General features: G+C 32.7%; 2 protein-coding genes across 3 annotated transcripts; both read right to left on the reverse strand.

Annotated features, from left to right (window-relative positions):
* Positions 1 to 1794: 1794 nt before the first annotated feature.
* On the reverse strand, positions 1795 to 112206 carry LOC107456042 (uncharacterized). 2 transcript variants are annotated; one of them, XR_015434554.1, is made up of 19 exons: positions 112054 to 112206; positions 104698 to 104796; positions 95410 to 95509; positions 84594 to 84657; positions 76479 to 76524; positions 73195 to 73235; positions 68418 to 68493; positions 59941 to 60066; positions 54121 to 54413; positions 53573 to 53696; positions 45971 to 46095; positions 40787 to 40938; positions 36307 to 36470; positions 34820 to 34918; positions 31916 to 32015; positions 27669 to 27729; positions 22649 to 22691; positions 3870 to 3945; positions 1795 to 2070 (listed from the first exon to the last, which is right to left on the reverse strand). XR_015434554.1 is itself a non-coding variant. In XM_087165542.1 (18 exons), the coding sequence occupies exons 1-18, from the start codon at positions 112204 to 112206 to the stop codon at positions 1894 to 1896; spliced, it is 2043 nt and encodes a 680-aa protein (XP_087021668.1). In that variant the 3' UTR covers positions 1795 to 1893. The 2 variants fall into 2 exon arrangements, 1 of the variants encoding a protein (XP_087021668.1); XM_087165542.1 differs by lacking the exon at positions 3870 to 3945.
* A 191-nt stretch (positions 112207 to 112397) lies between these two features.
* LOC147807688 (uncharacterized) lies at positions 112398 to 117138 on the reverse strand. Its single transcript, XM_087165543.1, has 4 exons — positions 116892 to 117138; positions 116679 to 116818; positions 114840 to 114970; positions 112398 to 112495 (listed from the first exon to the last, which is right to left on the reverse strand). Exons 1-4 carry the CDS (start codon positions 117069 to 117071, stop codon positions 112398 to 112400), a joined length of 549 nt encoding a protein of 182 aa, XP_087021669.1. The 5' UTR covers positions 117072 to 117138.
* Between the last annotated feature and the right edge of the window lie 3948 nt (positions 117139 to 121086).

Raw genomic sequence — 121086 nt, forward strand, 5'->3', positions numbered from 1 at the left:
TTTTAATACTACGGTAGTATTTTATCACTAAAAAAAGGGGTATGATATTTTTTGTAGTATTTTTTTAAAATGTGGGATTTTTTTAAAATTATTTTATTTTCATTTCCTAAAACAAAGAAAAGTGCCACTCTAGTTTTGAAGTAAAAAACAATTTTTGAAATAATCCAACAGTTTATTTTCTATTAGTCACTGTATCTAGTGATGAAAAATAAAAGTTCGTTTATACTAGTAGACATAAATTTCTTATCTTTTTCAACTGCCAAAAGGTATAAGTCCTAAACTTTTTAAGATGCTGTCATTATTTCAATAAATATTTACGTTTTTATTTACACATCCTGTACATATCTTGTCTTTTTGCAGAGTTTACACCTCGAAAAAAGACTTTATACACTTTTCTAATTAAATTAATAAACCAAGAATTTTAAAAACTAATGTATCAAAAAACATTAATTTTCTCAATTGTTGTGTTTTGGACTTAAACGCATTGGCTTCTGAGCGACTCATATAAAGAGCGGAGTTAATGTCAAATTCTTATTGATCTGTTACATTTCCGGCCAGTTTTGATATTATTTATTTTATTATGTTTCTAGATAGAGGAGTATCTCTAATGAGCTGAATTATCTTATCTTTGTTAACGAAATCATCAAAAAGTGAGGGCGCTCATGCTAACCAGGCTTCCTTCAAAAACTCTCCCCCTTGAAAAGGTTTACTATGCCGAGCAATTTATTGCTAGCTTGTTTTTGATGTTTATTAATTGCCTTTTTTTACTAATTGTTAATTTTTTATAAAAATTTGTTCATTTCTTTTTGTTTGTTCGTTGTGAATTTTTATTTAATTGTTAACATGCTTCATAGTGAACTTTGTGATTGGTGGCGTGCCCAAAATATTGCGTCCCGTGCCATCAATGGCATGCGTGCCATTGGTACGCCATCCCTGCCCTAGAGCATAAAATGTTGACCAAAAATTTTAAAGTCTCAAATAAGAAACAAATGTCTGAAGGAAGAACCTCCTGTATTTCACTTAAGCTGATCAAACATTCAGACAATTTCTTCGTCACACAGATTCAAATATCCAATTTCTTTCTTTTTTCAATTAAACTAAAAAGCAGATGAGCTCATTTTATTGTCACTGTCTCTTTCAATTTAATAAATGTTTGCTCTAAAGATATTATGTTTTTTCTTACGAACTGATATTCAGCATGTCAAATAAATATTCGTTTTAGCTGTAACTAAAAAGAATATAGCATGGGCGCTTAGCTAAGGTGGTTCGCAAATTCTTTCAAGTTTTAGAAGGAGTTTGTAAGAAGAAAACTGGCTTATCGCATTGATGTATGCGGTGGGGTGTGATTTATACAAGTAGGGACTGTAAATAAAACGTTACCATTTACTTTATTTCGTGAAAGATTTGTTCGTTATTTTACTATAGCCTTCTGAAACACTATAAGAAATTACAATTTACTCTGTATAATTGGGTTAGTTTAATTAGATACCTGCAAGCGTTTGAACGCGTTGGTAAATTGTGGCATTTGTTTATGCCTCGATTCAACAGCCAATAAGGTTCGACACCCCCTCATGACATCGCTTGCAGTTATCCAATTAAATTAGTTCTGAGGGATAATAAACTAAGCCTAATGGCTGTGACGTTTACACGCCATACACAGCCACGGAGTTTTCTTCTCGAGCAGCAGTGCGTTCACATTCTTTAATTTTAAAATGATTGTTATGCATACTGTATTTTTTCTTCCTAATTTGGGTGAAGTGTTATTCGCTGGAGTATCAATAAAGACACAAGGAGTTGCGCAATAATTTTTATAATAAAAGTTGCATATTTGGTTACACAATTTTGCATTGTCTTAAAGATACACGAAAGGTTTTTTTTGTTATTGCGCGATTCTCAAAACTTAGACATTCTTCTCGGCACCCGAAGGAATATCTTCTTGCTCTTTTTCCTCTTCCTGACACAGAGGACGAGGAGGGAGACAATCCTACGTAGTAGGTCCATAATGGAGATGAGCGAGACTCCTATCCAGATACCCAGGTATCCACCGACGTTGCTGTAGAAATCGGACAGCTGAAAGGCAATTAGACACACAGTTGTAATAGAGGCTATCTTTTTTTCTTCAGATGTAGCAATTAAAAGAATAAGAAGAATATATTACAGATGGAATAAGAACTAATATACAAAGATCACCTAAATAATTTTAATCATTTAAAATATTAATTGGTTATTAATTAAAATATCAATTGTTATAATAGTATACTAGTGATTGTTCTGTAGGTAGACTATACTGGTTTTTCAAATATTTACAAGATAACATCAATGATGTTTGGAGGTTTTATTCAATCATTTCATATTCTTTAATTCTTTTTTGTTAGTTAATTCAAATGAATTAGAGAGGCCGACTCGACCGCCATTTCGGATCAAAAACTTTCACCAATCAGGAAGAACTACAAGATTTGGTAACTTATTGATACAAACGACGCCTAACCTCAACTAGGATAATTTGTAAAGAATTTTCGTACATCGATTTACTTGGTTTTTCCGAAATTTTTTCTTAATGCTTAAACAAATTCATTAAAATTCTTATTATTGTGATATAGAAAGAGTTTATACCCATTTCTGTTTCTTTAATAATTATAAAATAAAAAAAGCAAGCTATCGAATAGAGAAGAATCAGCAAATTTAAAATTGCATTAGATTTAAACTCATCTACAATTGATCCTGATTTTGGATAACTTATACATTTCAGTATTTTTGGAGGATTCGGAATAGTATCCGTCTTTAATTTTTATTGCCATTTTTCCTGTTTACTTTGAGTTGAGATTATATAAAATGAACCAGCAAGAAAATTTGAAATGCTGTTTTATATTTTCATATTTAAATTAAATCACCTTATAAAATTCAGAGTTGAAATTTCGTAAACATACTCCCTTTAACTTTTCTACAACAGAAACTAATTATTTCAGCAATTTATCACAAGAATTTTAAAGAAAAAAATAAACCCATTTACATATTCAAAAATGTAAGAACAATTTTTCAAAATTAAATTTGATTTTAATCAGCTTTTTTATTATGAGACAGCAATTTTTAAAGAGCGTTTCTAATGAACTTATTCTTTTATCGCCACTTTCTTCTAAAATTACGGCAATGTGTGAAAGTTGAATTGAGATTTTCAGAGTTAAAATTTACATTTAAAAACTAAAACTGATTTTTGTCTTGGTTTCTATTTGGTTTTTTATTTTTAAAAAAATTTATTTTGATCATTTATTTATGACTCGGAAATTAAGAGGTTTTCTATTCGCCTATGTATTAAGTCTTTTGTTTTTATGCGTGTTTTTATTATAGCGCGTCATTATTAAAAGCGTTTCTGATAGACTATATTTCTTTTAAGGTTTATGATTACTTTTTTAAATATTATTTTTTAGCATAGAAATTAGAGTTAATAGGTATTTTAAGAATTGTTTTGTTGTGAAAACAATTTTGTTAAAAAAAAATTCCACCACTTAGATGACAAAAGTCATTTTTCTGCAGCTTAGCCTTCTACTCTAATTTGAATCCTGTTTAGTTTCAAAGAAGAATGCCATCCATCGAACTTATCGATAGCTACAACTGCTCTTTCAGATGGTTGATTGAATTTTTTAAAAATTTGATTGATAAGCTCTTCTTAAAGGTATTACCAAGTAATGGTTCCCATTTATGATATTTCTGAAATTCTACTTGCTTTTTAATACAGATTGTTGACAAATACCCATGCTAATTGCAAAGATGAGATGAATAATTTATAGGTCGAATAGTTATAAACTTCTTTAATTTCACTAGAATTTAGTACGAGCACACAAAGCTCACATCTTAGAGAAAATTACACAAACCATCATTTTAGGTTCGTAAGAGATGCTGGTCAGTCGAAATTTCTTGAAAGATATTGTCAGTTGTATGTTACCGAACCTGGAGAAAAATGAAGAGGGAATTAATACTTAGAAACACAACCGGATATTCAATTTGGAAAATACCTGAGAATATATATATACATACATCGAAGAGTCATTACATTATGACCACCCTGCTAATAACATGTGGGACCATCTTTAGCCCTCAAAACTGCTAGCACCCGCATTGATTCCACAAGGTGCTGATAGGTATCTGGTACCAAGAGCTCACCAACTGGCCTTGAAATTCCCTCACATTACGAGGGGGTAGCATGGCAGCACAAATTTGGTTATCCAAGTAGGACCACAAATGCTCTATTGGATTAAGGTCAGGTGAATTTAAGGGGCCAAGACATGACTTGAAAGTCACTGGAATGTTCCTCGAACTAATCCAAACCATGACGATTCGACCCTTATGACATGGTGCATTATCCTGTTGGTAAACATCATCCCCAGCAGGAAAAACTGTTGCCATGAATGGGTGAACCTGGTCTGCAACTATGTTCAAGTAGCTTACAGACGTCAGGGATTGTTCTATGAGTATTATGGATCCTAATGTGCCCCATGAAAACATTGCCCACACCATACTACTGGAGGGTGGTCATAATGTAATGGCGCTTCGGTGTATATATTAACCAGGTAGTAAAACGATAATATTTAACCTCAGAAAGAAGCAATATAATACATCCGTGCTAGAAAACGATAGAGTACAGAATCCTTTTTTCTAGTATTGTAACTAATTAAATAGTATTGGATCGAACTTAAAAAAAATTATATATTTCCTTACTTTTAGTAAAGTGCTACTTTTTTGTGAAAGGGTACTCTTTTATTATTACAAAAAGTGGTGCTTTAACAATAATTTTATTTTAATCTTGAATAAATAAAACTACAGTTTTATTTTATGGAAATAAATAATTATATGAAGTTATATTTCAAGATGGTAAGAAATTTTCCTTTTTTAAAGTTAAAATTGTAACAAAATTTAAATGAAATATAACTTTTCAACAATATAGTGTGGTTTTTATTATACAACTTTATAATGTATGATAAGTGTGAAATTACAATTGAATAGAGAGTATAAAATATGTTTCATAAGCTAATTTTGATAAAACTGGCTCATTTCTAAAAAAAATTGGGAATACATTTACATTAAAAATTAAACACTTGAAAATGATTAATGATATACAATTTATCAGAAAACTCATTGTCTAGAGAAAAAGAAATTGTCAAAAGTTAGATTCTCAAGTTTAATTTCTGTGTTAAATTTGAAACTTTCATTCATAAAAAGTAGCTGGACACGAAATACAGGAGTTAAAGAGGGAGAAAAATGGATGGTAGCAGAATTAATTTAATTTTATTTAGTATTTCTGTATTGTTAACAAAGTAAATTATGCGTGGAATAACCGTATTAATTTGTTGTTCTATGTTTTACTACTTCAGAATAATAAAGAAAATAAAGTAAAATAAAGTATCACCAAATTTTTTGCTTTTATCCAAATCTTCCACTTGCTTATTACAAAAAACGACGCAAAATAATAACAGAAAATATAAAATCTAATGTTATATAATTCAGAGAAAACAGCTACCTCTTGTATAGACAAGAAAAAAAAATAAAAATTAACAGTGAAAATATAATCTCATGATTAACTCTTACTATTATATCCGCAAGAATACTTGGTTGGTTGGTTCTAATGCCACTTGCCACACGGACAAGCCTGCTTGGTGAAACCGAGCAAATTTAAGGCAGAGTGTGCGATTCTTGTTTTTCAGTGGTGCCATCTATGGCCAAGAATTCGACTTCGTCACACCATACATCACACCTGTTTATAAGGCGGACTCATTCATACATCCATTCATTCATCCATAGATCGTAATTTTGACCTGAATCAGAGAACGATCGATCTCCAATCCAGGCAAAAATAGTGATTTCTATTATTGCATTAATGTAGCCAATACAATAGTTTGAGGTGCATCAAAAAAGCAAATTTTTTTTTTAAATTTTCAAATATCAGCATGTTTTTTAATCTTTAATTAAATAGATGGAATACTACAAGCATCTAATTTTCGTTACTTCTCGCTAACTTATTTTTATACAATAATGAAATTTATTTTTATGAACGATAATATTAAATTTAATTTTTTGGACTTAAGTATTAAAATAAAATATCCGAATTGTCGACTAATACAAAACTTTTACAACAAAAAGGATGATTTTGAGTTTAATATAAACTAATTAAATGGAATTCTAATGTTTCTAATAAATATTTTAAAACTATTTTTAATCTAGTAAATAGCATTAAAAGAATATGAAGTATTATTTATTTATTCAAAAATTAAACGCATATTTGGAAATTCTTGGCCATAGATGGCGCCACTGGAAAACAAGAATAATCGCATCCCTCAGCCTTAACAGGCAAACAAATATTTGAATAAAAACAACGGATATCTGACAAATGTAATTAAATTCTTTTCGAAAACATTTAGTTAATTGTGTATTAAAATAATAAAAGAATATATTCGCATAAAAACCTTTTAGCTATGTCGATTGATATTTTTGCTGTGTGTGAAACCAATCCGTGGCAAATCCATTGACAGATCATTATGAGAAATCCCTGCAGGTGTTGGACTGAATAATCAGAAAGAATTTGTTTTAAGCGAAGTAATGCTTTCAAAAAAGTAAATTTTAAAATCTAATTAATTCTGAAAATTTTTTTATAAAAGTTTTTTAAGCGATGTAGCCAAAGTAACTGGAACTTTGAAAAAAAAACCAAGTTTTGAAAGAATAAAAAATGCTCTGTCCCTAATCTTCTTACCCACTGGCCTCAACTACCATCCATTTACAAATTTGTTTAAATATTACTTTCTGAAACAAATCAAGAAAATGAAAGCAATTACTTTAAGAAAATTTACAAGCGTCGTTTTATAAGAATGAAAAAATGTTTAAAACTTACGTCAGCCAATTATATTTATAGCGAGTAGATAGATTTGACATACTTATATTGGTCTGAAAAAAATGGAAAAAACATAACTTTTAGAACTAAAACTAATGCTAAAATTCAAACTTACTTAACAATAACATGCTTATCCGAGAATCTTTTTGCAGTAATGGTCTGCATTGCAGTTGCTAGTTTTTGCATTCTTTTATTTCCACAGACATACACAGACGAACGATAAACAAAAACAATAATAACAAGAAAAAGTAGTTTGGTTGCCTAACAACCAGCTGGAGTCGCAGTTATTATATTGCTGACGATTTAAAACAATTATTCAAACTGACTGTTTATTTGATGTCGGAACATCCTCCCCACCCTAGTCAACCTCAAGAGGGATGACCAATTGTATAGGTCAAGTTATAGCCTTTCCATCCACTCTTAAGACGCATGCTCGAATTTCCCCATCACGTCCCTTAGTTAGATTAGTAATTCGGGCTTTCTTCCACACGTGTCTGGGTCTGACATCTTCTTGTTGTAGCACAAGATCTCCTGCATGTATGTTGAAGGATTTATGAATATTACGAACTTGGTGATAAGAGCGAAGTTGCAGCAGATCTTCTTTGGAACATCTTTTCCAAAATACATCCAACACATCTTGTTGTTGTTTGTAGAGTTTCGCAAGTCTTGGATTGTTATTCAGATTTGTGGGTATCTATGTTAACTTTCTACCCGTTAGGAAATATGTCGGTGTTTAAAGCTTCTGTATTGTTTTCATCTCCCTCTTCATATACAATGGGTCTGCTGTTAAGGGCGGCTTCTATCCCTACTAGTACAGTTGATAGATTTTCTTTAACCAATAGTGCCCGAGCAAGAGATTTACGAAGATAATTTCTCGCTAATCCGATTAGGCGCTCCCACCAACCTTCCCACCAAGCCGCTCTGGGTACGATGAACTTCCAAATTATGCCATTATGACCGTTAAACTGTTGTACTTTAGTTATTGTAAGAGTGTTCCATAGAAGTATTAGCTTCTTATTTGCAGCGTGGAACGTGGCAGCATTGTCACTATAGATGGTATGTGGTAGTCATCTTCGACCCAGAAATTGCTGCAATGCTAACAGAAACTTGTTTGTCGAAAGACCTGACACAAGTTCGAGATGTATGGCTCTGGTCGTTGCACAGGTAAACAGTACAATGTAAGCTGTATCCGAAGAATTCAAAGTGCGAACATGTACAGTGCCGGCAAAATCAACTCCTGTGGTGAAAAATGGTGTAGCTGGATAAATTCTATCAGCTGGTAGAGGAGCTTCAATTTGAGTCCAGCGAATTGCTCGTGACATCTTGCATGGTAAGCATTTGTTAATCACATGTTTGATGGTTTGACGTCCTCGTAGAATCCAAAAATTTTAACGCAGTTCTGAAAGCACTATTCTGACAGCTAGGTGATGCATTTTGATATGTGTTTGACGTATCAGCAGACTTGTGAAATGATGAGATTCGTCCAGCAAAATTGGATGTTTTGGGGACTCTGATAAACTCGAAAACTGTAATCTACCATCAACACGTATAAACTTATTTTCAAATAGTGGGTTGAATTTTGTAATCTTTGAATTTTTTGGCAATGACTTGGATGTTGACAAAGCTTCGCATTGTAACGAAAATGACTCTTTCTGAACCATTTGTATCCAGTAATTTCTAGCATCATATATTTCTGCAGTGTCAAGTTATCCGACTTTCTTGCCTTGAGATCTACAGTTCGAGATAAAGTGTAGAATCCATGCAGTTACACGTAGCAGTCTGAAGTAGGAGCTGTAGTCCTTTGCGTTGATGATGGGTTGAAAAGTAGTAACATGAAATGTTTGAATTATTAATTTAATGTTCTTTATTTTTCTTTACCTCCAAATTATGAGAGTAATCTTTTTTAGAATCTGGCCAGCTTTCTGTGGGTTCAGTCAGTCAAGAGGGGCCGTTCCACCAGATGTTGAGGTCTTTCAGTGTAGATGGTTGTATGCCTCTTGAAAGTTTGTCCGCTGGATTGTCTTGTCCCGGGCAATGCCTCCACTGTGAGGGGTCAGTGTATGAAATGATTTCTGTTACCCTGTTGCACACAAATGTTTTCCATCTGTTAGGATTACCCCGAATACAACCAAGGGTGACTTCAGAGTCGCTCCATAATGTGGCAGTAGATGGCGACAATTCAGTTTCATTGCAAAAATATTTCAGCAATCTGGTACCAATCACAGCTGCTAATGACTCTAAGCGTGGAAGACTAATTCTCTTTATTGGTGCAAGTCTATTGCGGCTGCATACTAAATGGATACTTGATTGATTATTATGAGAGGCAACTACGTACAAAAACGCGCCATAAGCTCGCTCAGATGCATCGCAGAACATATGAATATTAAAGGAATCAAACGATGAAATTCCTATGTAACAAGGAATTTCTTTAGAGCAGATGGCATCGAGCTGGGTTGTAATTGTATGCCACATAGTAGCTAAGTTTGTCGGCAAGATTTCATCCCAATTGATTCCGAGACCCCAAGTATCTTGAAAGAGTATATTTCCAATTATCGTAAATGGTGTAAACAGCCTTAAGGGATCGCATAAACTTGCAACACAGCGGAGTAACCACCTCTTAGTAAGTGGCTTATCTAGAGAAGCACAGAGTGAAGTCTTGAAAGTGTTGCTCAAGGTATCAGTTTTCGTGTTCTATCCAATACCCGAAACTGTAGTTTCGGTCTTGAAATTTTCTTTGTTAGTTTCTAGGAAGTGTTGAAGCTTCATAGAGTTAGTAGTCCATTTTTCCATCGGTAGTTCTATGAGTGACATCAAATCGTTGATTTCTTTTTGTAATATCATTATTTGTAATTCAGTTTCTAGTCTAACCACAAAATCATCCATATATAGGCGTTTATCTCAGAAGGCTGCAGAAGTAGGGAAGTCATTTATATGATTAGCGACTAGCTCTCGTGTGATGGCACACAACAGAAAAGGGCTGCAGGGCAGTCCGAATGGTAAGCGAGTGGATCTGTATGTAGTAACTTCATCCGTAATTGTGGCTGTTTTGAAAGAGCCTTTCGTTTGTTTGTACCAGAGGAATCTCGCTGCATCTCTGCCCTTTGGATGCAAAACCAACAGTAGGAAAGCTTGTTTACCATCACAGATTAGGGCAAATTTATGCAGTAGACAACCAACAGTCTCAGGTAGTAGATTGGGACCAACTTCTAAAGAGTCGTTTAATGATGACATGTCTGGAGCATGTGATGAGGCGTCAAAGGCGATTCTCCACTTTATATCATCTTGCTGCTTCTTTTTCACTGCATGCTGTGACAGATAGGATGACGGTGTTTTCTGTTTCATCTGCAGATGGACAAACTTCAACATGTCCTTGTTCAATGTAATTCAACATGCATTTTTCGTACTGGGCAGATTCTACTGGGAGATTCGTACTGGGAAAGATTCATTTGATGTCAGTCTTTTTTCAGCGATTGAAATCTGTTCTCAGCAGTTGTTTTGTTTGTTGGTAATGTTGAGACCATAGCTTTCCAAGGTAATGATACGACCCTACGATTATCAACTACAGTGAACTCTCACTTATGCACCGGTGTAAGGGGCCAAGAGAAAAAGGCGCATAAGTGAAAGAAGCACATAAGTGAAAAACTTCAAAATTCTAAAACGCAATGTAAATTGCAGTGACAATATGAATAAATATGTTTCTAAAGATCAAATGTTAATATTTATACTGTTTTGGTATTTAGTACTATAATTATACAAAGAAAAAATGTAACATACCTTAAGACAATTTATTTCCTTACAAAATAATCTTAATACAAGTTTGTTTTTGCCGACGTATTTCAAAAACAGTTTCCTCCTGTTCATATAAGTGGGATAAGGGGGGGGGGGTTTCAGAAGCAAAATTAAATTGTAAATAGTCACGAATAGTGTCTAAAGCTTCCAATACTGTTGTGTGATTTGGAGGAACTTTATCATCCTCGTCAGTATCATCCACCACGTTCTCATCGTCCACAAGTTTTAGTTAGATATAAATGAACACTTCTTCACAAAAAATCTGAGTTTTATGGGAGGGGGTGAAACATCACATGATAAATTTCTAAGAAAAGTACTTGACGTTGTAATATGCTGCACAATAAGCTGTTCGATTACTAATGTCACTAAACAGATCACCTCCTTTTATTTACTTATAATGTCCATCTGACTACAAGTAAGTGATCGCGGTCTCTTTCATCTTTTCTATTCCAGGTGTCTTTTTTTTCTCTAGAAAACAGCATGGGAGTAAAACTAACCTTTGGACAAGAGGAATGTTCATTTTCTAAGAGATGAATGGGCCTTCATTGTTGTTGCTGTAACAGATAAGACACCCTATTCAAAATTCTAGAAAGAATGTCTTTCCAGAAACAGCAAAAATGAAAAGGTCACAGGGGAAGCAAATTCATTAGGATCTAACAAAATATATTTCTTTTCAACTGTAACAGGGATTGCTTATTTCCTTCATTTTTAATTTAAAAAATTTTTTTAAAAAAGAAAAAATATTTAAAGAATTAAAAAATTAAAATGTTAGCCTAAAATTTCGGCGCATAATTGAAAAATTGACTTTTAGAGCGACGCATAAACGAAGGATGTTTATCATTATTTTCCTATCTAATGTACTGGAACCTATAAAAATCGTCGTATAAATGAAAAAGGTGCATAAAAGAGGTGGTGCATAAGTGAGAGGTCACTGTAATTTAAATGAGTCACGAAAGTTCTTCAAAACAGTCGAATCATGTTTAGACATTTCTCTCTCCTAGGAAGTGATAATTCGAATTGTTTCCAAGTCCCAGAAGCAACGTACACTTTCATTGATAAGTTCTTGTTGAATTAATGTGTTGAGGTAATTTACAGTAGCTAACGTGGAAACTGTTGTGCATGATCGAGGTCCACTCAGAATCCACCCAAAATGTGACGGAACCAATGCAAGCGATTCTGACAGCACAACCGGTGCTTCAGGGTTCAATACTTGCCAGTAGAAATCAGCACCAATCAAAACTTGCATAGGCAGATTTTGTAAGTTATCGTAAGGGTCAGCCAGTTTCTTTTTTTCTGGAATGAGAGCCGTGAAACATCAGTTGGAACAGATGGATGTGACGCGCATTCATTGGAACTTTCAAATGCTTCAATATTAACTGAAGACTGATTCCAAATGCTTGATAGTTTAAACATTACTTTTCGTTTCATGTGGGGAACATTCGCTGTAGATTCAAATCCATGCACTTCCAATGATTTTGCAGAAATAACTTCTAATTTCAAACTATCAACAAGATCATTATGAATGAAACTAGACTGGCTACCTCCATCCAGAAGACAACGGGTCAGTCTTGTAGTACCAGTCAGGCCTGTTATAAAAACTCTTGCAGTTTGCAAATGCACAGCGTAGCGTGCAGCAATATCGATCTTATGAGTAGACGTTGTACCTGGGTGATCAACACTGTTCTTACAAATTGAAACATGATGCTTTTTCCAGCAATTCACACAACAAGCCTTTTCCTCACGAGCACAGCTCTGTTTTGTGTGTCCTCGTCCAGTGCACAAAAAAAATCTATTCGTAGCTTTTAATTTCTGTATTCGTGTGTCTATATCTGTCACAGAGTTGCACTATTGAGGCCAATGTCCGGCAGTTTCAGAACAGAAAGGGACAGAATGGTGAAGGTTTTTTTACTTTTAGTAATTGACTTGGAATTTACATTGAAGTTTTCTAATGCGGACTTTAAGGATTAATCAGAAGACATAAGACCTTTAATCTTGCTTGTTGTAAGGGTTCCTTCTACTTCTTCGGCTAGAAAATTTTAGTTATGTAATATCCAGGCTAAAACTATACATCTAAGAGAGTATATCAATAATTTGCCAACCGATCAGGCCTTCTCGGTGCCATACAAAATTGCTAATAACAACGTTAATATTAGGCAAACTTATAATCCAATTAATTTTCCAAACGGCATCACTGATTGCTATAATGAGACAATAGAGGAGATCGTGGAGCACCACTTCCCGAGCACTCAGGAGGACAGTGTGACATTTCGTCCCACTGGCGTAGATGACCCTGACTTCACTCTTGATGAACTGGGACTGGTTATTGGGAGACTCAAACCGGGGAAATCATCGGGCCCTGATGGGATACCAAATGAGATTTTTATGGAGCTATTTATTGTAAACAGCAATTGACTTTTATTGCTTTTTAAATTATGCTTAAATTTGAGATACTTCCCGATCCCCTGGAAAACAGCCAGAGTCGCCCTGATACGGAAGACTAACAAAGATTCTAGAGACCCAGACTCCTACAGACCAATCTCACTCCTCTCGGTCTGGGGCAAGATTCTCGACAAGATGCTAACCAAAAGACTAACATTTCATCTTGAGAATAATAATTACTTAAATAATAATCAGTTCGGCTTCAGATCTGGGAGGAGCACTGAGGACGCAATAAAAACAGTTATTGAGATCGTTACAGAAAACAAAACTCGGGATAAACATACAGTAGGGGTGGCTCTGGACATCAAAAATGCTTTCAATAAAGCGGATTGGGGGGTTCTTAAAGCTAATATCAACAACCTAGGCATCCCGGACAATATTTCGGGTTCTATCTTTAGTTTCCTGAATTCTAGGAAGGTTATTTTTAATGATGATGCTGGCGAGCTTGTCATGGAAAAGCAGATCAATATTGGTGTGCCACAGGGCTCTTCCCTGGGTCCGGTCTTGTGGCTCATTGTCATCGATACCATTTTTAACTTTTGTGACTGTATTGATTTTACCCACTTCCCTGGCTTTGATTGCTTAGATTTTAAGCTAATTGCTTTCGCGGATGATGTATTCGTGCTGATCGGTGGCTCGATCTTCTATCATTTTGATGCCCTGGTGACTCACATCCTTACCAATTTATCAGCCTGGGCCGAGCAAAATAAACTTGAATTTAGTCGCGAATAGACACAACTAATTACATTCCCGAAAAACAATAAAAGGGTTGCTAGACTTCCCTGTATCAAGCTGCACAGAAACGATAATAGTAATATTAAAAACACACGAACACTCATATACTTGGGAGTCCTGCTCGACCCGGGCTTGACGTGGATCCCCCATCTTAACGAGACTAGAGATAAGATCCAAAGATTCAATCAGGGGATAAGAAGAGTTGCTAGGGCAACATGGGGGCTCAGCCCATTTATACTTAAACGAATCTACCTCCAGGCAAGCGAGCATATTATTTTGTATGCAGCCAGTGTCTGGTACAGAAATAACACAAGGATGAACGAAAAACTTAAATCAATCCAAAGGATCCCTCTACTTACCATCACCAAGGCGTATTCGACAGTTAGCTCTGAAGCTGTACAGATACTGGCTGGCATTGTCCCAATTCACCTAAAGATCCTCGAGGACATTATTATCAAAAGGATGAGATGGGGTTGGAGGACGGTTGATTTGGTTCATGTTTTCCCAGAGTGCTCTACACAGAATATTAATTTTGATACTCCAGCCCCACTGCACCCATCTAAGTATCGCTCCTTGCCTTGGTATGATTTCCCAAAAGATCAGGGTTTAGAGATTTTCACCGACTGCTCTAGGATGGAGACTGGCAACGATAACACCTTCAGAACTGCTTTTGCATTCGTTGTCTATTTTAACGGAGTAAAAACACATCAGGTCTCCACTAGGGTCGAAGATAACACTAACATCTTTATTGCTGAACTGCTGGCCATCAAATCGGCGCTGCAATGGCTTCAAAACAACAACATTACGGAGGCAACTATTTACTCAGACTCTCTTTCATCGCTACAGGCCCTGGCTGACCCACAGCCCACATCAGACATTATTGAAACGACAAAACTGCTCTGGAGACAAAATATAAAATTAAACTGGGTTAAGTCGCATGTGGGCATCCAGGGCAACGAAGAAGCTGACGAAGCAGCCAAGATGGCCATTGGGTTAGACACGGTGGAACTCCAAGGGCTGAGGACCCCAAAACAGATTAAGAGTAAACTGAGGGATAGTATCCTTATTAGATGGGCAGAGGAGTGGAGGAACTGTCCAAAAGGGAGACAAACCTATGATCTCATTAAAACACCATCAACTAAAAGGTTACTTACAAACTTTTACCTAAATCAATTCATTATTGGCCACGGAGTGTTCGGAGTGTATCAAAAAAGGTTTTTCAACAAAAGTGGTATCTGTCAATATTGCACGGAAGAACAAACCATTCACCACCTACTTTTTGATTGTGCACGCTTCCGGACACTCCGAGGGGATATCTTTACTAATAAAACTGAGCATCAGATCTTCTCAAGTAATGACTGCAAAAATATCGTCAAGGAAATCATTAGGGTCACACTAGTTATGTAATATCACATTCTGAAATTTTTCGGCGTTTCGCATGAATAACCCATCGGCAGCAAATATCGCCAGGGAATGCACGGAAAATTTTAGGAGATAAAACTCTACCGTATGCGTCAATATCTTCCCCCGAAGCACGTAAAGCCTGTAGCCTTTTGTTGCATTCAATATAAACTTCATTCAGTGATGTTGGCGATGGATTGCGAATTGGCGTTAAATTCTCCAAAAAATCCAAATAAGATTGAATAATTCTATTTTTGTCACCATATTTGTCCATAAGTAGCTTCTTTGTGGTTTCATATGTATCTGCAATAATACTTATACCATCAACCAATCTTTTTGGTTAATCTTCTAAATATCCTCTGAGAAAAACATGTTTATTAATTGATGATAGATTTGGATTAACGTCTACAGACGTTTTAAATTATTCCCAAAAACATTGCCAATGTTCCCCGTCGCCACGAAATGGTTCTAATTTTATCGTCGGTAGTTTTACATTTTGTTGTGGTGACATAGAATTCACATTTTGAATTGGAATGTTAGTAACATTTGGTGAATCTACAGTCTCATTCTTGTTCTGATCTTCTTTCATTGTACGATTTGCATAAAAAATCGCACGCTAGGCGTTATTCGTATACTCTTGGCATTGCACTACATCAATTTCGTATTCTGCATCCGAAAGTAATATGCGTATATCATTATCCACTATTTCCATATCATTAAGTACTTCGGCAAGGCGACTCCCAGTGAATTCAATATCGGCATTCGAAGTAGAATTTAAAGTGTCCTTTAGTTGGCTAATGAAGCGAGTAATATTAGCTCGAATTGTTCTACGTTTGCGCTTCAATAGTGTAAAAGTGAACATTAATTATATTCTTATTACATATTTAGAATTCAAAAGTGTGAACGTGAACATTAATTATATTCTTATTACATATTTAGTATTCCATGTTTTGTCATCAGCAGTTTTTGTGTACGATATAGATTTTGAGATTTTTAGAAAAACGGTGTGGTTACGTAGCTAATGAGTTATCTGAAGATGTTTCGTCTACTACTTTGAAAATACCTGACTTGGGAAAGTTAATATTGATATAATATAATAATATTGATAATTTTTTTTATTCTCATGAGAATACTACAAGAAAGTCATGAAAAGAATATTACTACGAGCTTGAAACGTATTTTAATGGGTGGACTGCAGGACTTAAAATAAGTAGTTTTGAGAGTTTAAAAGACCTGATCATCACAGATCAAAAGAAAGCTCAGGTGCCTCCAGATATACGAGAACGTTACTTGGATCAGTGGACCCATATGATTTTACCTTATACATTATCTGAAAAGGTAGATGAATTTATTGAACTCAAAGATGTTTTCAAGAATCATATTCAGTATAATAATAAATCTAGTAACAATAAGTTTTTGAATGAAAAAAATAACGCCAAAGGGAAACAAACGGAGGCAATACGAAGTACAACTAATAATCAAACTGTTTGCTACTATTGTTATGATATCGGCCATTTTGCCCGTGATTGTGTAAAGCCAAAACGTCCAAAGTTTTGTACTGCCTGCAAAACAGAAGGACACGGTAAAAAGGAATGTCCAAAGAGTGCGTCTTTCCCATTAGTCAATGCAGTTTCGTTTTTACCCAGTTCCAGTAATAGTACAACGAAGAATATTATCATAGAAGAAGTAAATACTAGTGCTCTTATGGATACCGCTGGTGATATATCTATGTTAAAATATAGTTTTGCACAAACGTTTAATAAAAATATACATAAAAATATAGTTACACAAATTCGAGGTATTGGAGGTGTAAGGGAGTCACTAAGAATTATCATACTTAATGTGACTATAGACAGGGTAAAGCTGAAGGAAGTTCTGTTTTATGTAGTGACTGATGATACATTTGAAGGCCCTGGTGTTCTCATTGGAAATGACATCATTGACTCACCCGAGATAATAATGGTTAGAAATCAAGGCAGATCCAAGTTAGTTCACGTGGAAAAGCTGTATTTTTTTGCATGATTTCCAGATTAATGAAATGCCTGATATGGTTGAGTTGAAGACCCTCGTAAAGTTCGTGATTGAACTGCGTACAGTTCAATTGGTAACTGTCTTCAGTGCATGTAAATCTTAAAACGGATTTATTTCCTACAGTGGTCGAGATGATCTAAGCAAGAATGTTACATTTGCTATCCACGATGGAAAATCACAAGTGCCCGTCGTGAATTCTAGTAGTGTAAAATTACAATTAAAGAAAAATCGTGTTATCTTGCGAGGAAATTGGGTATCTGAAAATAGTTACAACTCAATGGTTAAACAAGATGCGGATTCAACCCCAGCCGTTTTATTAGCAAAAGAAATTGTGAGAAATCCTCTCGATAGGGAACGTGTTAAAATTGGACCGTCAATAAATAAAGAACAGCAGCAAATTTTATGCGATTTGTTAAATGAATTTAGGTAGTGTTTTGCTTTAAAACAAGATGAATTAGGATGCTATAATGCGTATCGTTGAGACACCGGGTAGTAAATCTGTTTCTCGTTGTTCACCCTATAGAGCTTCGAAGTACAAGAGACAAGTTTTAAGGGAAATCTTTCAAGAATTAAAAGATCAGGGTGTTATTCGTAACAGTTCTTCAGAATATAGTAGCCCTGTTTTGCTCGTATCAAAGAATACTGGTGATCATCGTATGGTAATTTATGACAGATATTTAAATTCACAAACTATTAAGGATAAATTTCCATTACCCTGCATCGATCATTTGCTTGAAAGACTGTCTGGTTTTAGTTTATTCTGCATCCTTGATGCTTGTCAAGGATTTAATCAGATAACAATGAATGAAGAATCCTCACAAAAGGCAACGTTTACATTTCCTGATGGACATCATGAGCCTACGCGTTTGCTTTTTGGCTTATCGAATGAACCACCTGCTTTTCAGCGAGCGATGTCATTAGCTTCGGTTATTTGCTTTAGAAAGGTGTATGATGTTTTATTGACGATATATTCTTCGGTTCGATCGGCTTTGTTGATATGATAGTGAAGCTTCGACAAGTGCTTGAAAAGTTTCTGAAAGCTGGGGTAACACTGAAGCTATCTAAATGTGAATTCGGAATGTCAGATATTGAGTATTTAGGACTTGTAATTGGTAAAAATGGAATACGACCAGGTCCAAGAAAACTTGCTGACTGCTAAATACTCCATTCCTAAGACCAAAGATGAATTGCGTCGTTTTCTTGGTTTAACAAGTATCTTTTGCCGATTTATAACACGATATGCTTCAATTGCTGAACCCCTCACAAGGATGCTAAAGAAAAATTCATTGTTTACATAGAATGATGATCAAAATGATGGTTTTGAATATTTACGTTACAAATTAGTATCGAGACCAGTGTTGAAACTATTTGATCCACGCGATGAAACTGAATAACCCACTGATGCAAGCTCTGTTGGATTAGGTAGAATGCTCTTGCAACGAAATAAGTCTAGTGCTTTTCAGTTAGTTTACTCCGTAAGTCGCCGTACAACTCCTGAAGACGAAAAATATCATTTAAGTCGTTTGGAAATGATAACTGCGGTGTGGTCAATGACTAAGACTTCGTCCTTTGTTGTTGGGTTTGCAATTTACATTACTCACCGATTGTTCAGCAAAAACATACTTGAATACGCAAAGAACATTAAACCCCAGATTGCGAGGTGGACTGAACTGTTGAACGAATTTAATTATAATGTTAAATATCGAGATGGAACTAAAATGGCTCATGTAAATGCCCTTAGTCGTCCACCAGTCGAGGAAAGAATTTGCACACGATTGCATGAAGTAGACATTACGAGTCCTGTAGAACTAGCAAGAGAGCCTTCGGTACTTTACATCTCTTCTGAAGAAGACAGGGTAGATCTCATACAAGCTCAAGATCAAGATTTGCAAGAAATTGTATTTTCCTTAAGAAAACCAAAGACAAATAGGTCACTAGAAGAAAAACAACTAGCCGATAATTTCGAATCGTACCATATCGCCTCCATTATGAATCTGGTGATAGAAACAAGACACAAAAGTTGTTTGTAATGCCAAAATCAATGAGAAAGTATCTTGCCGTTCGTTTCCACGACTTTTCTGGTCATTTTGGAGTTGAGAAAGTAATTCAAATGATATGTCAACAGTTTTGGTTTCAACGTATGGCAAGTTGCATCAAGAAGCATATACGACAGTGTGTCGTGCATTTACAAAAGTACCAAGTGGGAAAGCTCAAGGTAAACTTAATGCCATTCCGACTGGTAGTCGCCCAATTGAAGTTGTTCATATGGATTTCCCTGGACCATTTGTAACAAGTTCAGCTCGCAATAAGGAGCCTTTGGTTTTTGTCGACAATATGACTAAGTTTGTGCGCCTTCTTCCATGTCGTAGTTGCTCAACTGAAAGCATTTTTGAAGTACCTTGATGAATTTACTGATGATTTTGGTTCTCCTAGGCGAATCATTACAGACCGCTGCTTCATGTCCTCGGCGTTTGAAGGCTATTGCAAGCAATTAGGAATCAAGCATACATTAAACTCCAGTCAAAGGCCACAAGCTTATGGACAAGTTGAACGCATCAATCGTATACTTATTCCGATGATATCTTCCAATGGAATCTCACAAGGATTGGGATAAAATATTACCAGAAGTACAACGGTGTATTGACTGGTCTCCGAGTAAGTCGATTGGAAAACCTACTTTTGGACTCTTGTATGGATACACGCCAGTAAAGCCTGGATATTTTCTTCAAGATCTACTACCAATATCAAATGACTACGTAAATCCAACAAAACTGCAAAGAGATGCCCAGGAAAGTATTATCAGTGCACAAGAAAAGATGAAAAGGATTTATGACAAACATCGATGTGATGCATTTAAGTACAATATAGGTGACGTTGTGGTCGTTGCTCAAACTGCCTTATCTGACACTAAAACCCAAGTTAAGTACAAAGGTCCTTTAACAGTCATCAAAACATTACCATCCGACACTTATCAACTTACTGATTTTCGTGCAGTTGGACTAGGAAGAACAAGGCAACATAATTATATGACTACCGCCCACACTTCGCAAATGAAACAATTTCATCTGGTCAGCGACGAAGATTTGTCTGATGATGGGGACAATATTACTGGAAGTAAGACATTGCTTGTGAACCCATGAACGACAACAACAGTACAAATTAATGCAACGACGATCCAAATAAAAATTTAAGTCCAGATAAGAGTAGACCAAAGAGATATAAAAGTGTGCCGCTTCATTTGAAGGATTATAAGTTGTTTTGAAGGGACGAGGTCGTCCAAAAGTCAAGATGGTCGAGTGTAAAAGTGTGAACGTGAACATTAACTATATTCTTATTACATATTTAGTATTCCATGTTTTGGCAACAACAGTTCTTGCGTATGATATAGATTTTGAGTTTTTTATAATAACGGGGTGCGTAAATTTTAAATAAAAGTAAACAGTAAATGAACTGCGTTTTTTTTAAAGTTGTCTTTTACAATAGCGCCATCTTGTCAGCCGAATCATTTTGCGTTGAAGTTCTGATTAACACAGGGAATGGCTCTTAATCTTAAAAAAAAAAACATCAAAGAAAAGAAAAATTCCATCAGTGTAAGGAATATTGGGCAAGTGTATGACTCCGAACCTCAAATATCAGGTGCCGGGAAATGGCTCTTAACATTAAAAACCTTAAAAAATGTCATTGTAGGAGATACCCGGCCTGAAAATGGCTCACCTGAAAATGGCTCATAACATTAAAAAAAGTATAGGGTACACATTTCACTCTTAATTTTAAGAAAACATCAGTGATAGGAATACCGAGCAAGCGTAAAAATTACTTATTTCGGGAGACAGTTTGAAATGAACTGATTTGAAACTTCAAATATAAGCAGTTTCATTTTGAAACTTCGAATTTTTTTTAATCAATCGGAGCTTTCCTTTGCCCTTTTAGGAAGCTGGATGCCGGTAGAATTTGTTTATATGGAACCTTTTATTGATGTTGATTGGTCATAACAATATAATGAACTGTAAACCTGTAAATGGTCTTTAACATTAAAAAGTCCATTGCCAGGTTTAGATTTGGCCGGTATTCATTACTTTCATATTTATATTATAGTAGCACTCATTCGTGTAGAAAATAGCTGGCATGTGTAAACCGCACAATGGCTCTTAACCTTTAAAATGTCAGAGTAGGAAATTCCGGGCAAGTGTAAATCGATAAATGTCTCTTAGCCATAATAAATATCAATGTAAGAAGTTCCATCTTTAGTGTAAATCGGAATGTCAAATGCAAGCTTGTAAAATGAAAACATTTTGGCAAATGAATGTATAATCTTCATCTAAGGGAAAAAAAATCACGAAGAAAAGCATTTAAAATTCGAATAAATTTCAAACATATTATAATTTTGCAAAAAAAAAAAAAAAAAAAAAAAAAAAAAAAACGGAGAAAAGTTCGCATTAAGTTATTAATTAAAAAAGAGTAATACAACAAATCCAATTTTAACTCATAAGCCTCATTTTGGAAGGAAGTAAATCAGCCAAAATAGTTTTAATATTGATTCAAGTTTAACAGCTGATGATTCTCGAAGTAATTGAAATTTTAATTTTTTTATTCCATCAAATTCCTTGCACATTTTCCAACAGAATTTCGCAAGATAAATATTTTAAGTCATAGATTTTGCACAGCAAAGCAAAATGCAAAACGCAAAAAAAAGAAAAAAAAAAAAAACGGAGAAAAGTTCGCATTAAGTCATTAATTGAAAAAGAGTAATACAACAAATCCAATTTTAACTCATAAGCTTCATTTCAGAAGGAAGTAGATCAGCCAAAATAGTTTTAATTTTGATTCAAGTTTAACAGCTGATAATTCTCGAAGTAATTGAAATTTTAATTTTTTTATTCCATCAAATTCCTTGCACATTTTTCAACACAATTTCGCAAGATAAATATTTTAAGTCATAGATTTTGCACAGCAAAACAAAATGCAAAAAAAAAAAGAAAAAAAAAGAGAAAGTATTCGAAAAAATAAAACATTTGCTTACAAAAACAATACATTTGCTTTTGAGCTAATTGCAATTTCAAAAAGAACTCTGTGTTTAAGTTCAAAATCCAAGATGACCCTCTTAGCATCTGTGCTTGCATCCCTGCGGCATGTATGGTGGTCAGTATGGTGTTTTTTCTTACAAGTTTTACAGTAAACAATTTTCGCTAAAACTTTCGAATGTTACATTTTTTTATTCCATTGTACTTCCTGCATAATTTTCAATACTCCCTTTTAATTTCGATTTTCTTATCCTTATAATTTTTACGCATCAGAAAAAAATGTAAAGTTTATATGAAGGCACAAAACAGTTGTGTCGAACCTTACGATTTCTTAATAATAAGAGAGATAATTTACCTTTACAGCTTCTATTTCAAGGTCTTGCTGGTAATATTGATATCTGAAATGAAATATACACCATCGAGTGAAAAAGCTTAAATATTTTTATATATATATATATATATATATATATATATATATATATATATATATATATATATATATATATATATATATATATCAGGATCACATGGCAGGATCCAGTTTTTCCACATTAATTTTCATATTAGTCTGGTTAGCATAGACGTAAAATTGATATCTTTATATAGTATAGGAAGAGAGTAGAATGATAACAACATAGCCAATCACAGTAGAATTAGCCAGAAAACCACGTAGTAGGATCCATTTTTTTCTCATTCATTTCCACATTGTTTTGGTTGTCATCAGTTAATAAAGGTCGTAAAGGTATTGCTTCTCTATAAATATCTTTGTATCCCTAATTTAAAGTTTTTTTTTCTTTCTGAACTGCTATTATTACGTTTTTAATTCAAGAGTTAAAAACAAAGAAAATTGTATTTTTTTCATTATTATAATGTAATTCTGTGCTACTTTTTAAGATGAAGTTATTTAGAAAGGTGGTCTAACCTTATTTACCGTTTTACAATTATAATTTTTGCGCAGATAACATTAATGTACCGTTATAAATTACATTTAAAGAGATCTGTGAAATGATTTAGATCTTAATGATTAGCTTCATGCACAATAAGATGCAAACAAAAATAGTATTTAATATATTTGCCTGTTTGGTGAGCGAAAATATTAAATTACTGTTGTGAACTCTTCACATTTACTTGACACCAATAGATATAATCAATTATATATAATTCTCTTACGTGGCTCCCAAATTTTTGGCTGTATTTCTTTTCCGCCGGTGGCAGCGCTTGCTTTGTTTTGAAAACACCAAAGCATTCTGCCTTTTAATGATGTGTTTTTTTGATCTAATATATATAATTCTCTTACGTGGCTCCCAAATTTTGGCTGAAGTGCTTTGTACAACTAAATAAGATTCTTTTCACAACAGTTAAATATTTACTTCATTTTCTTCATTCATAGAGAAAACAGTCGGCAAAGAATTCTGTTAGGTTAAGAAACATTTCGCTAAAAAAATAACGAATTCTAAAGGAAATAAAAATAAACAACTTAAAAATAAAAATGCTGTTGCCAGCCATAGAATTTTTTAAAAGTTAACTAAGCAACATAAATCAAAATGACATAGAAGCGCAACTAGATCAAAATTATGATACCTGAGCGCTTGACGTAACATATCCTTCAATGCTAAAAGTGTTGAATCGCCAAATGACCAAATGAACAATTGTGTTCTTAAAGAAATTCTATAAAAAGTTTTAAATAAACAACTTACTTCTACAACTGCTTCTTGAAGAACTTGGCTCATTGATTAAAAATATTGATTTAATTTTACAGTACTAACTTTACTTCTACTTCCATTATTGCTATGACCCTCTTTCATTACATTTTACAACTTCATGCTATATTTGAGGACTTTAAGTTGATTTGTGGTTGAATACTGACATTTAGAAATGGGTACATAAAAAAAATATATAGAGGTTAAGAGTTGCCTCAGAAAAATTTGAATTGTTGACATTGAACTTAACAATGGAAACAATCGTTTTTATGAAAAATTGAATTGTACTGTTGACATCAAAACAAAAAATAATGTGTTTCAACTTAACAATACTACCTTAATTTATACTTTAGAATTGCCTCGGAGAAATTTGAATTGTTAGCAATGACTTAAACAAAAAGTTTTATTTTAACTGACAAATACTATAATTATAATTTTAACTTTTTCTATGACTATACTCATTTTCTTACTCTTTTCTTTGTTTTTCATACATTTTATATTTTTGTGATAAAATAAAAAACTTATAGTTGTTCTGCTTCTGAACGCTGATGAAAACACAAAATGATGGGCTTCATCAACAATCAAAAATATATACATTTATTTTACAAATTCCATATTATTAAGGTGGCACCCCTCAGAGAATTAAAAATAGAAAATTATCTTCATCAAAGCCGATGCTTTACATCCGGCGTTCAGTGGCAGACTACTATTTCATATTGTTTTACAACACATGGCTTTAGCCCTCTGGTGGGAAAGACTTTAATACATAACTTACAACAGTTACTTTTCTCAACAACTGAAATTTAGAATAGTGTGATTAAGAAAAATGTCTGAACTGTTTTCAATTTCAAATGAATATTGAAATGTACAGGTTTAGAATTTTCTACAGTGAAAAGTTTTCGGAAATTCAGTATTCAAAAAAGTATACAAAAACTAGACGTTAAGGACGTATCCAATGAGCGAGCAAAGCGAGCATTGGATTGCGAAGCAATTAGAAATGAACTGGGAAAGCAGTTCCGGGGGTTGGTGAGCGCCAGCGAGCAGGGGGGCGGAGCCTCCTAGTTATTTATAATACTAATTGTAGATAATAATATTTGGACGTGGGAAGAGGAGGCACAAACTTAAGCAAACAGAATTCGTTTTAGTACATATATGGGTTAAGCGAATAATTTTAACTTTAGTAAAAAAACTATTTCTGCCAAGAAACGACAATTATTGCAAAGCATTCATCGGAGTTGGTAGGCGGCAACGAACAAGGGGCTTAGCCACCTACTATATATATAAAAACATATATTAAAAAAATTATATCTCTCTATTCTAAAAAAAAGTTTTTGCAGTTAATTTTGTCCCCTGAAAAACTTTTTAACTACGTGATGAAAATCTAAGATTAAGGAATCAATTCATTCAGAATCTTTCAGGGAAGACATTTAGGGCATTCAAATCTTTTACATAATTTTAAATTTTTATTTATTTTAGTTTTAAAGCACGATTTTGCAGTTAATAATGAAGAATAACCGCCGTTCACAACAGCCAATCACATGTCTGAAAACAGCAAGCTTAAAAAAGCGATTTACAAGTCTGAATTTTCTTTTTCAGAGATGCAACCAATCACAAAATAGTTAGAATTTCATTCTTCAGTTTTACAACATCTCAACTTATTTCGTATTGATATATTGATTAATCTGATTATTTGTTTTCTAAAACGTTAATTCGTAAGTTTAATCTGGTTTTAAATCTTAATTCGATTTGTTTATTTACAAGTAATGCCTAAAAAGAAAAGACCTAACATTACTAAAAAGTCGCAACTCAATGCGAAAGCTAATCGAAAGCGGGAAAAACGTAAACTTCATAGTATAGAAGAAAATAATGCTCTTTTGCTTATACAACCTAATGATGATTCAACTAACAAAAAAAAAGTTAAACTAACAAAGGTTGAGCTAAAAGAGAATGTGTGTAATTGCTACACAGTCGCAACAACATCGACTTTCATTTGCCCACATCAAACCAGACCTGTAAATACAGAAAATGTGGTTGGAATGCACACTGTACCAATTCGCTTTCGCAATGTTGACAATGATATGGACCAAAATCCTAATCCACCTATTTTAAAATCAAAACAACATGAGTTTGCTCGTGATTTATCGAAATTGTTACCTATCAAAGTGGCAAAACATAGTCTTGGCAAAATGTTTTCAAAATGCAGTTATTGTGGAGCTTTGAGATTTGCTTCTGCAAAAGGGCGCTCTGTTAATTCTTGCTGCCATAATGATAACATACATATACCTCCGCTGCATGAATATCCTTTATTTTTGAAAAACTTACTTCTTTCTGATGAGCAAGAAGCAAAACTATTTAGGCAAAATATCCGTGTATACAATTCATCATTTGCGTTTGCCACTTTTAGTGCTAAATTTCTTCAAGATGAAAGCAGAGGTCCACCGTTGATAAAAATTCAAGGACAAGTATATCACCATGCGACAACATCCCTAAATTCAGCAACCAATGCTCCAAGGAATGGACAAATATATATTTATGACAGTGTTGAGGAGGCTATTAAACTACGCATGAATTTAGACAATCTTCAGTTGACAAGGCATATTGAAAAATTATTAAGGGAAGTCAATCCATATGCACAGAAATATCGGATGCTCAGAGATTTAACTATTCATGATAGTGAATTTGTTTTACAATTTCTAAGATTTATATTCGATGATAAAAGAAGATACAATAAACCTACTTCTTCTGAATTAGCTGCCATTATTGTTTCCAAAGATGGTGTCGCATAAAATGCTATTGGTGCATTGTTTATTTTAATTCCGCAAAATTAATGTTTTCATTTATAGTTATTTTGCTGAATATTATTAAAATATTTTTTTAAAAATTACCCTGTTCTTAACAATATTGCTTATTGAAAAATATTATAGTGTTTGCATATATATATATATATATATATATATATATATATATATATATATATATATATATATATATATATATATATATATATATATATATATATATATATATATATATATATATATATATATATATATATATATATATATATATATATATATATATATATATATTGAATTAAATGTGTTAAAAATATATTCATTTCTTTGGGACAAAGTCTGTATTATTGTGATTATCATTTTTTTTAAACAAGTTTCATATTAAGATTATATCTGCACATTGATGTTAATTTCTGACAATTTTGGCTCATTTAGAGAACAAATAGGACATAGAAGGAACTGTAGTCAACGAAAAAAAGTGACATTGATATTGACACACTGCTTATTCTGCATTTAAGAAAATTAATTCTTTTCGATGATAACAGTTAATATTCAGTTTAATATTGAAATATATGAAATCAAAGCATTCTTGGTTTTGCGAAGCAAACCAAGCAAGAATTGCGAAGCAATTCTCCGGGGGTTGGCGAGCGTCAGCGAGCAGGGGGCGGAGCCCTCTAGTATATTAAATAAACAAAAACATTTTGATCAATACTGAAACAGAGTAAAAATTATAAGTGAACATAAAATATTGCAAAGAAAATTGCCTTATAATCGTTTTTTTTAATTTAAATTTATTTTAAGTGTTAACCTTGTTCAAAATCGAATGTTTTATTATAATTTTCAAAAGAAACAAATGCAATGTGAGAATGAAAATACTTACAAACAAGGAATTCCGCACTGCGTCAAACAAAATTCTAGGATATTCTGTGAAACTGATTCTCCTAAATTAAATAATCAATTCAGACAAATTGATATTTTATAAACACTTTGCTTTCATAATAAAATTTTTTTTTCTTCATCCAGCTGAAAAAGGTTTTTTCCGCCACTGTTGTTGCATGACTGAGAAATATTTTATTCTCTCAAATAATATTTTCACCAGTATGAGGAAATTAATTTTTATGAAGTACCTCACTTTTACCTTAATTTCTTAAACTGGTGGACAGCTATTAACTAGGATTGAGACACTGAGTATTTCGATTTGAGAGTTTTTTTAAAGTCAATTTTTGAAACGGGATGTTGGTTGAAATTGCTAAAAGGATACCGGGTTGGAAGGGTAGAGAAGATTCTAAAGTTTAACCGATCTTCTGATTGCTATTAAGTCTGAAATTTGTTTTGACTCAACTAGTTTCATTTTTTTTATTAAACTTACTGGAGAATACTTAAGATAGAAATTGACAAAAAAAAAAAAAAAAAAAAAAAAAAAAATCCTGACTTGGTGAAGAGCCTCCCCAATTGTCTGATTTACTAAAAGGTTTTTCATTTTTCAAATGTAATTTTCTAATGCATCCTAAACATTGTTCAGTGGCATTGATAGAGGCAATATCAGGTCCTGTTCCTAGAACTGGTTGACAGTGGGAAAAGTTTAGTACTCAATCCCATAAGGATTTTATTTTCCCGTTTTGCAGTGAGATTGGATAAAATTTCGGCATTGATGGAGGCAATATCAGATCCTGTTCTAAGAACTGGTTGACAGTAGGAGATGTTTAGTACTCAATTCCATAGGGATTTTATAAGCTCGTATTGGAGTGAGATTAGATAAAATTTCAGCATTGATGGAGGCAATATCAGGTCCTGTTCCAAGAACTGGTTGACAGTGGGAAAAGTTTAGTACTCAATTCCATAGGGATTTTATTTTCCCGTTTTGGAGTGAGATTGGATAAAATTTCGGCATTGATGGATGCAATATCAGGTCCTGTTCTAAGAACTGGTTGACAGTGGGAGAGGTTTAGTACTCAATTCCATAGGGATTTTATAAGCTCGTATTGGAGTGAGATTGGATAAAATTGAGGCATTGATGGATGCAATATCAGGTCCTGTTCTAAGAACTGGTTGACAGTGGGAGAGGTTTAGTACTCAATTCCATAGGGATTTTATAAGCTCGTATTGGAGTGAGAATAGGTAAAATTTCGGCATTGATGGAAGCAATAACAGGTCCTGTTCTAAGAACTGGTTGACAGTGGGAGAGGTTTAGTACTCAATTCCATAGGGATTTCATAAGCTCGTATTGGAGTGAGATTGGATAAAATTGAGGCATTGATGGATGCAATATCAGGTCCTGTTCTAAGAACTGGTTGACAGTGGGAGAGGTTTAGTACTCAATTCCATAGGGATTTTATTAGCCCGTTTTGGAGTGAGATTGGATAAAATTTCGGCATTGATGGAGGCAATATCAGGTCCTATTCTAAGAACTGGTTGACAGTGGGAGAGGTTTAGTACTCAATTCTATAGGGATTTTATTAGCCCGTTTTGGAGTGAGATTGGATGAAATTTCGGTTTCAGAAGAAGTTCAATATCTTTTTATTGCAAGGACATTTTTTTATTGTGTTCGTCCACTTCAGCATCGATACCTATTTTCAATCAATGACTGTATGGTTCCCAAGAAGTTCTTAAGTTTCGATTTTTTTACTTGGCATGAATGATTTACTTTAATGAATATTCTTTTGCTTCGGTTTTTGTTATGTCTGCATGGGAATTCTTCAAATTTCACCCATGATGGATGGACTGATTATTTTGGCATTAGAAACGCAGGAAAATCTCGTTAATTTGCGTTGCAGTTTCTACAACATGGACCACGGATGCTCGAAAAAAAGGAGTCCATAATTTCGGCACCTAGATGGTTATTTACAGAAATTGTTGGTCGTGAGCAAAATCCTGAGTGATTGCGACACAAAGTGAGGAACCCTGAAAATTTAATGTGCAAAAAACTCGATATCAATTTATTGACTCTACATGTTTTTGAACCAATATATGTAATTAAATACTAATGAAGAATCTGCAAGAATATGTAAGATATGTAAATAACAACCAATGAAGAATATGTAAGATATGTAATTAACTACCAGTGAAAAATATGTAAGAATATGTAAAAATATGTAGGATATGTAAGAATATGTACGATATGTAATTACCTACGAATGAAAAATATCACACTTTAATAGTAACTAATTTAAGAAAAACTTAGTTTTTACAAGAATCGTAACAATGGATTTTAAAATCGCAATACAATTTTTAGATCACGTGAATACAAATCTCAAAGCATAATTTTAAAATAGAGTATAAATGCGAAAATCGATGTTTAATATTACAATTGCGTGAATACAAATCGCAATATTGGATTTTTAAAACGCGTGAATGCAAATTGCAATGCTGGATTTTCAAAACGCGTGCCTACAAATTGCGATATTTGATTTTCTAAATTATGTGAATGCGAATCACTATAAATGATTTTTAAACAGTAAGAATACGATTACCAATGTAAAACTTTAAAATCAGGTAAATACGAAAATTGATATATGCTATTAAAATCGTGTGAATATGAATCGCGATATTAGCGGATTCCGACAAATCAAAAGAATAAAATTGGCGGAAGAAAAATTGGGCATGTATAAAAACGTCTCGTTGACGTGACTTCAAAATTTAAATTTCAGATTGTAAAACTTTGAGAAAACTTCCACGGATTTAGATTTTATTTGTTTCATTAGTTTTGATTCGCGGAATTTCGTGAATCAAAGGTCTTCAAATGCGTGGCATTTCTCGGAATTCATATAAAAATGACATGACGTGCACCTACTTTCTGAATCGAGAAGGATGATACGAAAATTCCGAAATTCCGGGATATACCCCGAAATTCCTACATTAGACGTGAAAAATTTTGATGTGCTGATATTGGTACCACAAGAGAATTTTCTTCAGTTCTATGATGCAAAAGAGGATTATGGTCATTTTTCCTATTTTTAAGAACCTTTATTTTCTAAGTTGAATTCTGTACTTATGTTGAGGTTTTGGCATCAAAGAATGAATTTGAAAGACATTTTGCGGAGAATATTGTTTATCGCTATTGCGATCATACTTATTTAATTTTATTTGTTGCTAGGGAACAGATAGATTGGTTTATCTTCTGTAATGAACCAGTTGGAGTTAAAAACTGAAACAAAACTAAGATTATTCGAAGTAATCACAGAACCAAACTGAAACTTCATGATAAAATCAGACAATAAGAAAATGACAGCACTAGTAGTCAAGGGTTCTAATCTACTATCTTCTTTCAGATCTTGAAATTCACAATATTTTTAATTTGAAACTCTGTAAATGCTTACAAATATTCAAAATCTCTCACAGCGAGCACCAGTACAAGTTGCAAAATTTATATAATGTCGATGCCAACACACTTTGACTACGGTTGTATTAGAATCTGATTTAAGAAATCTATGCGAGTTTGAAACTATGACGCAAAAAGACGCGATATGACAAAACATTCGTTTCCAGTGTAGGTTTATCCCTATCAGGTGTAAAAAAGAACCCGTAATGTAAACAAAATATAGGACTAGTATTGATCGGGGAAATTTGCGTCATCAATTGACGGAACATTACAGATTAATAAGTTATTTTGTAAGTTTAAACTTTTTTGCATGTTGGAAATGAATGTATTCGTTAATTTTACGATGTATTCATTTCATATATTTGAAATAGTAAGTACAAAATATCAGACCCATGTCTAATTTTTAGGAATCGGATACCACCAAAGAAATATGTATAGTGTTGTTTTGTAAGTTTAAACTTTTTTACATGTTGGAAATGAGTGTATTCGTTAATTTTACGATGTATTCATTTCATATATTTGAAATAGTAAGTACAAAATAGCAGACCCATTTCTAGTTTTTAGGAATAGGATACCACCAAAGAAATATGTATAGTGTTAAAAAATTTTTTTCTTACAAAATATTTTTGAAAAATAGATGGGCATAAATCTAGACAACGTTGCCATAACGATTTTCGGGGATATATTTCTGTAGATTAATATATAAAGTTTAGTTGTGAAGCATCAAATAGTGTTTAAATTTAACCTTTATAGCAAAGTTCTCTGTGACACTTACTAATATTGAGTTTCGATATGGCAAGAACATTTACCTTCTCTGCAGAGAGGGGAGGTGTGGGAGAGTCCCAAATTCCTAGGAATGCATCTTCTTTCCTTTTTCAAAACATCAAATTGGCAGTACGCTATGCATTCCTAATGACATAGCAAAAAAGGATGGATCAATGTTCTCATATATGAGGCAAAGATGCATAAAAAATGGTTAGAATTGTTTAAAAGTATCCTGTTTATAGTTGCAGAAATAAAGTCATTTTACTCTAATTTTTTTTTGTCCAATGCATGTTAACTGAATGTATGTTTACGAAGCAAGTCCAGAAAGTAAATAACCGTTTTGCCATTGCTGCTGTAGTCTCGGCATGGCTCTGTCCACTGACGCCATTAAAGACGTTTTCACTAACTCTTTTATACCACCTGCGAAGAAGTCACCACCGTGATGAAAATGATGGAAAAATTTTAATGATGGATACACCAATGTTTTAACCCTTTCCTTCTCGCTCCCGTGAAAATGACGGGGTGAGCTTTCGCCATCTATTTCTCGCTTCCGCGATATTGACGGGCTGGAGTGTTCAGTAATAACGCACCAATAAAAATAATACTAATGAATTTCTTTCGCCCAGAAAACATTTTATTTCTCATTTTACACACCAGATGGCAGCGCCAGGAAATTTTTTAGGTAATTGTAGATAGTTATTTTATTTTAAACTAGATGTCAGCACTAATCAAATACGTAATATAAAAACAAAAGCCAAAAAAAATAAGCACTTTTATGACCGTTTTCTTGAAAATTAACCGATCGTTACGGGGTTAAGACGGCTGTTGTCAATGAGTGAAAACATGCCAATAAAAATACTCTGTGATGAACGGTATGTTTCAAAGAAGAGATACCCGTCTGAACTATGTAGATAATTATATACGTAGAAAAATGTTTTCTCCGAAATATACTCTTTATGATATAAATAAATTTTGGTTTGAAGAAACATTTTTAATAGGAATGTTTCCCAAACTGTACTTGCTTTCCAGAAACGTCTCTTAACTGGTTGAACACTCTTGTTTTTAACTCCAGCTAGTTTTCTTCTATCATTTTGGTACAGAAAAGGGTCTTCTAACCGGAATTATAGTATGTCTATAGTATTAATGTTTCGGCCACGGCTCAATCAACGATAATTTTATTTCATTTTATAACAGTCGTTGAACAGCCGATCCAATTTTACGGTTTTACGACTAGTGCTGGTTAGTTCCGTCAAAAAGTCTTCTACAAGGACTCATTTTCTCCCTAAAATTGATCTAAGAGTTCCCTTGTCTTCTGGATGAGGTTCGAAATGACAAGAATACGGTTTTGAACATTGGTAGTCATAAGCTGAAAACTTGGTCGGCTGTTCAGAGACGGATATAAAATAAAAACTCAAACCTTGAAGGGTTATGCAATAAGTATCAAATATATCATTATAATATTATATTTAGTGATTATTAAGACTACGACGATTCAAAGCAGTTTTAATGCCGATAATAAGTGTTTTACACGAAAGAGGAGAAAATTAATTGAATTAGAGGTACATTTTGAGTCTCATGAATTGCCCTGCAAGAATCACGCATGTTAAATACTGTTAATTTCTGTTCTGGTGGGATGAACTGCAAAAACGTGTTTTGCTTAGTTTAATAACGTAAAGGTAACAAATTAAAATAAATAAAAAAATTTCATTAATATAGCTTTATTAATGGGAGAACAAGGTAAGTGGCATTTTCTGAGAGGCTATTATCGGGGTAAGAAAAAAAACTGGTATCCGAACTATAGCTATTTTATAAATAATTTATTAGAAAGCGGAACTAATAATTCTTTGTCTAATTTCATTTACTACGGCCTAATTTGAAATAAAAGTCACTCAATCATTTTGAAAACTAAAGTGAATTTGTTACATTAAGATTTAGGCAAAAACAATTCTGTTACATAAAACATACCCATATAGATGCAACCACTTTAAATTATTTTCTCTGATTCATTCATGCCCCTAAATATGTCACTTACTTGGTTCTATCACTAAGCTCTTCAATTACGTTGGTGTATGCCTTTCAGTTTTGAGAGTGATTCGGTAGAGTTGCTCAGTACTGATTCATTGATTGTTTTCTTTTTTTTATTCACCCCGTGCGAAGAACGAGTATTCAGCTAGTAATTAAATAAATAGTACAAGAAAAAAATGATAGTTTTCATTATTGGCAATCCCCCTCGTAAAATTTCTTAATAGTTTTCACGTTTAATTTCACACTCAATAGAACCATTCCTGATTTTTTGCCTGACTGAATGCGCACTGAAAGGGACTTTAATTTCAATGGCTGTTCTGAATTTAGCTTTTCTATTAATGGCGTCATTATGAGGTAAATGTCCTGTTTTTGTTGTTTCTGCTATTTTTGTATTTTAAAAATATATATTTCTTTCCGTGAACCCACACATTTCATTAAACATTTTAAATACATAATTTTTAACATATTTATTTAAAAAAAAGGATTGATTTATTATGTTGCCCTCAGTAGTGGTTTTGTTCGCTGCTGACTACAATTTCAAAATAACGGAAGACATATAACAATATTTTGTGAGATTTTTAAGCGAGGTCACACACGAGGTCACGAAATTTAACAGAAGATTTTTGATTTTGATTAATAATAAGATTTTCAATTTAACTTGTAAGAAATAATTAACTTGTAATAATTTTTAATTTAACTTGTAAGATAATTTAACTTGAAAGGAAAAAATAAGTAAAACTTTCACTACCGCTTCCACTATTTGGATTGCGCCTAACTATACAACTTTTGTCATGTTTTAATCCTTTCACCTCGAAGTTGACATTAGAAAATGCATTAATATACTTATTTGATTATCTTAGACGTTTCAATGTTTGTCGAGTGCTGTCCTGTAAAGAAAAAAAATAGAAAAATAAAAGACTCACAGCTGTATCGAGAGGTCCCTTTCCTTTATTTTTGTTCCACATTCCGATGTAGTCAGTGCAATTTGTGACATAGGGTGAAGGTAAAAGTTTCTGTTCTAACTGAAAATACAGAAGACATTTTAAAATCGAACGTTACACTGGAAAACATCTTTCAATAACTACAAGGAAACCGAGTTTTAATAGCTTTTGTTCAATAAAAAAAAACATTCGTTACTACAGAAATGTTAAAGTCATAAAGAAGGAATAATTTAATCATGTTATTTCTTCTTCTTTCAAATCCCCATTTCTAGCCTAGCTAGACAAGGTCGATGAGATTGTTCAACTTCAAAAAGTCTTAAACAAGTAAGGTTCCTTCAATAAGGTCTTGTTTTAAAAGACCGAGGCAGTCCAGTAGATGTTCAGGGAATGCCTGGGCCGAAGAGCACTTGGTACAGAGGGCAAAGCACTTTTGTCCTCCAGAGTACCTCAGTGATTTCAGGTGTCCACAGCGGAGATGTGTGATGGCGGTTTGAGACTGGCGGTCTTTGTCAGCTGTCAAACAGCTATACGGTCTGGTACCCTGGTACCAATTATGACAGGGTGGAGTGAGCCATGCTGATTTATTTTTGGCTTTAGCAATGGAGAAGAGCTCTGAGAAGGTAAGAGACACTGGAGGCGCAGTGGCCTCAGTTGCACCTGCCTTGGCAAGACTATCTACCATTTCATTGCCTGATATATCTACGTGTGAGGGTATCCATTGTACATGAATTTGACAATATTTGGAGAGGTGTAAAAGTTTACAAAGGATGTTCGTGCTAGTATTATCCCTCACTCTGTGCCCGCTTGCCAAGTGCTAAACAGCGCGAAAAAAATTTAAAAATTTAATTAACTAACGTCTGCAGTAGGTAAATTCTTATATTGTGCAGAAAAGAAATGATGCTTGAAAAAGTCATTTTAATTAGGATTGCAGCCTCATGTAAATGACTGTATGGTAACGTACTAAGATCCACATATTCAGACAAATGAAGCCATGAATAGCTAAAATCTTTGAATCTTGTTTTCTGATAAAATTGAAACCCTCTTGCTATACCGAGTTTGATCTGTATAATTACTAAAACGACGGTTGATATTCCATTAACCCTATCTGGTGCAACAAATTTCAACACACTGCGATACTAAGTAAAGATAATGGTTTAAGAAAATGATTGCTAAAAAACGGTGGACGTTTAGAAGCAGTTAGTTTAAAATATTAAGTGATTTGTAATCTCTTTTGAAAAAGTGTTGCCAAAGTGGCATTATTGCGCCAGAATTGTCAAACATCCTCTTACAAAGTAGAGTGGTAGCAAAATTTGTTCAATTTGATGTAATGACACTAATACTTAGAACAAAAATGATGAAAAGTAATAAAATAATCGAACAAAACTAACTAACTGTAGTGAAATATTATTGTCAGTTTCTGTGCGCGTACTGACTGACTAAGAAAAAATGAATCTATAATATGAAGTTACCATTCCAATGATGTTGACGACGTTCACGGATCTTGCTTCTAATTTCAATCCTTCCCTGAAAGGGTTAACCAATCTCCGAGGATCGTGGACAGCCATGTAGATGGCAGGTGCTTCAGTGGAATCAAGATATTTCTCCGTTGGGATCATAAAGGACACTCTGATTGCTGAAAGAAACAGTGTACCAAATGAATACTTCTTAAGCACATCATTATATTGTTATAGGACAAATGTGTTTTGTCAAATGTTAAAATACCATATTTGTTATTTCACCTATTTTCGGAAAGAAAGTAATTTCTAAAATTATAGTTCTTAAATAAAGAATAAAAAAAAAAATTGTATTTCAAATCAACTCTACTTTTTTCTGAAAAAATGTATCTAATGCATTTTAATCGTTTTTATTATATTTCATCTAATGATAAACACGAAACATTCAATTATGACAAAGAATTTATTTAAATTAACTGTTAAATAACTCTCCTGTAACAAAATGGCTAAAGTAAAGAATGTGTTCAGTCTCTTGAATAAATTAAATATAGTAATTCCAGTGGTAGTTTTAAGTTCTCTAAAAAATGAATTGAACATTATTCAACTTTAATGGTTAAGTAAAAGAATACAATACCATAAAGATTGAGACAAAGAAATTACTTAACGAATGATTTTATTAATTATTACTTCAATCTGGATTATATACGAAGTTAACATGGTTAAAGAGCTGCAACATTTACAATTAGGGAAATTGCCGCTTTATTCTTAAAACAATCACATTTTCTTTCATATCCGTCGTTGAACAGCCGTCCCAATTTTTCGGTTTACGACAACTAATATTCAACGCCGTAGCCTTGTAATTTTTGAACCGATCCAGAAGACCCCGGATCAGTACCAACAGAGGTGTTGATTTGTTATGGGAACAATGAGGACTTTGCGACTCGACAGATTTAACGCGCATCAGTCACCAGTCACCATCACATGGGGAGTATTCGGCCGGCTGGGATCGAACCCACGAACTCTTGGACATGAGCCTAGCAGTGGTAAATACTCAATATAAACGTAATTAATTTATGCTTGTAAAAATATCAGATTAAAATCGATTGCATATAAAGCCTTTTTAGTCTTCCTTGGTTGCAAGGTGTAGTATGGTATACTACATATTAATTAAAATTATTTGTTAATTCTAATCTAATTATCTAATTTCATTATCTAATCATCTAATTTATTTAATCATCATCATCCATCTAATTTAATAATCATTTGTTAATAATGTAATAAACAGCTTAAATAATTGTAACTGTTAAATTTGTGATAAACTTTTAATTGTATGGTTTTTAATTTCTTCTTTTTACACTTGAAATTAATGTTATTTATTTGTCAGTATTCAATAATTCCTCGCAATAATTTCCTGTAATATTTAAGTTTTAAGCCTCACTTTATTTTGTAACCTTGGGAAAGTAATCTTTCTCTGCATTTATGTTCTTCCTTTAAAAGAAGATTCCTCCTTTTGTTACTTCGCTGACAGCCAGATGTATGTCTAGTCAGCAAACCCTTTTGTTGGATCGAGAAGGAGTGACCCCAAAGTCCGTTTTCCCACGTTTCGGCTTGCATCAAATGCAAAGCGCCCCTTTTGATCTTATGATGGCGCCAAGAATGTTCCAGAACATTCCACAAAATTCTTTACCAGGTGTGTCACCACTTTTGACAACCCTGCTTCATGTTTGGCATGGAGCTTAACAATTAATTTCACCAGTTGGCCAATATTTGCAGCTCTGTGATTTGCCCCTCTGATCCTTCTCCGTCCAACCAATGCGATATTCGTAAAAGTTTAATTTTTTTGGCGAGAGTTTTCTCCCCTATCTTCATAACGAAGAAATAGCCAGTAGTTGTTTTTCTCTCAATTTGTGTTCGTTTGGTTTTTCGGCTTAGGCCGATTTTTTTCTGTGTTGGCATGTTTGCCAAGCATCTTTGTTTTTTACAATGTTAAGTAGTCAATAAACATGTTTTTCCGCATCCCTAACTATGAGTCTGGTGAGTAATTTTACTGTATAAAATGTTTTCTCTTCCTTCCTCTTTTTCAGCATGTTCCTCCGTTGCACTGACCTGAAATTTTGCACCCACTTCCAATGCACCCCACTATCATCTTTTTCGGCTTTTACATAATTAGTTTCTAAATTTTATTTAATCTTAAGTTGACTTAATGTTAGTCACCCACCTTTTTCCCCTTTTTGATTTAGCCACACCACACAAGGGAGAAAAAGCCCCACATCCAGACGTGCGATTCAGTTACAAAGTGGCTGAATCACGCTATTTGTCGAAAAAGACATCCACTCTATGTGGGAAGGGTGATGGTTTGTATTTTTGCCATACAATTCACACAGCTAATTTTTCTGGGAGCGAGGACAGCCCCAGTAGAAAATTTTTGCGTCGTCTCAAAGCTTCCTCAACGTCTCCATAGTAAAAGAACTTTTAAAGAATGAAGAATTTATCTTCCTTCTACAGCCAAGGAAAGTCCTCTGAGCTTTGATGTTGCAACCAATACCAGTTCTTCATTTCACTCCCACAACATCTCTCGCTCCGAAATCGACAAAAATCTCATACAGAGCCATTAACTTAGCTGGTACTCAGATAACCAATTCATTTAAAAGTGTATTTTTGCATTTGCGTCGAACTTCGTTTTCTCATTTAACAAGTACTTTTAACTTAGCTTTTTCAAATCCAATCAAGTTAAAATTTACATGAAAAATTATTTATTTGACGGGGTTTGAATGTCTATGAAATATATTTAACAGGTATTGCAGTTGTTTGCTTAAATAAAAGTGTGCAATAATCTAATATAGAAAATAAGATTATCTTAAGGTATCCCAGGTAGCAAAATGATATTATCTAACATGATTGTGTAACTACAAATGGCTTAAGTTACAACTTCTATAAAGTAGGCGGGAGGAAAATGGATTGTAGCAGAATTCGCTAATATAATTTTATTTAGTATTTCTGTATTGTTAACAAAGTAAATAATGCATGGAATAACATTATAAAATTATTATTCTATGTTTTACTGCCTCACAGCATTACAGAAAATTGAGAATTATTCTACTACCATCCAAGTTTTCCTCTTGCTTAATCCAAAAAATAAAAAGTAATGCTAGATAATATCAGAAAATACCAAGTCTAATATTATATAGCAGGGATTTCCAACTTACATGAGGCCGGGGGCAGCAATTAAAAATACCAGTCAATTGGAGGGCCGAAAGTTTATAAAAATTTTATATGACTCTTCCATGTTTGAAGGAACATTAAATATAGAAAATTTCTGATAAGCACATGCTAAATTATATTCACAAAATGCAAAAAAACGAAATAAAAAAGGGCGACATACACGATTATTTTTGTGCTTGAATAAATATTTTCCTGGATGCAATATCTGAGAATTGCAAAACCTTGAATGCAAAACCTTTGACCAAAAAATCTTTTGCACCGTTGGTATGTTGAATTTCATAGAAACGTTCCTATTCTTTAAGTAAACAACTTAAGCGATGTGAAATAAAGTACGTCACAACATTTTCAAGAATAATATATCAAAATATATGGCAAACGGGGAACCATTGCCTTCCTTGCTCCCTACTGTGACAACTCTTGCATAAAGTAATCATATACAGTTCCTAAATACACATAAGGGCGACCTTTGTGCTGAAATACAAAGTAAGGTAAAACAACGTTTAAGAGCACAAAAAATATACGAAATGCAGACAGCTGTTTCGGATGCTCAAAGGGCAACCTTCATCAGTGCAACTGTTGCACTGATGAAGGTTGCCCTTTGAGCATCCGAAACAGCTGTCTGCATTTCATATATTTTTTGTGTTCTTAAACGTTGTTTTACCTTACTTTATACAGTTCCTAGTCTAATTATTAAACGCAATATAAGATTCTATATAAAATTTTAATGATCAGGTGATACTATACAGCTTTATTGTTTTTACAAGGCTGAAAGCGGTTTGCAATTGTTTACGTTCGTGTATCAATTGGTTGTACGTATTGTAATGCAATACGTTAAAAATAAATACAAATAGGAAGTATATAAAAAATATCTTGCATAAAAACCCATTACATGCATGTTTAAATATAAAAGTATTGCATATAAACTCGTGCAAAACATGTAATTATTAAAAAAAACTACAGAGCGTGTAATAATTTGTCTAATTATTATAATATACTGATATAATAAATATACTATATTTATATAATACATCGCCAATTTATCTAATCGTCGAATTTATGTCATACATTGTCTAATTTAACCAATTGATACACTTACGTAAACAAGTGCAAACCGGTTTTAGTCACGTAAAAACAATATAAAGCTGTATAGTATCACCTGGTAATTAAGATTTCCTATAGAATCATATAGTGTGTCTAATAATGTGGACTGTAAGTGCATATTATTTCACACTATATTTTTGTTCAGCCGACGAAATATGACCTCAATACTTACCGTGAGATGTAGACATGTAGGAAATGTTCTTCCTCAAAGAAATCTTTGGATCACCGTCCTTAGAGTAAAGCTCACTAATTTGAGAACCATATGTGTAACAAATGGTCGGTTGCCCTTCATGGGTCGTGAATGGGACTTCCAAAAAATCATCCCTGAATCATAAAACAACAATCGTTTAACAAACAAGAACTCACAAATTATTGCACAACATACGAGTTGATGTTGGGAATAGATATAACGGAATTTAAATCTGTTCCCAATAATGAGTTTAAAAATCACAGTTTGTCAATTCCATGCCCCATTTAGATATTACATAGTTAAGACTCATTAATAACCGCCTATTACTTTTCAAATGAGGTCTCACTCAAATTCTGTGACTTATAGCTATTAATTTATTTGAAATGTTCCTAAACTTGTTGGGATTACGTCGGTACCTTAAAGGAAATTCGCATTAGGATCGATGTTTTTAAATATGGGCAGTATATTGTGAAATAAATAAAAATTTATTACATTTTCTTTTGATAAATGCTCTTAAAGCTGGGTTTACTTTTCCAGTGGAAATAGTTCACTTACTTCCTCAGTAGATGGCAGCACTGGATAGCTCTGCTTATTATCGAATTCTTGTGAGCTTTAATGGTGTATAACATGATTTGCCTCTAGGTGGCACCACTATTATAGCTTTTAAATTGAATCACAATAGTGATATTTATCTTTAACTGTCTTCTTTAATGAAATTTTCGGTTGAATTATGTGTATTTGAGTTTATTTATATTTAATTAGCATTGTTTTATCACTTTTATAGAGCATTATTTAATTCGTGGCTGTTTTTTTATCGTTGGACTATTTTTTGCGACGTTCACTGGTGTTGTGCTACTGCTCGAGGGAGGAAAAAGTCAGTCTAAGATTCATTTGCTTTGCTGATAGGTGGAGGAGAATGGCTTAGAGAGTGACGAAGTTAGGCAGGGGCCGCTAAGTTGAAATCTGATTTCCTTTCCAAGTCGTCTATTGCTGAAAGTCTACTCACCGAACTCTCAGAACTATAGAAAAAGGTCATCGAACAAAATGGAGCATATATCATTAATCACACATATAAATATATGAGAAATTTAGAAAAAAAAACACAATGATTTTTTACTGAACCCAATACATAAACTGAAAAGAATTAAAATAAGCCAAATTATGGTTTTATTGAAATGAAAACTTAAAAGAATTGCTGTTGAAAATGATTATTATGGAAACATATTTCTTTATTAAAGAACTTAGTTATTTTGATTTGAAAAGCTCGAAGGAAAATACTAATAGGATGTTGTATAAATGTTTTTTTTTCATAATTTGTTCATTATATTATAATTAGAAATATCATATTTTCCTTTAAATTTTTTATTTTATTTCATTGGCATTTTACTTGAAATAAATTCATAAGAACAACCGTAAGATTCCATAATTTATGAATTATAGATTGGATTTAAATTGAGGTTTCAAATCTCCTCACTGGTTATAAAAAGTACTAACTCACGGAACCCCTTTCATTCTTCCACGGAAACTCTAGGGTTCCAACTGGGAATTACTGTAACCGTCTCAAATAAAAAATTTTTAGTAGATCTGCTATTTACCACTTCTTTTTAAGAACTAATTCCTATTCTTCATTAACAAATTCGTTGGGGAAATTGTATCATAAAAATTAATTAAATTTAGGTATAATTGAAAGTAGTAAAAATTAAAGGCCAGTAATTAAAAAATATTTCTTTGACTACAAAAATTAGACCAGTGTTCGACGCTTCAGCCCGAGAAAAGGGAAAATGTTCGTTGAGTGATTTCTTATATAAAGGACCGAATTTGTTAGAAATTATACCTAATATAATTGATAGATTTAGAAGGTTCGGTCTGTCAGCCGACATAGAGAAAGCATTTTTTTTTTGATGGGACACAGGGATTTTTTGAGATATTTCTTCCCGTCTGAAAAAGAAGAAATAATTTACAGAGACACTGCAGAGTAGTTTTTAGGGTAACCTCGAGTTCGATTTTATTAGCGGAATCGGTTTCCCATTCTCTTGATAATGTAGGACCGGAATATGAGTGTTTAGCGCAGAAATTAAAGCAGCAGTCTTTTTACGTTGATAATTGTATGTCTGGTGTTCATTCTGAAGAGGAATGAAAGAATTTTGTAAAACATACTAAAAATATTTTTGCGAAAATATGTTTCAAATTTAAGGAATTGGGAGAGTAATGTTGATTGCGTTTCTAAAAGCACAGGCGTTAGGTATTTTGTGGAATCTGTACAAAGATACACTAAGATGTAATATTAATTTAGATACCGAAAATAAGAAAGCATATACGAAACGATATATCTTAGCAACTGTTCAGAAATTTTTCGATCCTCTTGGTGTAATAAGCTCTGAAACTTCATCTCCCAAAATTTTATTGCAGGTGTAGCGTATCTACCACTACAAAATTACAACTACAATTCACTAGTATATAAGACATGTTAACTGGACTCTATGTTGGGGTACCTTTTCATAGATGACGGTTAACATGGCGAAAGCACCGCCCCCACAGCAGGAAACGTGGAATTTGAACTTAAATTGGGATATTCCTTCCGTGGATATTGCAAATAGTTTAAGAAATGGTTTGATGAAATGCATATATTAAAGGGTTATGTTGAAATAAACGACTCAATTGAGATGCACGTTTTTGTTGATGCATGTAAAGAAACATATTCGACATGTATGTTTTTTAGATCGGAAATCCCTAATGAAGTAAAGGTTCATTTGATGCACCATTAAAAACCGTTATTAGAATTAATACCCTGCTGCATTGGAGTACGATTAGTGCATTCAGTGAGAATAGCTATGAGCATTCCAGATATTAAGACCACCTTTTGGAGTGATCCTATGGTGGCATTATACTGGATCAAAAAGCGCAAGGACTGAACAGATTTGTGCAAAATAGAGTGAGAGAGATAAATAGTCTTTTCCCGAATAATGGATGGCGTCATGTATTAATTAGGATAAATGAATCCACTTGATTTAATTTAAAGCGGGTGCACTCCAACACAGTTATTGAAATCCCGATGGTGGGAGGGCTCAATATGGCTTTATTAAGATAATGAGACTAACTTTAGAGGGGCATTTAATTTGTTACGTGAAATTGATTGGAAAAAAGTAGTTAAAAATACGGAGATGGATAGAATTTCTTGGAAATGTATCCCTCCTACCGCTGCCTGGTGGGAGAGGCTAGTTGTGAAGGATCTTCTTGAGAAAACACTGGGAAATCATACTTACGTATGAAGAACTGATAACAATTTTACATGAATGTGAGACTATCATTTGTACTAACTTATTTAAAGGAAGATATGGAGGACTTGAGCCCATTACCTCTTATGTTGCTTCTATCGGATAGAAATAATTTTGAAGTATCCGATATAAATATACTTGAATCTCAAAATTTTCATAAAGAAGTAAGATTTCGTGTAAAGTTAAAAGAGATCAGCACGATTTAGAAATGAATATTTAGGTCTATTTATTCAAAAACAGCACGAAGATCCTTGTAATCGTAAGGTTAGGATGGCCGAAATTGTCTTGATCGGAGAAGCTGATTAAAAAACGACAAAACTGGCCCTTCACCAGAGTAGTTGATTTAATTCATGGAAAAGATGGAAAAATGAGAGAGGTAAAATTAAAGACCCAGACCAATGCATTAATTCGTTCCATACGCACAATATATACATTAGAATTTTGGGTTCACCAACTAAGGGCCCTGTGAAAGCTCCCCTGTTCATTACAGAGCCACCACCTACACTACAGCTAGCAACATCACCTCAACTAAAAAGGACTCATTATGGACGATCTATAAAAGTGCCAAATAGACTTCGGATGTGTTTTGAGTGGTTGTCCAGCATCTCAAAAGGGGGGAGTGTTTGCGTTTATTAAGCTAAAATTGGGTGCCTGGGCCGCGCAGCGGCCCCTAACCCACACATCATGAATTTATACAATGTGTAAAAAACATTTTGAATTTACAACATTCTGGTATGCAATAATAAAAAAGAAAAAAAAAAGAAAGAAATAACATAAATATTAAAATTGAAATTATTTACATTGTATGAAATTATGATTGTGATTTTCATTTACATAGTGATAGATTTTGTTGGAAGATATTTCTATTAATTTATACAGTATATTTTATTATTTTAGGTTTTAAAAGTTCTATTGAGTTCATAGTTAATGTTTTTGATTTTTATTCACAGATGATTTGGATGCACTGCATGATGACCATGATTGATGAAGTACAGGATGCATTGAGAACGTTGGTGATTTTTGCTATGATTGATGATTTATTCACTGTGATGATTCTGATGATCTGATTTTATTTTGGAAGGATGGATGATTCAGAAGCTGTTTGGAAAAAGTGTCGTCAACTGGGGTAGAACCTGTGATCTTTAGGGTTGTAGTCGGGTGCTCTATCCGTTCGGCTATGGTTGTTTGTTTCTATTTTTGTTGATGAAAAGAAAGGGGGGAGTGCGTGAAGAGTAGTTTCAGTTTTCTCTCTGAGAGTGGGCAGATGACTTCTTTTCTCTCTGAGAGTGAGAGCGGGCGGATGACTTCAAGATTTTAGAGAGTAAATAGCTTTCGGAGTTTTGTCTGTTATTTTGATAGTCTATGTATCTGTGTCTTTCGTTTTAAATGTGTGTGAACGCATGGTACTTGTTTTCCTTCTGTATGAACCTGCAATGAAAACATACGGTACATGTTTTCCCATTAAGATAAATTTGGAACTGGTCGCACGCTACAATGTCTGTTTCTCATCTCGCCACCTTACACGATCAGTTTGAAACTCTGCCGAATAAAGAGCCATAATTCATTGAAATTTCGAAAAGAAAAATTTATTTTATAGTGAGTCAAATAGCTGTGAACAAGAAAGCTTTTATGAGGTTCATAACAATTTCCTTAATAAATTTTTTTGTATTACTTTTGTAACAATTCAATAGTTTTGTTACTTCCTGTGATATATCTTTTCAAACATGCTTCGTAAGTAGTCAAATAAGCGTCACCCCAATACGGGCCTTATAACAAACTTTCCTGTCACGCAGCAGTCAATGAGTTAAATATCAGCGACGCAGCAGTCAATGAGTTAAATATAAATTAGATTATACTATCTAATTTCCTTTGTCAAAGATCTTTGACTTACTTTGTACATTTCGTTTCCTTCCCGAGACTTTCATCTAAGCAGGCCGACAGAACATTCTCGCTCTCATTCCGGATTTTTTCCCATGAAGGGCAGTCATTGCGACACTCATAACTTCCGTTAAAAACCTGAAATGCAAAAGAATCGTCAATTGAACCCCTAAAAGTATCATCAAAACACCGTTTCAGGAAGGTATTGTCGATGCATTAAGAGTATGAATTATAAGAAAAAATGTACCTTTTACCAAACTAATATCTTAAGTTTTTTTTTGTTAGTTAACTATTATACTACAAACTAAAAAACTATACTACAAACTACATAACTACATCAGTGCAACAGATGTAAATGAGAGAAAACAGGGTAAATATATAGAGAAAGGTGACATCACAAGGCGGTTAGAGCAACGGCCAATAGGAGGGAAGGGTGAATGGATGACGACGAATGGGAAGTAAGGAACACAAAAGGGGGGTTAGTTAGGTTTAATCATAGATTTCCAAACAGGAGAAAGATAAGGAACGCTGGATAGGTCATTGACCAACAGTTTGGAATTTTTTTAAATATTATAGGACTCATAAAAATCTGAATCAAAAATTGAAGAACAATTTTGAATGACTTTAGAAGAAGAAAAATCAAAAATATGATTATAGTCCCAACAATGTTGGGCAATAGATGAGCGTTTAAATTCTTGTTTTTTGACATAGGCTTCATGTTCCTTAACACGGCACCTTAAGGCACGCTTAGTTTGGCCAATATATGTAAGGCCGCATTGGCAATTAATTTGGTATATGCCCCATTAGGTATATACCCAATTTGGTATATACCCCATTTTTTATTTTATTTACTTTTTTAACTATTATACTAAATAACTGATAAATATTTGCTTTTCACTTTTAGTAAATAGAATCAATTTTTGAAAATATTTTATAAAGAGTGTATATGAAAGAAACGGCAGAGAAGGCTTTTTTGTGAAACTGCCGAGAATAAAGTATTGGTGTGAGAAGTTGGCATGATACAAAAGTTGTGATAAGGGCAGCCTTTGGTGATGATCGCTTGCCACCGGGGACAATTCTTGAAGTCTGAAGTTCATGCTGGAAGAACACACCTAGCTTGACTGAATTCATTCATTGATACAGACAATAAACGTTCTAAAAAGTTCTGACTCGACATCAAGTATCATCACCATCTTGCCAATTGTCAACAATTTATATCGCAGTACTGACGTGGCGCACCCAGATTTCTTCTCCTCCCCCCAACATTTGAAAACATCACTTCAGGACGAAAAAGAATATTCAGCCAATTCTCATGAAACAAAAAGAATCTTTTTCGCAGATATCACAACCTCATTTTCTTTATTTTTTTTAATTTTATTTATTTATTTATTGAGGAGAGTTCAACTTAGGAGGTGGGTTTTTAAAAATCTTTCTCAGGAACAAAATTGACGTGCTTCAGTTATTTTGAAAATGTTTGAAGTTGGTAAGTTTTCAACTGAATTCACAGTATATTTTTAGCGAAATTTTTATTTAGAAAGGCAACCAAAAATGAGAAAAGTCATTGATTGTTGAATATCATTCTATCAGTGTGAATCCTCATTGCTGCTCTTTTGATTAAAATTCTTTGATTCTAGGTTCCATTGCTCTTGACAGCTCAAATTCAAACTGTTTTTAGGCTAACAACTATGAACATTTTCCATAATAATAAGAACCTAAAAATAGTAAGAATCTAAGAAAACCGGAAAATAATAGCTCTGTGTGCAGCAGCTTTCTTAAAGCTTCATCGCGTCGGTGATCTGAACGGCAACTTTTTACCTGTTTATTGAAAGCTTAGCAATAAACACAGTAGAAATTATTTATATAAATGAAAAAAAAAAGCCTTTTTTAACTTTCAAAATTTATTGTAAACAATATCTTATTTATTCAGATAGCAAAAAAAAAAATGTTAAACGTGTACAGTCAGCAAAAAAAAAAAAGATATCACCCTGAATAACTTTTGTTCTAATGATCGGATTTTCACGATCTAAGTGTCAATCTTAATGGTTTCCGGGGGTGACCTCAAATATGCTAATTAATTAGTGCTAACTATTAATTAAGTTACGAAATCAGACACAAAAACGTACTTTCTCTGAATAAACATGTATTTTTTTTTACATATTTGGATTTCTGACCTTCAAAATATAGGGGGTAGCCGCAATCTGGGAAATGTGGTCCCCATAGTTTGGTCAGGAGAGCGATCCAAAGTTCGTACCCCTTAATGTTAATTTCGCTTTTTGCGTTTTCAGTCATATTTTCAAAACTAATGAAGCAATTCAAAAAAAAATTGCACCCACTCATAAAACTCATTTACCCAAAGATAATTTCATGAAAAAAATAATTTTTAATATTTATTTATTATTTTTTATTATTTAATTAAAGTGAGGATGAAAAAATATTGAATTATAAGGTATGAATTTTTTTATACCATAATAATCTACATATTTTTCAATAGAAAAATCTAAAGTTTCAACTGTTTTTATTTATTAGAATCTGAAAAAAATTAAAATTAATTATTTTTAAAAAAATAATTTGGCGACAATAAAAAAATGATTAAATGGGGCGATTAATATTAAAATGTGATAAACTTGCGAGGAACTTGATTTCGCGCGCGTAGTGTAAAATTTCATTCATATTTTTTTCGCTAATAATCGTTTGCTAATCTTTTTATTTTTATTTCTTTCAAACTATAAAATACGATGTTTCTTTTTAGTCATTTAATAATTTATTTGTAATTCAGTAAAGAAATTATGAATAAAACATTTTGAATAAAAAACACTTTATTCAACAAATGTCTAGTTTTATAAAGGCGTGCATCTGATAGAATATGATTATGCACCAGATTGTGCTTACTTAATGTGATTATTTTTTAATTTTTGATTTTCTTTTTCAATAACTGATACAATTTCAATAATATACATACGTATGCATAGATTTGGAATAATATATTTATCAATTTCTTGAATATATATTTTATAATTATTAATACGAATGCGTAGTCAACATTTTTAATCATCTTAAAACTTCGCCCGGTGGCTGAGCGGTAGCGCTTCGCGATGTCGTTCCTCGGGCCGGGCAAGGCAGACTCAGCCTTTCATCCCTTCAGTGGGTCGATAAATAAATACCAAGCATGATTGGGAACTAAACACTGGGGGTTCCGCGTTCGGCTGACCACCTGACCGGAAAATCTGCTCCTGCACCCCAGAGCCCTAGGTCTAGAAAACTGAGGTGGGCACAGTAGGCCTTGGCCCTCCATGGGCTGTCGTGCAGCTGAGTTTAGAGTAGAGCTTTTTAAAACTTCTTTACATCTTATATATCGCCTTAATCTTAAAATAAATTTGTAAATTACCTGTCTGTGCGTGTTTCGCAGAATTATTTTTCTAACTTTTTTATTGAATTTTAATGCAATTTTTTTTAAATTCTATTATGTATATATTTTTCCAATAATATACTAATTAATCATTTAAGTACTTTAATTTATGTTTTTCTTTAAAATAAAATTACTTTTTAAATTATTGCTAAGTTCTTATTGAAAGAAAACTTAGAATTATTGCCAGCTATCTGAGAATTAAATCTTGTTAAGAAATTAAAAATATTCTACTGATCACACACAATATCATTCGAAGCAGAACAGCTGACTATTTACTAAAAATACTATTGTTTACGAAAAATGAAGATAAATTATTAATTTTATTTTTTTTATTGCTTCTTATTTATTCGAGTAATGAAAAGTAAATGCGTATGTGCGCACAGGGGAAAAATTTAACAGATTGTTTTGTTTTTTAAATGAACAAAAAACTATGGGCATGCAATTTTAATTCAACATTCAAAGTTAATCTTGTGCGCTAACCCTTTTAAGTTACCCTTTTGTCTTAAAAAGTTGAAAATATTTTCTTTAAAAGTTGTTTGTATGATTTCTCAACTTTTGCACAGTTCAAAAAAATATTGCTATATCAGGAAAATGTTCGATATGCCTTGTTTTGTTAAACAACTACTAAAATAAAAAATTGTAAAAAGATTTGAAAAACGTGCTATTTTTAGAATCATCATCTCAAAAATTGTTCTTTTACTCCATTTGACTTTTTTCTTCTTAAATAACTTATAATCATAGTTTTAACACACGTTTTGAAGAAATTATGTATACAAATTTCTCCTAATATTTCGTAATAAAAAAACAAAAATATTAATGATTTATTTATACAGTGAAACCTGCCAAGTTGACCACACTTGTAAGTTTTACACCTGAATAAGTTGACCTCAATTATCAAGAACGGAAATTTTCCTACATAATAAAGAAGCAAAACCTTTGTAACTTGACCACCTGTCTATCTTGTATGTTGACCACTGAAATAAGTTAATTTTGTCTAGGAGTATTATGAAATTCTATTCTAAAGCCCTCATAAGTTGACCAGAAAAAAAAATTCAGAAAATTTTCTGTCATTTTGCAATGTATGTTAATATTTCACTTGTTTGGTGAAATAGTGTAAAAAGCTAATCTAAACCTTTTTGTGAGTTGACCATCTGGGGAAACTGTAGGGAGTCAGCTTTTGACCATTTCTTTCATTCATTCATTGAAAACAGGTGTGTTGGTTGAAAAGTTGCTCTTCCAGTTGCAATAGTGAGCAAATAGGCTTGTATGTGTAGTAATAACAGAATAAATTTTAAAGTGTTAAAATAATTTTGTTTTGCTAAAATTTTCAATGTTTTCGTGTTCTGATATTTTAAGAAATTATTTTTATTAAACACTTCACATGCATAACTAACAAAATAATTTTTTTTAAAAAGTTAGTTAAATATTAAATTATTTCTGTGTAACAAATTGAAGTTCGTTTAGGTTTAAACACATTTCTTGAGATATTCATTTGGCCATTTGCTAAATCAAATTTTTAAGTCAAGTAAAAAAAAATTTAAATGTATAGCAACATGTAGGAAGCGAAAAAGTAAGCAATGTCCCACCCCTTCTATAAGTTGACCACTAGTCTACGTTGGCCACTAAAACAATGCACATGAAGTGGTCAACTTACACAAGTTTTACTGTAATTGTTTCATGGAACCAGAGTAGTTAATTGTTTTCGTAATAATCGGCCTTACAACTATTTAACTTAGATTCTTTGGACTATGCGTCACTTCATGCATGTCTTTCGAGATTGAAATTTCAAAGATAAAATGTAAAAATTACAAGAATGCGTAAGCTGGTTTCAACTAACAAAAAAAAGGGACAAAATCGCTGGCCATATAACATTTATTAAGTTTTACAATTTTATCGAAAATAAATACCGTGATTTCTATAAAATTTTGCGATTATGCATCAGAATAGCTATCTTTTTTCAGGTCCACCTTTGCTTGATCGCTTTTTTTTTTCCTTTCCTAAGAAACTCGAAGTGAGGGGCAAAAGCATTTAACCCTACAACTCTTCATAAATTTATGATAACTTATGAAAATTTGGTTTTAATTCAAAACTGTCATACAAATTACATTAAAACAGCTTTAAAAAAATAAATAATGTCAGATAAAAATTCAAAGATTCTGTAATCTTGGAGAATCAAAAATAATTTATTAATTTATTTAAATTTCCTTTTTAAAGGAGATTTAAAAAAAAAAAAAAAAAAAAAAAAAAAAAGCCCAGAAAGCAACGCGAAAAATTCTTTTGGTTGCTTAGCAACGAGAAGCACTATCTTTTCCCATCTTGTCATTCATTCAGTTTCTTTATGGTTGTTATAAATTATTTCCCCTTCTATGGCGAGGTAATTTGGCATATTTTTAAACCATCGCCAGATATATAAATCCTTATTGCCACCTAATTTACAACCCATTTTTTTCGATATTTTGTCTACCCCCCCTATTTTGAAGGTCAGGAATCCAAATATGTAAAAAAAAATACATGTTTATTCCGAGAAAGTACGTTTTTGTGTCTGATTTCGTAACTTAATTAATAGTTAGCACTAATTAATTAGCATATTTGAGGTCACCCCCGGGAACCATTAAGATTGACACTTAGATCGTGAAAATCCGATCATTAGAACAAAAGTTATTCAGGGTGATATCTTTTTTTTTTTGCTGACTGTACATATGCCTAAGCACAAATACTACTTTTTATATATCCCCTATAGCTTCTGAACTATTTTTTCTATTGACTCATATTTGATTTTATTCTGTTCAATGAAGAAAAAAACACACACGAAACAATGCTTTATTCGTCTAAGTAGACATAAGTGAGTAAGAGGCGTAAAAATATAAAAATGCAAGTGTGCTTTTTATACCTAAAACCTATATAACCATGCAAACTATTACTCCTATCATTGCGTGTATAGTCTCTCTCAATTCAGCTTGAAAATTTGCATCAGAACTTTACTCGGTTAAATTCGTTTTTGGTTTTATGGATTCAATGTTAAGTATAATGAATTATATAGGAAACAATAACTCATTTGTCTTGATAGCAATGTGGGAGGCGTACCCAAGTAGCATAGGGATATTGTAACAGCCTTAAAGTACATCGACCGACATTGTCAATAACGGAGAAAATCGACACTGTATGTACGATATTGTACGATTTCCATCAATGTCACGTTAAAAGTCTCTTTGTAAAACTTCCTATTTTAAACTTCATTAGGTTCATTAATCAAAATTAAATATTTAAGAGACAAAAAAAGATATAGAATTGTTATAATTAAAAAAAAAAAAAATTCAAATATAAATTTAAAGATATCGAAATAACATCGGACTATATTTGATATCAATATTGTGATAGCGTTTTTCTCACGACATCGATCGGTATCTCTAAATCCTGAAACAAACGATGTACCACTCACAAACACAACCGTAAGGGTATAAACAGACCATACCACAGATTGGAAACGGATTGGATTGTAGTTGGAATTGGAGATGATAACGTGTAAATGTAGTGGGAGAACGAAATTACAATAACCTAAACCTATATCTAAACCTATTCTATATTCTTTATTGATATTCTTATATCATTTGCATAGGTATTTGGACACCTATGCAAATGACTATATCTAAGAAGAAAAATTATTTTATTTTCATCCTTTCCGTCTTCATTGTGCTATATTTGGACTGCAAACTCTAAAATTCTTTATAGTTTGGTAATTACAAATATTATACTTTAATTTCAGAGAAGCTGGAATAGTTTTGTTATCAGTATTTTCTGGATCACAAGCAGGCGCGAATATTTTCAAATACTTTTTATTTTTACAAATAATGTAATTTTCGTGATTGCAGCATTCCATCTCATACATTTTTGGAATGTCGGTCGACATTCTACAACGTTTGTAAATGCTGAGAGAAATCGATCGACATTCCACAACGTTTTTTTACAATATCTTTGTGCTATATTGAACATACGTTACAATAGGGGTCAATTTTTAGATTGTACAATATTTCGCTACGATATCGTACAATGTTCGAAGACGCGTTTTTACAATATCGTTTTTGAGATATGTGCTACTTGGGGAAACTATTAAACTTGAGTCTTTTCGTCTCGTGTTTTGTCGCATAAAATTCTCTTCAGTTAGAACGCGTGCCTTAATCACAAAAAGAGGTGAAATAGCATTACACTTACCCCAAGGAAGCGCTCGTTAGGATCTGGCGTGCAGTAGAGAGGATATTTTTCACAGAGTTCTTCCTCGGATTTGAGGAATGTGCACTTTGAGGGGTGTTCCAAGCATACATTCTTCCGATTCCGCCTGAAGAATTGAAATGATACATTATCATAATGTTATTTTTTTTAAAAAATGAACTCATTTTTTAAAAATTTTTTTTGAAAAATCCAAGCCCTCAAATGAGTAGTTAGGTGTTAAAAAGCAATTAAATTTAGAATATGAAAGATAAGGAAATAATTTGATCGAGTTTTTTTAAAGTGTATCTTAAAGAAGGGAGTTTTAGTAATTCCAACTTCGTTCTTAGAGATATCATTTCTTAAAATTTAAATATTAATTTAACTCTTTATTGTGCATAATTTTTTACTTTACTTCAAAAAGGATTTTGAAAAGTCAGATTAACTTGACCCTAAACAAAAATTCCCTAGAGAAATCTTTTTCGTAGAGATAATAAGTCTGATTAACAACCGTGGTAATAGAATTTGTGAATAAGTCATGTGATAGTTCTTACGTATTGCTGTTGCAGATAGTGATGGCGGGTCTTTGGATGATGCTGGGCCTGCTTATAAATTCGTTCATGGTTGCCTCGTATGACAGGTAAAGCTTCGTCAAATAGAGACTGTGATACAGGAACCCGCCCACTGACAGAAGGAATACTGACATCTTCACCAGTCTCTCCTTTTTCGATTTCACCAGTACCACATCTGACATGCTTCGAATGTAGGCATTCTTCAATACCGCGTAAATGCTCAGCCTTTTCCTCATGGTGTGACACTTCATTGATCTGAGCTTTTTTATTCGTTTCTGTGTACGAGAAAAAAAATTTAAACAAATCAAACATCCAGGATGGTGAAATAAAATCAATTTAAAATATAATAAACACATTTCCAAATTCGTAATTGAATCATTCAATGCAAATATTGCTTGCCAATAATGGAATCTATAAATAAAGCAGAAAGTTTGCATGTACATGCATAACAGTATACGCATACATGTGTATGCATGCATGTATGTGTATACATGCATATATACCATATACAATCCGCAATTCTGAGCCGATCCACATCAAATGTGGTGCACATACATTTGAAAATACGGTGAAGCTAACTATGGTGATCAGTTCATGTGCTACATCCTATAGAAAAATGTTTTCTGCAGGATTTCATAAGTATTTTATAATATAAAAAATTGCCTAGTCTATAACTTTACTTAACTCAGTGGAGGCATTTTTATTAATTACTTATGTATGATTCTCGATGTAGATTAGCACAAGAAAGATCAGCATTAATAATTCTACTTGATATGAGCACCTTAAGATTATGTAAGATGTATGAAATTACGTGTTCATTTTGCTATTTAAATGTGTTTTCTAGCAAGTTTAATTTAATGCCAACAAGAATCAAAAATAAAATTGAAATAATTTTCGAAAGACCGAAGTAATAGGAAAAATTGTTATTGAATTTTTTCTTTAAACTAGGCTTAAATAATACGTAAAAAATGCATAGATAAATATAAATGTGCGAAGTAAGTTTTAAATTAAACTTTTAATTTTTCTTCCGTTTTAATAAATTTAATGTTATGCATTGGAAAAGTAATAGAAAAGTACAACAAATAACAAAAAATAAAAGCTTTAAAGTAAGCATCAATTCAGCTGGATAATTTGTAGCAGGGGTAATTGTAGTACTATGACATGTGTTCTAAAAATTGATTATATAATACTGGTGGCTTGACGCCCGGTGGCTGAGTGGTAGCGCTTCGCGCTGCCGTGCCACAGGTCCTTGGTTCGATCCTTGGGCCGGGTAAGGCCGACTCAGCCTTTCATCCCTTCAGTGGGTCGATAAAAATGAGTACCAAGCATGCTTGGGAACTAACACTGGGGGTTCCGCGTTCGGCTGACCACCTGACCGGAACATATGCTCCCGCACCCCAGAGCCCAAGGTCAAGAAAACTGAGATGGGCACAGTCGGCCTTGGCCCTCTTAATGGGCTGTCGCGCCACTGAGTTAGTTTTTTAGTTTAATACTAGTGGGTTGCGCCCCTTGCTCGCTAACGCTCGCCAACCCCCGAAAATTGCTTCTCAATCTTATAAGATTTGCGAAGCAAACCAAGATCGCTTCGCTCGCTACTAATATAGGTACATTGCAAATGCACAAAATTCTAAGAATTCAAAACAATCATTCAAATCCATATAAAAACTTCTTTTTTTTTAAAAAAAAATTACATCTATTTAGTAAATACTAAGTCATTACAATAAATCTGAATTCAAATAAATGACATGTAATTCGTTAAACCTATTAGAAATGTGCTATAGTATAATTCGTGATATAAATCAAAAATCATCAAATAAATTCGTAATATATAAATTCGTTAAAAAAGCACTTTCGACAAAATACTAAAATAAAGATCTATCAACAAAGACTACTCACTTCTGCCTAGCTTACTAGTATGAGATTGCCGCAGATGATGCTCTCTGGTTATTTCAGTTTCCGTTTTTAAAAGCGCTATATGTTGAGCCACCTCAACTAGATTTGGCATGTGACATTTTTAGTGGCAATCATTGGTCGATTTTCTAGCGTTGCCATTCGGGGAGTTGTAATGAGGCTTTTTTTGTTGCCGTGTAAGAGAAATAGTAACGTAAACAAAACAAAGCAAACGTTGCCACCGGCGGAAAAGAAATACTGCCAAAATTTGGGAGCCACGTAAGAGAATTATATATAATAGACTAGGAGGCTTTGCCCCCTGCTCGCTGCCGTTCACCAACCCCCGAAACTGCTTTCACAGTTCATTTCGGATTGCTTCGCAATCCAATGCTCGCTTTGCTCTTTCATTGGATACGTTCTTAACGTCTAGTTTTTGTATACTTTTTTGAATACTGAAGTTCCGAAAACTTTTCACTGTAGAAAATTCTAAACCTGTACATTTCAATATAAATTTGAAATTGCAAACAGTTCACATATTTTTCTTAATCACACTATTCTAAATTTCAGTTGTTGAGAAAAGTAACTGTTGTAAGTTTTGTTTTAAAGTCTTTCCCACCAGAGGGCTAAAGCCATGTGTTGTAAAACAATATGAAATAGTAGTCTGCCACTGAACGCCGGATGTAAAGCATCGGCTTTGATGAAGATAATTTTGTATTTTTAATTCTCTGAAGGGCGCCACCTTAATAATATGGAATTTGTAAAATAAATGTATAGATTTTTGATTGTTGATGAAGCTCATCATTTTGTGTTTTCATCAGTGTTCAGAAGCAGAACAACTATAAGTTTTTTATTTTATCACAAAAAAAATAAAATGTATAAAAAACAAAGAAAATGAGTATAATCATAGAAAAAGTTAAAATTATAATATAGTATTTGTCAGTTAAAATAAAACTTTTTGTTTAAGTCATTGCTAACAATTCAAATTTCTCCGAGGCAATTCTAAAGTATAAATTAAGGTAGTATTGTTAAGTTGAAACACAATATTTTTAGTTTTGATGTCAACAATACAATTCAATTTTTCACAAAAACGATTGTTTCCATTGTTAAGTTCAATGTCAACAATTCAAATTTTTCTGGGCAACTCTTAACCTTTAAATATTATTTTTTTTTATGTACACATTTCGAAATGTCAGTATTCAACCACAAAACAACTTAAAGTCCTCAAATTTAGCATGAAGTTGTAAAATGTAATGAAAGAGGGTCATAGCAATAATGAAAGTAGAAGTAAAGTTAGTACTGTAAAATTAAAACAATATTTTTAATCAGTGAGCCAAGTTCTTCAAGTAGCAGTTGTAGAAGTAGGTTGTTTATTTAAAACTTTTTATAGAATTTCTTTAAGAACACAATTGTTAATTTGGGCATTTGGCGATACAACACCTTTAGAAATTTTTGCTCCAAAGAGCTAACATAAGCACAATACTAACATAACGTTAACTTGCGAACTTTTTTGCTCCAATATTGCTTGATAGGTCAGCTCTGATAGTATAGGAGCCTTACTTTAGAATTAAATGATGTGTTACGTCAAGCGCTCAGGTATCATAATTTTGATCTAGTTGCGCTTCTATGTCATTTTGATTTATGTTGCTAAGTTAACTTTCAAAAAATTCTATGACTGGCAACAGCAATTTTATTTTTTAAATAGTTTATTTTTATTTCTTTTAGGATTCGTTTTTTTTTTTAGCGAAATGTTTTTTTAACCTAACAGAATTCTTTGCCGACTGTTTTCTCTATGAATGAAGAAAATAAAGTAAATATTTAACTGTTGTGAAAAGAATCTTATTTAGTTGTACAAAGTACTTCAGCCAAAATTTGGGAGCCACGTAAGAGAATTATATATATTAGATCAGAAACACATCATTAAAAGGCAGAATGCTTTGGTGTTTTCAAAACAAAGCAAACGTTGCCACCGGTGGAAAAGAAATACAGCCAAAATTTGGGAGCCACGTAAGAGAATTATATATAATAGATAATATTAGTGCCATTGGTTAGTATAGTTTCAGACAGCATTAAAAATGTACCCAACTTTTACTGACGTGAATCATATTTGTAAGTTGAAGACATACATTTAACTAATATTTTCGTCCTTCAATTTTGGAAGGTTTTAAAATGTTTTTAAGAGTCCAGATTTTTTACTGATTTTTGAAATTAAGTTGTACTGTATTTATTTACAAGAATTACCATTACAACTTTGTAATAGTTTTTATTTGGGGACCCCTTATATTTAGAGATTTTAAAATAAACCAGTATATATGGAAATGAACCAAGAACCAAGCACAAACAGAAGTTGCATTATCCAAAATGAACGCTGTAGAAAGCAAAGAATATCATGGTCACCAAGAGCAGGATTTCAGCATAATTGAACAAAATTAATCGCCTCACCAAGGGGCCCCCGATTCTACAACTGTATTAAAATCACTTCTAACTTTGCTAAAGCGGCAAAACGGTAAGGAATAAATTTCTTTGCTGCTTGCCATTGAATGAAGGGAGAGCAAACCTCGTGATTTAAAAACCTTTCTGTCAGGAGTAGGAATATCAGTCGTCACAAAAGGTTTTGGATGCCGGTGAGGAAAGATGCTTCAATAACTGACTCTCACAGAAAGATATTCTGTATTTTATACACGAGGTGACCTCCGCTAGTCCCCTCTCCATAGCTCCATCATTGGTATTGTACTGACAGCCTGGTGGTGAAAAACCAATAGACTTGCTCTCACCGGTGTCAACGAAGCCACAAGTGGGTATTTGTTTCCTCTGAACGGGTTCAGGGATACGTTGACCACACCACAATGTCTAATACAATGTTGATTCCATAATGTCTAGCAATCAGGAACATTTAAGTAAGGATAATTCTCTCTCTCTCGCCCTAGTGAAACGTTCCAGTTAATATGGAAAATTAAGATAATGATAGGGTTATCAGACTTAAGGTCCTCCGATCAGATTTTAATTACCTTCGAATGAACTGGAGGAGAAACGAAAGGCGTAATATTCTTTTCACGGAAGAGTCTAGTTTTTCTGCTCAACCTGATAATAGGCGTATTTTCATCTGGAGGGAACGTGGCACTAGAAACAATCCTGCGTTCGTGCACGAAAGTGTAAGATTTTGCAGTGGGAGAGTAATGGTCTATGATGGCATCTCTATTGATGGACGTAAGAATCTCTATATCATTCGAAATGGAGCTCTGACCGGTTATCGATATAAGGATGAGATCCTGAGACTTATTGTAGTCCCTTACGCTGCAGCAATTGAAGATGACTTTATGTTACTGGCCGATAATTGCAGTCTACATCGTGCTAAGTTGATGAATGATTTCCTTCTGGAGGGAAGAATCATACGAATGGATTGGTCAGCGTGTTCTCCGGACATGAACCCAGTAGAACATGTTTGGGACATTCAAGACAGACTAATTTCTGGGTGCCTACCACCCCTACGAACTCTTAAAGAACTAGAAAGAGCTCTTCTGGAGGATTGGGACAGAATACTCCCAGCCCCTCATAAATAACCTCATTGACTCGATGCTTCAAAGGTGTTTAACGTTGCTGGCCTGTCCGGGGAAACCATGTCCCCTACTGAGAACGATTTTCTTTTAAGGAAATACTTTTTTGCTTTTTCTCCTCATGGGCACAAATAGTGTTTTTTTTTCTGTTGTATCCAAATGCTCGATAAAACTCATTTTTCTGACAAACAAATGTTTTTTCTCATCTCATATAGTCTACAACGTCTGTCGATAATGTATCAATCATTCAAACAATTCTCCAGGTGCAGAATCAACCACAACCTCGATAATTGTTTTGAGCAGTGTATATAATTGGACCAACAATCGTTAGAATCTTGGTACTTAAACTGAAATGGCTTACCTTTCTGGAGCTGAACTTGTAATAAAGAGCCAGCATAATGCAAGTCAGGACGTCCAGCGTGTCGATAATGGAGGCTCCAATCCACATGCCCAAGCATCCCCCGAAACTGCTGATCAATTCTGTCGGCTGAAAGAGGAATATAAGGTTGTCATTAAATCTATATGCTGATAGAGATTTAAAAATAAGAAAATGAAGCAAAGTACTTTAAAAAGAAACATTTTTAATTGTAAACTTGCATTTAGAATCTTTAATGATTTCGCGACATGAATAGGGTTCTGGTTTTAATAAAGGATTCGGAAAATTATATAGATTTTGAAAATTTTCTTCAGTTAATCAAAATTCGGAGGTCATTTCTCCTATGCAATTACAATGAACTTAGAATACGATATAAAACAAAATAGCTCCTGTCGGTACTTTTTCTCAATAAAACCTGAAGAATGTACTCTGGTTTCTACTATTTAAAAACGATGGAAATTATAAAGAACAATCTGTTTTATGTACCGGGTGTCATAAAATTCAAAGGAGGTGATAAAAGGTGGACATCTACTATTTTTAAAGGATTGGAATAATAAAGAAAAATCTGTTTTATATACCGGGTGTCATAAAATTCAAAGAAGGTGGACTTCTACTATTTTTAAAAGATTGGAATAGTAAAGAAAAATCTGTTTTATATACCGGGTGTCATAAAATTCAAAGAAGGTGGACTTCTACTATTTTTAAAAGATTGGAATAGTAAAGAAAAATCTGTTTTATATACTGGGTGTCATAAAATTCAAAGAAGGTGGACTTCTACTATTTTTAAAAGATTGGAATAATAAAGAAAAATCTGTTTTATATACCGGGTGTCATAAAATTTAAAGGAGGTGATAAAAGGTGGACTTCTACTATTTTTAAAAGATTGGAATAGTAAAGAAAAATCTGTTTCATATACCGGGTGTCATAAAATTCAAAGAAGGTGGACTACTACTATTTTTAAAAGATTGGAATAATAAAGAAAAATCTGTTTTATATACCGGGTGTCATAAAATTCAAAGAAGGTGGACTTCTACTATTTTTAAAAGATTGGAATAATAAAGAAAAATCTGTTTTATATACCGGGTGTCATAAAATTCAAAGGAGGTGATAAAAGGTGGACATCTACTATTTTTAAAGGATTGGAATAATAAAGAAAAATCTGTTTTATATACCGGGTGTCATAAAATTCAAAGAAGGTGGACTTCTACTATTTTTAAAAGATTGGAATAGTAAAGAAAAATCTGTTTTATATACCGGGTGTCATAAAATTCAAAGAAGGTGGACTTCTACTATTTTTAAAAGATTGGAATAGTAAAGAAAAATCTGTTTTATATACTGGGTGTCATAAAATTCAAAGAAGGTGGACTTCTACTATTTTTAAAAGATTGGAATAATAAAGAAAAATCTGTTTTATATACCGGGTGTCATAAAATTTAAAGGAGGTGATAAAAGGTGGACTTCTACTATTTTTAAAAGATTGGAATAGTAAAGAAAAATCTGTTTCATATACCGGGTGTCATAAAATTCAAAGAAGGTGGACTACTACTATTTTTAAAAGATTGGAATAATAAAGAAAAATCTGTTTTATATACCGGGTGTCATAAAATTTAAAGGAGGTGATAAAACGTGGACTTCTACTATTTTTAAAAGATTGGAATAGTAAAGAAAAATCTGTTTCATATACCGGGTGTCATAAAATTCAAAGAAGGTGGACTTCTACTATTTTTAAAAGATTGGAATAATAAAGAAAAATCTGTTTTATATACCGGGTGTCATAAAATTCAAAGAAGGTGGATTTCTACTATTTTTAAAAGATTGGAATAATAAAGAAAAATCTGTTTTATATACCGGGTGTCATAAAATTCAAAGGAGGTTATGGTGAGCTACAGATCTAGCCTCACCTAACTTTATTTAAAGCTTTAAATTTATTTAACACCGTTGGCAACGTTCCGTTGACAACTGAGTTGTAATTTGGTTTTTCACTTTTCCAGTTTTACCTTTTTTCATTCTCGGCCGTCAAACCAGATGGTTGTGTTCTTGTTTTTAGTTAATAAATTTAGTTTATGTATGAATGATATTTCTTTCCTTGTACATAACGTTCAATAGACCCTCGAAGACATGGGGGCCTAAAAGTGGTGACCCGTTTGGACATAGAACACGTATAGTCTGCAAATAGAATGTGTTTCTTTCATGGTGGTGTCAACTGGCGTTCAGTAAGCTTATTCTACGACGTAAATATGGTCATTTATTTCAAATATTAGATGAAATTTAAATTTATAAATGCTTAAGATAATGCAAATTTTTTAATATTTCTATAAAGTTAATTGAACTTTTTAAAATATTCTGTCATTATATTTGACATAATAACTACTTTTCAATTTCGTAAACTTTGTTACTCTAATCTTAATTTACTATAAATTTCAATTACAGTGTGTAAAAAGCAATGAATTTTTAATTAGAGTATAAGAAATACAATTAATTAGTTTCAACTTTATCACTTACAATAATTTTAATTTAAAATGAAGTATTCTTCAACTGTATTTTGCATTCTTTCTCAAAATGCATTTATTAACTTATGTTTGATATACTTCGATTAGAAATTTAAATTTGTGATTTATTGTGCATGCCTTTTACTTTTTGCTCTCTGACTCGCTCATGTAAACAAAATGCCTGACGAAATTACTGCTTCTGAAAGCGTGGCAGATGTTGCTCGCGTCGCTTTTAAAGCACCCCCGTTCTGGCGCGCTAATCCAGAAGTGTGGTTTATTCAATTGGAATCTCAGTTTGTCGTATCTGGGATAAGCGCCGACGACACAAAATATCACTGCGTTGTGTCTGCTCTAGATGGAGACGTTCTAACTTTAATTTCGGATATTATTCGGCAGCCACCTACTGATAATAAATATGAAACGATTAAAAATAGAATAATTGCAAACTATGCAGATTCCGAAACTGCTCGTTTGAAAATGCTTCTTAAAGACTTAGAATTGGGAGATAAACGACCTTCTCACTTATTACGCTCCATGCAAGATCTCGCTGGTAATTCTATAAGCACAGAAATTTTACGTTCACTTTTTCTTCAGCGTTTACCGGTCTCCGTGCAACAAATTCTTTCAGTTTGCATGGAAAAAGGTGAGCAAAATTTATCTCTCCTAGCCGAGAAAGCCGATAAAATTTTGGAAGTAACTCAAAATTCATTGACAGTTAATTCTATAAATGTGACAGATGACAATTCGCGTTTTCAAAAATTGGAGGATGAAATTCGTAAACTTTCCGAGACCGTTACACGTTTGTCTAGACAACAATATCGGAATAAAAATAAATTTAGCACACGTAGACAAGGCTCTCGTTCAAGGTCGACACAGCGCACTGTGGCTGGACCTCTATGCTGGTATCACTATAAATTCGGTACTAAAGCTAATAAATGCATTCCTCCTTGCAATTACGCTCAAAATTCGGAAAACTGATTGGACCCTCTGTTCATGCGACGGCAGATATAGGTCCTAGTAAAAGTCGCCTATTTGTATACGACAGACTCACCAACCGCCAGTTTCTTATAGACACCGGGGCTTCTGTTTCAGTTATTCCAAAAACACATATGCAGAAAAATTTGATTTCTAATAAATCTTTTGATATTTACGCTGCTAATGGTTCGAAAATTGCAGTTTACGGTCAGACAACATGTACTTTAGATTTCGGAATTTCCAGGCGATTTCAATGGAAATTTCTTGTCGCTGACGTTACTCAACCAATTTTAGGAGCGGATTTTCTCACCCATTTTAAATTGCTGGTTGATTTAAAAAATAAAAAATTTATTGATTCCTTAACTTACGCTGGTATTAAAGGGGAAACATTTCCTACTTTCTCTTTGGGTTTAACAACTATTGCAGAAGATGCTGTTTATCGAAAATTATTATTGCAGTACCCTCGCATATGTACGAATAACTTAACTTTCAACACTTCAACTCATGATGTTCAGCATCATATTCAAACTACAGGTCCTCCGGTGTTTGCAAAAGCTAGACGTTTGCCACCGGATAAACTTGCAGCCGCTAAAAAAGAATTTGATTATATGTTAAAAACCGGCTTATGCAGGCCGTCAAGTAGCCCATGGGCAAGTCCTATTCATATGGTGCCGAAGTCAAACGGCACTTGGAGAATATGCGGTGATTACAGACGGTTAAATTCTATTACAATACCAGACAGATACCCTCTCCCACACATTCATGATTTCGCTTATAGCCTAAATGAGTCAAAAATTTATTCAAAGTTAGATTTTGTTCGAGCGTATCATCAGATCCCTGTCGCGGAAGCAGACATTGAAAAAACAGCTGTTATAACCCCTTTTGGCTTATTCGAATTCACTAAAATGATGTTTGGGCTCTGCAATGCAGGACAAACTTTCCAACGCTTCATGCATGTCGTTTTAAGGGGATTAGAATTTTGCTTCGTATACCTTGATGACGTTTTAATTGCTTCCAAAACTTTACAAGAACACTTAACTCACTTAAATATAGTTTTTAAACGTTTTGATGAATACGGAATTGTTTTGAATACCGAAAAATGTGTGTTTGGAAAATCAAAGTTAAAATTTTTAGGTTTTGAAGTGTCTCCCGATGGAATTGCTCCTTCACCTAGTAAAGTGTCCGCAATTACCGATTTTCCCCAACCTAAAACTGTATCGGAATTACGTAGATTTTTAGCAATGTTCAATTTTTACCATAGATTTATAGATCACGCTTCCGAAAAACAATCTCTCCTTAGTTCCTTACTCACAAATAAAAAGAAAGACCCTACATCCATTAATTGGTCAACCGAAGCTGTGTGCGCTTTTGAAACTTGCAAACAAGCCATTTCTAAGGCAGCAACACTTGCACACCCCACACCCGCCGCAAAATTGTTTTTGCATACAGACGCGTCCGACGTTGGTATAGGCGCAGTCCTTCAACAGCTAAAAAACTCCACACTCGAACCTCTAGCATTCTTTTCTCGCAAACTCACGCTCACTGAAAGAAAATACAGTACGTACGATAGAGAGTTACTCGCAGTCTACTCTTCCATACGGTACTTCGCTCACATGTTAGAGGGAAGAGAGTTCCATGTGCTAACGGATCATAAACCGTTGACCTTCGCATTCCAGCAAAAATCGGATGACTCTTCACCTCGTAAAAACCGACATTTACAGTATATAAGTCAGTTTACAACGTCGATTCGTCACGTGCCTGGAAAAGAAAATGTTGTTGCTGATGCACTATCTCGCATTGAGGAAATAGCACTCACTGGTCGAATGGACTACGCTGAACTTGCAGCAGCGCAAAAATCCGATCCCGAACTTAGCACTTTAAAGTCGTCAGCTAATTCTAGTTTAGTTTTCAAAAATATTGTATTTCCTCCTGACGGTATAATACTTTGTTGTGATACTTCTACTAATGTTGCACGTCCATTTATTCCTCAATCTTATCGACAAATAATTTTTTACAAATTTCATAACCTGTCACATCCCGGTATACGCGCAACAATTCGTCTCATTAAACAAAGGTTCATTTGGCCTTCCTTGAATAAAGATTGTACCCTGTGGTGTCGAGCTTGTGTCTCGTGTCAGAGAGCTAAAATTCAAAGGCATACGAAATCACCTTTAAAAGATTATCCTCTAACTTCTGATAGGTTCGCTCATATACATATTGATATCGTCGGACCACTTCCTACATCGAAAGGTTTTAGATTTTGTCTCACAACAATTGATCGCTTCACGCGTTGGCCTGAAGCAACGCCAATTGTTGACACCACTGCTGAAACTGTTGCTGCTGCCCTACTGAATACCTGGATAGCTCGCTTTGGAGTTCCAGAAACTGTAACTACTGATAGAGGAGCACAATTTGAAAGTGAACTTTTTTCACAATTATCCAGAATGCTGGGTATACACAGAACTCGAACAACAGCTTACCACCCACAAGCTAATTCAATGGTCGAACGCTTTCACCGACACTTAAAATCGTCCATTAGAGCCTATGCCACAGAAAAATGGATCGAAGTCCTGCCACTAATTCTTTTAGGAATGAGAACTGCTATTAAAGAGGACCTCACCTTTTCAAGTGCAGAGATGCTCTATGGCACAACCCTTCGATTGCCCGGAGATTTTTTCCGACCTTCCAGTACTGGCAAAGAATCCCGCAATGTCCCGGTTTTTGTACAAAAACTTCGTGAGTTCATGTGTACGTTGCTTCCTACTCAAGTACCACAACACGGACAGCACAATATTTTTGTGCATCAAGACTTGAAAACGTGCACACATGTGTTTGTGAGAATTGACAGTGGCCGCCGAAGTCTCGAACCTCCATATCACGGCCCACATAAAGTTGTGAAACGCAACGACAAAGTGTTCACCTTAAAAATTGGAAATAAAGAATCAACAGTAACCATTGACAGACTTAAACCATGTTTTACAGACAATACGTCCAATGTGCATCCAAGAGTTGAAAATCTCCCCACAAATCCTCCATATAAATCTATTCTAAAGAACAGTATGGAATCTTCACAACAATCAACGAATCTTACACCTTCCAAACCGAAACAGCATAAGGTTAAATTTGAAAACTCTCCTCGATCTTTAACCAAAACTACAATGAGAGGAAGAAAAGTTCAAGTACCTGTTCGTTACCCGCAATAGACATTTGCGCAGTTTATTTTTGGTAACGTTCGTGGACCTCACTGGAGGGGGAGTACTATGGTGAGCTACAGATCTAGCCTCACCTAACTTTATTTAAAGCTTTAAATTTATTTAACACCGTTGGCAAAGTTCCGTTGACAACTGAGTTGTAATTTGGTTTTTCACTTTTCCAGTTTTACCTTTTTTCATTCTCGGCCGTCAAACCAGATGGTTGTGTTCTTGTTTTTAGTTAATAAATTTAGTTTATGTATGAATGATATTTCTTTCCTTGTACATAACGTTCAATAGACCCTCGAAGACATGGGGGCCTAAAGAGGTGATAAAAGGTGGACTTCTACTATTTTTAAAAGATTGGAATAGTAAAGAAAAATCTGTTTTATATACCGGGTGTCATAAAATTCAAAGAAGGTGGACTTCTACTATTTTTAAAAGATTGGAATAATAAAGAAAAATCTGTTTTATATACCGGGTGTCATAAAATTCAAAGGAGGTGATAAAAGGTGGAATTCTACTATTTTTAAAAGATTGGAATATTAAAGAAAAATCTGTTTCATATACCGGGTGTCATAAAATTCAAAGAAGGTGGACTTCTACTATTTTTAAAAGATTGGAATAATAAAGAAAAATCTGTTTTATATACCGGGTGTCATAAAATTTAAAGGAGGTGATAAAAGGTGGACTTCTACTATTTTTAAAAGATTGGAATAGTAAAGAAAAATCTGTTTCATATACCGGGTGTCATAAAATTCAAAGAAGGTGGACTACTACTATTTTTAAAAGATTGGAATAATAAAGAAAAATCTGTTTTATATACCGGGTGTCATAAAATTTAAAGGAGGTGATAAAAGGTGGACTTCTACTATTTTTAAAAGATTGGAATAGTAAAGAAAAATCTGTTTTATATACCGGGTGTCATAAAATTCAAAGGAGGTGATAAAAGGTGGACTTCAACTATTTTTAAAAGATTGGAATAGTAAAGAAAAATCTGTTTCATATACCGGGTGTCATAAAATTCAAAGAAGGTAGACTACTACTATTTTTAAAAGATTGGAATAATAAAGAAAAATCTGTTTTATATACCGGGTGTCATAAAATTCATAGGAGGTGATAAAAGGTGGACTTCTACTATTTTTAAAAGATTGGAATAGTAAAGAAAAATCTGTTTCATATACCGGGTGTCATAAAATTCAAAGAAGGTGGACTTCTACTATTTTTAAAAGATTGGAATAGTAAAGAAAAATATGTTTTATATACCGGGGGTCATAAAATTCAAATGAGGTGATAAAAGGTGGACTACTACTATTTTTAAAAGATTGGAATAGTAAAAAAAAATCTGTTTTATATACCGGGTGTCATAAAATTCAAAGAAGGTGGACTTCTACTATTTTTAAAAGATTGGAATAATAAAGAAAAATCTAATTTATATACCGGGTGTCATAAAATTCTAAGGAGTTGATAAAAGGCGGAAAAGTTACCATAGAGAAAATCCGATATACGCTATAAAACAACTATAAAAAGTGATTTTTAAATGTTAGGCATTTTTTAAAACAAAATAGCTTTAAAAGTAAAATTGAGATGGATCATTATTGGTAAATAACATTGATCCTTAAACATGTTTTAATAGATTGAATTAAAATTGAAATGGATCATTGTTGGTAAATAACATTGATCCTTAAACATGTTTTAATAGATTTAATTAAAATTGAAATGAATCATTGTTGGAAAATAACAATGATTCTTGAACATACTTTAATAGATTGAATTAAAATTAATATAATGGAATAAAAATAATCACCTGTATGCGTGGAACAGAAAACAGTTCGTTGAGACGAAATGCATTAAATTTGATGACGAGAGATACATTACTCATCCTAAAAAAATGAAAAAGTACTATAATTTAAAAATTATATATCTATTTCTTCTAAGAAAATAGTAACACTATTTTTTATTTGAAAATTAAAATGCTTTTCACCCATTGAAAAAATCTGTCGAAAAACAAGAGAAAAAGAAAAAAAACCTCAATTCGATTAGAAACGCAAATAAATCATTCCCTCCAACCGTAAATGAGTTTTCACAGAATCGGAATTAGTCCATTCACTTTGAGTGTCTGAAATGAGAAGTTAAATGGATGGACTTGGCCAATCGAAATGATATTTACCGTTTTTTTCTTCATTAGTCTGCAGACACGTGACATGATATAGGGCTTTTATTCATTTATTATTCGAAATAAAATGTGTGGCACAATTGAAGATTCTGACATATAACTTAAGATTTACTATTTTGAAGAAAAATGTTTTTATACATCTGTTTTTGTGCAGAACTGTAGTTTCATCTATTCGACGCATCAACTTCATTGCTAAAATAGACGCTATAAATATTGAGCAGGAAAGAGTGTTATCTTTGATCAGAAAGTAGATTTCCAAATAACTTAATGGAATTTAGTAAAAATTTATTCAAACCAATAATATATTTTTTTGTGAATGTCTTGCACTTAATTTTTGAAAGTGAGGAGAATGGTGGTTCACCATATGTTGCAGCATTGAAATCTTTACATCACTTTTCCTTAAAACTTATTAACCCTTTCCTTCTAGCTCCCGTGAAAATGACGGGGTGAGGTTTCACCCTCTATTTCTCGCTCCCCTGAAATTTCCGGGCTGGAGTGTTCAGTAGTAACGCGCCAATAGGAATAAAACTAATTCATTTCTTTTTCCAGGAAAACATTTTATTTCTCATTCTATACACCATATGACAGTACCAGGATATTTTTTAAGGTAATTGTAGATAGTTAGTTAATTTTAAACTAGATGTAAGCACTAATTAAATACGCGTATTTGGCAAAATAGGCACTTTTTTGACAGTTTTCTTGAAAATTAACCGATCTTTAAGGTGTTAATGGTTTGGAGTTCAGTTTGAATATGAGTGAAATAAATCATGTTCAAAAAAGGTTTAGCGAACCTGAAAAAGACTTCATTTTAGGAATATTCAAAGGAATATTTTGTTAACACCTCTTTCGAAATTCACGCGGTGTTGTGACAAAGGTTAGGTTAAAATGAACATGCATTTTAATTTTCAAGTGATAGTTAATTTTATACATTAGATGTCGACATCAATGTTGTGTAAATTTAATAGTTAGTTAAATACGAGATCTTACGTGAAAAATCAATTCGGGCCGAAATCACATGCTTCAGATTGCAAGCCCCATTGTCTTGTTACTTGCATGGAGTGATACAACTTCATTAAGATGACTTTAGTATGTATCATGTTAATTTGAGTTGAAAATTAGATAACACGTATTTAAAGTTTAATTTAAATTTAATGATTAAAATATTCTTGATTACATATTGATACCATAACATTAAGTAATACAAAAAGGGGAAAGGAGCTCGGATTACTCACCAGGGAGTCATATCTAAATCTAGTCACCTTCCAACAGCTAGGCAAAACTTCTACTGATTCCTAAATGGATGCAACCCCTACAGCAAGAAGGGACTTCGCCAAACTCACCCTTTGGCACACTTTGTTGATGTTTTTGGCGCACTTACTATTTTGGGATTCCTTGCTCTGCATCATCCCTCCCCCGTCGTCATATCTAAATCTAGTCACCTTCCAACAGCTAGGCAAAACTTCTACTGATTCCTAAATGGATGCAACCCCTACAGCAAGAAGGGACTTCGCCAAACTCACCCTGTGGCACACTTTGTCGATGTTTTTGGCGCACTTACTATTTTGGGATTCCTTGCTCTGCATCATCCCTCCCCCGTCGTCATATCTAAATCTAGTCACCTTCCAACCAGGGCTAAAGAGAATACAAGGGCTAGTTCACTCCGCTCTTAGAGCTGAAGCTACGATTTCCCTCCTCATGACGTCACTGTGTCCACAGATCTCGGAGATCGCAAGCAAAGATATGATAACTTTGCATCTTTCTCTTTGTAAAAATAAGTTAGACTTTTTCTGGTTATTAGCCTTCAAACTTTACGTAATTAACACATTATTTCCGTTCATAAACATAGTTCAAAAAAAACTTTCTTGGTTATTATATTAAAAAAATACCATTTTAAACTTATAAAAATGTTTTGCTAGTTGGTGAAAATGACACGATAAATACTTAATTTTAAAAAGTTCAGTTTTAACTTTAACTATTAAAAAAATTAAGGCATATATCGACACTTTTTTTATCTACATATGTTTTTATAAAGATAAGTTAAGTTAAATTTAGAATCCCTGATTTTAAAATATGTCGTTAATAGCAATTTGTTCATACTTAATCATTAGGAAACATCAACCTTAAACGCTAATTACTGAAACAAAATAATAATTTAGGTTCATAATGACATTAGAAATTTTGCAATTGTTTATAGACATTTAAATTTACGATGATATAATTTATAGATATTTAAATTGAAGCGAATATAATTTTTAAAAAAAATCATAAATATTTAGAATAACTACATTAAAAAATATGTTATGAAATTAGGAGAATTTCAACTATATACTATATATTTTATTAATACTTTTTACTTACATTTTAATTTTCTTTTACTTTATCCGTTTTTTAATTCTTTTCACCTGCCTTTCTTTATGAAGTAACGAGGCGGTTTCTATTTAGATAATGAATTTTTATAAAAGTTCTTTACGACAGAATAAACGTATTGCTGTTTTATATTAACTGTGTCATTTCGGAATCCATTCTTTACATAGTTGTTCATTTACTTTAGGGAACACGCGAAAAATTATACTTTTTCCTTTTGTTTTTATATCAGAATTTTTGCAAGTTGCAATCGCGCAAACTGGCATTTCGATAATAGTTTTAAATTCTTGTAAATTCACTGCAAAAACTGAGGAACGTCATTATAGAAAATAACAAATGTCTTAGAATATCTCGCAAAAAGAAATGATCCAATATTAGTTAGAGCTAGTAAGGCCAAACACTGCGTTCTTGAAGTAAAAGTGCGAGCTTTGCGCCAAAGTGACGTCACTAGAGTGACGTTGGAGGATCGGCGCGTCTAGAGATACTTCAAAGGAGTGAACCAGCCCTTCTATTCTCTTTAGCCCTGCCTTCCAACAGCTAGGCAAAACTTCTACTGATTCCTAAATGGATGCAACCCCTACAGCAAGAGGGGACTTCGCCAAACTCACCCTTTGGCACACTTTGTCGATGTTTTTGGCGCACTTACTATTTTGGGACTCCTTGCTCTGCATCAGGAGCAAGACGAATGTTAAAGTGATAATCAGTCAATTTGTCCCTCACAGACAGGAATCACTCGTAATGACAGTCTCAGACAAGTACTCTGTGAATGCTTGGGATTTTATGAGAGATTCTGTTTCAGGAATTTGTATTAATTACTCAGTGTATATTTGTATTTTGTTAGAGTGCTGAATTGGATGTCCCTTTGGTTTTGGCTGAACCCCGTTTCTGGATCATTGACTTTACTTTCATTGACTTCAACCTTCCGCAAATTTAGTTTTCCGATTGATTTATTTTAATATGTACTGCTTTATTTTGTATGGTCAAAAATAAGAAAGGCTTTAGATTGTAAGGTTCGATACATCGAATTGTTTGAGTGGAACAAAGATCGGGCAAATATGCACAGAAAGTAGTGAAGGTTGGAATATCAAAGTTGGTAATCAAATACAACATTTCAATGAATCACTTTTATTATTCTATTCAGATAATTAGATGTATCAAAAACTTTGTTTTGTTTACAGTAGTTGAAGTAGTATTTTATTGGAGTCAATATAGAGCTGCACTATGGGTGTTTGCAACACCCTTGAAGATGACATGACTGGACTTCTCAATTTCTCTGCAGAAGAAGTGGTTGCCAAGCTGTTTTAGCAAGACGACCTGCGCATGACGACACAAGCATCTTACGGTGGGACAGTTTAACAATACCTTCGATTCCTGCACTGACTAATCAAAGTGGTCACCTACCTGCTACTGAGTGCTACTAGTGATGAGTGCTACTAGTGATCTACTGAGAATCGTGTCTTACAATTAGTCTATTTTGGGACAATTATGTTTACAATCTTCTGATTTTCGAGTTAGTCTTTAGATGTGACGTCATAAACTTCACTATAAGCATAAAAACTTAATATATTGTAATTTGTATGGTCCACAGGAAATTGTGTTTGTGCTACCTGAACCTGTTGCATATACCTTAAATGGGTACATTGTATGTAGTGAGACTGATTCAATGCAAAAATAAGCCTACGCTGTTTTATTTTGCAAGGCCTAATAGAAATAAGGATTTATATTAAATTCTAAAGAGATTTGGTATGAGTCAACCGTAGTTATGATTTCAAATATAAGTTCTTAGGAGTTTTATTTTCATAACATTTAAATAAAAGAAAAGCATTTTATCTATATAAAAACTTTAAATGGTGAACTAACAAAGCATAGTTGTTATAACTACATATACGGAATGAAGAACTTCTTAATATGGTGGCTAGACCTGTTTCCTACAGAATATTTATATATTAGAAAATAGCATCGATGCGTATTATCTATCTGCTACAGGATAATTACCAGTGAGACGGCACAGATACACATAAGAAATATTTTATTTTATACTCACTGACACCAAGGAGACACTTCGTAAAAATTGGATGAATTACACTGAAAAAATATTTGAAAAGAAAATATCGAAGATATTCTTGCAAAAAAATCTACTTTTTACTTTATACTAATAATCATACACTACCATTTTTAAATAAACACTAAAATATATTGAAGAGGAATTATAAAAAGAATACAATGAATAATTTATGGGTCGCAAATTTCGGTCACTCAACATAATTAAAGCAAAAGTTACACGACCGGACAATCTCGCTAGCCGTAAGATAAAACGAAAGCGCCTCTTTCGAGGAGGGAAAACATGTAGAGAGTGCAACGCTGAAGCAACAAACTTTGTTCATTTCGACGAAGATGGATCGATCAGAGGATAGCCTTCCAATGGGATGAACCGGGCTTGAATCCGAAACAATGGTTGGTCGATAGGAATTCCGCATCCGGCTTGCACCGATCCCACTGCTGACGTTAAATATCGTCTGAGGTAAACGGATCATGGGTTAGAGTATCCTTTCTAATCTAGTAAAGCTAACCTTGGAAGGTTTGGGGTTTTTCCACACCATGTAACGCAAATGCGACTTAGTTCCATCAAAAAGTCCTCCACGAATCCAAATTTCCCCCAATACTTGATCTAGGAGTTTCTTTGTCTTCTGGATTTATTTCAAAATTACAAGTTAACGGGGTTGAACATTAGCTGTCGTAAACCCAAAAATTGGGTCGGCTGTTCAGTTCGATGGTTCTAAAATTTCGACGAAGCATTTCTGTGAATAGTTTCTTCACCCTGTCATGCAGCATTCGATAACGGCTATATTTTGTTGAAAAAGTACAAAAAATCGATATAGAAATGAAGAACTATTGCAAAAAACAGCCTCGATTGATCATTGACTATTAGTAAATGTAATTATATGAGTGTGTGTGTTGCTAAGCGGCACACCACGCAGTTTTCTAGAGAAAGGATGATCATAATACTTCATATAGAATGGGGAACCCCATTAATTTGCCTCCCTTCAGAAGTAACAAGTGCGCTCTTATATTAACACAGTCTACAGCGATTCGATCTTCCTTTGCTCAACTCCTTCCTTGAGATCTGATATTCTTTATATTAATGTTTGTTTATGGTTAGTGGAAAGTTATTTGTGGCACTTACAACTTTGTATATAGAAGGCATTCCGTTGGTGTTTAAAGGTAAATTAATGTGGCGGAAGCTGTTATCATGAGGCTGATATCTACGAAATGCAAATTCTAATCATTAAAGCCTAAACCGTATTCAGTTTTGACCCATCACTAGCAAACAGTAGTTTATCTAATTTAAGAATAATTTTTCCCAGACTATATAGCAGTGTTCAAAATTAAAAGAATTTGCATAATTTGTTGAATTTCCTGAAAACAACTGGATTGAATGTTCTACTGCTTCGAAACAAAGATGTAAATCTTGTGTGTCAAATACATAAGCGTATATGTGCGTGGGTAGAGCTTTTAGAAGAATAGTATAAGAATGGCAGAATCTGCTTGCACATCTAGCCAAATTTCTCGGTGCTTTTTGCAGCAGAAAAAGCCAATTCTTTTAATTTCATTTCAATCTACAGAACGTTCAGATGATGAAGAGAGCGGTAAATTAATGGAAATAGTTTTTGGACTTCAGATCTATCGAGAGAAAGCCTAGTCAAGGCCGGTCAAAATCCACAACAGTCAATGAAAATGAGTATTTGTCGATTACAGCGAGGTAAATAACAGAAATGCTTCTCAGCGCGATCTCTATGCGGTCCCAGAAAGTCGAGTTTCCAGGATTACTGTCTCCAGATGGCTCCACGAGAGCAGGTTGTTTACAAAAACACCATTACGCCCCCCTGACTTTTGTTAAAAGAAGAATCTGTATACGATGGTTCAGAAATTGAAACATGAGTCAGCCTAAAATTTAGACTGACACTGGGCTAACTTTAGGCCCTAAATGTGTCCCAATGAGCTCTCATATGAAGTAATCTACACTCTAATGTTCGAAAAATATACTATTATGGCGGTTTGCTGTTCTCAGCAGACATAATGCTTAATTCATGCTCCGTGTCTTCGAGAAAGGTATTGGTGTGAGGGTTGAGTCCTATGTTCGCTTTTTCAAGAGTGCAGTTCGTCCTGATTTCATTTTAATGGATGAAACCACACGCCGCACCATTTCTAGTGGGTGAAGATATTTACCGGATGGCCAGCCGAATCTCCAGATCGCAACCCTATAGAGCATGTCTGGGACGCTTTGGGAAAGGCAATTGCACATGTAGCCCCCTCCAAGAGCCAGCTAGTGTTTAAAAACAGTATTTCTGGACGATTGAGATAAACAGTCACTCATAAACTACCTTATTTGCAGTGTGAAATCACATTATAAGGTCTGTATATCAGAACGAGGGGGCCATACCCCCCATTGAAACTTTTTTAAATTCAATTCTGCAACAACTTTTTGATAGCACACTACTCTGGTGAGTGTTACGTACGATCATGCGTCAGTATTACAACCGTAGAATGGTTATAATTTTATTTTTGCATTATTTTGAACTATATCAACTTAACGAAACCAACGTTCAAGCCAAATTTTATTAAAATTTGTCCTGTAGGTCTGAAGATAATCCACCTAATATAAAGAATTCTCTTAATTTTGAACACCGGTTTAGATTGAATTGCTATTTGTTTTAATATATTAATTTTTCGGAGGTTTTTTCTTCTTCTGAAATCAACTTTTATGTTTTGAAAGCTTGTCACGCCCCGTATTACCCCTTTTAAATTAAAAAAAAAACAAGTGTTATTTCTTAAATAACTGCTACGTAAGTTTCATAAATTATCAATATATAATTTTTCGTTCTGTTGCTCAAATAATATAAAACACTAAAGGAAATAAAAACACTGAAGTTGATGGTTTCTAGAACTTCATAGCAGTTGTGTAAGCAAATATCATTTAGAAGAGAGCACATTTAAATTAACAGAAAAAATTATACTTTTTGAAATGAATAGGTGGGTCTACTATAGCGTGGTAACTGTGACATCTCAGAAAGGAGTGTGACTATTATAGTTAAAGCTTATGAGAAAACATGTTTGTTATGTGTCTGTCTTATCCACCAAATTAAAAAAGTGGCAATCACACGAAACCTAATTTTCCTAAAATATTTATGTTAATTATGCTAAAATATTACTTATTTCCTAAAATATTACATGTAAAATTTATCAGAATGTTTTGTGGATAACATTTAAATTATCGGTAAGATAGAATAAAAGTAAAAAACAACGAATTAATTTAAAAAAAAGACTCACCGAAACTTTTTCTACCTCCTGATAGGTCACATCGTATATCCTTTCACTGAAAGAAGAATTAATACTTATGTAGTTTTGTGGCGCAACTTCCATTATTAAATATCATTTCACTAGTATATAACACAGGCTTTTTCAGTTCTATCTAGGGGTATTTTTTGATAGATGAAGTTTGACATTGTCTATTTCTACTCTCCCCACATTTTTGACCTGTGGACGTGCTATGAACACGCCTCATTCGATGAATGGTACACATTGAAAAGCTGACTTGCTATGGATGGATGATCGGGTAAAGCTAAGGGTGGTAGCGCTAGTGGTTAAATTGCTCTCGCAAGACTTCCGGGTTACTGCTTCCGATATATTTTTAAGCTGCAGATTGAAATAACGCGCCATCATATTATTGCATCATATCTTTTGCAGTATTTCACATGTACCGAGTTCTTTCCTTCAGCCTTTAAACTTCAGCATTATCATATTAATATTATAATCAGTAGAATATTTTCTAATTAGGCTAACTTAAAAAGATATTTTCAAAGATATTTTTGGCGACATTTTATTCAAATGTAGCCAAATAAGGGATAAAATACAAAACATGGCAAACCTTAAGAATTATTCACAATGAGATATTAACTTTCCAAAATGTTACGACCTCTGAGAATCAATACATTTCTGAAAGCTCTTATGAATGGTACAATTATGTTAAGATTTGAACCCAAATTACAACAACAAAACTGCATAGAATATTAGGCTTGTTCACACATCGCCTCGTAGTCATAACATAAGCGGAGGGATACACCGGAAATTTTCTAAATTTCTTCCGGTTTAAGGACGTTTGTTATTGTTTACATTAGGCCACCCATCCATTTTTGACTGCGTCCTCCTTGTGCTGTTGCTTCTTCATCACATTTACACACAGCGGCTCGACTGCACAGGAGAGAGCCCACTCACACATTCGTACAGCTCTCACTACAAGTGCTCGAAACCCGGCGCTCTTCCTGGTCTTTCGCAAATACGGCAAGTTCCCTTTCATCTAATTCCATTCATGATAAAATTCTAGTTTCGGAGTATTGTGGCGTAACTACGATTATTAAACATCAATTCATTAGTATATTTTGATAAAAGAAGGTTGGCATGGGTCGATAAGACCTACAGTTTATACAATAACCACATTTATTGGCCTCGATGTATGCTCGCTTATTAGAACGCAACTACCAATTTCTTTTTAGCAGTTTATAAACAATCCCCTCATTCCGGTATTATATATTTCGAGGAACAGTATCAAAACTACAAAATTTCTTTGATGTAAAAAAAAAAATTAAAACATAAATTGAAACATGCGCTGTTATAAAAACAACAAATTTACAAATTTTTAAAAAAATTGAGGCAGGCGAAACCACTAGAAAAATGAAACATTTTTAAATCTCGCTAAACTCATAGTTTAAATGCCAAAGTAAAGCGTGATAGAAATACATATGCAAGCTAGCATAAGTTATCGAAATTTGAAAAGAAAAATATTATATTTCACTGTCAGTGAAGTTAAGCATAATTGTGCTTATTCTTAGTTGCCCAAACGGCATTTCAATGGGATATTTGCAAGTGACGTTGGGTATCTCGATCCTGATGAGTTGTTGAAACGTGGCATTTGTTTACGTTAGCAACTGTTCTTTCCAGTTTGATTAGAGTAATCCAAGCCCGTCTAGTATCAATTCTCTTAAATGATGCATTCAATATCCTTTCCCAGAGATTGTCTTACAAAGAATTCGATTCTTTACTTTACACAAAGATAACTACGAAGCCATATAAAACATAAATTAACTAATTTTGCATTGAAGTTACCAGGAGACAAAACAAAAATTTATCATAGTTACGATAAAATACAAAAACAAACAATAAATCTACTTTAAGTAGACGAGAAAGAATATATTTCAACTAATTCGATGTGCAATACTGAGCTGTATTTAATAAACTTCACGTTAATTAATATTGTAACATCTTGGACAGCTGACCCCCGAGTACATTCCCCTCTGGCATCCGGTGTCTTCCCACGAACTCGATGCACCTGCGAAAAAGAGGAAGGAGAAAGACTGGACTCTGTAACACAGCCGACGGGCAGTCTGGTGAGACGAAGCATCATGAGCGGATCTTGTGCCGTCTCGATTTGAGAACTTTTTATTACATAATTTTGTGTTCGGTAGAAGTGATGATAATTGTAAATAACGGTGCATATAATTGTAATACAACCTTGTACATACAATATTTACTCAGAAAAAGTTATTAAGAGATTGTTTGTTTTTATAAGAGTTTTAGTTCACTCTGAACAAGTAACGAAATCGTTACAATATTCTAACCTATATGGAGAAACTTAATTCAACTTAAATCCGCCATTTTGATTATTAACTATCAGCTGGTGCTGACGCCATAGGTCACATGTGTGGGTATCCATGATCTTCTTGTTCGTGAAGTGTGCAATTACCCAATTACAAGGCTTTTAAATTTACTAAATTTTAAAACATTTAAATACCATTTTTTAATACTAATAATTATTTGTTTGCAATTTTTTTTAGCACGGAATTTGAATTCTCAAACTTGATATTATTAACCTTCAAATGAAAATCTATATATATATATTTCTCTTACACGGTGACAAAAAATGCCTCATTACAACTCCCCGAATGGCAACGCTAGAAAATCGACCTGTGATTGCCGCTAAAAATGTCACATGCCAAATTTAGCTGAGATGGCTCAACGTATAGCGCTTTTAAAAACGGAAACTGAAATAACCAGAGAAAGCATAAGCTAGGCAGAAGTGAGTAGTCTTTGTCGATAGATCTCTATTTTAGTATTTTGTCGAAAGCGCTTTTTTCACGAATTTATATATTACGAATTTATTTCACGATTTTTGATTTAGATCACGAATTTATTTGTTCTACTAGATTTATTTGTTTATGCAGTTTTTTCCATTGCATTTCACTCACTCAATTTTTAATAGATTTAATTACAGCCAAAATTGTAATCTTTTTAAGGAGGTATCAGGTTTAGAAATTTTATCTTAAGATTTTATACTATAGCACATTTCTAATAGGTTTAACGAATTATGTCCTTTATTTGAATTCAAATTTATTTTAATGACTTAGTATTTACTAAAAAGATGTAATTTTTTTTTAAAAAAAAGTTGTTAATATGGATTTGAATGATTGTTTTGAATTCTTAGAATTTTGTGCATTTGCAATGTACCTAAGTTAGTAGCGAGCGAAGCAAACCATATAAGATTGCGTAGCAGTATTAAGAACTACTAGTATTAAGAAAGCCTACTAGTATTAAGAAATGTTTTAATGGCAAAAATCATTCGCCTAGTCTTAAAGAAAGTTCAATATAACTAGTTGACCAAAGAAAGTCCAATTTAATTACCAGTTGAACGGGTCAAATTAATGTTAAGTCCACTTTTAACTTCTAAACGTTAATGCTCATTTAATTGCTGATGCTACCTTTAAGTTCTTCAACAGCGAATTAAATCAAAGTTACTTTCTTACATTTATTTTTTGCTTTATACATAAAATGTATTGTTCACTGTTCTGTATCCATGAAGAATTTTAGCCCAAAAAGATTGCAAAAATTAAAATCAGTTCCGTTTCGACATGAAAAAAACTTATAAATGAAATTCACTTGCTGGCATAGTTACTAAACGCAAATAAACTCAGTTTGATTTTGACCACTTTGATTTTTTAGTCATCAATGGCATCATTTAGATAATTAGCACATTTGTCTTTTTTTTTAAATACTAGCATTTGTTGTCCTAAACATTTTACTAAAAACAATACCACGAAACCATACAAATGTGTAAAAAATAAAAATCAAATCCCCTCTCACTTGAACAAAACGATCGTTTATAATTATTTTATTAATTATCAGACAAAATTTACATATTGTCTTGTTTTTTGACTGTACGATTTTAAATCTTGAAATTCTTGAAATTCTACTTATTAAAAAAAAAAGGATCAGCTATTAATTACAATTACATATTATTAATTATTTCATGATGCTAATTATAATATATTAATTATTTGCTGGTTATAATCATTACAGAATGATCAAAGTTTTAAAAATTGTTTTATGACTCGATGAAATATGTTTCATGATGATCGCAGTTTTGAAATTATCCAAACAAAGGCGATAATAAAATCGTTCATTTCATTGTCTAATTTAGGGACTCTACCTAACATACGCACTATAATTATAATACTACAAGATGCTAATTATAACAAACATATTAATTATTTGCTGGTTATAATCATTACAGAATGATCAAAGTTTTAAAAATTATTTTATGACTCGATGAAATATGTTTCATGATGATCGCAGTTTTGAAATTATCCAAACAAAGGCGATAATAAAATCGTTCATTTCATTGTCTAATTTAGGGACTCTACCTAACATACGCACTATAATTATAATACTACAAGATGCTAATTATAACAAACATATTAATTATTTGCTGGTTATAATCATTACAGAATGATCAAAGTTTTAAAAATTATTTTATGACTCGATGAAATATGTTTCATGATGATCGCAGTTTTGAAATTATCCAAACAAAGGCGATAATAAAATCGTTCATTTCATTGTCTAATTTAGGGACTCTACCTAACATACGCACTATAATTATAATACTACAAGATGCTAATTATAACAAACATATTAATTATTTGCTGGTTATAATCATTACAGAATGATCAAAGTTTTAAAAATTGTTTTATGACTCGATGAAATATGTTTCATGATGATCGCAGTTTTGAAATTATCCAAACAAAGGCGATAATAAAATCGTTCATTTCATTGTCTAATTTAGGGACTCTACCTAACATACGCACCATAATTATAATACTACAAGATGCTAATTATAACAAACATATTAATTATTTGCTGGTTATAATCATTACAGAATGATCAAAGTTTTAAAAATTGTTTTATGACTCGATGAAATATGTTTCATGATGATCGCAGTTTTGAAATTATCCAAACAAAGGCGATAATAAAATCGTTCATTTCATTGTCTAATTTAGGGACTCTACCTAACATACGCACCATAATTATAATACTACAAGATGCTAATTATAACAAACATATTAATTATTTGCTGGTTATAATCATTACAGAATGATCAAAGTTTTAAAAATTGTTTTATGACTCGATGAAATATGTTTCATGATGATCGCAGTTTTGAAATTATCCAAACAAAGGCGATAATAAAATCGTTCATTTCATTGTCTAATTTAGGGACTCTACCTAACATACGCACCATAATTATAATACTACAAGATGCTAATTATAACAAACATATTAATTATTTGCTGGTTATAATCATTACAGAATGATCAAAGTTTTAAAAATTGTTTTATGACTCGATGAAATATGTTTCATGATGATCGCAGTTTTGAAATTATCCAAACAAAGGCGATAATAAAATCGTTCATTTCATTGTCTAATTTAGGGACTCTACCTAACATACGCACTATAATTATAATACTACAAGATGCTAATTATAACAAACATATTAATTATTTGCTGGTTATAATCATTACAGAATGATCAAAGTTTTAAAAATTGTTTTATGACTCGATGAAATATGTTTCATGATGATCGCAGTTTTGAAATTATCCAAACAAAGGCGATAATAAAATCGTTCATTTCATTGTCTAATTTAGGGACTCTACCTAACATACGCACTATAATTATAATACTACAAGATGCTAATTATAACAAACATATTAATTATTTGCTGGTTATAATCATTACAGAATGATCAAAGTTTTAAAAATTGTTTTATGACTCGATGAAATATGTTTCATGATGATCGCAGTTTTGAAATTATCCAAACAAAGGCGATAATAAAATCGTTCATTTCATTGTCTAATTTAGGGACTCTACCTAACATACGCACCATAATTATAATACTACAAGATGCTAATTATAACAAACATATTAATTATTTGCTGGTTATAATCATTACAGAATGATCAAAGTTTTAAAAATTGTTTTATGACTCGATGAAATATGTTTCATGATGATCGCAGTTTTGAAATTATCCAAACAAAGGCGATAATAAAATCGCTCATTTCATTGTCTAATTTAGGGACTCTATCTAACATACGCACTATAATTATAGTATTACATGATGCTAATTATAATATATTAATTATTTGCTGGTTATAATCATTAAAAATGTCAGGATAAATAAAGCGTTGGAAATTGTTTTATGACTTAGCCTAATCCTTGCTATGGCAATACTATAATCATATTATTTAGGAAATACAATACGCTTTTATTGTTAAATTATGCATCGTATATAATAGAAGAAATGTTTTTTTTACTAGCATTTTAGAAATTGTGCTTTGGCTATTTCATTCATGAAAGCTTTGGTGTGATAAGCTAAAAAGGAGTAAAAGAGAGAGAAAAAAAGTAGTTACAAATTAGTAACTAAAAATAATATCGTGTATTGTTTTTATTGTAAAATGTCATTCCAGAAGAAAATCAAAACTAAATTATAAGCCTTCAATAAGCCAGACACAATTGAAGAGTTTCTTTCTCTTAAGTTATTATTTTAACTATAGAAATTATGTTATCCTTATTTAAACATTCATTCTGTTCCTGAATAATTGGCATGTTGCAATAATAGCACACGAAAATGATTTATTTACTAAGAATAATTTGATCAAAATATGTTTTTTCCTGACAGTTTCACTTATTGTATAGCTACAAAACGTCTGCATGCATTTGATTTGGTTTTTGCCCGTGTTTGCCACCAAACTTTAGCGCTTTTTTAAAAGCACGTTTTTTTAAAATCCACCAATGAATGATTCAACTAAACTGATGTGAAGAATGATGAAACTAACGTTTTCGAAAAGGCAAAAAATAATTAACGACGGAGAAATATTCTCTATTTCTTAATGAACCACTCATTAAAGAACTCTAAGATCGATTAAATATCGATTTAATCGATTATCGATTAAATAGTAAAAATCTATTAAATATTGTAGCAACCTGAACTTTAGAACTTAAAACTCTATATTACCCAAGTAAAATTTAGAAAAATGTTCAATAACGATAAACGCATTCCATAAATAACGCCTTATTTATCGGTTACACAGCAAATTCTTGGGTCAATAAAATTTCAAGGACTAAATTCAATCTCTCAGTTATATAAAGTCGTTTTTGTGTCTAGCCGTTAAACAGAAATATTTCAAGTCGTTATGATGTTAGAAAATATGGAAAACAGCTTTTTAAGGAAAGTAAATTCTTTGTATGAAATTGAATAATAAATTTAGAAGAAAAAATTCACTCAATCGGTCTATTTTATAGCGCACTCCGGTAAAAATTCACTTCAGGGTGCCCCTTGGCGAAATTGGCGACTGATGTTTGGCGCCATTCTTGTTTGCCCGGAACATCGTGGTAACAGGAATGGCTGCCAAAATATAATGATATTTCAATAAAACATCGGTCAAAACTTTATAAAATTGCAATGAACCCGATATGAGCAAAATTAATAAATCCAATAAAATGCATTTTGAATCGAAACAAAAATTAGTGGAGTAAGCACAGAAAGAAAAGGAAAAAAAACTACTCACTTTTTCGTTAAGCTTGAATATCCTCTGATTTAGGTGCACCGAATTCTCTAATGGCGGTTAGATACTGTCTAAATTTATCATGAATAGAATCTGTGTACCTCCATCGCCACATAAATTCTGCGAAATACGAATTGAAAATTGCGTCTGTGGTACCTTACTGGCGATGACATTTTTTTCTAAAGTCCCAATTTATGACTGCCCACATACCTTCGATCCTATTGACCAAAAGCGAAAGTAACCTTACCAGCCGGTATCCAACTTTGAACTAACGGATCTCTGAAATCACATATACCGTTGAACATTTAAAAATATCACTAAAATCTAAACCAGTCAGAATCACGATTGGGTTTCAACATCGCCCAGCTTGGCGATCAACCGCGATCACAACTTGGCGAGAATCTAGGGGCACCCTCAAATATAGTCTACCCGCGCACTCCTATCAAAATGAAGGCATTGGTATATCGTCTGGAAAGAAACAAAGCATTGCAATACTTACAAGCATGGATTTCTGCACTCTTCTTTGCAATTAGTTTGCAATTTTTCGGAAATGAATATATTATCTGCAAAAAAAAAAATAAATAATAAATAAATAAATAGATTTCGAAGTTTTCTAGTTATAAATAAAAAATTTACCTTAAAATTAGTCTGATGTGAAAAAATAATTTACGTACCAGTTTGTTTAAAAATCTTAAAGATACTCTAGAGAATGACACATTCATCTATATTCTGTTGGGAGAAAATATTTCTTATCTAGAGTAAGTGCGCTGTATAATATTAGATGTTAGTTATTTATCTTCCAATAGAAAATAACACCAACCAAGGCAATAACCACGAATTGAAAGAAATTTAACAGTTGCATTTTGAAATGGTTTTTTGTGATTTAAGGTTACCTCTGGAATGTAATGTAAACTGCAATTAATGATCTTATTACCATCTACTGTGTTAATAAATGAATAAAATGCCATGTTAAATATAAATGAAATATTTTTAAAAAATGACAAATTTCAGCGTCTTACCTGAAGTAAAACTTTCTCTAATCGATTACTGACTCCAAACTGCAGGCCTGAAATGCCTCGCATCGCATAATTTATTTTCTCTCTTGTTATTTGTTCCCTTTTGCTTATTTCTTAAGTGAGGTAATCTTTCGAAACAAATATCAGAAGAAATAAAATAAATCCTATTCATATCAAAGATTTTAATTGATTTCAATTGTTATAGAGAAACGTTAAACATTTTATTTTGGAATGAAGGGGAAGAAAATTGTTCAAAAATCTTACAATAAGTGACAGATTTCTAGACTAGTCTCGAAAGAATTTGCAACTAGACTATAATCGAATGTCTAGGCAAAATGCTTGAACTGCTTTTCTAAGGGAGAATAATGCCTTGGAGACAGTATGGCTCTCACACTTAAAAGTTAAGTAGTTAAACAACTAAAGTTTACTAAAAAAAAAAAGAAAACTATATGTTTGATCCAAATTTTCTTTTGGAAGACCGACGCAAGTAACTTGCAAAAGCAAAGAGAAATTTTGTTGGGAATAATTCGATTTTGCAACTAAGCACCATCAAGTCATACCACGGACAATCACTTTTTGTTGCCTGATCCTATCGCCAACGTGTTTCTTGCCAAACTTTTTTCCTGAATTAACAAACTTGTTTTCAGATTTTGGCCAACACTCTAATACAGTACTCTTCTTTTAAACAGAGTTCGTAAGGTCCTCAAAATACTGAAATGGTAGCAGAAAAATGAAGAAGATAAAATGTATTTCACACCACAATATTCAATTTCATTAAATCGAAATTTCTGCTTTTAAAATTTTAAATTTAAATATAACTTCATAATATAGTATTATGGTATAAGCCAAGCGACTTCTGGTGTAAATTTTTGAAAGCTCAAAACATGCCTACTTTTATTATCATATTTTTTGAAGTCAATGAAGTTTTTTTTCGCATCAGCTTTTATGGATTATTCATTTAGTAACACAGTGTATTAAATTAATTCAAGTAATATTGAAATGAGTTTTATATTAGACTAGCTGTACCCGTTCACACGTTGCTGTGATTAATGATCAAATGTATACAATACATCAAAATGGAAATTAATAATAAAATTATCCCTACATATATGTCATTTGAATATAATGAAACGTAGATATACATAATTGATGGTAGAATAAACATGTTTCTTCACTTGTGATATTAAACAATACTAGGAGGCTTCGCCCCCTGCTCGCTGGCGCTCACCAACCCCCGGAACTGCTTTCACAGTTCATTTCGGATTGCTTCGCAATCCAATGCTCGCTTTGCTCGCTCATTGGATACGTTCTTAACGTCTAGTTTTTGTATACTTTTTTGAATACTGAAGTTCCGAAAACTTTTCACTGTAGGAAATTCTAAACCTGTACATTTCAATATTAATTTGAAATTGCAAACAGTTCACATATTTTTCTTAATCACACTATTCTAAATTTCAGTTGTTGAGAAAAGTAACTATTGTAAGTTTTGTTTTAAAGTCTTTCCCACCAGAGAGCTAAAGCCATGTGTTGTAAAACAATATGAAATAGTTGTCTGCCACTGAACGCCGGATGTAAAGCATCGGCTTTGATGAAGATAATTTTGTATTTTTAATTCTCTGAAGGGCGCCACCTTAATAATATGGAATTTGTAAAATAAATGTATATATTTTTGAGTGTTGATGAAGCCCATCATTTTGTGTTTTCATCAGTGTTCAGAAGCAGAACAACTATAAGTTTTTCATTTTATCACAAAAAAATAAAATGTATAAAAAACAAAGAAAAGCGTAAGAAAATGAGTATAGTCATAGAAAAAGTTAAAATTATAATATAGTATTTGTCAGTTAAAATAAAACTTTTTGTTTAAGTCATTGCTAACAATTCAAGTTTCTCCGAGGCAATTCTAAAGTATAAATTAAGGTAGTATTGTTAAGTTGAAACACAATATTGTTAGTTTTGATGTCAACAATACAATTCACTTTTTCACAAAAACGATTGTTTCCATTGTTAAGTTCAATGTCAACAATTCAAATTTTTCTGAGGCAACTCTTAACCTCTAAATATTATTTTTTTATGTACACATTTCTAAATGTCAGTATTCAACCACAAAACAACTTAAAGTCCTCAAATTTAGCATGAAGTTGTAAAATGTAATGAAAGAGGGTCATAACAATAATGAAAGTAGAAGTAAAGTTAGTACTGTAAAATTAAAACAATATTTTTAATCAATGAGCCAAGTTCTTCAAGAAGCAGTTGTAGAAGTAGGTTGTTTATTTAAAACTTTTTATAGAATTTCTTTAAGAACATAATTGTTAATTTGGGCATTTGGCGATACAACACTTTTAGAATTGAAGGATTTGTTACGTCAAGCGCTCAGGTATCATAATTTTGATCTAGTTGCGTTTCTATGTCATTTTGATTTATGTTGCTAAGTTAACTTTCAAAAAATTCTATGGCTGGCAACAGCATTTTTATTTTTTAAGTTGTTTATTTTTATTTCTTTTAGAATTCGTTATTTTTTTAGCGAAATGTTTATTAACCTAACAGAATTCTTTGCCGACTGTTTTCTCTATGAATGAAGAAAATAAAGTAAGTATTTAACTGTTGTGAAAAGAATCTTATTTAGTTGTACGAAGTACTTCAGCCAAAATTAGGGAGCCACGTAAGAGAATTATATATATTAGATCAGAAACTCATCATTAAAAGGCAGAATGCTTTGGTGTTTTCAAAACAAAGCAAACGTTGCCACCGGCGGAAAAGAAATACAGCCAAAATTTGGGAGCCACGTAAGAGAATTATATATAATAGATTGCAAACGATATCATCATGAAATGAATGATATTTGATGATTGATGGTGAACTTTATCTTAGTAGTGCTTGTAAATATACAAAATTTTCATTTTGTATATTTACAAGCACTTTTGTATATTTACAAGCACTATCATATCTGTTCACAAACGTAAAATAAGTTGGTACTTCAGAGTACAGTAGTGTCCTTGCAAAGGTATCATCTCTACATAATGTAAAAAATTCAGTTAATGTTGTTGGCGGTGGTGACATTGCTCTTGCACATACATTTTCTGATGTAAATTACACACGCTGTCCATTTTCAAGATGTACTGCTAAATGAACAACGGTTGGATATCGCTCATGAATGGAAAATGATAAAATACGCCATACAGCCTAATTGCTACTTATGTAGCGTCCCAGTTTATATTGGGTGACTTCATCGTTAGAAGCAGTTGTATTTTCCAGTGCATACACTGCCATATCGCTTCCTTTGTTCACATATTTGCAAATATATTTTATAGCTTTCACTGAATTGCAGTACTCAACATTTATGTGCGCGTTATACGTTTTTAGAAGTAATGGAGAATATGGTACTACCCAACGATTATCAACATCAATAGTATTGTTGAGTACTTTTAGTTTTATGGATTTTCCACCATCTTCGGTAGATCGTCGTCGATAGAGTGGATATCCATCATTGCCTGTAATAGTTTCAGCAAGTAAGTCTCTAGGATACCGCTTTGTGCACTTTCCATCTGACATGCATGGCGAATTATTATTTAGTGAGCCACATGGACCGTGAATCATATTTTTTGAGACAATATTGTGCAAATCTTTATCAATTTCAATGTTTGGTATTTCAGCAGAGATGATTTCATCAATTCGGTTAGGTGTTATCTTTTCCATCATCCATATTAAAATATGCGCATGTGGTAAACCTCTTTTTTGCCATTCAATGGAATACATCCAACAGCGCGTCTCTCCAAATACATGGTGTTTGACAATAAAATCCATTAAAGATTTTAACTTTTGTTTAAATACACGTGCAGAAATATCATGACGATCTGATGACGATTGTCCAGTTAATAGAAGTTCCTTTATTTCATCCCATGCTGGGTTGCATGTAAATGTGATGAAAAAATCTGGACGACCATATGTACGAACATACGTCATTGAATCTTGTGCATATTCATGCATGTGTCTTGGGCTACCTGTATATGTGGATGGTAAAATGACTATTTTTCCAATTTCACTGAGATTGCCATCATTTACAACTGCATCACGTAAATGGATGTACTCTTCAGAACGCAATTTGACTTGATTTAGTCGTATGTAGAGGAGTCTTTCACTTTCTATTTTTGCATACATGTCAACAATGTATTGATGAAATAATTGTCTGCATTTCAATATATGATTATCAGCATTGTCACGAATCATCATTCGATGTGCATAATAATGCATAGCACTGACCTTTTTGTTCATGTCCACATTAGTTGTAGGATTTCTCATATTAATATTAAAATGATACCCATCCTCTCCTTGCCAAAATAGAATGGGATATTGTAATGCATCATATGAACGATGCGTTTCTGATACTTTCTGGACGTCACCATTTCTACGATGAAGAATTATGTCGCGAGAAGTAAATTCTTCACCAACTATGACAATTGCCACTTCATCGATCGTTGGCGCGTTGAATTGTCTTCGATGCTGACCAATAGGTGTTTTATCTGCCTTTATTATTACTTTGTAATCGTCAGATGGCATTTGTTCAATGGCGGTTTTAAATAATTTAATTAATTCATTATGTTATTCAAACAAATTTTGTAATTCAGCGACAATCTCTCGCTTAGTACTCATATTCAGTTGACACCGTCTGTTGATTTGTTCGTCAGTATTTCCCATAAAATATATCTGAAGATATTTGTGATCAGCATTTGTCAAGGGTAGTAGTGATCCAGCATGGTGATAAATTTGCCCTTGTACTTTAAATGTTGGCATATAATTTGTGCTAACGATATTTGTTGCTCCGAACGATGTCATTTGGAAGCATGAATTGTACTTGCGTATATTTTTCAAAAAAATGTTTGATTGACTTGTTTCACCTGATACTAAAGTTAATAATGGTTCAGGTGGTGAACGCAAGTCTGGTAACTTTACTTCTCCACCTGCACAGCACATACCTGGTGCTTCATTTTTAAATTTTTGAGCACCACAATACGTACACTTTTTATCCATTTTTTCAATAATTACACTTGGGTGAAGACTGTAATTGTAAAGGGGATTGTAATTGAAACCACATAAATTCAAGTCAGTATGTATCGTTCGTCTTGTCTGCGTTCCGCGAATTCGATTCCTTTGCTGCCTTGCTTGCCTCTGTTCACTCGTTTCTAATGTTCGAGCAAGAGCAATGTGAACTCGATCTCTTTCTCGCCTTTTTTGCCTCTGTTCACTCGTTTCTAATGTTCGAGCAAAAGCAGTGTGATCTCGATCTCTTTCTTGCCTATCTTGTCTCTGCTCACTTGTTTCTAATGTTCGAGCAAGAGCAGTGTGATCTCGATCTCTTTCTTGCCTAGCTTGTCTCTGCTCTCTTGTTTCTGACGCTCGTTTTTCTCTTCTCCTTTTCGCTTGATTTGTAGATCGACCAACGGCACTTCGCTTTGGTGGCATAATTGAGGGGTTAAATAAAACGTATTTTCAAAAAATATTAAAATTTTTCTCGTATTAATAATCTTAAAAGTTCTTTGACATCTTAAAAAACAACTTACAAACGTATTACATTCTATAAAAAATAATAGAAGTTGCCATCGTCAGTCATTGTAAAGTATAAATAATACAGAATATGATATCACGCGAATAATACAAACTATAACAATAATACAAATAATCTCAGATGCAGGAATCTAGCAAATATTGCATAACGTCATACTGCTAAGCTGAATTTCAAACATCATTACTAATTAAATGTTATTTTGATATTTTTTGGATGAAATTTGCTTTCACCTTTATTTTTATTAAGCCGTTTTCACAATACTAAATCTGTGATACGACTAATAATTACGAAACCTATTCTCGTTGATTTTACGTGCTTGTGCTCACTTGACATAAAGAAACTTGCGCGAATTATAATTAAATATTAAAGTATATGTAATTTACTTTTCTAAAAGAATAGAGCTATAAGATAGAAAATATCACTGTTGTTATCTTCAAGATATTTGAAAACTGAATCGTTTAATGCAAAATTTAAAACAATGGCTAACTTTTAACCAATCAGAAAATTCCATTTCGACTTTCGCTGATATCGCTGGAACGGTTTGTCGTAGAATGTTCTAATGTCGACAGAAACCTTCCTCGTGCTTTGAACTATCTGTATGCCAAGTTTCATAGCTTTCTGTCGGATGGTTTAGGAGTCTATAAAGGACAGACAGACAGACAGACACACATTCACTTTTATATATATAGATAATTACATAGGCTCTTATATTGAAAAAAATAATAATTAGTCACAGTTTTCAAAAAAATCAATGCAGTGCAAATTTTTTCACTGATAGATTTAAGATCATTTTCTTTAAAAACGTCAAAAATTCCGTCTACAAATAAAATTTCAAAAGTCAAATGAGACAGTTATTTCTTTCAAGTTAAAATTTCCATCCTGCTTGAAATTTGTTTGAAAGTATATATATTTTTTTATTTATCGTTTCTAAAAAGTATTCTAGATATAATTCGGGATATACTTTAGGCGTAATTCGATAGTGTTTATTTTTTTTCTTAAAATTATTCAAGCTATATGTTTTAATACACTTATAGTATAATAGTAAACGGGCTTCCAACGCATTTACTTATCCTTGATGACACTATCAACAAATTAATGAGGGAGGTTAAATAAATATTAACAGTTTCATCGTTTTAGTCTTCAAGCAATAAAATACTTCGTTCAAATTGATTTTAATTCTTAGATTAACGAAATTAATCTAAATGTTATTTGGAGCAATAGCATTTTAATATACAAGAAAATATAAGAAAAATTTGTATCTATACTTTTACCGTCTAGCTGCGTAATTTTTTTTAATTAAAATAGCTTAAAAAAAATTTCGTAGTTTTTATTACGTATTTTTAAATCTACATATAGAGTTAAAATATTGAAAGAAAAAATTTTCAAAAGAGTTTTTTCCTTTTTAATACAGAATAAGACCATAAAAAAATTGTAGCAAAATTTTGATAATTAATCATGGTTAAATTATGATTGATTTCTTGAAATACAAAGGTCAGACTTATATATTAAGGAAATTATGCAAAATACTTACAAAATATTTATTAGAAATGAAGTTTAGAACGATAAAGTTCGAAACAGGACTCAATGCAAAATCCTACCATGCAATCTTCGCACCGGATTTGTGTTTCTTTGCAATTTTTCCTTTCATGTTTTGTGTTGTGTAAAAAGCAACAAACATCACACATTGAAAAGAGCGCGTAAAATGTTACAAAATAGACTTGCAAATTTCACAGAAATATCTGTTATTCCAGACTGCTATCTGTTAGTCCAGGTTTGAGAAAAAAAATTAAACATCACAGAAAAGACGAAATGAAACCATGGACTAGAAAATAGCGGGTTGCAAAGTTAAATAGACTGAAAAGACGACTGACCAGACGACTAAAGGCCTGGTTTCTTAGGACAGGACGCCGTCAGCTGGAAATCAGCGCTAACCTCTGATTGGTCCATTTGTGAGTTTGATAGTATACGTCATCGAACGCTCATCTTGAACTACAATTGTCGTCCAACTCAACTGCAGTTGGATTACAACGTGACGTTAACCACAGAAGCAATGGCGGACAACATCCAACAGCACATTGAAATCAGCCAAGATTTTGATTTTGACATTAAACATAGTTTCTTCATTAAACATAGCACTCTTCATTTAGCTCAGCTATAATGTGTTTTTTCTTGGACAAAGTCATTATTTGTTCTCTAAAACACTGATCGACAATAATAAAATCAATACAAATTCGAAATAAATATTTGTTTACGTTATTAACGCATGCGCAATGAGAGATAATGTCTGAGTTGGACCGACTGCTCACGCTGAGCTAACAAAAAAGTATTTTTTTGGCGTCAGCTCTACGTCAAAGGCGCTAGTTCTAAGAAATCAGGCCTCGAGCTAACAAAGCAGTATTTTGTTGGCATCAGCGGGACATGGACGTCACGCTGACGCCCAGATAAGGTGCTTGTCCTAAGAAACCAGACCTTTAGAAAGAAACATCGCATTTTAGAATTAAAAAAAGAAAACGATATCAAATCAAAACAACGTGAAATCATGAATGAAACTTACGCTACGCTTGCGTAAGGCAAGTTCCTTGTTAGTTTTCAACATTTAGACTCTAATCGCTCAATTAAATATTTTTCTCTCATTGTCGTCAAAATATTTTTTTAAAAGTAAAAAATTTTAATTTTCCGGCTTGCTACTTTATAAAAACAACTGAAACTTGATTACATAGATTAATTAATAGGGTTTAAAAGTGTATGACTCTTAACTCAAAATTGTTTTCGTTCATCATTATATTAAGCAATAAAAATAGTAAATAATTGTTAAAAATCATTTTTACGTGAAATTACTTTTGGGTGAATAAGTTTCATGAGCGGTTATATATACAGGGTGTTTATAAAGTCCCGAACCCATTTTGATGTTTAATAACTCATAAAATAATAAAGATAGATTAAAATTAATAACATAAATGGTTAGATAGACTCAAAAAGTTTCATGACCCTTGTCAATGAACTCCCACGTGTGCCCCCTTCGTCGCACGGAGAATATCAAGTCGATAGTCAATTTCACGCCAGGTAGCGGCAAGCATGTCGGCATCTACAGAGGCTATTGCGGTTGTAATTCTGGCTTTTAGGTCATCAATGTTCGACACGATCCTCCTGTAAACATTGCCCTTTATAAATCCCCAAAGAAAAAAGTCCAGCGCCGTTATATCAGGTGATCTGGGTGGCCAAGGAATTGGACCTCCTCGTCCAATCCATCTTCCGGAAAAATGGTCATTCGAAGAACTACGATGATACCCTAATAAGGTGGTGCACCATCTTGTGGCAAAAAGACATGTGGCTGAAGCTCTTCTAGTTGTGGAAATACGAAGTTTTCCAAAATTTCTAAGTATACGACTGATGAGACCGTCTTTTCTGTAAAAAAGAAAGGCCCAATGACTCAGTCGTGCATTAGTCCACACCACGCATTAACATTTGGAGAATCCCTTTTTTTCTCACGGTATTCATGGGGGTTTTCAGATCGATCCCCATATGTGCACATTATGGCGATTAACAATGCCAGAAACATGAAAGGATGCTTCGTCGGAGAACATTATGGGCTTCAGAAAATCAGCAGCATCTTCTATCCTTCATATCATATCTGTTGCAAACGCCATCTTCCTAGGCCTATCGTCCGGTTCCAAACCTTGAACAATTTGAACTTTGTATGCATGTAGTCTTAATTGTTTCTTAATAACCTTGTACACCGTCGAAATTGGCATATCCAATTCTCCTGCCGCTGATGTCACAGATCTTCTAGGATTGTCTAAAAATGTCTGTCTGGCACGCTCAACGTCATAATCACTTGTGCAGGGACGTCCGGAACGTTTCTTATCTGCTATACGTCCAGTTTCTAGAAAATTCTCTTTCCTCCTCAAGATGCTACTTTTGGATGGAGGATCTTTTTGGTAAATTCTTCTGCAATCTCTCTTTGTATGCATGCAGTCTTAATTGTTTCTTAATAACCTTGTACACCGTCGAAATTGGCATATCCAATTCTCGTGCCGCTGATGTCACAGATCTTCTAGGATTGTCTAAAAATGTCTGTCTGGCACGCTCAACGTCAAAATCACTTGTGCAGGGACGTCCGGAACGTTTCTTATCTGCGATACGTCCAGTTTCTAGAAAATTCTCTTTCCTCCTCAAGATGCTACTTTTGGATGGAGGATCTTTTTGGTAAATTCTTCTGCAATTTCTCTGTGCTTGTACTATCGATTTCGTTTCTATGAACCACCATAAAATCTGTGCTTTCTCTTGTGGTGTATGCATTCTCCTTAATATCGACTCGAATAAAAAAATCCCATAGAAAAGTACTACATAGAACAAACACATCAAAAGTTATCATAACATTGCAATAGTTGCCAAAAACAAAAGAGAGAAAAATGCAATTAATAAGCACACGATATTTAGAAAAGTACAGATATTTAGACTGGAAAATGAAATTATCTGAAATTAACCACACCCGCAAACGATATCTATAAAAGTAAAGATATTCAAACCTGAAAAGGAAAATATATGAGTTATTCCATCCATAAATGCCCTAAGTTTGATTATATCTTCATTATTTTATGAGTTATTAAACATCAAAATGGGTCTGGGAATTTATAAACACCCTGTATTATTATAATTTTTCGGCTTAACATTTTAATTTTTCAAACGGGAACAAATATCATAAATCATGCGTGATATACATTGACTTCTATACATACATTTATCGCAGATCCGTTCTCTGTGAGGGTAGGATATGAAATAAGGAATGCATAAGTCCTCCTTCTTCAAGCTCTGAATAATACAGGATTGAAAACAGTCCTGTAAGAAAGAGAGAAAGCAACCTCAAAAGATTTGAAAATGTTGAAGGAACTTTGAAGGATAAAAAAAATATTTGAATATCACAAGTTAATGAAAAAAGGAAGTCTTGAAAAATGTGTTGTCGACTGATTGAATAATTGTGTACTATGTAAGCAGTCATTTTAGAATGTGCCAAGTCAATTGTATTAATCAGCTTCACACTTTATTGCAATGAGCCAAAAAAACCCAACATTAAGCCTCTTCTTGATGCTGATTACACATAACAACAATAAATGAAGATGATGGGGGTATGCTAAACTGATTCCGAGATCTCCTCAGAGCGACCCATCTTCACAGAGTTATAAACTCTCGGAAAGAACCGATTTTTTCAGGTTATTGATTTATCAAAACTTAAGTAATCTTCAAAATTCAACAGATCCATTCGTCAAATTTGTGAGAACTGGGCATAAACCGTTCCTCCCCCTCCTTTATCTTCAAATGTTATTTTTAATGCCTTTGTCACAGTATTGCGGGGTCAAAATTAAATCTCAAGAGGATTTAACACCAGTCATTACAGGTACTATCGGAGAGTCATGGGTTTGGGGAAGATACATTTAAAACACTTTAAAACAAAGAAAAATTACTACTCAAGTTTTTGTATAAATTATAGTTAGGACGAGCTTTCTAATGCAAAACATATAATGTCAGTCTTCAGAGAGCAAATTTTTAAAATTAAGAATAATAGTTTATCGTTGCATGAAATTATGCTTTTTTGCAAACAATATGCTATTTTCAGTACCCTGGGACTATCCTGCCAACGATCGCGAAAATGCACCATCATAATGAAAAGCAATTTCCAAGCACTTTAAATTTATCAAAAAATAATAATAAAATAATGTCAGTGTAAAAATAATCAAAACAAAGAAAGTATCTACATTTTTTTATAATTACACATTGAATTATTCTTGAATCTAACCATGTATGTTATTATAAATCATTTCGGAGGCCAAAAATTCTTGATAGCTTTTAAAGCGAAAAAAAAACCGCCACATAAGTTCGTTTAAATACGAATCCTAGAGTTTTCGGGTCAAACTAGCTCGCGCAGTGAAAGATAACACAGTAAATATGATAGAATTTGATGGTATGGATGGTGTTTTTAATATAAATGTGAGCAACAACAGTTCTTGACCTGCTCTACTTCCGGTTAGAAAGTATACAACTGCTTACTACAGCTTATTCTGCTAGACGATATTTTCAAACAGACAATTTTGTTTTTAATAAAAGAAATAAATTATATTATTTCTGAGCTCAAATCTGCTGTACTTTATGGGATATTAATAATATTAAGTAATTCTGGTGAGTTTAAAATGAGACTTGTTTTAGTTATTTAGAGATGTATTGTTAAAAAAGGTGACAGTGTCGCTAGCTTGATTTAGAAATAACTCGCTTTTTTTGCAGTTCTTATTTGGCCTCTTCTTACTTGTTTATTACAGTTTGATTTCCTGGCGGACAATCATACGTTAGTGTTAGCATATTGTCCGAGCAGGGATATTAAGCTCATTTTACAAATTATCACTTACGTTTAAATTTTGAAGTTGGTATATTGTAAACAAGGTTATAAGTGTTTTATAACGATTCTTTTTTCAAATGACAATTCGTATTGGTATATCACCTGATGAAAATTATCGGCAAAGGAACCGGCAAGTTAATTGTAAGCACATCGTATTCTCTACTTTCAACAAAAATTGCTCGAAAATCCTCGTGTGATATAGAAATCGGTAGACGGAAAAAAAGGTCCCGGAAAAAAAGGTACGGAAAAAAAGGTCCCGGTAAAAAAGGTACGGAATAAAAGGTCCCGGTCAAAAAGGTCCCGGGAAAAAAAGGTACGGAAAAAAGGGTCCCTGGAAAAAAAGGTCCCGGTAAAAAAAGGTACCTCCATAGGGAAAATCTGTAGGTATATTTCCCCCTCTCGCTTTTTGGGCAGCATGAATGCTTCTCGCTGTTTCAATGAATATTCTTTTTATCTGTAATAATTCAGATTAGATCATTGAGGTAAGGAGAAGGGTAAGGGGGGGGACTTATGGGCAGGTTGTATTACGCTTTTTTTAAAAATTTTATTTCATTTATTTATTCTTCTTTGATTATTTTTTAAAGCGGGAAGATACTATTTAAATTTTTCAATAATGTTTAACTTTTTTTTGTAATTTTTTAAAGTGAAAATGTGTTATTTTCTATTTTAAATTATATTTTGTGAAGAAGTTGCTAATGTGAGGCTTAAAGTAGCCAATCGGGAAAGTTGGGAGGATTTATGTGTTGGATGTTTATTCGTGATTGGAGGTGAAAGTATTGGTCCTTTTTAATTAGTTGAAAACGCGCGACACGGAAAAAAAAACATGCACGGAACAGCAGAAAGCGCATCAATCTAATCTTCTCATTTCAAATATTTTCCCCTACAGAATTTTCAATACACAGGTACCTTTTTTACCGGGACCTTTTATTCCGGACCTTTTTTTCCGGGACCTTTTTTTCCGGTACCTTTTTTTCCTGGAACCATAGAAATCACAGTAGCCTAAATGACCAGCAAATGTTTCTTTCCTCAGCAAGAAAAATTGCCTATAAATAAAAGCAACTCACACTCGGATTAATCAGATGATTTGTTTTTATGACGTTTCGATTCAACGTGATGAAGTTTACAAATGTAAATAAAAATGGCGCGAACGTTGATGAAGAGGATGATCGGATGAAATTTTGAATTAATTCATTGAATTAATTAAATTAATACATAAAATTAAACGAATATCATTTCTAGAGGGTCTGTGGTTTACTTTTATTTCCTTTACAAACATCGTTGGGATATTATGAGATAATAGCATCACATTAAAAAATAATATTGGCCAAAAGCTGAGATAAATAGCAAACAATGGCAACTATTACGAGCAACCATTCGGGCAATTAAGCAACCCTATCGGCTACTCAGAACTGTGAAATTACCCTTAGAGTGAACGATAGAGTTGAGGTTCCGCTTACGGTTGCTATTATTTTTCTCACGTGAAATATCCGTATTTCGCCTTGAAATGACAGGTCTTCAAAAGGCAATTCTTATAACAATTCTTTTTTTGAACACAAATAATAAATCGAGTAACGGATACACGTATACAAGAAATACTACTAAAGAAAGTATCATAACACAATGTTCACGTTGTAAGCCAAATGGCTTCAAAACACACCAAAAACAGTAACACGGAAGTATATGCAGTCAAGAGCTTGCTGCCCTCCCTAGTGTCGAAAACACCATCCATTGGTGCGGAAGGTTCCTCTTGGCGATAATATCAGGTTTGGCGAAAATGGAGGACGGGATAATCCCGAAGTACGAAGATGATCGACGGGTAAATACCAAAGTACCCTATTTTCTTAGCTACAGTAACAGTTATTCATAACCGTTAGGTCAAGTTTAATCTATCGCCCTCTATGCTTATTCTGCAAAATGTCAATATGGAGAAATGGCACAGTTTTGTGTTTGTGGTTGATTTTTTTAAAAATATTTATTAACTCACTACAATGCTGTAATACCTGGGTTCAAAAAAATTTACATAAATAAAAATGAGACATTGATTTTGCTAATTTTCCCCTAGGTGGAAAAATTTACCATAAAGTTTAGTATAATGTTTGCGATTGCCATAATGTTTACGATTTCCTTAACAACAGACATGTCTGTTATGATTTTAATGATCAATTTGTTATTTTACCAACTAATATTGGTGTTCCACAGGGATCATCGCTGGGACCAATTTTATGGCTAATTTTATTTGATTCTCTTTTAACTAGTTTTGATTTTAACGATTGCAAACTACTGGCCTTTGCTGATGACGTCTTCCTTTTAATGAAGCACACCATTCTTTATCGTCTCGATAAGCTGGGGACCGAAATTATTCAAAATATGGTAAATTGGGCCGGAAGTCACAAATTAAAATTCTCACCCGACAAGACAAAACTTATAACCTTCCCCAAAGACGCGAAATGTATTAAGAGAACACCTCGCTTAAAAATGGAGGGGACCAGGACGGCCTATGTAAGATGCGGCCTATGTAAGGACACTGAAATACCTTGGTGTGGTGCTCGATCCTCGGCTGAGCTGGATCCCACACCTGGAGTATCTAAGAACAGATATCATCACGTTCTATGACAGACTAAAACAGTTCAGTAGAGCCACATGGGGACTTAGTCCGAATATCTTGAAATTGATATATCTGCAGGCTATTGAAAAGAAAATCATTTATGGTGCCTCCGTGTGGTATAAGAATAAAGTTAAAATAAACCAGAATCTCCTAACTATCCAAAGAATTCCATTGCTCAACATCACTAAATGCTATTCTACAACTAGCACGGAGGCACTACAAATACTTGCAGGAGTCATACCTATTGACTTAAAAATTAGAGCAACTATTTCGATTAAACGACATACCTGGTCACCAGAGGAATTTAACGACAGCGATTATCAAACAGATGAACTTAGAAATTATATCCCTTACTCAGTCCCTGTGTATGACCCTACGAAGTTAAAGATCGTTAGTAGGGGTTTCGGCTCACCGAGGGGCGTTGGCTACGAGTTCTACACTGATGGCAGTAAGAAACAGGTGACCAATGAAAGCACAGGCGCTAATGAAGATCGGGTGGGTTGTGGTTTCTTGGTGAAACTGGATAACCATACTATTTACGAACAGACAGCACGTTTAAATAATGAGTGTAGTATCTACTCCGCCGAACTTACGGCAATCAAATTGGCTACCCTTTGGGCAAACAATAACAATATTGAACAATACACTATCTTTTCTGACTCAAAGTCCTCGTTGCAGGCCCTTGAAAACCCAACCCCAACAGATCCTCTTGTAGAAGAAATTAAGGAAATTGTTCAAAACAAACAATGCTTATTCAATTGGATTAAAGCCCACTCGGGGGAGCCTGGAAACGAGGAAGCAGATATTTTAGCCAAAAAGGGCACCTTATTGGACGGGGTGGACTTTCACTACACCATAACAAAACCCCAGGTCAAACATAGACAGAGGCAGGTCAGTAGGATTTTATGGCAGGACAGGTGGAGCAGCTCTGCAAACGGGAGACACACACACTATTTGATACCTACAGTTAACGATTGTTTTTTATCCAGCGATTTTTACTTTAATCAGTTTTTAACTTCCCATGGTGTATTTGGCGATCACCAAGCTAGGATGTTTCAAAAATCCTCCGCGTGCAAATATTGCGGTCACTATCAGACTATTAAACATCTGATGCTTGACTGTCAAAAATTTGCAACCATTAGGGGAAATAGTTTTGACAGAAGAGGCGACATAAGATCTTGGTGCAGGACTAATAAACAGAGGCAAATTATTAAAAACATCATTAAACGCACCCTGGAGGACGCACTCGCCCCTGATGACATTTTGGATCCGCTCTACACGAATTAATCTCAGTCCCGGTTGTTGGACTGCCCGCCTGTTCGCTTCCCGTTATTTTGACAACGTTTTGTTGTTTTATCTATCTCATTCGCTTTTTAATTCTGTTTTAATCTATTTATTCACTACATTGTGCTTTTTAATTGGCTTATTTACATTGCCTTTCCTTGCTTTACAAATTTTAGCGTCTCCTTTTAATTGTATTTGATAATTGTTTGTTTTACCACTTTACTCTTGGAGCATTTTAATTATTTTACTGCTGTTGCCATCAGACTCTGTAACGTTTGCATAATGTTACTCTGTAATGTTACTTTTTTGTATTTTATGTACTTTTTTGTTTTCTTGATTTTAATAAACATTTACCCGTATGCCCTAAATTGGGGCAGGTCGGGGTAAATATTTCATAAAGTTTAGTAACGTTTGGGCCTTTTTAAAGCCCAGATTCATGGCAAGATGGTATTTAGTTTTGTGTTGACGGAAGAGCCATGTTAACACAACATCACTCACGAAAGCGAGGGTCAACCTTCTTCCATCAAAAGGTACCGCAACATAATATGACTTCGATTGAGTACCTGTCCGGTGGGAGGACTAGAATATGACAGATAATGGCGAGAGAAATGCAGATGTCGTCTTAAGTTTAAACTTAAACAATAATTACTATCTAAATTTAGATTTAGTTACAGATCAAACAAAAAATTAAGGCAAATAAAGATTAGGGGTGGCATCACTCATTGCCCCTTCTCAGGGAGTACTCACGATTAAAAGACCGAGATGACTATTAACAGCAATAATTTTATCTAAAAAATTTAAGTTGGAGGCTAAGGGTGAATTCTAATAATAAGCATGTTTATACACTAGTAAATTGGTATTTAATATCTGTAGTGGTAGTTACGCCACAAAACATTCAAATATCATAGCGTGTTTCGCATAATGAAACGAAAATAAGCAGAGCCATCTACTAATGTTGTGAGAGCCGAGAAGCAGCGATTAAATGCTCTATAAATTTTCGTGAGATCAGTGTCGCGTAAATAATTTGTAATGACGTCATCGTTCATAATCTGTAATATTTTATTCATTAGTTTAATACTTATATGAATTCGAATGGCAACAGTTTATGAGTTTATGTTTTTCATGGAGAATGTTAAGAATAGAAGTGGATCCTTTTATAACTTGTAAATATTGTAATAAAGGTTTATAGAAAATTAGTAAGAGTTTTTCGATGATTCTGACATTGTGGTGAAACCCGGACGTAATCGTTTGCATTTGATCGACATTTAAGTCAGATATTTTTATTCTCTTATTTGAAAATTTCTCAAGTTTGGAATTCTAAATGGATCTGCTCATAATGAAAAGTCGGTAAGAGCTTCTTTTACTCGCTTATATAATATTTTAATTGCGGCTCTCGATAAAACTGAATTAAATTTTGAAGATTTAAAAAGTAAATTATCATCTTTGGAAAGAATTTCTATTGATTTATCGAAATTAGATGAAGATATATGTAACGCCATTTTGACAGAAGTCGTCAAAGCAGACGATTTTGAAAAAGAATACTGTATCATTGAAGAATACAGAGAAAAGTTAGATTCTGTTTGTGTAAAAAGGATTCTTAATTCTCATAAACTGAAAGATAAGAAAGATAATTCGGTCAAAAATGAAAAAACTAACTTAAGCTTCCGAAAATAGAACTTGTACATTTCAGTGGCGAGGTAAAAGATTGGCTGCATTTTTGGGGCCAATTCAGTAGATTACACGAAAATAAATCGATGGACGATGAAGATAAATTTCAATATCTTATTCAATGCGTGACAGTCGAAGGAAGAGCTCGTGAAATAGTGGATAGTTACCCGCCGACGGCCGATAATTGTTGCAAAGTTATTGAGAGTTTGAAATCAAGGTTTGGCCAAGAGGAACTTTTAATTAAATATTATGTTCGGGAACTTTTGGCTCTTGTCGTTAAAAATGCTACAAATTTAAGGAATAAGATGGATATTACACAATTGTACGACAAATTAGAATCGGAAGTGGTCGGGTGATTAAGAAACCTATTAGATATTTAGATGACTGTAAAAAACATTTACTTTTAAGTATAGCGTTGTTATTAAGTATTTACTTATTAGTGTTTCAATGCTTATATTGGAAATGTTTATTTTTAATCTTAGATATAGTATATAATGCATTTAGTAATTTTATATGTAGTTAAATTTTATATTTATTGCTTGTTTATGCATTTTTAGAAAATGTTCTACTTGATTAAATAATATTTAATCAAGATGGGAGGATGTCGCGTAAAGAATTTGTAATGACGTCATCGTTTATAATCTGTAATATTTTATTCGTTAGTTTAATACTTATATGAATTCGAATGGCAACAGTTTATGAGTTTATGTTTTTCATGGAGAATGCTAAGAATAGAAGTGGATCATTTTAAAACTTGTGAATGTTGTAATAATGGTTTATAGAAAATTAATAAGAGTTTTTCGAATCATCTGACAATCAGTGTTCATTAAAAACAAATTTTATTCCCCTTTATAGAATTTAATTGATAGTTTCTTAGAAAAAAAAAGTTTTTTAGGAATGTTTCAGTTTAAAAACAGTATTTCAGAGTAAGCTGTGGGTGATTACTTTGAATTAAAAAAGCAACTTAAACGCATGGAGACAACTTTATTCACACTTCGTAAAAAAATTTACTTACTTAAACTCTAAAATCAAGAAAGATTCTTTTATTAACAGCCACTAGATTTTAACCTGCGTTTGAAATCTTTTACATTTATGAACTTTTGACAGCCATTAAAAACATATGTGATTTTTTCTTTAAAGTAACGGTATTAAATATCTCACATATAAATTTCATATTTATGCCAAAAATTTATTTGTTAAAATAGCTGAACGTGAATGTCATGTGCTAGGCATAAGATTTTTTATTTCCTTTGTTTCTACTATGCACTGAGAAAAGATGGAGAATATTTTAAAATATATATTAATCATGCAAAATAGTTAAAAGAGCTTAAAATGTTTCTATGAACACATCTTTCATATTCTTAAAAATGCAATGATAGTTAAAGAAAAAAACAAAAGATTAATATTTTTTTTATCGAAAAAAGAAAAAAAGTAATAAAATTATATCTTGAACACGGCTCTGAGGGGACTTTAACGGGATGGAAAGAAAAATACCCAATAAAGAAAACATCTAAAGCAAAATAAAAATACGTTTTTTCTCTATATTTTAGAAGTTTTAAGTGCGAAAGGTTTAAGAGACCCATAACATCGAGCTTTTAAGATAGTGCGGTTAAGATTTGTGTAAAAAGTGGTCGTATACTTATTTTAAGCCATGTTTAAACTAAAGCGAACATTAGTTTAAAAAGAAATTACATTACAAAAGAATCTATATTAGAGACCATGCGAGAGATCCAAATTAAAGAAACTAAATGTCGTTCCTAATCGGATTGACTATGATTGTGCGAGGCATCTTGTATATTGATTGACAACATTTAAAAACACACACACAAAAAAAAGAACATTGATCTTAAAGAAAAACAACAAAAAAGCACAGCGTTTCAAAATATTTTCAAAACCGATCAGCTCTTTTTTTTTTATATCTATTGCCATTCTCAGAGTAACTTACTTATCTGGAATAAGTTTAGTGGCGCTAGCGCAACCTACTTGTAGTTAGATTGGTGGCGCTGCATTTTTGCCTACACTGGAGTTGGTATTTGGCGCAACACTAAGACTTGTAACTAAGTATGTTTACAAATGATTTACCTGATATGTGAGAGGTCCACTTCCGTTCTTCTGTCTCCATTCACTCAAGTAATCTTTGCAATGGGTGTCGTAGGGTGACGGTGATGAAGTTCTTTCGAGCTATCACACACAAAATTATATTCAAATTAACTTTATTTCAATATTGCAACACTTTGCTTTGCTCTTTCATTTACAATTTATGTTTATTCAAATTTTTAGTTTTATTTTGAAAATCTAAAACTTCTCTTTTGAATACATGTTTGTTTTAAATAGAATCTGTATACTAAAAATTGTGTAATCATTCTCCATGATAATTTAATGAACTGATTAGACAATTTCAATAAATTCATTTATGAAGATGTTATCTGGTAAGTAGTTTAAACTAGTGTTAATAAAACATATTATTTCATGAATTAGATTATTATTGAATTACAGTTGTTATATAATTAAGAGTTTTTCATAAAATATAAAATTTCACAATATTGCTTAAAAGTAAAAGCACGTTTGAAAAACATAACTTTGATTAATATTTAGGTAGGTACGTCGCACTTTTACTGACTTTATTTATAGGGTTGTACCAATTTAGTTTATCATGAATGGCTAGTCCGAAAGTATTGTGGGATATTCTCCAAGTTATATTATGAATGACCTTTCTTCTTATAACCATAAGTTTGTCTGTGCTGATCGCACATCATTTTTCTATAATAATTTGTTCTTTACAGCTTGGATCATCCACATATCATGTATTTTCAGTAGCGCTAGTATAAACTAAATAAAAGAACATCGGCTTTTGTCTCGTTTGGAAGTTTTTTCAGACAGGAATGTGACGTAAAGGCCTGGTTTCTTAGAACAGGACGCCGTCAGCTGGAAATCAGCGCTAACCTCTGATTGGTCCATTTGTGAGTTTGATAGTATACGTCATCGAACGCTCATCTTGAACAACAATTGCCGTCCAACTCAACTGCAGTTGGATTACAACGTGACGTTAACCACAGAAGCAATGGCGGACAACATCCAACAGCACATTGAAATCAGCCAAGATTTTGATTTTGACATTAAACATAGCTTCTTCATTAAACATAGCACTCTTCATTTAGCTCAGCCATAATATGTTTTTTCTTGGACAAAGTCATTATTTGTTCTCTGAAACACTGGTCGACAATAACAAAATCAATACAGATTCAAAATAAATATTTGTTTACGTTATTAACGCATGCGCAATGAGAGATAATGTCTGCGTTGGACCGACTGCTCACGCTGAGCTAACAAAAAAGTATTTTTATGGCGTCAGCTCTACGTCAACTTTCCACTGACGCCCAAATAAGGCACTAGTTCTAAGAAACCAGGCCTTGAGCTAACAAACCAGTATTTTGTTGGCGTCAACGGGACGTTGACGCCCAGATAAGGCGCTTGTCCTAAGAAACCAGACCTTAAGGAAGTGATTAATTGTGTCTTGCTTGATCATCTTTGTGATGAATGCAGTCAAAAGCGGGGTTTCTTTCTTGTAAATACCATCACTGATGAAATCTAATGAGTTGCTTCTAAAGACATACTGTTGTTTGTGTGCAAAGTTGATGAAAGGTTGTAATCTGTGAAGTATAATTCTCTCTTTCCAAAAGTCGGGAGGAAGTTGATAGTTATTCTGGAGTCAGTGGGGAAAAAAGTATGATTTACGGAGTCTGGAAAGATCTTTAAGCAGGCATTGCACAGTTTATTTGCTTCATCATATTGTCGATTCCGGCAGATTTTCAATTATTTAGTTTTTTGATAAGTTCAGTTTGGTCAACATCGTCAAGGCTATTATTATTCTTAAAAAAATCACCATAGGTATCGTTAGTCATTAAATCTTTATCAGAAGGTCAAGTTGAAATTGATTTTCAATAGTATCAGCGAATATTTCTCCTCATCTCTGTACACGTTTTTATTATCGTGTATAATTGGTTTGTTTACAGTTTTTGCTGTCTTAAGTGCTTTACTCATGCTTCATACAGACTGATATTGATTGCAAAACCCATGCGACTTTGTTTCGCTCGTCTCTAGATTGCTATCATTTTTTTTCCTTATTTCTATTTATTATCACGAGGATTCCTATTATTTGCCGTCTTTTCTTGTAACCAATCAGTTCAACTGTTGCGGGAGTGTCATATAGTTGTGCTTAATAATTCTTGATTTAGTTGCGTCATTATGAACATCTTGGATACCAATAGTTAGGGTACAAATTGCAGTATTGATGTCGTCAATAATACTTAGTGGAGGATTTTCATCACTCTATATGAAGATATTGGAAAACAAGTCCTAGATTTGCCTTTTTAGTGATGGTGAGTGTATACTGTATGATATCCCCAAGTGTTACAACAGGTACATGATCAATGAAAACTCTGTGGTAGTGTAACATCCTATTGGGAGGCTGTTGTAAAAAATAAAAAAAAGTAAGAAAAGTTCGGATGTCTGTGTGGGATGTAAAGGAAGTAAATCGGCTCAGTTGGTGCGATAATAGTTAAGCTTAAGTCCATGATGGGGTCATAAAGTTGTTTAACTCTTTTTGTAACTATCTCTGCAGCCCCACATAGAGATTGTAATCTCAGCCAACGATGCACTTGATATCATTCGGGATAGCATGTCTTTAGTAATTAAATGGTTTGTTATAAGCAGCTGTAATTTTTAAGAACTCATTTTTTATTTTTTGTCGGAGGATTGAAGTATCTTCGAATCCATCGCTACTATACAAGGTAGTATTTAGGCTTTTTTTTGGCAAAAATCGCTGTACCACTTCATTTAAAGTTTTGCCTGTGTGTCTGTTTTGTAAGTATGGTAATTATGAAGGTTTAATTTCTTGCGAGAAGTTGCATACTTAGGCAACATCAAGAATGAAGTTGCTGAATTCCTCGAATTGGTGTTTATATTCCACAGCATAATTCTGATAGGTTCATAATGATGTTTCTTTAGTTCCTCTTGTTATATCTTCTCAACTGCTTTACTAACCATTGGAATTGCGTTCAGTCCACTGATTAAGTTGTTTAAAAAATATCCTTTGGGTCGCTCAATGTTTTCTGCACATGTTTCGTTTCTTGACTGCATCTGCATAGATTTTGTTTCGGAAAACTCTTTCTTGAGGCTCATTGTATCGTATCTTTGTGGTAGGGGAAAATATAACACACCCTCCATAGCTTGCAGGATGGTCAAGTGCACAGTTCGTGGTTTTTCATCTCTAGTTTTTGTGCATGAGGGAAGTCAAATGAGCACTTAACGCATCTTGGTCCGACATAGCTGTCTAGTGATAAACATCTATGGCAATATGCTGGACCGGTTGCAGTTCTCAACCTTGACACTTGCATTTTATCTGAAGGTGAGACTGTAAATTTCTTCGAAGTTACTTCTCTTCTTAATGCCTGGAGGAACATATTTAATTTAATGAACTCATTTGTGCAACGTTTTCGACCTTTAAGCTTTCAGAAGTTAAGTATTTTGCTACATATTCTCAATCATAGTTATTAGGAATTGGTTTAATTCAAATTTCGATAAAGCATTTAAAGATTCCTTGATTTATCGCTTGGAAATATAGTTGCAAGTAAACAATAATTTGCAATTGACGGACTAAAACTGCATGAAATGGATGCAAAATTTCAGAAATTTTTTTACTTAGAAATGATAATAAAATAAAAGCACATAGTCCAACTATTGCTTATTATAAAACAGAATAAAAATTGTTTTATTTAATAACAAATCTGTGTTCTTAACTTGTATTTTACCTAAAGATTATCGATGTGTTTACATTAAATAATTATGGTAAGAATAATGCTTTTATAATTGAAAGAAGTTTATTTTTACATTGAGTTTTGTTTTGGAATAAAAATAATTATGTTCCAAAATAATGTTTATCATGATTTTGTTTTGAATTTTCACAACTGCACTGTGTAATTTATATTGCAACTCCATAATAAATTTTCAGAATTTTATAAAATGAGGGTAGGGAGATATGATATGTTCATAATTAAAATTTGAAAACTTTTTATAGTAATGCTTAAGTATTATTCAGTAATATCATTTATTATTTTTATAGTAATGTATAAGTATAAGTATTATTAAGTATCATTCCCACTGAAGACAGCTTTTAAAAGATGATGTAAAAAATGTCATATTTTTTCGTCTCATTCTCGTATATAATTGTATGTTTGTGCAAATTGATTCTACATAATATTTACTACTTTTTTGGTTTTGGAATTAAAATGTTATGTTTTGGTTAAGGTTGCTAGTTTAGAACATAGCATCTTTAAATAATTATCGAATTGCAGAAACTGCCCATGTAAAGTTATTTTTGCATTACAAATTAATTCTAGCAATTTTCATGCTTTCCTGTCTTCTCTCCCTCGAAAAATTTCTACGTTGCCTTTTGTTTCAGGTGTAGTAAAAAATTTAAGATAGAATAAAGTTACGTAAGTATTTCTCCATTTCAATGATGTAAACAAAGAATAAAATAGGTTTGTTTCAAAATTTTCTAATTATTATGAAATACATATATAAATTTTTTTTATAGTTAAAATTTCCACTCAATTCAAATGTAAATTTAACTTTCTAATTATATAATTTCAGAATATGAAAAATTTATTATAATTGGGAAATTATAAATGGTTAGAGTAAAATTAAAGATGACTAGAGTTAGAAAAATTGACCAGATTGATTAAATTGGTTACTTTCTAAAAAAAGTTGGACATGCATTTAAAATTAAAAATAAACACTTTGGAAATGATTAATGAGGTAAAATTTACCAAAAAACTCATTGTATAAGGGACAAGAAAAAAGCATTAAAAATTTAGCTACTCAAGTAAATTAAATTTGAAATATTTATTCAAAAAAATCAACTCAACACAAAATATTCCTTGAAGGGAAAAAATGGATGGAAGCAGAATTCGCTAATTTAATTTTGTTTAGTATTTTTGTATAACTAAGTAAATAATGCGTGGAATGACATTATAAAACTATTGTTCCATGTTTTACTGCTTTATAACAGTGCAGGAAGTTAAGTAAAATTATATCGCTGAATTTTTCTACTATCATCCAAATATTCCCCTTGTTTACTCCAAAAGATGATGTCAGAAAATCTAATATTATATAGCATCAAACCAATGAAAAATAATGTCATGGCGAAAGCTAGATAATATTAGTTTAGAATTTAACGTTATATAATGCAGAGCCACCTTTTGTATCTTTCGAATATTAAAAAGTAGCCGTGCAAAATGGTTTTCTGAAGTTATCTAATATTACTTCAGACTAGATCTAAATATCATAGTTTTAAATTAAAAATTTTTGTTCATTTTTCACTCAAAATAAATTTAATTTTGACATGCATGATGTGCTCCATAAATTGATAAATCTCAGTTGTAAATTAAAATTCCCTAAAAATCTCTTTTCCTTAAGTTTCTGCTTGGTTTGTTTTGAAATAGTTATTAGCTGTTAATTCTATTCATGAACTAATAAAAAAAGTTTAATTTCTTTATTCAAAGAAAGAGCTGTATAAATTATTTCTATCGGTTTAGCTAATTTTAAGCAGTTTCATTGAGCACGTGGCACGCTTTTCTATTTAAGAACTCAATGAGAACGTCTGCATAAATAAAATATGCAAATTTTAAAACTTATTATTTAATTCAAATGTTTCCTCGTGTCAGTTAAATATTCCTTCATTTAAGAAACTACTTCTATGAAACAATCAAAATTAAACTATGCTGTTATTAATTATGAATTTTCTGTAAATTTTTTTGCTAAATTATAAAATTTTAGAATACTAGTGGGCTGTGCCCCCTGATCGCTAACGCTCGCCAATTCCGGAAAATTGCTACGCAATCTTATATGGTTTGCGAAGCAAACCAAGATCGCTTCGCTCGCTACTAATTTAGGTACATTGCAAATGCACAAAATTCTAAGAATTCAAAGCAATCATTCAAATCCATATAAAAACTTTTTTTTAAAAAAAAATTACATCTTTTTAGTAAATACTAAGTCATTAAAATAAATTTGAATTCAAATAAATGACATGCAATTCGTTAAACCTATTAGAAATGTGCTATAGTATAATTCGTGATATAAATCAAAAATCGTCAAATAAATTCGTAATCTATAAATTCGTGAGAAAAAGCGCTTTCGACAAAATACTAAAATAGAGATCTATCGACAAAGACTGCCTAGCTTAATAGTATGAGATTGCCGCAGCTGATGCTCTCCGGTTATTTCAGTTTCCGTTTTTAAAAGCGCTATATGTGTTGAGCCACCTCATCTAGATTTGGCATGTGACATTTTTAACGGCAATCATTGGTCGATTTTCTAGCGTTGCCATTCGGGGAATTGCAATGAAGCTTTTTTTTGTCACCGTGTAAGAGAAATAGTAACTTAAACAAAACAAAGCAAACGTTGCCACCGGCGGAAAAGAAATACAGCCAAAATTTGGGAGCCACGTAAGAGAATTATATATATTAGATTTTCCTCTAAGATATAATAAAATCTTTTTCAAATAATCAAAAATAATTTTACAATACTGTTTGTATACATTTGAAAATCTCAATTAATAACTTTAAACTGAACCTGCATAGTTTTTATTTTGTTTGATTTTGCAATCAAAATTGATACATTTAAGTTATCGATTGTAATTAAGAGCATGAAGTAGATTTATAATACTATTCAGTTTGAATATTAATCAATTCTAATATTTATATATAAAAGACGGCTAAAAATACTTTTAAAATATATGCTCACATTTTATATTTAGTAATTATTATTGTACTAATTTAATGTTTTACCAAGACATTGTTGCTTACCATGCACTTGCCTGTAATCCATAACATTAATATTAAAAAGTATTATACTGAAATGTAAAAAAAAAAAAAAAGATATTTTAAGTATATAAAGGAAAATATAAGAATAAAATTTAAAGCAAACTGGATTTCAATAAATGTGTTATTATTAAAACACCTATTCAATATTAACACGTGGCCCGATATCTTACCTTAATATTGACCCATAATATTTATATTTGAAAACGTGTTATATTACCAGGTACTAGTGTACCCTAGCAGAGGAAATAATTATTAGGGGTACACAAGTTGGCCCTATAGGTTACAGGATGATACTTTTCTTATTTTATATTCAAAACTTTAACATTTGTCTTAAAATTAGCATGAGAAATATACTAGAACAGATTTATGATAGATTTATATTTTGTGAACCATCCACACTCGCAACTCTAAAACTAAAAAATTTTATACCTTAATAATTAGTAACCACATTAGTTTAAGAATTTTAAAAATTATGTTAAAATACTGTATTTTATATGATTTAGTGCTTATAATAGATAGCAGCATTTTAAAGTGCAAAAGAATATGAACTCACAACTTCAGTGATGGTTGCTTCGTACTTGTTTCCTCCGTCTAACCTCATTCCATCATAGAAGGGGTTCGCGATTGTCTTCCGATCATGAATGGACACGTGGACACTCGCAGATCTGACAATAGCTCTCAACTCGTGTGGTTGAGTCAAGATCATAAGCTCTATAACTAAAGAAAAGGAAGAAAGTTCTCATTTTCGAAAGTTTTAATTAACGTGCCTTCCGATCATGAATGAACACGTGGACACTCGCAGATCTGACAATAGCTCTCAACTCGTGTGGTTGGGTCAAGATCATAAGCTCTATAACTAAAGAAAAGGAAGAAAGTTCTCATTTTCGAAAGTTTTAATTAACGTGCCTTCCGATCATGAATGAACACGTGGACACTCGCAGATCTGACAATAGCTCTCAACTCGTGTGGTTGGGTCAAGATCATAAGCTCTATAACTAAAGAAAAGGAAGAAAGTTCTCATTTTCGAAAGTTTTAATTAACGTGACAACTTCATTTAATAGAGTTTTCTTTAAAATTGTTTTATCCTTTTTTTGTTTTTATACTTTTTACGAGTTTATGATAAAATAAAGAATTTAGAATTGTTTTATAACCAAATTTTGAAATTCAATAATGAATACTTAGTGAAGATCTGTAAATGATGTGCTACAAATATAAGTAATAGTTTATAAATCAAAGATGTATAAAAAAATAACGTATATAAACAGAAAGAAATGTGCATAAATTAAAATTTCATGAATAGCATAAAGTTTTTATTTAAAAAAAAAGGAAGTAAAGCAGGCAAATTTACTACAAAAGTAGAGAAAGAAACTTCCTTAGATAAAGCTAAAAATTATTGTTTTTCGAAATTTAATTTCATAATTATTATCTTAAACTAAATGTTAAATAATAAAATACACAGCAAACATAAGAAGAAATATTAAAGTTTACTTTGCATACAACGCTGAACATAGAAAGGACAATCTCAGATGACGCATAGTCTTAAATAAATTGAAATTTCCTATCAACTATTAAAAATTATAAAAAATTAACAACAGTAGTGTCTGCTTTATAACACCCCAGATACAGAATGGTACTAATATTGGACATTGTTAGAAAATTATTAAGATTAAGATTTTAAGCTTTCTTTCTATTGGTACACCTTTACAAAGTTATTGTTTATGTAAAAATATAATTCCGACATTAATCGGAATTTTTTTGAAATGGACAATGAAAACTTAGGAGAAAAATAAAGTGTAACCTTTTGGACAGTTTAATGTTATTATTTAAATCTAGTGGATTTTTTTTTCATGACCAACATGTGAAGAAATACACTATAGAAATTTTGACATTATTCAAACAATGCCAAAAATGAAATTCATAATTATTTTATGCAATATTTAAAAGTAATTACTGAAAGTTTAGTATGTTAAATAAAATGAATTATTTTATAAAACACTTATCGCATTTATAAGTTTACTACTTTCTAAGTAATATGCAGTACACTCTTCAAAAACCCCGTTATGTTAAAAGAAAAAAAAAAAAAAAAAAAAAAAAAGATAAATAAATAATTCCTGTGGCATTATATATCCTCTTAATGTTAATTTGAATTCCTATGTCTAAGAGTTTCTTCTCAAAATCTTGTTTTGTAGAATATTTTTCGAAATAGAAATTGAATTTTTTCGGAAAGATCACAATGTAAGTTGCTTGTAAACCAATTCTTTTCTATTTAATGCATAATTATTTTTGTTTTACTTTGAAAAATAAAATTATCATTGTTGTATTTAGACTTATAGTCAACTATCATTACATGGGTCATTCTCACAAAAGCAGCCATTTTCATGTTCCCAGCATATTTTACGGTTGTTTCACGACTTATGGAAAAAAAATTTTTTAGAAGAAAATGTCTTTCAGAATGCAGGTTAACAAGAAAAGAAAAAAAAAGAAGATAATTGTTAATTTTAATTTATTATTTTTTTAGGTATTTAAAATATAACAATACGTCATTCAACATGCTTCTCTTACTGATTTAAAGAAAGGAAAAATTATTTCTTCTTAGTTATAAGTTTACAAGTTCGTATTTTTCTTTTCAGAATATTGAGATATAGAATTCGAAAAATCAATTTTAAATTTAATTTCTGATAAAAAAAAATATTACTTCAGCGCTATTTTAAACTTTGACTCTGTGTTGTATCCATTCTCTTAGAACAATATATTAGGGGGACCGGAAAGTAATACCGTTTCGGCGCATTAAATATTCGTTAGTCTTAAAGACAAATTTATTTTTTCCCCCGATTTATTTTGATTCATTTTCTATCCTGCATTGAAAGTTTGTTGCTAACGAGGGTGAATACATTATCGGTTAAAAATAAAATCTAGATAACAACTATCGAATGCACTGAAACGACATTACTTTCCGGTCCCCCTAATATTTACTACTCACAATTCTCACAGAATAAAAAATATTTTAGTAAAAACTTTAGCAGTTTGCTACAACCAGCATCATAGAACGAAATTGCAACATATTTTCAGCTTCAACATTCAGAAGCTTAGCAAGTGGAATAAACTTGAATGCATGAAATCAGGTAAAATTGTTACATTTGTCATTAAATATGTATTATTTAAGAGTAGTTATTCTTATTCATGACTCTACTTTCTTAGAGTCGAACATATTTTCCTAGTTTTTAGAACATGTTTAGTTCTGAACTTGTTATCTCCAAATCTTTATCGTCCCTTCAACAATTCTATCGCCCTCATCTAAGGCCCGTAAATAGATAAAGGCAATATTAATAAAATGCTTACCTGAAAACTTGTTAATTTTCTGAGTTCCTGCTTTTCCGACGTCAGAGTTTATTGTATAGCAATAGGCAGGTTCCGCTGAGTAGATACCATCGTCTGCGATGGATGGCAGTGCAACGGCAGACAACCTATTCCTTTATAGAAGAAGTTAATACAGATGTTCGTTATTCTGAAAGTTTTACCTTTAAACCCTTTTTGGCAAATCCTTTATTTGCATGCAAGTCTACTGACCACAATTTAGAGTCAATTGGATTCCAATAATACTTAAAAGTTTAGAACTATTTAATAATTCAATTCGTCATCAGGGTGAGTAGCCAAATCTTTCAATAAAAAATAAGCACCTTTTAAGTACTTTTTAAGCACTTAAAAAGTATTTTTTAACACTATATACATTAACAAAATGCAAAATAATTTTGACAAAGACCTTGCATGATCATGATAAAATAGCTAGTTTCTGACAAAGAACTCTTTTTCTTCATTACATTAGCCGCCATAAAAGAAATAGAGAGATTTTTCGGTTCGATTTCAAAAGGTGGAAAATGAAGCTGTAAATTGAGAATCTCTTGCAAAATACAGCCGAGTTGCACATTAGAGTGCAAGAATAATTCCCTCTGAATCACATGCGGACCTCAGTATATGCACATGCGGACCGGCGAGAATTTCATCAAACATGTAAAATGATTAGTGCTTTTATACGCTACGGAACGATGGTACGCCGAAATGCAACGAGTTTGAATGATTTGTGAAAACGTTGAGTAGAACAATGTGAAAACAGCGCTTTTACATAATGCGTGGTGAAAATCAACATGGTAAAGAAAAAAAAATTCTCATGTTTGGAAGGGTAAAATTAAGCACTTTTTAAAAACACCCAATGAAAAAAGCACCTTTGAGGGCTTTTAAACAACGAAAATCGAAAATAATCACTTTTTAAAAACGCTACGCACCCTGTTTATTATATCAATAACAAATCGACAAGAAATAATCAGTAAACATTTGAGATCAATAGGAAAAAACCTGACCTTTTACTAGATTTTTCACAAACAAAATTCTAGTATTTCTCACAGTGACAAATTTCGTACACCTGATTTAGCGTTGCAGTGATTGCTTCATTCACATAAAAATGCGTAAATTCTGTAGCTACAATAATGAGGATCATTTTCACAAATCGTTTAATCTGCAATTTTATTTCCTTATTGAGTTTAGATTCCTTGTCATAACCTACCTTCGCTACTTCTCTTTTAAGCATTTCGATGATTTTACTCTTCCCTTACACTGAAGATATGACTGGTTCATTGCCTTAGAAACTCGAAAATTATATTTAATAAAAGGTTTCATTTTAATTTAAAGGTTTTATTGAGCTTAACAACATTCATATTTGTTATTTTAATTGAATGCTGTTGGTTAGCTATAAAAGTTCTAAAGTGAAGATCTGATTTTAATTGTTAAATGCCAGGCTGAATTAGGCAATAATAGTTTTTGCATACATATAACAGTAGTTTATTCAATTGTCATTTAATTCAATGATTTTATAGTGAATTTTGCTGTTTTATATAGACATTTGTTGGAAAATAGTTATTTTTAATCAAATTTTGAGAGAATAGCTTAATTTGTTTTTAAGTAAATAAATACTACAACAAATCCTTTAAATTCTACACTTTTGGTAAAAGTGGATCGTAAATTAATGTTTCTATAAATATTAGAATTCCACATAATTAGTTATTTATATTAAACTTAGAACTATTCTTTTTATTGTATATGCAGCCAATGAAGATGCAATAATGATGCAAATCAACAGACATTATGTCCATCTCTGTTTAAAGAAATAATAACTTTTGATCTTACCTGCATGACTTTTTACCAGAGTTGGATACTTCGTAACAGGAATAAATAATATCGGATGTATACTTTGTTTTTTCAAGAAAATTCCAAATTTCTGTCGTTCTCGAGAGATTTCCGTACTCCGGAGTAACCTTGAGACACACCTAAGTTGTAATAAGTAAAAGTTAAGAAGAAAAGAAAAATCTGTTTTTAAAAAAGAAGGAATAAATTACTCACCCAGGAAACGAATGCTGTTCGATTGTCAGGACAAATCCATGGAAACAATTGACACACACGATCCATACATTCAACACCGCATTTAGAATTTGCCCCTACTAGTGGAAAATATTCACAGAACACACTTCGCCTCTGCCTTTTTAAATAAAGGATGAAATTACTCATGATGTCAATATGCATTATATCATGATGTCAATGCCATGTCACATGCAAATATAGTTAGACGAACAGTTGGACCTCTATTAAGTCTCCCGATAAAAAGTTAGTTATAATAAAAATTCGTTAAATAGAAAATCACCATTTGAAATACTTAAACAACACAAAAGAAGTTTTAAATTCATTGTAGCGCATCAAGCTATATTAAAGAACTGTTCAGTTTTTTTATAAAAACTTTTATTTGCAAACAACACAAACAGTAACAAATATGAATTACCTGTAACGGTATAGTGAAAAGATCATAAAACAGCAAGAAAACCCTTAACGGGATATAAGGAAACTCACCCGTAGCGGGATAGATAAAATATTATAAAACAACTAGATAAAGTGCCCGTAACGGGATATATAAAATATTATAAAACAACTAGATAAAGTGCCCGTAACGGGATATATGAAAACTCAAATTCCACACGAAACTCATTCTAAAAAATCAGCAACTTTCTGGTGTTCTAATTTTATCGTCTGCTTTTATTATTTAAATTTATATTTTTATGTGTTTATTTTATTTATGCTTTTGCCAGTCCGTTAGTTTTTAATATTTTTACTTTTATTCATGCTTTTGCAAACCAATCATCTTTCTTATATTTTTAGACTTTATATCATGAACACTAGACATAATTAAAAAAAGCAATTCTGCACCTTTATCTTGTAAATTATTATCTACTATGGAATTGTTTCAAATTATTAGCATTTCATCATATGAAGTTTTGATGATCTCTTCATCATTTCCGTCTTCCTCACAATTTATTGCTGTATCATTTTTATTTTTTACACTGTCCCAAAATATCCGATTCAGTTAATGCTTCTGAGGTTGCAGCTTCAGAATCAATAAAAAAGAAAATCATTAATCAGTACATTATCATTAATTGCGTGATTCTCTCTTAGCTGTAACCATATTTTTTTAAAGTTCTTCGAAAGGAATGTCATCCTCGTCCTCCGCACTTTTCAAATTCTCAACGCTGACTATGAATCCAGCTTTAGCAAAACTGTTACGAATAGCACGATCTGTAATATCATAGTTTCATGCTTTAGAAATTTCTGTTATGTTTTCTTGTAAATTGATTTTAGGCATGGATTCCTGTATGAAATGCAAGCAAAAAGGGGTTTTACATCTCTCTCTCTAAAAAATAAGTAGCCGCGAAAATCAATTCCATTTCCCCCATTAAATACGTTGACAAGTTTGAAATGTTCCGAAATAATTTGGGGAAATAGGGAAAGTGGATCTTAAAGAAAAGTTCGTTAAATAGAAAATTCAAAATCAATTCCATTTCCCCCGTAAAATGCGTTAACAAGTTTGAAATTTTCCGAAATAGTTTTGGAAGGAAGGAAAGTGGATCTTACAGAAAAGTTCGTTAAATAGAAAATTCAAAATCAATTCCATTTCCCCCATAAAATGCGTTAACAAGTTTGAAATTTTCCGAAATAGTTTTGGAAGGAAGGAAAGTGGATCTTAAAGAAAAGTTCGTTAAATAGAAAATTCAAAATCAATTCCATTTCCCCCATAAAATGCGTTAACAAGTTTGAAATTTTCCGAAATAGTTTTGGAAGGAAGGAAAGTGGATCTTACAGAAAAGTTCGTTAAATAGAAAATTCACTTCGCTATGTAGAAGTTATTTTGTGATGAAATTTTCAAAATGTTCTTGGTTCCTCAAAAATAAAATAAAATCGCAAAATAGAGAAATTCGCAAAATGGAAGTTCGTTAAATAGAAGTCCGACTGTAATTGTATTTCATTTATGTACAAAGAACTGGTGATTAGGGTGGGCAACAAAAAATGTTGTCTAAAGTGTGCAGTGAAAAAAAGTTTGTCATTCTTTACAGCGTCTTATTTATCATGTATGTTAATTAACTTAACCCTTTGATTATGAATTTTAAAAAATGATTTTTTTTGTCCCGTTTATTATTCAGAAGGACAAAATGGGTCACAAATAAAGCAAATTTAGTATTTGGGATTTTTCTGACTAGTGGTTATCAATTTAGAGGCTGTGACATATATGTCCCGGCCGTACTTAATGGTGGGATACATATGTCCATTACTAATTTTTAAACATTTGTTGGGACAAATGAGTCCCATTAGTAGTCAAAGGGTTAAATTCAAAAATGTTATATTCTCATACGAATTAAAAGACGAAAAATGAACCAAAGCTGGGCTTTATTTATAAAAACGAACTGCTGCAAATTAAATAATAAATAATTATTAAAAATTAGTTTTTTTGCATGATCTTCGGGTAAACTAGTTTCAGCAGTGGGTGCAATTTTTTTTAAAGCTGAGCGAGTCATTTTAAAGATAAACCCAGACCAAAATGACCAAAAACGCAAAAAGGGAAATTAACAATAAGGGATCAAACTTTCAACCGATATCCTGACAAAACTAATAAGACCACAATTTCCAAATTGCAGCTTCTTTGATCTAGCATCCGTCATCTTTAGTGATGACATAGTGCCAGGTTCAGCCCTCTTTATAGGGCACAAACTAGACATTTTTGAAGAAAAAATCCTGAAATATTTCGACCGCAACGCATTTAGATCTTTAGATCCTCCCACGCATGCAAAATTGGCTATTGCCTCTTTTGTGGCAATATTGCCACAAAAGACATCGAACTCTAATATATTGTTCCTCCCTTAACATATACCTCTTTTTCATAACGTCAAATTTTTGTCGCACTTGATTTAGTTTTATGTTGTCATTCCATCCTCTATTACCCTCTCTCAAAAGAAAAAAAAAATAATTAAACGCTAAAAAGTTATCTAAAGTTGAATATACTATTGAAGTAAAGTAAATTATTTTATTGAAGTAAGTTAGCACTTTCCATTTTGTGATAACATTCATACTTACGGGTTACTATTACAAACTGTAATGGCAGGATATTCGATGTCCATCGGAAAAGAGACCACCTGTGTTTTGGTGGTCGGATAAGTGACATAGGTGAGCATAATAATGGAGAACTGATAGAGGAATCCCATCAATCCTGTCAAGAGTATGGCTGAGATTAAGATTCTCTCATTCATCGATGCAGAGCTGGCGATGTCAGAAAACGCTGAGAAATAGGATCTTTCAAAAACGGACTTGAAAGATCGCCTCTCCTGTTTTGAGTTGCTCATTCTGAAAAGAGGCTTTCTTTAACAATTAAATGAATAAAAACAACGCAAACGTTTATGAAAATTAAAACATTGTGTGTTTCAGTTTTAAATGCATCAAATATCCATTTATTTACTCCTTCCAAATTTGAACAAGAATAAATTTAATGAAATATTTTTTTCAGAGGAAGAATTTAATAATTTTAGAGAATATTTAATAAAGTGGTGTGAGAGGGAAAAAAACAAGCTAAGTTGAAAGATTCACCTCTTTTATAGGTTGTTATAAATAAAGAAGTAATTGGTTAGTTTATAAATGAAGTTACGGATGCTTGGTATTTTTGCGTCTTTTCTGTTTCAATATTTATTTTATTGTTTTTTTCTTACGTATGCATAAAAACATGTGACAGGTGAAGTATTGTTTGCAACTAAATAGTTTAATCGATTTCTTTCAAATTGTCAGAAATTTTCGAGACAACCGGTATTTTAAACATTAAAAAATGATATCTAGCGGGTGCATTGGTTGTAAAGAAAAAAAAAGGATGAATTAAAGCTCAAACATTTTGCCCATAGTCCTGCATAGTTACTTGATAATAAAGAATTTACTTATTCTACTTTATTCTATTATCTGAGCATTTGAAGTGCGTCTAAAGTTTTAAGGATCAATTCCTTTGTCATAAAGAATCTAATGATTTAAATTTATTCTTTTATCTGAGCATTTGACGTGCGTAGAAATGTTGAAGGAACACCTCCTTCATGATAAAGAATCTACTTTTTCTACTTTATTCCTTTATCGGCGCGTTTGAAGTGCGTCTAAATGCTTAAAGATCACTTCCTTTGTCATAAAGTATCTGCTTATTCTACTTTATTCCTTTATCTGAGAATTTGAAGTGCGTCTAAATGTT

This window comes from Parasteatoda tepidariorum, chromosome 6, assembly GCF_982258835.1.
Source record: "Parasteatoda tepidariorum strain Cologne lab strain chromosome 6, Ptep-v5.0, whole genome shotgun sequence".
Classification (NCBI taxonomy): domain Eukaryota; kingdom Metazoa; phylum Arthropoda; class Arachnida; order Araneae; family Theridiidae; genus Parasteatoda; species Parasteatoda tepidariorum.

Excerpts from the sequence above, each read along its gene's own strand:
- LOC147807688 (XM_087165543.1), bottom strand. The coding sequence starts at position 117,071 with ATGCATATTGACATCATGAGTAATTTCATCCTTTATTTAAAAAGGCAG. Across the intron at positions 114,971-116,678 it reads TCTGGTAAAAAGTCATGCAG|GAATAGGTTGTCTGCCGTTG; the intron begins GTAAGATCAAAA and ends TCTTCTATAAAG. Across the intron at positions 112,496-114,839 it reads GAAAATTAACAAGTTTTCAG|TTATAGAGCTTATGATCTTG; the intron begins GTAAGCATTTTA and ends CCTTTTCTTTAG.
- LOC107456042 (XM_087165542.1), bottom strand. The coding sequence starts at position 112,206 with ATGATCTTGACTCAACCACACGAGTTGAGAGCTATTGTCAGATCTGCG. Across the intron at positions 34,919-36,306 it reads TCGTCAACATCATTGGAATG|TTAGAACAGAAACTTTTACC; the intron begins GTAACTTCATAT and ends CTGTATTTTCAG. Across the intron at positions 2,071-22,648 it reads TTGAAATAGAAGCTGTAAAG|CTGTCCGATTTCTACAGCAA; the intron begins GTAAATTATCTC and ends ATTGCCTTTCAG.